This window comes from Macrotis lagotis, chromosome X (genome assembly GCF_037893015.1).
Source record: "Macrotis lagotis isolate mMagLag1 chromosome X, bilby.v1.9.chrom.fasta, whole genome shotgun sequence".
Classification (NCBI taxonomy): Eukaryota; Metazoa; Chordata; class Mammalia; order Peramelemorphia; family Peramelidae; genus Macrotis; species Macrotis lagotis.
Genome location: NC_133666.1, coordinates 41,467,717 through 41,589,743, shown reverse-complemented (window position 1 = coordinate 41,589,743; position 122,027 = coordinate 41,467,717). Strand labels below are relative to the sequence as shown.

General features: G+C 37.7%; 1 protein-coding gene across 11 annotated transcripts; it reads right to left on the bottom strand.

Moving 5' to 3' along the window:
• Nucleotides 1-17,712: 17,712 nt before the first annotated feature.
• On the bottom strand, nucleotides 17,713-84,052 carry FMR1 (fragile X messenger ribonucleoprotein 1). 11 transcript variants are annotated; one of them, XM_074206195.1, is made up of 17 exons: nucleotides 83,719-83,969; nucleotides 58,695-58,747; nucleotides 53,068-53,161; nucleotides 46,614-46,685; nucleotides 46,210-46,358; nucleotides 43,458-43,551; nucleotides 43,253-43,369; nucleotides 41,310-41,480; nucleotides 41,135-41,213; nucleotides 37,422-37,531; nucleotides 36,656-36,790; nucleotides 35,998-36,060; nucleotides 28,768-28,854; nucleotides 26,530-26,725; nucleotides 24,283-24,426; nucleotides 23,136-23,218; nucleotides 17,715-21,254 (listed from the first exon to the last, which is right to left on the bottom strand). In XM_074206195.1, exons 1-17 carry the CDS (start codon nucleotides 83,767-83,769, stop codon nucleotides 21,144-21,146), a joined length of 1,809 nt encoding a protein of 602 aa, XP_074062296.1. In that variant the 5' UTR covers nucleotides 83,770-83,969; the 3' UTR covers nucleotides 17,715-21,143. The 11 variants fall into 11 exon arrangements, with proteins under 11 accessions (XP_074062300.1, XP_074062298.1, XP_074062296.1 ...); XM_074206194.1 differs by having other exon boundaries at nucleotides 17,715-21,305; nucleotides 24,283-24,378; XM_074206201.1 differs by having other exon boundaries at nucleotides 17,716-21,305; nucleotides 24,283-24,462; nucleotides 83,719-84,052.
• Between the last annotated feature and the right edge of the window lie 37,975 nt (nucleotides 84,053-122,027).

Here is a 122,027-nt window from a genome sequence, read left to right as displayed (position 1 = left end):
ACCTGAAACTCAGAAAACAGGAGTTTAAATGATTGTGTTTAATCTTAACTCCACCTTTCACTACTTTTGTAATATCAAACAAGTCACTACTTCTTTGCCTGTTTTCCTCTGCTGTAAGTGAGACAGATGAACTAGAGCAATCATTAGGGCCTCAAATCAATAAGTATTTTATGGAGACAGTAAGAAATACAAGGGAGAGGGATGAGGAGAGGAGAAAAATCATTTAATTTTGCATTGGTGATCAAAGGAGACTACATTTAAACCCAGATTCAATTCTAAAAGGACAACTCTTTTCAGATGAAATCAGTCTTATGATTCTTTCAGAACAGAGACATTACTTACTTGATATGCAAGTAAGTATTCAGTAGAAATAAAAACATTCATGGTACACAGAAATAAACTGAAAAGAAATTACTATTACTAAGGTTGTAGCTTGCATGTATTGAAAGAGGAAAAAACACACAGAACTACCCCTGTCCCTGCCAATCAAAGACCAGCATACTAACAACTATATAGGATGCAATGGTACATCAGAACATTAATGAAAAATGCATTTAGAAATGAATTACAAAGGGCAGCTAGGTGTCCCAGTGGATGGAGCACCAGTCCTGGGGTCAGAAGAACTGAGTTCAAATCCAGCCTCAGACATTAATAACTGCCTAGCTCTGTGGCCTTGGGAAAGCCACTTAACTCCATTTGCTATGCAAAAAAACCTTAAAAAAATGAATTACAATCAGCCCCAGTCTACTTATAATTTCCAGGATAAATATATATATATATATATATATATATATAGTCAGTCTTAAGTCATAGGTTCATTTCTTCCTACACCCCATGCACATAGAATTATGTAGCTGGTTGATCCAGAGAACATTTAGTCCAACTCTCAATTTGCAAATAGGAAACTGAGTCAAGAAAGGTAAAATGACTTGTAAAGTCACACAAAGCATAAGAGAGAAGATTACACTAAGTTGCTGGGCTTCACAAGGCTTTTTCCATTTTACTATCTGTGCTTGGTGCTCATGAAAAGCAAACTAATTTTCATATTAGGCTAATAAAATAGAAAGGTAAATTCATCACAACAGCAAAATCACAACTTTAAAACCAAATACAAAGAATTTTTGGATAATCACATATTTTGTAATATCCACACCTTTGCTTCACTTCACTATTAAGGACTATGGGAATGACTCAACTCCTCAATGTTACTGACAAAACTATTTCAACAGCATACAATCAACTCAGAAAATTTCATGCATAAAAATTATCACTAAAAATACAAACAAAGGACTAAGCATAAGTAGCATTGTATTTTAACTCACTTTTGATAATTCACTGGGAACAAAAAAGTATCAATATAAACATAATTTAAAAAAATGACTCACTACCACTTTTTACCAAGGCCTCCTCAGAAATGCTTCAAGGTCTCAATCTGACAGTTCTCCCCCCTTTTCTCAAAACACAAGCTGGTGAAGGGCCTAGGACAAAGTTGGAAAGGCTTTAAGCTCGACTGCCACCTGTGGCTCACTCATCAGGAGAAAGTGCACATCAAAACATGTATTAAACAGCCACTTATTCAGAAAGCTTAGGAATTACTCAATTTAACAAAATGCTGCAAAGTCTTAATGCCTACATACTAAACAAAGTAATAAACCAATTGAGACTTAAGATCACACTAAAAATGATTCCACTTTGCTGATCTTGTAACAACTACCATGCAGGAAAGTCTGTTTTTCTTTGGACTCATAACCACACCACCTGGTATGTGCCGAGCCCACAAAACATACTTGCCTTATTTTGATCTTTTGGGCCTTTTTAACTTAGTGAAAAAATTGGACTTGTCCCTTGGTGCAATTAGAGATAATAGAACTAGAGAGAACTTTCAAATTCAACCTCCTCATTTCACAGAAGAAACAAAGACTAAGATGAGTGAAACGGTAGAAGTCAGGTGGTGACCATCAAGCTCTTGTGACAGCCAAAGCCATGGTCTTTCCAGGACATCAGGACGCCAAAGACTGGAGATTTTACATCCCATTCAGATTGGGAACTCCTCAAGTGCTAGGCCACTATTTCTTTTTTTTAATTTTACAATCCCTCCCCCAATCTTGCCCCCCCCAGCCTCCAAAGAAGACAGTCTAATAGTCTTTATATAGTTGCCACGCTATACATTGATCAAAATTGAATATGTTGACAGAAAAATTATATCCTTAAGGAAAAAATAAAATATAAGAGATAGCAAACTTACATAATTAAAGGTGATAATCTTTGTTCTTTGTTTCAACTCCACAATTCTTTCTTTGGATACAGATAGTATTCTCCATTGCAGATCCCCTAAAATTGTCCCTGATTGTTACACCTGAATAGGATAAAGTCTGAGATTTCTTCAATAGAATACTATAGATTGGAAATAGTTAAAGCTGTGTGCTATGTCCCTTTTGCCCCTCCTCCCCTGACAAGCAATTTTATGTTACCTTGACCAGAATGTAAAGAGTAAACTGACCCTGTCTTATCTCGACTGAAGTCCAGAAGGTTCTACATTCCTTGTCCTGGAGGGGAAGAACCTATCTCTGAATCATAGGCTTATTCTTTAAAGTAATTTACAGGCAAAGATTCTAAAGACCACATTCCTCACTAATGAGGATGGCTCAGTGTGGGGGAGGGGAAATCTCCCTAGGATAAATAGATCTTGTATTTCCTGCTCTTTACCCCTTTTCTCTCACCATGTTTAAGGCAGAGCAAGGGGGTCCAATCTCAAGAATTGAATAAAACATTTCTCTTCATACCTTGCGAAATCTCCAAGTTTTAGTTAAGCGGGTAAACTCATCCCACACAGCTGGGGGCTCATCTCGGGATTATATGCCCACTGGCGACCATTGCTCTCTCAGAACTTTGGCTAAAAGGCACCACTTCTCCGGATTTGGCATTTTGTCATTTTCTGGGAGTCTTGGTTTCCCCTCTGTGCAAGTGTGACCCGAAGTGGAGAGACTCAGTAGCAAGAGCAAAGCAAATCCGTGGCCAAACCTGATTGATCAGTGGGGACAGCAGTAAGTAACTCTGTGCACAGGCCGAAGGTAAAACCTTGGAATCTGCTAGATTCCTGGAGGGTCACGACTACTTGTGTGACTGAGGGTTGAGGCTAACCTTGCCATATTGGGTGTAAGAGACTTGGAATTAAGGGCACTTGATCCTGAGAGGTCTCTGGCAATATTTAAAATGGGAAGAGCTCAGTCCAGGCCTTCCCATGTGAAAAATAAGGGAAAAGGGGATAAGGAGATTGAGGTACCTGTGAATAGTCCATTAAGGAGAATATTAAATGATTGGGATAAGTTGTCAAAATATAAAGGGAAAAGTAAGAAGAAAATTATTAAGTATTGTTGTCTTGCATGGGGAAATAAGGATATAGGAGATGGAACATATTTGACGGACCTTTGGGAGGGAGAGATTGTCAGACGCGACACTGAAATCTCTCATGGCATTCCTGAAACGTCAGGAATTTGCCATTGGCCTGCATTTGTTGATATGTGTTGAAATTGTCAGTTGGGAAAACTCTGTTGCGTTTGTGTGATCTGTGCTTGTGCCTTGTCTGTCTTTATGTGTTTCGATTGTCTACTTGTGTGTTCAGGTTCTTCCATTGATTTGTTAGATGGGGAGAAAAGTTCCCTTAAAAATGTCCTAGGGTTTCCTCATTTAAATTGCTGCTCTTTGTTATTTTGGGCAACTAGATTATTAGGCATTTAATGCCCTCACTGGCTCTCCCTTTGAGCCTGCTTTCTGCCTGTGTTACAGGGGGTAATATGATCCCTCCCTCCTCATCCCTGCATTGTCTCTTGAGCACTTCCAAGAGGGATTTTTTTATTTTTATTTAAAAAAGGAATGGATTTTGGTGTTAAATTGACTGAGGCCAAACTACTCACCCTGTTATTTCATTATTATGAGAAGGGCCCCCCCATTCCCTGTTTATGTTCCCTTCTCTTCCCTGTTCTCCTTGATTCTGTGCTGCCAGAGTGTTTCCCCCTCCCTCCCCCTTTCAGGAGAGAGAGTTCCTTCAGGAAGAATTAGCAAAGTAGGTGTTAAAAGGGACCTTATTTTGAAGTTAAAGAAACAGTAAAAGAGACAGAGAATATTACCAAATATGTCCAACAAAGAAATCATTGAAAGAAATGCTATTTTAATTTCAAAATAGGGAAAATAAATTTCAGAAAGACAAAAGAGTTAGGCTAATCCTAAAGTGTATAATGTGGTTACCAAGCTATACCTGTATAGGGGAAACTAAATAGTTAATCTTTTTCCAGAATGATATGACATCATTAGAGCTTCAAGAGTTTATCAATATAGATTCTGATATTGTAAGTTATTACAGAAAATTATGGGACATGTAAGGATTGAAGAATAGAAGACCAACCCCTCCAGAAAGAATCTATGATGGTCTCTCTATAAAAGTTATTTAGTTTACTCTATTTGAAAAAGGGGGAGGCAGGGAATATTCTAATTAGGCTAAGGGATTTTTGAATGACTGTTTGCCATCTCCAGGATTTTAGTAGTTATAATCAAGAAATGTTAAATATTAAAACCTTGGGATGGAAAATGTATCGCGAAAAGTGGAATCACATCTCTGGTTTATATAGCTGTATAAGCTAGGTGATTCTATTTGGGAAGAATCTGGAGTAAGTAATGATAAACAGTAAAGGTAAAGAATTAGTACATATTACTTTGATATCTCAAATTGCAGGGAATATCCAATTCCCAGAACATAGAATATACTAATATTAAGAAATGTTGATCAGTAAGGCTGGAAAGCTCTTATAAGTGAGAGCATTGAGAAGTTAGAATTGCACTGATAAAGATAAAAAGAAGTTACAAACTTTTTAGGCTTTGAAACAAAAATGATTTAAGGCTAATTTGAATATGACTTTTGCAATATAAGAGAAGTATGAAGAAAATCTTGTAGTCATAAGAAGGGATTTTTTAGCAACAATTGGTCTTAAGAATTCTTTGTATTGTATTGTATTGTAAAGCTTAGGGAGCAAAGAAAACATACATGCAATTGAAATATGCTGTGTACAATTAGTAAACTTTGTATAAGATCAATTTAAGCTATACTTTTTGAGACTTTAAAATTGTTTTGTAATAACAAATTATGAATCAATTGAACTTCCATCTATCACATTTGTAAAGATTTCTTATGAGAAAAAAACTGCAGTATACCTTTCTAATGGGTTATAGTTCTCAAGGTCTTTTTGGCCCAGAAAATTTGTGAAAGGCCTTGTTTTTCACCTCATGTTTATGAAAGGGAATATTGATATGTGAGATCAGTGTAGTTTATTTATTATCTGTTAAAAAGAGGAAATTATACATATAACTGTAAGACTGTCATGGGTAATAATTGTACATTGGGTTTTTGAAATTATTGTATAAAACTAACATTGACAGAGGATCTTATTTTCTTTGAAAATAGAAGTGTATTTGGAAGAAGAGATTAAATAAATATTAAAGCAACAATTCAGCCGAGGTTTGTTTGTAAAAGATAATTATAAGTTTAACTTTAAGAGAACTTGTTGTTTTATGTTGCTTTAAGAGAATGAGATGTCAGCGTCAGCATGTTCTGTTTCATGTAAGTTAAGAATTTAATGTTTACATTATATCTTAACTGCAAGATACCCCTTTCCAATTATATTGAATAAATGTGAGGGGCTTTAGATAATGATTAGGAAATTGAAAATTAGGTAACCCTAATAAGATGACTTATCACTAAATAAGATTGAAGGATGTTATCAAACATGTGATCTTGGGGCGACTAGGTGGTGCAGTGACTCTGGCCCTGGAGTCAGGAGTACCTGAGTTCAAATCCAGCCTCAGACACTTAATAATTACCTAGCTGTGTGGCCTTGGGCAAGCCACTTAACCCCATTGCCTTTCAAAAAAAAAAACCTAAAAAAAAATTAAAAAAAAAACACATGATCTGCTTTTGAAAATGTAAACTATTTCACTGTAATGATGTCAAAGCTGGAATTAATGATTGTTAATGAGGGAAATTATCAAAGGTCATGACCTTCTGGGTTCCCTGAAATTTTAAATGATGTGTTGGACCTTGCTCCAGATCTGTAGGTCCAGGTATAAATGTAATAATGGAAAGATTATTTTGTGAAATCTAGTTCTTAATGTGTTACACTTATTACTGTTTTATTAAATTTAGAGAACTCAGCCCCTGAATTTCCAAACCCCATCCCCCCACCCCTGTCTGTTCCCCCTCGAAAGATTTCTTCGCTAGATCAAAACGGGGGAATACAAGAGCAGGGAAGGTAATGAACATTCCTTGAAGGAAAAATGCTGTTCTGTCTCCCCTCCCTCCTGAACCAGCCTACTCCCTCCTCAGAAGATTCCTCCACTGAATAAAAAGGGGAGAAAAAGGCAACAGGAGGATGATGGAGAATTGGTAGAAAAATTCTTACCCCAGAAACAATGAGAGACAGTAAAAATGCCTGCACAAAACCACCAGCAGTGGGTTTTGAGTATCTCTTGATTTTTGTTGACACATTTTTAACTTGGATAGAAGCTAATGAATGAAACAGCCTTGGAAGTAGTCTAAAAATTCTGAATGAGCCCCTTCCCAATTTGACCTCCTTCTAGGAATCGGGTCAGACAACCACCCTGCCTTTCTAGCTAAAAATCTCTCAAGGAATACTCCAGATCCTGGGAGAACTTGACTGCTTTTTGAATGTTTAGAAAGTAACCCTATTTCATGTATTCTGATGACAGGGACACTCAGAGTAGATATAGGTGATGTATGTGTAAGGAAGGGAGCTGATTGATTGTGACCCCCAATCTAGATTGTGAAATGGATTCACTTGGAGATCTAACTAGCTAAAACAACTATTTTAGATCACAGGACTTTTAATCAATTTTCTTTTTTATGTCAGATACCAGGATGGTCAGCAAAAGGAAATGCTACTAGGTAAATGTCATGCTTTTGTAGCCAAGGAAGCCAAGATTTCGGGTGAGAGGGATGTACAGTCGAAGGGGCAGCTTCTCACTATGGGCTGAGGTTGGACCCTTTTGACTTGATTTCCCCAAAATGACATTTGGATAATATCTCACCTGGAAGAATAAATCTGGTCTAAGACATTTGACTTACCCACATGGGAGCTCTGCCTCAATACTTATATCTGTAAAGGAATTTTCCTTTAAATGTCCTGGATCTTTATAGTTAGTTACCAAGCAAACTAGAAAAAGAAATTTTAGGTGAATTGGATCTAACAGCCAGAGACAGGTTAGGTGTGTTAGGTGTGTGCTCTTGTTTTAAGGGAAATGAGATGTTTAAATAAGAATCTTAATGTTTAATGTATACTGACAATGCATGTTTAATTTTAAAGACGTCAAGAATGTGAACTTCTCTCTTCATAACTGCAGACAGCTGATGGGGGGCTCTGAACAAATTACAATTGTGGGCCCTATTGTAAGGTAACTTATTGATGAATAAGATGTGTTTATCAGTTATGTGATTCTTTTGTAACCACAAGGAGATTATATTTGCAATATTTAGTTATCTGTTCTGGATGTTATTTAAATACTGTTTTATTAAAGCTTGGAATTAAGGTGACTGTTTTGAAGCACAATAAGGAAAATGTGAAAAAAAAGTTTGACGCTTTCTAGGATAGATCTGTGGGTTCATGAATAATGTAATAATGGAAGGATTGCTTAGTTCAATCTAGTAATTTGTGTGTTACTTTTATTGCTGTTCTGTTATAATGAAATTAATAACACATGTTGGAATTTAAAGGTACTTAAGATATTCTAATGGTTTTAAAGAATTCTGAAGAGTAATTTGTATGTTAGGGGGCAGCTAGGTGGTGCAGTGGATAGAGCAACAACTCTAGAGTCAGGAGACCTGAGTTCAAGTCAGACCTCACTTAGTGATTGTCTGGCTGTGTGACTTTTGGCAAGTCACTTAACTCCAATTGCTTTTCCAAAACAAAAATAACCATTTGTATGTTGAGGATGGCTAGTAGGTAAACAAGTCGAAGTATAGAAGTTTCTAATGATATATGTGAATAGGGTATATTTTGGATATTGGAGATATATATATATATATATATATATATATATATATATATATATATTCCAAAGCAGTGGTTGTTTGCTTTGAAGTAAAAGCACTACATAGTATAGGAAAGATAAACACAAGATGATTTGATATTTCTCTGTGCAATCTCCTGGACAAAGGAGGCATTTATTTATTGTAAGATGCAACAGGCTAGAAGGAGGTTTCTCTAGCCAAGGGGAATCTGATATGCCATCTTTATATAGAGATGGAGTAGACATGATTTCGGACAAAGGAATGTCTCTAGTAAGAAGTAGATGAGGCCTATGGGGCCAGTCATAGTTAGAAAGACCCAGGAAGGATACTCAAAGCTTTAGGTAGGGGGTTTCTTTTTTTTTAGGTTTTTTTTTTTTTTTTTTTTAGCAAGGCAAATGGGGTTAAGTGGCTTGCCCAAGGCCACACAGCTAGGTAATTATTAAGTGTCTGAGACCGGATTTGAACCCAGGTACTCCTGACTCCAAGGCCAGTGCTTTATCCACTATGCTACCTAGCCAATTGGACTCCATTAAGATTATAATTGGAATTTAGGGAATTGTATTCCCTGGAAGTTCTAACTAGATAAAACAACCATTTTAGATCACAGGACTTTCAAATGATTTTCTCTTATGTCAGATACCAGGATGGTCAACAAAGAAATGCTACTGGGTAAATGTCATGTTCTTGGAGCCAAGGAAGCCAATGGGCCAAGGATGTCAGGTGACAGGGATGGGCAGCTGAAGGGGCGGCTTCTCAGTATGGCTGAGGTTGGACCCCTTTGACTTGATTTCCCCAAAATGACATGAAGAATAAATCTGGCCTAAGTCATTTGACTTACCCATGTGACCTCTGCCTGGATACTGACATTCAATACTCATAAAGGAAATTTCCTTTAATGTCCTGGAAAGTTTTAGGTAAATTAGATCTAATAGCCAGAGATAGGTTAGGTGTCTGGCTCTGACACCTGCTATCAGCTACATGCTAAGATAGGAATTAAGTTTCCTTGGTTTTTGTGTTAGAGGGGATATTTAGGTAAGAAGAATAGGAAATTCTTAGGATAATTCCAGTTTCAAGTTCTAGTTTGAGGAAAGGAGTGTGAGTTAGATAAGTACACCAGGAAAAGGAAAATTGGGAATATCTGGGAAAAAAGTTCATTTTGGTTAAGGATGTTTGAGTTGTTATTGTAATGAGAACAAAGGTTAAAATTGTGCTATTTTAAGCCAGATGCTGGGTACTTTTAGAACAAAGACGACTGTATGTGCATGGAGAAAACTCCCAATGAGAATGATCACATTGACTCAAGCTTGTTAGTTTGCTCATGTAGTAAAATACTAATGGAAGTTTGTGTTAAAAAGTAAACTATAGGGGCGGCTAGTTGGCGCAGTGCATAGATCACCAGCTCTGGAGTCAGGAGGACCTGAGTTCAAATCCGACCTCAGACACTTAATAATTACCTAGCTGTGTGGCCTTGGGCAAGACACTTAACCCCATTGCCTTGCAAAAAAAAGTGAACTATGTGTGTCAATATGGCAATAAGGCAAAATGTAAATTGTAATAAGCTCCAGAATCTCATTGTTTAGTGATGGAAGCTTGTGTTTTGAACCAAAAAGATGTTAAGCAGTTTCTCTACCAGAAGACAAGGTTTCAAGGAGTCACCAGAGCTGGAGAGGACTTTTTGGAACAGATTCAGAAGCTGCTGAACGACATTGGATGCCTCCAAGGGAGAAGAGAAGGAGGAGAGGAGAGACACTGGACCAGTTATCTCTACCATTTCTCACCTATGTGTACATTGTTTATCTGTAACTTCTCCTTGACACTTTAAGTGTGACACCCCTACTTATGCCCTTCTCCTTATGGAAAGGAGGAGGGGAGGCAGGGTGAAAAATGTTCTCCATTGAGAGAGAAAGAGGGACATTATTGGGTGGCATTATTATAGCTAATAGGGAATGAGTCCTATCTCTGATTTAGACAACAGGTTGTTAGTAAAGGTGGGAGGAGGGTCTAGCTGGCAGAAGTCAATGCCTGGTCTTTTGGTGTGGCTGTTGGACTTGCCATAGTTCATAGCAGATTGAGAATTGGCCTTGGGTAACCCTGGGTCTAGCCTAGATTCTCAGTCCCTGGTCAGAGATGCACTGTGGCACAGGATTCTGATCCAAAGGAGAGCGATACCAGTGGCATGTGACTGAGTCGGTTCAGGGTGACTATTGTTTATAAGTGCCTGGCCAGGATAATTGCCTGGAGAGTAGCAAATATCTGGATATGTCCAGAAGCAGGGCACATATATTCAGGACTCATCAAGACAGGTGGCCTCAGACTCATGTGAGATGAATGATGGTATCTGGATCCCTTGTAAAGATGCACAAACTGGGCATTTGTTAAGGGAATTATGAATTAGTATGGACTTGCAAGGAAAGTGCTAAAATGGCCATTTGCAAGAAAGATAGTTTCAGGAACATCACTAGGTATATTAGCTATTCTTAGGGTTGATCCAATGGCACAGTATCAGGAATTTAGTTTGGATTTTGGAGCCAGAAAGACCTTTCTAAAGACACTGGTATAAAAACTTGCAGGGGAAGGTGGTACAGCAACTTTGGAAATGTACCTACTATCATGATGATTCTATGGCCTATTTAAGAGGGCGCCTTGAAAGTAAAGAGGAACAACAGTGTTATCCATTTGTTGGTAACTATTCCTGGAAGACCAACTAGCACTAGAGGGACATTATTGGATTCGTAGGACTATTGCCTAGACCCAGTTGTCCAAAGAGCTGGTCAGGGAGTTATCTAGATGTAAGGGCCCACTACTTCAGCACAGGATGGGAGTTGGGGCTATGGAACCCCAGTTTATATCCTGAATAGATTAATAAGACTCCAAGCTGTAGTGGAAAAACTACCAGTCATACAGCTAAGGCCTTGGACTTGCTGGCTGACCAAACAAGAGAGGTGAGTATTCAACATAGACTGGTACTAGACTATCTGCTGGCAGAGGAAGGCGGAGGCCGTGGTAAACTGAACTTGTCAAGATGCTACCTAAAGATAGATGACAATGGGCAGGTGGTAAGGAAGCTAACCAGGGATATTAGAAAATGGGCACATGTCCCAGTCCAAACCTGGACAAGCCCATTTAGTACCTCTTGGATGAATTGGTTTACTGGTTCATAGTGGAAACGGTTACTGGGTACCTTACTATTGGCCCTAAGTGGGAGAATCCTATTAGCCGTGTGCGTCTCCCATGTATGATCCAGTTAATAACTCAAATAGTACAAGATTTTATCAGCAAATTAGGACTGGTATATGGCTCTAATAAGGAAGAGGTAAAGATATTGATAGGGAAAGTCAGTAGTCCTATTGAGGATGAGGATTGTGAATTAATCTGAGGAAGACACTGCTGGTGAAGTGTGAAGACCAAGTTGTTATTAAAAAGAAAAGGGGGGAGTTGTGAAGAATGTAGGGTGTTGGTTTTCATAGGGTGTGGAGGGGAGCTCTTAGGGAATCCATTACAAAGGGGGAATGGCCCAGCCAATCACAAGACTGGGAGAGTTTTCCTAATCCCATTCCAGGGATACCAAACCCCAAACAGGTTCTCAACCAGTCAAGAGTGACCTAGAGATCTTGACCTAATACAACTGAGTTTGCACAATTAGGTAACTGAATATTAACCCACACATGCCCTGTGACAATTGGGGTTCATTAGCATATCATGCATCATATTATGTGGGGGAGGTTCATATTAGGGTCATGTCATGGAATGGGTGGTCCTCTTAGATTGTAACTCAAACTCTGAGAGCCTATGAACATCCCGGAGGGAGGGCAAGAGTTTCTGAAGATCACAAATTACCTGAGGTTCCAATACCAATTTGTGCCTCATGCCTAGGTGAGGTACCCATATCTTGTAAGGTGGATCTTGCAAGGTTCGGGCAGAAAAATGTACAATTTTCTCTCACTCTAGGAGGTTTTTCTTTTCATTCATTTATAACTACTTGTAAAAATTGTTTCCAATTTTAATACATTTCTTTTGAGTTGTCACAGTGGTTTTGTTTGTGCAAAAGCTTTTTAATTTAATGTAATCAAAATTATCTAGTTTTTTTTTAATGATGTTCTCAATCTCCTCCTTGGTCATAAACTGCTTCCCCTTCCATAGATCTGACAGGTAAACTACTCCTTGATCTCTTAGTTTATATATTAATGTCTAAATTCAGTGCCCATTTTGATCTTATCTTGGTATAGGATATGAGATGTTGGTCTACTCAAAGTTTCTTCCATACAAACTTCCAATTTTCCCAAGTTTTTAATCGAAGAGAGGGTTTTTATCCCTGAAGCTAGGTTCTTTTGGTTTATTAAATAGCAGATTACTATAATCATTTCCTGCTGTCTCTTTTGCACCTAGTCTATTCCACTGATCCACCACTCTAATTCTTAGCCAATTCCACCAGAGTTTTAATGACTGATGCTTTATAATTTTAGACCTGGTAGACTAAGCCCCTTTCTTTTGCATTTTTTCATTAATTCCCTGCATATTCTTGACTTTTTGTTTCTCCGTATAAATTTACTTAAAATTTTTTCTAGCTTATTTCTTATGTTTGATTGGTAAGACACTAAATAAGTAGTTTAGGTAGAATTGGCATTTTTATTATAATAGCCTGGCCTATCCCTGAGCAGTTGATATTCACCCAGTATTTAAATCTGATTTTATTTGTGTGAGAAGTGTTTTACAGTGGTTTTCATAAGTTTCTGAGTCTGCTTTGGCAGGTAGACTCCCAAGTATTTTACATTGTCAAGTTAATTTAAATGGAATTTCTCTTTCCAGCTCTTGCTGCTGTATCTTGCTAGTAATATATAGAAATGTTGAGGATTTATGAGGGCTTATTTTGTATATTGAGACTTTGTTAAAGTTGCTAATTGCTTCTAGTAGATTTTTAGATGATTTTTTTAGGTTTCTCTAGGTATTTCATCATGTCATCTGCAGAGTGAAGTTTTGTTTCTTCCTCCCCAATTCTAATTCCTTCAATTGTAGGCCACTATTTCTTAATTGTTGAAATGCAATGTACTGTCCCCAGGAGGCACTCAATATATTACTAAGAACTAAGTCATGAAATTTTTATTGTTTTTTGAATTACATGGAACCTAAGAAATATTACTCTTCTAGTTCATCAATTGGGAAATTTTTAAGTTGGGAATGAAGGTCCTGTAATAAAGACTATTGGGATTTAAGTCTTTGACTTGAAATCTAATGAAAAACATTAGAAACATGGCACTTCTAAAACCACCTTCAACTCTAGATATGAATTCCTGTCTTCCTGTTTGTAGCACAAGCAAGCACATTCTTTTTTTTTTAAGATTTTTGCAAGGCAAATGGGGTGGAGTGGCTTGCCCAAGGCCACACAGCCAGGTAATTATTAAGTGTCCGAGACCGGATTTGAACCCAGGTGCTCCTGACTCCAGGGCCAGTGCTTTATCCACTAAGACACCTAGCTGCCCCACATTCTTTTCAATATTAAAAGGGATATAAGATCTATATAATATGCAGTTGTCAGATATATTGCTCAGATTTTTTTCCCTAGATTTTCAGAACTTATTTTCTTCCCTCCTTCTAAACCAAGAGTAATCAAAAGTTGAGATCCTTAATAAGACTATACAATATGTTACTCAGCAGCTTCCAGTAGCTGAATATCAAACATATCATCTCTCTTCGAATTTTTCACAGAAGTTGTCCTAGACCTGGAAAGATTTGTATTAGTTGATGCAGAGTGAGATGAATAGAACCAGAAGAACATTATAAATGAACAATAACACGGAATGATGATCAACCCTGATGGACTTCCTCATTCCAACAGCGCAATGATCAGACAGTTTTAGGGGATTTGTGATGGAGAATACCAGGAGTATCCAGAGAAAGAACTGTGGAGTTTAAATGAAGACCAAAGATTATTATCTTTAATTTTTAAAAGTTGTCTTATGTATTGTATAATTTTGCTATCTCTAATGTTTCCTATCTTCTTTTTGGATCTGATTCTTCTCTCACAAGTTCAATTTCCATCTGTGTGTATCCTGGATGCAAATGTTGAGCCTATATCAGATTGCCTTCTGTTGAGGGGAGGAAGAAAAATTGTAAAATTCCAACTTTGGAAAAAAAAAGGTTTGGTAGAAACTACCATTGAATGTAACTGGAGGGGCGGAGCCAAGATAGCAACAAGAATGGATCTTGTCTTAGGTGCTCTCATAAAACTCTAATAACTAAATTTTCGAGACACAGAAGCCACAGAGGGACCCAGCAAGGCAGTTCTACTCAAGGCAAACTGGAAAAGAGTAGAAAGGCTCTGCTCCCCAGGGGTTGGAGGGGCTGCCCGCCAGAGCGAAAGAAAGAACTTCAGCCTCCTGGAGACAGCCCCAAGGCCCTGGGAGCCATGGCTCACAGCAGCGGGGGAGTCTCCAGAGCTACACCCTGGGGAGCACCGAGCACAAATTGGGGGAACAGCGGGGGGACCTCTGCCAGAGCAAGCACGTGAAGCACAGCCTTCAGGGCACATAGTGAGCAGCTTGGTCTTCCAGTAGCCCAGATCCAGGAACTGAAGCAGGCAGAGCTGGTAAGCAGGAGTCCCAAGAGCATGAGCCCATTGAACCTAGGGAGGGGAGTGAAGAGAGAGAGACTGCCAAGCTCTGTCCTCTGCACCTGGAAAAGGACTCGGGGGCTCTGACCACATTCAGATCCTTATCGCAGTCTAGCCCCCCCCCACCTCAGCCCTGTAGCAGAGCGGGGCGCTTGTGGTCATTCACAGACCAGGAGGGAGGACAGAGCCTCACACACTGAGACCCTTGTGGAAGTGTCCCAGATGCTCAGCAAGCACCCCAAAAACAGGCTTAGGCTGGGAAAATGAGCAAGCAAGAGAAAAAAAGAGGACCATTGAGAAATATTTTGCAAATAAGCCCAAGAAGGATCAAAATACTCAGTCTGAAGATGAGGAAGCACAAGCTCCTGTATCCAAAGACTCCACGAAAAACAGAAATTGTGCTCAGGCTATGACAAGAGCTCAAAAAAAGGCTTTGAAAATCCAATGAGGGAGTTAGAAGAGAAACTGGGAAAAGAAAGGAGGGAGATGCAGGAAAAACATGAAAATGAAGTCAGCAGCTTAGTCAAGGAAATCCAAAAAAATGCTGAAGAAAATAGCATGCTAAAAACCAGCTTAGGTCAAATGGATAAAACAGTTCAAAGAGTTATTGAGAATGATTTAAAAAAACAAAATGGAGGGGTACCTAGGTGGCACAGTGGAAAAAGCACCGGACCTGGAGTCAGGAGTATCTGGGTTCAAATCCGGTCTCAGACACTTAATATATTACCTAGCCGTGTGGCCTTGGGCAAGCTACTTAACCCCATCTGCCTTGAAAAAACCTAAAAAAATGGGCCAGATGGAAAAAGAGATAAGAAAACTCTCTGAGGAAAACAAATCCTTCAGACAGAGAATAGAATTCAGGGAGATTGATGAATTTACCAGAAATCAGGAATCAATACTTCAAAATAAAAAAAAAATGAAAAATTACAAGAAAATATGAAATTTCTCAGTGAAAAAACAACTGATATGAAAAACAGACTTAGGAAAGATAATTTTAAAATTATTGGAATACCTGAAAAGTCATGATCAGGAAAAGAGCCTTGACATCATTTTCAAAGAATTACTACAGGAAAATTGCCCTGATATTCTAGAAGCAGAGGGCAAAATAGAAATGGAGAGAATCCACCGATTCCCCAGGGAAAGAGATCCCAAAAAACCAACCCCCAGGAATATTATAGCCAAATTCCAGAACTCCCAAATCAAAGAGAAAATATTACAAGCAGCCAGGACACAGTTCAAATATAGTGGAGCTGCACTCAGGATCTCACAGGACTTTGCAGAAACTACATTGGAAGCTCGTAGGGCTTGGAATATAATATACCGGAAAGCAAAAGAGCTTAGAATGCAGCCAAGAATCAACTACCCAGCAAGGCTGAATGTCCTCTACCAGGGGAAAAAAGATGGACTTTCAATGAACCAGGGGAATTTCAAATGTTCCTGTTGGAATGGCCAGAGCTGAACAGAAGGTTTGATCTTCAGATACAGGACTCAGGTGAAGCATGGAGATTGCAGGAGAGGGAGAAAATATGAGGGACTTAATGATGATGAACTGCATGTATACCTGTATAGAAAAATGACACTGATAATACTCATATGAACCTCCTCAGCTAATTGAGCAGGTAGAGGGAGCTTTTATAGTTGGAAGCACAGGAGAAAGCTGAATTCGAAGATAAAATATGATGTAAAAATGGAGTCAATAGGAAAAAGTGAAATGTAATGGGAGAAAGAAAAAGGAGGGGCAGCTAGGTGGTGCAGTGGATGAAGCACCAGCCCTGGAGTCAGGAGTACCTGGGTTCAAATCCGGTCTCAGACACTTATTACCTAGCTGTGTGGCCTTGGGCAAGCCACTTCACCCCATTTGCCTTGCAAAAACCTAAAAAAGAGGGGGGAATAGGCCAAGATATTTCATATAAGATTTTTCTTTATTACAATGAGCTATTGCAGTGATATGGAAGGGAAGAAGACAAGGGGGAATGAGGGAATCTTTGTTCTCATCAGAGGTAGCTAGGAGAGGAAACAGTATATATAGTCAATAGGGTATAGACATCTGGAGTAAGAAGGAGAGAAGGGATGGAGGAGAGGATGGACCATGGGGGGAAAGTCGTCACATAGAGCACATTTTCTTTTTTACTTCTTGCAAGAGGCTGGGATTGGAGACCATAGGGCCAGGTGGATGCTGGGCCTAAGGGGTGGTATGGGGGCTCAGGGCCTCTTGGCCCCAGAGCCGTGGATCTGTCTGCTGTGCCACTCAGCTACCCCACAGCTACCCCACAGCACAGAGTGAAAGGAGAGAGAAAATACAGTAAATGTTAGTGGAGAAATACGAAAGGAGGGAGTTCTGATCAGCAATGACAACGGTGGACAAATATGCAAGTAACTTTTGCCATGGACTTATCATAAAGAATGTGATCCACCCACGACACAGTTAGAACACAGAATAACTAAAGAACATTTTTAATTATTATTTTAGGGGGGGTGGAGGGCAAATGGGGCTGGGTGGCCTGCCTGGGGCCACAAAGCAGGGTGATCGTTGGATGTCTGAGGCTGGATTTGGACCCGGGTACTCCTGGCTTAAGGGCCAGTGCTCTGTCTGCCATTCATGCACCCTTACTATTATTACTATTTTGTCTTTTCTTGGGGGGGTTTTGCAGGGCAGTGGGGTTCGGGTGGCTTGCATGTCACACAGCTGGGTGATTGTTGGGTGTATGGAGTCGGATGTGGGCTCCAGTGTTCATGGCTCCAGGGTTGGTGCTCCATCCATTGAGCCACCTGGCCACACCTACAATTATTACTATTATTTTTTAAATTTTTTTTCTCTCCCCTTTACTTTATCGCTCAAGTGAGTCTATATTTATGGGGGGGATATTTCATTTACTCTTAACCAAGAATAGTTTATTAATGTAAAAAAAATTTGTACAAAATGAGAATATTAAATAAAAAGGAAATGAATAAATAAAAAAGAATGTAATTGGAAAACAAAATATTTATATAGTAATTAAAAAAACTTGTGCTGAAGATGTGAATACCAGGCAACTGTAAGAGTTTAAAGATACTTGGCTTATAAAAGGGATATATATATAATATGACATTTCTCCCCACCCTGTAAGTTGCAATAGCTATTACCATGACATTCACTCTTTCACTAAAGATCCTTACTCTTCAGTAACATAGTTCTTGAGAGATCTGGTTGTTGGAGTGCAAGAGATGTGTAGACTATGACCATAAGACAGCAAGTTAATACAGACTACGTCAGACTACTGAATTGACCGAGAGACACTTCATTTAATAGGTGGAAAAAGAAGTTGTAGTGAGTAAAGTATGTTCGTATTGATACATTCTAATGGCAGGTCATCCTAACCCTAGCAGTGTTTTGGGGAGGGGGGATTGAACAGGTGGATACAAACAAGTTTGCTTAGTTATAACTAAATAAAGCATTTTTCAAAGGAAGACTACCCTCAGTTTAGTGATATTAATGAATGGAAACCAGGCCCAATGTTTTTGGCTATTGAGTATGCCCAACTCTCCTCTGAAGTATTTTAATCCTTCTTAAGAGTTAACAGGTATCTAAAGAGATAAGCATATCCTATGGTATATAATCTAAACAGTGTCTACACAAGTAAACACTAGAAAGCAAAATATATAAAGGATGGGATTTCTTGTTCCAACATCTATGTAAACTGCATTTCTTCTGACTTCTTAGTTCCTTTTAGATTCAAACAGTGAGTTGCTGAACCAAACGCTCTGCCCATCTTCTTTGCACAAAAGATGTCACCTTTCAGGACTGAGGAGTGTAGGGCAGAAATGATCTGAAATTCTTGCCAACAGACAAAATTAGCAACTGGTCTCATTACAAAAATGCTAATGGAAATGACAACAAAATTCTTAGTTTCTTTTTGCCTTGTAAATAAGTACCGTGAGAGACCAGTAATGCCCCAACAGCATACATTTTCGCAGCTAGAAATACTGTAAGAAATGAAAATCTTCACTTTTGCCCACATCATAATTTTCTAGTAATTATCTCTTCCCTCCCCATTGTTAATTTGAACATATTCTCAAAATTAAGATTTAAATGAATCAAGCATCTGTCAGACTTCTTTTTGCTTTGTTCTAAACAAGATTTTTTAATAAAACTTTTAAGATTTACAATTCCCATAGTTTTCAAATTATTAAATAAGCCTTAAACAAAAATCAAGATTTTGAACTAAAAGACAAACAATTAACTTTTGCACACAAATATTGTAAAAATTAGTCTTGGCCTCAACTCCATCTGAAAACAGTGAGCTGGGATAAAACAATTTACACTTTAGTAATCAGTCACATTTAAGCTAGTTAGTGCCTTGCTAAACTAAACTCTCAGTCTCTGAATATAAAAAATTTACACATATAGTGCATGTTGTAACACCACAATGCGCTTTGTACCATTTTATCAGTGATTTCTCATGTGCTTGAACACAATGCCAAATTCCTAGAAACTAGAAGATTAAATGATGGCTTCCTATTACCTGTGAAATAAGCAATAGTTAAGAGTTAAGTGTTGTGACAGAATATACTTTTAATAGGTTTCTTTTCCTTTGTCAAAGTTCTTTTAAAGCAATCATTTGTAAGGATTGCATCAACATCAGTTAGCAGAAGAAAACCAAACTTTATTGAAACTGCTTGCATACAAAATATATTGCACTATAACCAAACAAATGTCAACATAAAATCCAATCTGTTGCAGCTAATATGTACAGAGAATATTGCCCAAGAGCAGTTACATTACAAGGTCAGTCTACCTTGGTTAATTATCTACAGTATTTTTAACCAAACAGCTTACAGATGATGTGTGCAAGGTACCAGTTTGTTTTGTTTTTTTTTTCTCAAATGCTATACATTCCCAAAATAAATAACTAAAAATCAACAATAATGTTTGGCAAGATTTTAAAGACATTTTTATTATTTGTTAAACCATGTGCAGTTTCTTGCGATTTTTATATGCTTACTTGTATGCAAGGAAAAGTAACAGTGAAAAGAAAAGCAAAGATAAATGAAACTCGCAAAATACATCAGAGGCAGGTTTGGTTTGTACAGTTCTGTACATAATCAGTGGCACCCCTACTGGAGTAATTTTTTTAAGAAAAATAGAAAATTTTAAAACGAAGGTCCTTAACATAGTTTTACCCAGTAAACTTCATTCATGATCCGATGATCATGGTAGAGGGGAAGGCAAAAATTCACCTGTCCCCCATCCTACCCAATTACCTAATTGTCTAAATTTATCAAATTCTAGAATGCCTTCTGATTCTTCTTTCAAATCAGGTCTTGAACTTTGAATTTAACAATTTAACCTGCCTCCAATGTCACAAAGTTGGACACCTGTGCTTCACATATCACAAAGGACATCACCTTCCTACCTCCCCTGAGATAAGCATGAAATTAAAATTATGAAAAACAATGCTATAATTTGTGAGAAGATGAAATTATGAATATTTACTCAATATTTATCTGGCCAAATAGGCATGGTATACTAGCTCATAACCAGGAAGATTTGTTCTCAAAGAAAATTTTCTCTTTCAAAATGGAAAGACAGTGATTTCTTGTCCCATGTGTAAAGAAAAATTACACTTCTCTCAACACTATATCAATCTTCAGTGCAAAAAACAAAAAAAAATAAAAACAAAACAAAAACTCCTATTCTTTATACTGCCTAACCTGATGTTTTAAGTAAGGAAAAAAAGTATGGAAAGCATGCATTCCTCTATAAAGTACTAAATGTCTGGACAGGGTTTTTGCTACATATATTTTACATTTAGTGTTTCCAACTTCTCTTCCCTGATTTCTGCTTCCAAATAAAATATTCCTACCTGCCAAGATATAAAAAAGGCACAGATCATACAACTTTTTTAAAATTTTTTTTGCTAATGAAAATGACAATTGTTACATCACACATTTCAAGGTCCACTAAGATACTGAAAAAGTGGACCAAAACGTGAACTGACACAGGACATGAAACGACAGAGCATTTCATAAGGACTTTGAAGTTTGATTGAAAACAGAAGCCTAATTTGATTATCACAAACACTATTTATTCAGAAAAAAAGAATAAATTTAGCAGTGATTGACCCAATGCAGTAAAAGTCCAAAAGAACAGAAAGAATACTAGTGCACAGCTCGATATTTTTAGAACAAAACAAAAAAACTTTTTGAAGTACACAGTATGTACTTGGAAGCATATTTTAGAAGTCCAAGATATTCTTAAGTAAATGTTTGTATAACTTCTTATCCTGAAAACAGTTGCTTACAGCCAATATCCCCAAAAAATAAGAAAACAAACAAACAAAAAAGGCTAACAGAACTTTTGTCTTCATTTCATGCCCTGCGCCATCTTGCCTACTATTTTGTCTTTGGCCTAACAAAGTTTCTCTAATGTGGAATAAGAATTACTGAAACAGTATAGGAAATATGACTCGAGAACTATGCAGTTTAGGGTACTCCGTTCACCAGCGGTTGCTGCCCATCCACGCTGTCTGATTTTTCCTTCTTCTGATTACGTTCTTTACCCGTGCGCAGCCGACTACCTTCGCTTGACGTATTCTGTAATGTTTTAGTGTGGACACTTCTTTCATTATTGTAGTCAATTCTGATCTAAAACGAGTCACATTTGTTATGTAATGCATATCCCAACATAATTCCCAATTTGCCTGCCAAGGAGTCTAAGCCTGAAACATAAATACTGTTGTGTTAAAGGAAAGTGATGAGGAAGACAGAATTAGATTATAATTAGGACTCTGGTTCCTAAAGTGTGGTCACTTTAGACTTTGAGTAGCACTAAACCCCAAGGGTTTGTTTGATCAACCTTGAGTAAATTTTTTCATTTGTAAAGTTAAGGACCAGATTTTGGTGACACCCCCCCCCCAAACTTTATGGCACTCTACCCCCTAACCATGAAATCCAAATTAAACAGCCATCTGATTTTATTCTCATATTACAAGACAAATTCTACTAGATTTTCAACACTCAAACTTTTCATATCATTTACTTGTGGAGGTTTAAGTTGTTAACCAAAATCCCTCTTCCAGCTATTTTCTTTTCATATGAGAACAGTAGCCAGTGCCCAAGTGAAACACGCTGGTAGAACTAATTCTGACAAGGTTGAGTGAATGCTGTGGAAGAATAGCAGAGTGAAGAATATCAGTGGTGTCATAGCTCAGTTGTTAAGAGAGAGAGAAAAGAAGAGGAAACAAGAAATGGAAGTCCCACTCTTGGGCTCCAGAGTGCTTTTTTCAGGCCTGGAACTAAAGAGATCTCTAAAGACAGACAGGAAGCTAGCACCCAGCTCAGTAATAGCATATGCAGCTAGGAAACCATGAGAGGCTGAGAGTTTTATTAAATGATGTCATTTCTATCATGGTGAAAGTGGCTACTTGTAGAAAGAAATCTCTTACACTGCTTTTCATTCCCTAAGTTTCTTTGTCCTTTCATTATTCTGATCAGTGAGGAGATACAACTTTGCCCTCCACTTACTTAACTAAGCACTATTAAAACCTGTTAGACCTCCTCTGAGAATAGAACCTGTTACCACCCACAGAGAAGTATGTACCACAAAAACATCAAGCATACTTCAGAAAAGCCTGTTTCTGGAGCGCATTAATTCTCAACTTATAAGGTAAATTATGTCAGTGGAAGTCTATTTCAACTTTAGTTCAAAGCTTGGCTTATTTCCTAGTTGCTCAAAAATAAATAAAGTTTATGTAGGTAAAGACAAGCTCAAGACTACGATTGAGTATTACTGGGGAGTATGCATGCAATCATTTCAGTCAGTGGCAAATAGCTAATTATGAAACCACATAGTCCCCTACAACATATGCCTGTTTTAGTCTCTACTGCTGTATCTTTTCCCATCAAATGGAAGTGAAATAAACATAATTGCTATTATTAAACATAAACATTTTGGCTTCAATGTCTTTGGATCTCTATAACTACAATATTGAGAGTGATCAATAGAAATAGGGACTGGAATGACTCTTGAAAAGGTTGGAAAATCTATTTCAGTGGAAGGAATTTTATCATTTATTTTTACTCTATCAGTTTTAAAAAATTAGATTTAAAGAGAATTCTAAATAATTGCCAAAGCCCATTTGGAAATTTGAATATTTGAAGAACAAGAAGGTAATTCCAATAATGAAAATTTGTAAAGGGCTGATTGTGACACACTTGGCTATCAAGAGTCTATTCCTTTGTTATTAAACTAAAAAAGTACAGCAGGCTTTCCAGTCTTTATTTAAGTATCTGTAATTTCTCTGCAAAAAATTTCATTTTTCTATCCTTGACAAGAAGGAATAAAAATGCAATTGTAGTGTTGAAAAATTTAGGCTCTTTGGATATATGTATCATGTAATGTGAGATAGGCAAAATTTTATAAAATCTCTTACAACATAATTACAAAATTAAGTATAAATAATTTATAACAATTACCTGAAGTGATCCATCTGCTGTTCTTCCTTTAGTCTCTCTTGTGTTGCGCTGACGATTATCTGTTCGAGACTGATCATCATTTCCTACAAGGAATTTTTTAAAACTTTCAGCAGTGACACTGGTTCAGAAGTGGATATTAAAAGCTTTTTTTAAAATTATTCCCACTTGTAATTTAAAGTTAAATTAACATCTTCAAAGCCCATTTCATCGTAATTGCTAAAAAACAAAAACTTAAAAGTAAAAGAACTTAGGCTCCCAAGAAATTCTATGCCAAGAGTCAGTCTGAGTTTTTAAGTCTGAAACATTAGCAATAGGCAGTTAAAACCTTTTCACCTCACCTTAATCTCAGTATGAGAAGAGACATGACTATCCCACAAGTTTTCTCCCAACCCTTCAAGATATAGAAAAAAATACCCCCTTTTAAAGGTTCCCCTCAAAGTATAAACTAATTCTCATAGACACAAAACTTTGTGCTAGTCCTTAAGTATTGTCTCTAACTGTACCCAAGAGAAGAAAGGATGAAACAACAAAAAACAAGACCACGTGCTCCAAACTGGCTCATCCAAAATGTGTTTCATTCAACTTGCTTTTAATTGCTAACATTTGTAGAACACTTACGGTGTGCCAGGCACTGTGCCCCGTGCTTCATAAAGATACTCACAACAACCCTAGGAGGTAGGTGCTGTTATTGTTAGCCTCATTTTACAGATGAGCAAACTGAAGCAAACAGAGGTGAAGTTACTTGCCCATGGTCACAAATCTAGTAAGTGTCTGAAGCGGACTTGAACACAGTTCTTCCTTACTCCAGGCCTGGCGCCACCTAGCTCTCTCATTTCACCTTAATTACACTTAGTACCTTGGAAAAGAGTAAAAATAACCTCGAAAGAAAAAACATTATCAATTCCTGTCATAATTCTATAGGAGTCAGTAAAGAAAGCTAATAACTACAATAGAATCATGACATAAAACAAATGGCTAATGGTTTTTTCCTATGTTTCACAATAGCCAACAACCAGAGTTAAGCTGCATTTAAACACCCTTTTACATTTTATTAAGAATTTTTCTCTCCAGCAGCATTACTGTTTCTCATTTCAAAAGAAAAATCATTACCTTTAAAACTGCCATGACCTCTTAGTAAAATCATTACCTTTAAAACCGCCACGCCCTCTTCCTCCTTGTCCTCGGGCACCACCTCCGCGTCTTCGTCCATCTCCTCTACGCAAGTAGTTGTCCCTTTCTTCCTCTGCTGGGGCCAAAGACCAATCACTGAGTTCATCTCGGTGGTCAGATTCTGTTTCAGAAGCATTTGATGCTTCAGAATTAGTTCCTATCAAGAGTTAAAAGCCATATACAATTGTTCATTTTTAAAAACACTATCAAATTCACACCCTTGGAGAAAAATTCCAAATATCAATTGAATGCCTTTCTCCTCTTGATAAGTAATTACAGAGTAGACAGAATCTTTTTTCTGTTTACTTTGTACTAAAATTTTTTAACGGAGCTTTACTCAGAAGTTTTATGGAACATTAGTTTGGGTTTTTGGGACAGTTTTAGTTCTTATTCTTATAAAAAACAATCAACACCCTTCAACTATTTCCTTTGCAATGTAAAGCACAGTAATATTTTCAAACATGAGTGGTTCTATACCCAAACATCTCAGCTTGCTGTAGGAAAATATGATCTTTAATAGCTATACAAATAATAAATCCCTTGGGAACAAAACTCCTTTTAACAAAAGGGGATGAATGAAGTAATGGTCACCTTAGCACTAGGTCAGGAAATGAAGAGGAAGTAATTGTGTCATCTCAAGGCTTTTGGCAGTTGATAGCAGGACCTGGTCCCATCTAAGGTGAAGACTGTTTACCCATATTTTATGCAAGCACGCCTTAAGCATAATTTTTTTCTACTCACCTTTTACACAATTTTTTTTTCTTCCCTTTTACTCTGAAGCATAGTCATAGGCAATACCTTGGAATAATCAAGGAGTGGGGAAGTTCACAAGAGACCTTTTCCTTCCTGAACAGAAGACTGTCTTGAGAGAGGTTAGAGCATACTCCAGAGGTGAAAGGGCCTGGAAGCCACAACCTTCCTCACCCGATTGCCTTGTATAGTAGAAAGGGAATTCAAGTACTAGAATGGCTATCTACATTACCCTCCCTTGGTAGCACTTTTTGCCATTAGAAGTTATATTTTTTATGAATATTGTTCTATAATAACAAATAAAACCAGCCTTGATCTGCTTGGTGGAGAAGAGGGAGCAAGGAGCCAACCATAGTGAGCAAGCTATGCTGAAATACAGTAAAAGCAGCCAGATGAACCAATTCTCTAGCAACAATTCATGGTAATACTCTTAGGGCCTCAGAAGAAAAGGCAGTTTGGATCCTTCCTCTCCCAGCCCCAGCATACGCCCACCTGTCTATAATAGCTTCAACTTCCATCTACAATGCCAACCTTGAAACTCAATGCTTGCTATTCCACCATTATAGCTTCAATCATTTGGGTTTTAAAGGTTTTTCTATCTTCAAGAATACCCTTTTAAAATGTCAGTTATTATTAAAATGCAAACAAGTAAACATGAAGGGTTAACATTTAAACAATTATTAGCTAACACCAAAGCTATCGCTTAATACCTTAGCAAGGATCATTTTATGATCAAAGGAGAATGATAACAGGGGCATGGAATAAGCATGACTGGGGGGGGGGGGCGAGGCCAAGAAAAAAAGGGTTTAAGTCAAGGGAACAAGAAAGACAGAAAAGTCAAATGACTAATTTAATTTGGCTTAGGGACAAATACATTGAAACTACCTTTCTAGAACCTGCAGCACATGGATTATAAATTGATGACTTACTAAAGGAAACTTTTAAGTGTGGATCCACATGTGATCCATCTCATGACCATGTATTATTATCAGCACATACCTGACGAAACAAGATCCTCGGAAACCAAAATAAAAATTCTATTTAGATGACACACTGGCCAAGAAAACCTGAGGTTAAATCTTGTCTCAGACACATACTAAATGCATGACAATGACAGAATCACTGACATAGGCAAATCTCTAAAGTTGGAAGTTACAAACAAGGTGTCCATATGCATTGATAGAGGGACTCTTCATACCAATGAAATAACAGGTCAAGATGAAAAGAGAAATCCCCCAAAATTAAGAGAATGTTATAACTTCATCAACAATTGAGAAATTTAAAGTACCCCATTTTTTATAGACACTTTATGAGTTATATGTGTTCTATTAGGCTTTGTGAGATATGGTTATCCAAAATCATATCATCATGGGGGGTGGGGTGTGAAGGAGAAAATATCCAATGCATGTCGATAATTAGCAGCTCTGAGACCATGAGGAGAAATGATTACTCAGCAACATTCTTCATCTTATACCTGAAGCATATCCAGGACCACGTCTACCATGTCCTCTATTTCTGTAAGGCCTACTACCTCGGCCAAGTCCTGGGCCATCTTCAGTTGCGTAGCCTTTATCCTTATCTGCACGATTTGGTGGTGGTCTGGAACTCGCTCCAATCTGTCGCAATTGCTCATCAATCTGCAGCCTCTCCAAACGCAGTTGGTCTACTTCCTGTATAAAACAACCATTATATTTAGCATCTTTTTCTTCCTTTTCCTCTGATTAAAAGGTATGGTAGCCAAATCCTTTTCAGTTATCAATTTTACTAGCAATATTATTATAAAGGGAAGTCAGGATAAAGAATATTCTGATAGACCACTGACATCATAAATTATGACACTACAATGCTACAGATTCTTTTCTAATCATCCAGATTTTTTAATCACTCACAACCAGCTTAGGATCAACATTATGTTGATGAAATCATTATACTGGTCAGTCAAGTCAGGGCACAATTTTAACTATTTTCTAATCTTTGCTTTCCCAATTGCAACATCTCACTTATTAAAAAACAGTAGGGTCAGATCAATAGTCATAAATAGTTTCAGAGGTGAAAGCCTGAAATGGAATATGTCTCTATCATTTGAAGGAATGTGTTCAGAGTAGATTCATCTCCTATCTCCAGATAAGGATATTTTTGTTTGGTTTTATTCAAAAGAATAAACACAACAACTCATCAAACTACCTACTAAGGTAGTAAGGTAACTGTACTTTCTATCAGTAAAGGGGAAAATGCCCACAATGAAATTCCTGAAATGGTGAAGTATATGGAAGGTTCACAATATCCAGCACTGTAAAACACTTGTAGTATGGATCAGCCCTTAAAGTGGTAAAGTCTATAGGCAAATTCATGAGCTCATCTCTAAATTGCAATTTATTAAAATGCCAGTTTCACAGATCTACAAAATATTTGGTTTACAAAGGCTCTCACATATCAGTCGACCAATCTTTCATTATAAAGATGAGAGAAGACTGACAAGTCTCAAAATAACTTCTATAATAAAATAGCAAGAGCTTGGAGAAAAACTCACACTTCCAGACTTTCAATATTCTAATATCAAGCTACCTCCAAATCCCTGAACAATTCTGAACAGTCAACACCAATCCAAATTAGTCAACAATAGAGCAAGGGTCTATGATTTTGTCTCTGTGAAACACCTCATACCAAGGCAGATCGAACCTTATCGAAAACTTAAAAGTTTTAGACAACAATGCAAACTGAATTAACAATAAAAAATTCTTTTTTGTTTTTTAGGTTTTTTTGCAAGGCAATGGGGTTACGTGGCTTGCCCAAGGCCACACAGCTAGGTAATTAAGTGTCTGAGGCCGGATTTGAACTCAGGAACTCCTGACTCCAGGGCCGGTGCTCTATCCACAGCGCCACCTAGTCGCCCCAAAAATAAAAATTCTAAAAATAACTTAAAATAAGTACAAATGTCTTATATTTTGTGTAAGAGAAAGTGCTGAGATTACACTAAGATGTACATGCCTTACAAACAAGGACTTTACAGCTCCTTTATCAGTAAAGAAGTAAAGTTACTGTGGATGTGAAACACTGAATGCAAAGTCACTGTGTCAGATTCTGTTTTACATTTTTCTTGGTAATAAAGGAAGGATCAGGGCAGCTAGGTCGCCCAGTGCAGTAGATAGAGCACCGGACCTGGAGTCAGGAGTTCCTGAGTTCAAATCTGGCCTCAGACACTTAATAATTACCTAAGCTGTGTGGCCTTGGGCAAGCCACTTAAACCCATTTGCCTTGCAAAAAAAAAAAAAAAAAAAAAAAAAAAAAAAACACCCTAAAAAAATAAAGGAGAGATCACTTGGTGTTTGGGACGGTATATCTGAGAGTAAATGTGATATAAAAACAAAACACACCCAAAGATAGATCAATGTTAAAATATATTAAGGTTGCTTTGACCAATATAAAGTCACCTTGGAAGTCAAGGTATTACAAAAATGTAAATTTTAGCCTTGAAAAACCATCACAGCCCCCCTAAAAGAACACTAGCCTGCTTCAACCCCTCCCCCAAAAGGATGGTAAATTAAAGTTTACCTAAATCAAGTAGAGGGAGGTTACCAAGATAGTCAAAGTTAAAGCAAGGAGTTTTCAGGAGAAATATGATGGGATACAAGTAGACATTTCCTAATTCCCCAGAACTCCTAATAATGAAATTTCCATATTTAAGTAAGAAAAGCTCTGTTCCTGTTCTTACTTTTAAATAATTAAGATGATAATCCAGAAGAACTGTCGCATTGGTGATGCTGTCCTTGGTTCCCACAAAGACAAACGGTACCATTCCCTGAAAAACAAATTGTAGTAATAAAAGCATTTGTAAAACTACAGATTTCAAACTTGATTGGCCCAGTTCACATAAAGTATGACTATAAATTTATATTCAAACACTATTCCTTCTATTTTATACAGTAGGGTCAGTTATGATGAATTAACTTGAGTACCCTGCACTACTGAAGTCACAAGCCTTGTACTTTTAAAAAACTACCAAATAGAATATGATGTGTATATTGGTTTGAAACACACATATAAATGCTATACAAATTTAAATCATATAAGCTTTAACCTGAGTTTTATTAATCAACATTTAAAAAGGACTACTGAAAACTACAATAGATTCCTCATTTAGCTCATTTTCATTTTTGAGTTTAACAAAATTTAGTTCAAATTCAGATTGCTTGTATAGTAAAAGCAAAACATGATCAAAGAAATTGGCAAAAGGTCTCTGGATTTCCTTATGAGACCTTGCCTTGTTGTTCCTCTCCCCACCCCCTTCCTCCCCCTAGCACCTAGTGTCGCTCATGCAGCCCACGATTACTTTGTACCTATTTTGTATTTACCTGGCTGTGCACATAGTAGGCACCTCATGGGCAGAGAGGCTATTTCATTTCTGCCCGTGTGTCTCTGTGTCCCCATTTGCTAGCACATAAGTCTGGTACATGGTTGGTACATAATAAACGAAGTCCTTAATAATGGGACTGCCATTTGACAGAGAGCACAAAGCAGTAGCTCACAAAGATTGTTTCTGTTTTTAAGGTATAAAGGGATGAAATAGCAATGTATAATAATGTCAGGGCTTTCACACAAAGACAGATCTTGAAAAATCATAGCTCTTTCATTTTCAGTGAATTGGCAGAAATTGGTCAAAAAACAAATCCCAAAACACTTTTATTTTCTCACTGACATATTTTTCTCTTTCACTAGATGTTTAAAAATATCTAACCAATCAAGACCAAATGGCAATTATGCAAAATAACTAGGAAAGGTGCAGCACCATGCAAATTATATATTCTTTACACAAATCCAAAGTATGAAGAATGGAAATAGAAAAGATGGGGGAGTAATGTTTACCCTGATGCCAATACTGTCACAGACAACAGGGGAAATAAAAGGGGCTGTAGTACAGAGAGAGGTCAAACTCCCTCAACTGTTGTGGGCCCCAGGTCCCAGCCTGTGCCGGGGACAGCAAATTCACATGACTACAGCTAAGCTCACCTGCAGTATTCAAGGACTGCCTCTGATAAGTAACTACAAAACAAGAAATCAGGAAGCATTTCTGCTTTGCTATCTGATCTTCATGGCCGAAACTATTATTTGAAAACTCAGGGGCATCTACAGGTACAGAAGCTACACAAAGAACTGGTAGAGAAAAGTAGCAGGAAAATCAGTATTTCTTCTTTTCTCGAGAACTAATATTCCTCTCCTTTATCAGCACCATTTCTTTCTCATATTCAACACAACTGTACAAAATAGGTTTACATTATTTCTAAAATGCAATAACACTCTCTGGGCCAAGAGATAACAAATGTAACTAAAATCTTAAGTCTACAAATATGGTTTACAGCTTTGGATCAAAGAACTTAAAAGCACTAAGCAAAGCAAGTATAAAAGCTGAATTAAGGCTCTCAAAGTCAGACATAGTGAAGGTGGCAAACATCTTTCTGTCATCAAATACTATCCCCTCCTCTCAGATCAGAGAAGAAATTACAATCCTCAACCCAACCTTATTGTGTCCATGCCTTCCCATAGCCTCCAGGTATTACATTTAGGCCTTGTAGTATGGCTTGTCTATAAAATGGGTGGGCTAGATGACTGAGTCCCTTTCAGTTTTAAATGTGTGATTCCTTATTTTAAAAAGTCTTAATTCTTAAGTGCTTTTTAGTTGACAAAGCACTTTTCCTAAATAAAATGCATCTAGATGTTCTGAAATGACTGCTATGTCCTTATCTAGGATCTCTGAGGGAATGGAGTGAAGTGAATGGATGAAGTACTACTGACTGGGAAACAAGAAAACATTGGTCCAGTTTTCCAAAATGTAAAGGAACTGGATATTTTAAACTATAAGTTAATGAGTTTGATACCAGGAAAAGCTAGCCTACTAAAAAAGGAATGCTTTATGAACACTTAAAAAGGGTCACTAAGAACCAATATGGTCCATTAAGAAAAAGACATAGCAAACTAATTTCATTTCCTTCAGGATAAGGTAGAATGCCATGAACCTAGAAGTAAAAAGCATTTGCCAAAATATCTCATCACATCTTCATGAACTGAATCGAGAGATTTGGATCGGATGACTTAGAAATAAAGGATAGGTGTCAACTTGAAGCAATGTTTCTAAAGTTGTATCATAGGTCTCTATTCTGGGTCCTGTCAAGGTCAAAATTTTTATAAATGACGGATAAAAATCACATTTTTAAATTACATAAACTGAGACAGCTAGCATGCTATCCAAAAGAAATAAAGTCTGAAAAAGTTTATAAGATGAAAAGCTAATAAAATAAAGTTTCTAAAAGAGATAAAAATGAGAAGATTTTGCTTTGGATCAATAAACTCAAATTGCACACTTATAGAATATTAGAGACATGGTAAGAAAGATCATTTGAAAAAAGTCCAAGGAGCCCAGAGAGGTGAGGCACTCCTGTAGTCCTTGCTGCTAGAAAAGCTGGTGGATTGGTTGAGGACAATAGTTCTGAGTTGCAGTAAGGATGAAGTTAGTCAAGTGTCCATCAATGTCCACACCTATATGCCAAAGCCCTGGAAGCAGGTCAGTCTATATATGAAAAACAAAAGCAGTTTAAGTTCTGTATAGATGAATATTAGATCCAGGCCTACGAGTAGCTGCTATGTTTCCAGCCCAGGTGAGACAGGAAAATCCAGTCTCCCTCCAAAAACAAACCAAAAAACCCCCTAGGAGTTATGGCTGACCTCAAGCTCAATGTAAAATAGAAGTGCAATGATAGCTTAAAAAGCTGGAATTACTAGATAGTGCTTAAAGCAAATGAAGTACCAGTCCCACTGCACTTTGACCTAATCAGACCAAGTATGGAGCAATGATTCTATTTCTGGGAGCCACTTAAGGGGAATGTGATCTAGAGGAAGATGACCACAATTGTGGTGATTAGGGAAAGAATGGAGGACATTTACCCTCAAGAAAAGATGATTTGGGGGAAGGAGGAGCATCTTACAGTATTTTCAAGATTATCAATTAGTCTTCTTGTGTTTTGGCACTGAAAGACCAGAGTGGGCCCAAAGGATAGTAATGACAAACACTATGTTTCAAGATCAATAATTATTTTTCTCAAAATGTTAAATGCTGCCTCAGAAGAGGAGGGTTTTCAAGCAGAACTGGATGACCACTTCTAAAAAAGACCGGAGAAAGAATGTAAGACTGGCGAAGAACTGAACAAGACCTCTGAGAGCCTTTCTAATCCCAGTATGCTATGATTCTAAAATAGGAATCTTTTCTAGAAATTATCCATCCTACAAGAGTGATATTTAGATCATGCTTTAAGATTTATAAAAGTACTTTACTCACCTTATTTTCTCCTTAAAACAATCCTGGGAAATAAGTACATGTATCACCCCTAATTCACACATAAGGTAACTGAAGTTAAAAGGCACACCTCAGCCTTTAAAACTCAGCTACAACACTACCTCTTACATGAATCCTTGCTTGTCCATCAGCATCCCCCCCCATCATCAGTGCCCTCCTTAACCACCTTGTATCTATTTTTATTATACTTAAATATGTACAAATTGTATGTGTTAGAATATAAGCCCCTGAGAGCAGAGACTGCTTCATTCTGGTCTTCCTCTCCAGGCATTAGCACAGTGGTTGGCAGGGAGCAGTTACTTTCCCAAAAGCTATGGAGTTGCATAGCTTGTGTCAAAAGCTAGCTACTAGTCCCAGCTTCTCCTAACTCTAGGTTCATTCTATCACACCTCGCTGTTTAAACTATTAATGCTTCCATGATAGTATCACAAAGTAAGGAGAAGAAAATGTAAATAAATAAAAAAAAACTATAATAAAAAGCTGGTAACTGGGACATCTTATGAAAGAATACTTAACGAAAGCTAACAATATGATGACAAAGAGTATTGTATTCAAGTCTGGAAGAGAGAAGCAGCATGGTATGGTGAATAGAGAACTGAACTGAAATTAAGAAGATTGAGGTTTGAATACTGCCTCTCACACTTAGTATCTATATGATCCTATAGTCAACTAATCCTTCTAAGTCCATTTCCTAATGGAATAATAATAGCATCACATTTCACATGGCTATGGCAAAAACCATATGATATATGTATAAAGTGATTTGTAAACATTCAAGATAGCTATTATTTTTATTATTCCTTAAATGGGAAGAAAATGGGCATTAAAATGACCATGGTGGGGACAGATACAGCACCAGCTCTGGAGTTGGAAGGACCCAAGTTCAAATCTGGTCTCAGATACCTAATAGTACTTGGCTGACCTCAGGAAAATCACTTAATCCCATTGCATCATAAAAAAAACAAACCAAAAAATGTCCATGGTAGTCCTATTTCTCACTCTAAATGAATAAATCAACAATCCAATTTATATGTCCATCACTTTTAAATTTTGGGTAGTGTAAATAATTCCCTGGGTCCAATTAGTCCTGAATGAAAAAAAAAAACTAGACTTTAAAGAATTTTAGATCTGGGATATAATTGAGAAAATGAGGGAAATGACTTGGTGTTTTCCCAAGCTATAAATGATCTAAGTGCTTATCACCCAACAAGGATAGCTCCTCCTCTTCCAATTAGTAACACTTTCTTACTACTACCATCATTCCAAGTTCTAAGGATGAGAGTTTAAAATAAGCCTTTCTCAAATCTACAATAGGAACCTCCTACAACAGAAATAATTTCTTTCCATAAAGACTTTCTTTTTAATTTTTTTTAAATTTTCTTTTTTTTAAGGTTTTTGCAAGGCAAATGATTAAGTGGCTTGCCCAAGGCCACACAGCTAGGTAATTATTAAGTGTCTGAGACCGCATTTGAACTCAGGTCCTCCTGACTCCAAGGTGCTTTTTATCCACTGCACCACCTAGCCGCCCTCCATAAAGACTTTCAATCTTCACAACGCAATAACGAGTTAATGTCAGAGAAAGGAATCTATCAGTCAGTTCCTCTGACAATCACAGTACTTTAAGGAATACCAAATGTACCCTCTACTTGTAAGGATATGTACTTTAGGTACCTTTCCTCTTAAGGCTCAACAAATAAAATGAACAAGTCAATAATGAACCTCCTCCAAAGGTTTCTAGCTCTATACAATATTAAAGTAGATTCTCTGGAGCACACCCAAATTAATTTACTATCCTCTTTCTTAGAAGATGCAAAGGATGATGACAATTGCCATTTATACATTAAACAGAAGTTATATTCTATAATGTGTGCCTATTGTACAGACAGAATAATATATCTACTACCTCACTTGAACCTAAAGTAGACAGCATGAGTTATATTATCTATATTTTACAAACAAGCAACAGGCAAGGTCCAGGGTCTTTACTCTGAATTACTTCTCAAAAATCTTTTTTTCCCCAAAATATAAGTCCTTTGCTTCCAACATCAATGGAAAATACATTAAGTGAACTCCCTTTCCAAAGACACTCAAGTTTTAGTTTTTTATTTAATTTTATTTTATTTAACAAAAATAAGGAAAAAAACCTATTCTCTCTGTACCATCTTTCTCCTACCTTTTTTTCCTACTGAAGAAAAACAACAAAAAACAAAGCCCTTGCAACAGTTAAGCAAAACAAATTGGTCACCTTCAAAAAAATGTCTTAATGCATACCCTAAGCTTTCGCGCTCTCTCTCTCTCTCTCTCTCTCTCTCTCTCAGGGTTTTTATCATGAATCCTCTCGAACTGTGGCGGAGCAGTTCTTAAAGTCTTTCAAAGTTGTCTTTAAAATGCTGTTACTGTATAAACTGTGCTCTATTTTTTTTTAAAGATAATTTTTCTGGCATTCCTGTTTTCGTAGTTACCCAACCACCCACATATATTCTTTTAGACAACTCTCCTGATTCAGGCCCTCCTTACCAATACTACCCCCTCTCTCCAATCAAAGGGAATCAATCCCTTCACCCAAGGATCCCCTCCTGTAATATATACACGTATTTTCATGTTCACTTAAGCAATAATCCAAGGAATTTCCTTCATTATACATTCTCTTTGGTGGAATGTCTCACTAAATAAGCTCCTGCCTACTCTCATTTTCCATTGCACCTCAGTTCCAAATATTATCTGTACTACGGAGATTTATGCTTTTAGCCATTACTCCTCCCTTTAAGCTCCAGAACAGATGACCAAGAAAGCAAGAAAACAGACTTTTTTCTTGATGCTGCTATTTCCTTTCTCAGTCCCCACATTGAAATCCATCACCTATATCTGCTCATTCATCATTGGTCTCATTCATTGTTATACAGAGCTTTTAAAAAAATGACTTTTCAGTAAATGAAGATGAACTAATAGAATAGGCAGGCTACAAGGAAGGGAAACAAGGAGAAAAAACACCTTTAAAAAATTAATCTGGTTTCTATAAAATAATTAATTAAAAAGTAATTAAAATTTAAAGCTGTATTAGCAAATCTTTATTAAATGAAGTCAATAGTAGAAACAAAAAGGTTCCTAATATTTTAGAGGAGAGATCAGGAATCAATCTAGAATTTAAAAAATTCTCTTAGATGATTCCAATAAACCATTTAACAGTCGTCAAAAGATATTTATTCATACGCTTTATGGATTACCCTTAAAAAGTGATTGCACCAAGAATAAAGTATTACAAAAGGCAAAAATTCAAAGAAAAAAATTAGTTTCCTCTCTTAGCTTCTACTGAAAGTTACAAAAATACAATTATAGATTTCTTGCAATAAGTACCCCAAGGGAGTAAAGCTGCAGCTTCAACTGTTTATTAAGAAAGTCATCTCTAGTGTGATAATCACAATAAAATATGTCCTCCCCAACTTGTAGATGACTTTAAAAACCCTTGTGGTCCAGTGCATACCCAACATACACATATAGTAAAAGCACGCACACACACTTACATTCGGACCGAAAAAGGTTAACAACAACAAAAGAAATGTTCAATGTAGTTGCAAACAAGGGTGATTGATTTCCTACCTGCCAAGACTTGATTTCAGGTTTCTGCGATTCCCCTGCTACAATTGATGAAACCACTAACACCTAAAGTAGCGTAAGGAATGCAAGTGTTAGTGATATCATTAATTATAACAAAGGATACACAGAATCCTGAACTCAAGACTTTGATTTTCATTTCCAGTTGTTTTTTGAAATAGACATGGTTGTATAGACACAGTTTTTACAAGGCAGCCCAAGTATTTAAAGACCTAAATGAGTTTGTAAACTGTGGTAAGAAGGTACTTACTGGCACACCTAAAATTCGCAGCTTGTTTGGAGATCAATAAAAAGCATGTTTTATCTTACTACGGTTGCAAAATATTAAGTGGCTATTATGACAATTTATCCTCAAAAGAAAAACTTGCCCATTAAGCTCAACCCAGCAGCCTATGCTCGCAGTGTAAGATTTGTCACTGTGAATCAACTGTGAAGTGGCTATTATTTTCTAGTTTGTGAAACTTCATAAGCTGGTGATCAGACAGGAAACATATGACATGAAGAGCATGAGGGCCCACCGGAGAGGACTGTAAGCCTCTTTTTCAAGTTCAACTAACTGAAATAGTAATTATGAGTTGTAACTTAAATGGAAGGGATTTTTTCCTTCTTGAAAGTTTAATTCAAAGTGACAAATATTTCTTACCCTTTGGACTTTTGTACTGCTGGACTGAGAAAAATGAGTGTAGTTTTCCTTTAAATCTAAGTATTTCTTTTCTTCTGAGGAATTAGATCCAACCCTTGAATTATTGGAAGGTAGGGGATTTTGTGGTATAATTTCCTTGGCAAAGAAAATAAAAAAATAAGAGAGAGAAAAAGCACCAACATTTAAGACCTTATTGAAATCTAACATCACAACAATGGCTTAGTTTTCTTTAAGAAAGTTTTTAGCATGCATCATTATACATTAGTACAAAAGTAGAAAATAATGATTTAGTTATAAATTATAAACAATGTTTTAACAATCAAAATGAAATATCATAACTAACTTTACCTTGAAATATTTTTCACGATAAAACATATTTTCAATACTTAAGAAGTGAGGTACGTGTTAGATCCTTAAGTAAATATACTGTTAAACCTAGTAATCTGAAGAAAACCAACATGCTTTTGAGTAAGGAAACATGCTTGCAAAATATTAGTGAAAATGAAATTAAGGGCTGTAAAATATAACTTAAAAGAATTACAAGAGAAACTATTATGCCAAATGTAAATTTAAAGTACAAGATACTATTAAAAATATGAATCAAAATATAGTAAAAGACAGAAGAAGTAATAAATTGCACATCTTTTTTCATTGCAGTCAAGACAATAATTTTCATCAGCAACACTAAATGCACATTAGGTCTATGCAACTCCACAGTGGCTTATAAGATAACTATAATAACTAAAATATGTAAGTAAAACATTACCTCTTCTTGTGGAATATTTTTATCATTTTCAGCCTCAATTCTCACTCTTACAACACCTGACTTGTCCACAATCTCTTGAATCAGCTTTCCATTTTTTCCTATTACTTTGCCTATGGGTAAAAATAAAGAATGAATCATACTGAGTTTAGAAACATTCTGCATTCAATAATTTAGTGATGTCCAGCGTTTATTTGCTGTATTAATTGCAAAAGAATCCTGACTCAATAAAGTAATTTTACATGGAAAAGAGTAAGCCTTATTCATTCCTTGGGCCTGAACCAGTTGCTCAACTCAAATGATACTTGCTGAATAGTCTTTTAAGATTCACAAGAATGGGAAAATTCAATTCAGAGTGAGTATTTGCTGGGATGTTTGTTGTTGTATCCCATCCCTTCTTCATAAGTAATTCTACAAAAGGGAAGTACAAAAAGGGACCATTTAATTAATAAATTCACAATTTGATTTCTAAATAGTTTGCTTCAGAAATTTCAATTATTTGTCTGTAGTAACTTCTAAAATTGTACACTATAAATTTTAAAATAAAAGGAGTCACATAATACATTTAAATAATGGCCTGAAGAATTGGTCACAAACTCAGTTATAAGGGACCTGGAGAAGCCATGTGATCCAAGCATATGGGACTTGGAACAAGAACCTGTTATTTAACATACCCAACAAGTGGTCACCAAGCCTTGGTTTCAATACTTCAGTTGAGGAGAATCCTACTTCTTCAGAAGGAAGTCCATTTGACTTTCTTACTCAGTTGGGAAGAAGTTTTCTCTTCTATCAAGCATTAAAATGTGGACTCATTACCTCTACTTCTGCATATAAAGTTAAATCTATATTAACTAGTTATCCCCACAAATTCTGTGATTACACAAGGTATGGGAACTCTCTCCACTAATATTGGAAAACAAGTAGGCACATGGAGCTTAGGTAACTTGATTTTAATCCTACAGCTTATAATGTGTACAAAGGTGGTATGAGAAATCAGGTCTTTCTAACTCCAAGTCTAACACTCAATGCATTGTAGCAATCTATCTTTCTAGAAGCCCTTTGAATTTATTATGTTGACATATTAAAGAAAATACATCATTTCTAGGTATAGGTACTGGACCTGTGATTTTGTTGATGTGGACAACAATGGTGGTGGTAGTGGTAACAATCATAAACAACATTTATAAAGCATCTATTATGTACTAAGCACTTTACAAATATTACCTGATTAGATCCTCACAAAAACTCTGGGAAGTAGGTACAGTTATTATCCCCATTTTATAGATGGGGAAACTGAAGCGAAGAGGTTAAACACTTCCTCAAAGTCACACAGCTGATAAGTGACACACACAAGCTAATAAGTATCTGAGGCTGAATTTCAGCTGAGGTCCTTCTTCACACCAAGTTCTGTGCTCTATCCACTAATCCAGCACTCTATACACTATCCTTACAGGATATCCCTAGAGGTAACTTCCCTGGTGAAGAAATTCCCTCTACCTATTCTATTTCAGCACCTTCTCAGCATCTTGTAGTCTTAGAGGGATACCTAGAGCAAAGACAGGTTAAGTGACTTGCACAGGGTCACACAGCCAGTATATATCAGAGACAGGCCAACAAATCAGCATTCAGCTCTATTCACCCACATTACTATTCAATATGACCCAAACTGAGATATATTTAACTAGCAAAATAAAAGGCCATACAACAGAGATAATAATGCATTTTGAATCAAATCAGCGCACGCAGATTCTTATGTACAAATAAGTAGCCCCCATTTCTGTATGAACCTGACACAACTGCATTAATATATATACACACACACATATATGTGTATGTTTGTGTATGTGTGTATATATATATGTGTATATATATATGTGTGTGTATATATATATGTATATAGTGTGTGTATGAACCATGCAGGTGGGGAAAGAACACAGTATTTAAGGTCAGAAAATCCAGGTTCAAATCCTGACTGTGCCAATTTAAGTGACTGTCATCTTGGGGAAATAGTTTACAGATTAATAGTTTCATTGTTGCCACCATTAATGGTGTATAATGAACCAATGTCTTTCAAAAATTAATAGCAATGTTATGCAAGTTTAAAAGTTTTCACAAATCACGTATGGATTAATTCTGAAAGAATTCAAATACTTCCCCCAAAAGCTAAATGCTCCCTTAAAGAGTAGGGATTATAGGGGCAGCTAAATGGAGCAGTGGATAGAGCACTGGCCCTGGAGTCAGGAGGATCTGAATTCAAATTTGACCCCTCCCTTTACGATTTGTCTGCCAATTGTAACAAAGAATGCGTTGTGATGATTGCTTACATTCACAAAGTAAACCAAAGCTTTTAACAAAGAACTATTGTATTTGAAAACTAAAAGCTATCAAGTTGATTTTACTCAGCAGGTGTCTCCAGATAAACTATTCATAGGGGTCTCTCTATTCTCTTCATAAAAATATAGGAAAAACTTCTAGTTAATGAAAATCACAGGTACTAGAGTTTTGATTTCTTTCATTTATTTAAAGCAATGGGGTTAAGTGACTTGCCCAAGATAACACAGCTAGGCAGTTATTTAGTGTCTGAGGCCATATCTAAACTTAGGTCCACCAGACTCCAGGACTGGTGCTCTTATCTACCATGCCACCTAGCTGCCCCAAGATTGTATCTCACTATCCCAGCAAACAGCAAACAATTTACATTTGACACTACTTGCTGATGGAGATACAAATCTTTTAAATATGAATCATGTATAGACCCCAGTCAATTCAGGATAAAGAATAACTTGGAATTGAAAGAGGTTCCTTTGTGGAACTATTCAAAGTCCCGGGAATGACTATTCTATTTTATTATCAGTTTAAATCTGATACTGAACCTACCCCTTTTAAAGTTCCAAAGCTAAATGAGACACTTTTTATCCTAAGAAAGTGATAAAAACAAATCTCCAAGATATCAGCACATTAAAAAATTTTTATTTTATAAAGCTCTCTAAAAGTTGCTAAAAAGGTGCTAATTGGACTTGAAGAGGGATTTTCCTCTCTCAAGAGTTCCCTCTGCCAATTAGATCATAGCCTTCTCTCCTGCTCCTTTCTTACTCAGACTACATACTGGTATCTAACAGCTCTGGCAGAAAGCATTTGCTCGGGGTAGCTAGGTGGCACAGAGGATAGAGCACCAGCTCTTGGAATCAGGAGGACCTGAGTTCAAATTAGGCCTCAGACACTTAATAATTACCTAGCTGTATGGCCCTGGGCAAGCCACTTAAACCCATTGCCTTTCAATAAAAAAAAAAAACTAAAAAAATAATAAAATATTTTAAAAAAGAAAGCATTTGCTCTTGTGCCCTACATTTTTAGAACTATCAAGAAATCTGCAAATCACCTCCCAATTTCTACTTGCTAGTAAATATACCTAACATTTACTTGAAAAAATATAAAAGACTTAAATTGTTTCAATGCTGTAAAAATCGTTCAGTAACTTAACAAGAGGGATAGAAAACCAATTCTGATATCCCTTTAAGCTCATTAGAATGCAATTTCACTCAAATAATCCAGTATGCAAATAGACTCCTGATAGCCACTGCATGGAGGACATACATGGAAGACGTATTCCTACCCATACCTACGAACAGTTTATTTGCATAAATCTTGTGTGGTACTCACTGGTATAATACTTAATAATAATGGTCATACTACTAGAATGTACTGGTAGAACATACCTACTAGGTTCCTTGGAACTTGGATTACATCTTCTGCAAACTCAAGATAACCTCTGGCTTTTTTCACTGCATCCTGATCCTAAGATAGAAAAGCAGACATAAAGTTTCAAGACATCACGTAGAGAAAATGTAGATTTTTATTTACAAAACAAAAAGCAGACTACTGTTTATTTACCTCTCCGTAAATATGAAATGTGCAAGTATCTTCATCTAAATCAATAGCAGTGACTCCAGGTACTTTTCTAGCTTGCTGAATATTAGCACCATGAGTGCCAATTGCTAGACCCATCAAATCTTCACGGACAATAAACTGTTCATGAAATCTTGAAGCAAGCTGTCTTGAACTCTGAAAAGAAATGCAAGGGCAGTTAATCTGGTTTTAACATTTTAAAAAGTCTTGTATTTATGCCACCCCTAATTTAAACAAGTATGCAAAATCTAAAGCACCATTTTGCTTGAAAAGAAATTCAAACTGTGATTAAGAATTTTTATAAAAATGAACAATATTACTCATAGCCCTAATGTGACTTTAAATTACCAAATGATCTTTTTCTATTAGATGCATTACTGCAAGTTTGGAAAGAAAATTGACAAATTTAAAGATTTTATTTTTTTATCTTTATCTGACAATTCTGCCATTAATTAACAACAAAATTAAGGTTAATCTTTCAAAGATCAATAAGAAAATTAAGTCAAGATGGAAAATAAACTCACAGGAAATAAATACTGGGCCTCTTGAACCACAACTAATTATAAAAAAATATTACAATTATTAAAAGAAAATTAAGCATATCTAGTATATATTTTGTTAAATGTGAACTATATGGAAGTTTATAAACTCTTACAGAAAAGAAGGGAAATACTCGTGCACTTTTAACTGGTGTACACAAAAAGATAACAAGCAGCAAATGAAATAATCACTTGAGCGCAAATTAACAATTCAAGTATTCATTTTTCATTTTACAAGAAGATATTTAATTACTACAGGTATCAAATAAGCTCAAATTACATAAAAATATCCTAACATCCCACAACTTCTTAACGTGGGAAAAGCCTAAAAAAAAAAAAAGAAAAAAAAGGAAACAAGTAAAAAATGCATAAGCAACTTGCTGCAGGTCAGTAATGTAGCCCAGACAATACCCCAGGGTTCCTACTCCCAGGTCAGCGTTCTTTCTGCCAACAAAGGGTAGAATTGGAAAAATGTCATTTCAGAAGAAGTTTACATTTTAAACTCACAGAAACATGGTATAGTTTTCCTCCATTACTCAAACTACAACTACTTTGACCTAAATATTATGTGACAACATTTTTAAAAACTCATAAAATTAGTGAAACAAGGAAATCAGGTTGAAACCAGACCAAACCAACTAGCTAAACAGTTTTCACAGGATTAAGAAAAATATGCCAAAATGATATGTACATGTTGCCAGAGACAGACAACTACTTTTCTGTTTACGTTTCTGCAATTCTCAATCGGTTCACAAAAGGTTTAGAGTCTTATAAGGAGTCAGTCCATTCATTCAATGTGGTCTTACCTCATGATGCCTCACTTGTCTTTTTCATTGGTTTTTCATTTATAGGGGATTCCCCCATTGTCAAATGAAATGATTAATAATCAGAAATCCAAAAATTCAATAGGAATTGATTTAAACCTGACATAAAAGCCTATGCAAATTTACTCAGAATCTATAAAATATGTCGATGGCAGATGTCATTGAAAATACAGTAATACATGTCAATACAAATTACTAAGGAATAATTAAGCAAAACCTACTTTTAATAAATGAAATAGTAAATTAGAAAAAATATTCTATGACAGAAGTCTCAAAACTGATGTTAAAAAGTGATAAATTACTAAAGTGCAGGTTTACACAGAAACAAAAAGGAATATGCTTAGATACATAAGCTCCTTCAATTGGCATTAAAAAAAACTAATATCTCAAAAGACATGCAAACTCAAACCTACTTTTCTTTTTAATTCTGCTTTAATTTTTCCTAGGCAAAAAACTAGATAGAAATAAATCAAAGTACTCATATCACTATTTAACTCTCAATCTATCTACATCTCTGGCATTTCTAGGACTGGTCATTCAATTGACAGAAGAAAAAGCAACTTACCTCCAGTTGTTTACTAGCTTCTTCGTTTCTCAATATCAGAGACAACTTAGTTCGAAGACTTCGAAAGTGCATATCGATCAGCATATGTGCCCTCTTTGTTGTTACATCGCTGATGGACTATGATTAAAACCCATAAGAATCGTTACTAAAATAAATGCACTGAATTTTAAAAAAACTAAAAATAGGAGAAAGTAAATCCACTCACCAAGATGATAAGCTGATAATTTTCAGAATCATATGTTACAGAAAAGGCTCCAACTGCTTTTTTGAAGTCCTTATGTGATGATTCTTTGGCACACCTGGTAATAAAAATGCCACCTATTATACTCTGAAGTTGATTTTGAGAGGTAGCAACCATTGGTATACAGTGAAACAGATTAGTGTAGGAATTTCCAACATTTGTCTCACACAAAATATCAAGACTGAAGGTCATAATTACATTTTTATTTAAAATTCAGGTTTGTTATTCAGAGAAGTCCAGAATTGTGAGTTGGAAGTGACTTAATAGGTCAGACCTTCCATAACATCACCATGCCTGATCTCCCCTTTACTTTAAGGTCTCTAAAAGTGCTTTCCCCTCTAAGGTTACCTTAAATCTCTTCTGCTAAGATTTTCTAGACAGCAATTTTAAACATATTGTCTCTGACATTAGAACGCAATCTCCTTCAGGGCAGAGGCTACTTCTAAGTTGTTTCCTCAGCAATTGGCATAGTGCATTGCACGAATAGAATGCTTAAAAATGCCAAGTTACCATATCTACCTCCAGGTTCAGCCTATTCCACTTGTTACTGTCAACAAATTCAATTTTACATTCACACAAAACACTTGCTTCTATCCACACTCTCAGTCACTATTCCTAATCTGGAAGACAAGCACAAATCTTATCCTCTGGATATAACAACACTTCAAACACTGGAAAATAGATAACAAGTCCACAGCTATCTTCTCTTCTCCAGGTTGAGCATTCCCAGTTCCTTCAGTTAATCTTGATTTGGCATGACCTTGAAGCTCTTCACAACTAGAAGAAGCATCTTCTCTAGAAACTTCAACTTATCAATGTCCTTCTGAAAACATAATACTCAGATCCTTCACATATGGCCTGAAGCAAGAAGAAGAATATTTAATCCTCAAAAGGAGTTTTCCTTTGCCAAGATAGTTTCTATGGTGTGGGAGGAGGAGAAAACAACCATATCTAATAAGAGCTGCCTACTTAGTTCCACTGCAACCAATCTAGTTCATCTAAAGTGAAGGTAATGTAGTTAGTTAATCTTGCAGTTCTATAGCCAGAGTAACTAGTTTTTTATAACCTTTGTTGTTACATTGCTAACTACTGACCAGTTATTTTTTTGCAATAATGAGACCAAAATCATGAGTCCATTCAGAAAGGAGTAAGCAGGAAAGAAAAATTTTTTGAGTTATTTCATATTAAATAGGCAAAAAGCTTGGTTCTCATCAGTTAACTTCTTTTTTGGGGATAAAACACAGAAGCCTCAGTGAGATTCCCAGAGGTGAAATTTTGATAGATAACATCTGGATGCTTACTTTTCTATTTTAAATCAGTTTGGAGGTATTTGTTTGGTCTTAAAGTGGTTCTATGCCAACAAACAGGCAGAACCAAGCTTTACCCATCAATGAAAGCTCTTAATATAAGACAACAGATACTGAACTACAGAATGTGCAAACTGAGTACAGAGGATAGAGTAGCCCTGGGGGATAAAAACCCCACTTGCTTTAGGAAAGTCCTTCCATTTTACTTGATTATATTTCTTGATAGCAGGAAACATAAATCTGTGACTGTCTTCCTTGAAAATCTTAGTCGTTTTGTTTAAATGCATGAAAGAAATGGAAAATTTGCACTCTGCCTTATTTCTTGTGTGGGGGGAGAGGAAAAAAAAAACAAATGCACGAAACATTACTTCCATGTACAAAATGCTATTTACAGCACCTCACAAAGGGGCTGCACAGAACAGGTACTCAAATAATTGGTTCAATCAATCTTAGTTCAGAAATCACACGTGAAAATTTTCCTCAACAGTAGTTACTAGGTTTTCAATTTCCCACTACACTGAGATATTCTCTAACCAATAGTGATTCAACCTTATCTAGGAAATGTCTCTCCATCCTACAATGCCACCTCTGAGTACTAATTCTGAAATAAACTTCAGTTCGTTAGAGAAAATGAACATATTTTCTGGCCACATATTCTGTTATTAAGTTTTTAAAAGCAAATTGCCCTTTAAAAGTAAATTGCACTTTAATTCTTAGACTTATATTGACAAATTATTTTCCAATCCATTAAAATATTTCAATATTTTCTTATTTACAAGAATATAAAAAACTACTATATAAAATAATTGTTTTATTTATTTACTATTAAGATAGCATAGAAGGTGAACTTTTCTTCAGGGGATGAGAGAATTAATAGGTAGAATGGACATTAAAAATGTCTGTCCAATCCTCCCATAGAAATGATAAGGAAAACGACCCAAAGAGGTTAGGCCACTTGCACTATATTTCCACTTCTAGTTTTCTTTAATGTTGTAATGCTCAAGATTCAAGTTAATACTGCTAATAATTTATTAAGTTATATTGTAAATTTCAAATAGCTTCAGATAGTAGTGATAGAAGCATATAGGATATGGAATAACAATTCCTTCTAAATGGCATCATAATCAAATTTGAGGGCAAACCATTCAATTCAATTTCCCAATTTTCTGACAATTTTCCTAGCTGATATCAAATGAGCTCATAGACTATATTTGTGATCTTTTTTGCAAAGTAGAAAATACTTGCTGAATCACAATGAATTTATAAACTGTCAAGCAATTTTATATATTTTTTATACTTTGCATTTGAACCAAATTTATATATACTTATGTACATATAAAATATACGATATATATGTTGCATTTATGTGCATATGTGTAATTCTCTGCATTTGATAGCGTCACACTTACATTTGCCGTAAGTCCTCTGGCACATCCAGTTTGATCTTATGGAAAGTGTCTTTTGTTGCAGGTTTGTTGGGATTCACAGATCTTAAACGCTCAATTGTGACGATTTCATTGTAAGTGGCATCACAGGCTGCATATTCTATTACATAAAACTGGGGGGAGGGAAAGTAACAAAATTATCCCTAGTCATCATTTTAAAAATAGGACAGTTCTTATGCCTATTTAAGTCAAGGCAAAAGCACTGAAAAGAAAGTCATATCTAGTTTTAAAACCAAACCAAACACTAAACACTAAAAATACTTCAATCAAAAATACTTTGCAATCAGTTATCTCTATGAAAATCAAGAAACAAACACCAAAGGACAATGGAGGAAGAATATGTTTGGCCAACTTAAGGACTTCCCTACCTCGCCCTTGATCATACGGACTTTAGCCAACCACCAGCAACACGGTTCTTTCTCATTGGCCCTGGAATAAACCTACATGGACAGATGAACAGAAAACATTCTGATTACTATCACTTGAAAACCCAAATAAATACTTTTTTTAAAAAATTCAAGAAAACACGAGTGAGCACTCAATGTGTCAAATTTATTGGATTAACATGCAATACCATAATATGCACAGTATAAATCTTAAAAAAATATTCCTTTGATTAAATATTAAGTTCCCTAAAGGAAGAGACTGTCTCTTTTGTATCCCCAGGTACTAAGTAATATACTAAGAATTTCCTAAATGCTTAAAAACTATTGACTAGCCATGTAAAAATCTGTATATAATTGAGAATATCTTTCTTGACACACTAACACAAAGTAGTTCAAAATATAAACACCAGCCCACAATGTTTTAATATTATTAATCAACTGAAACCCAAGTATTAACAAATGCCTATACTTGGCTTAATAGCCAGAAGCACACATATCCCAATAGCATGACATGCTCCCTGGCTATCAATTACACATCTTTTGAATGCTACAACTGTTCTTAAAGACTAACACAATACCTTCAAATATTTCATGTTCTGCATCAATGGCTCAAGAGGTCAATATGATAGCAACTAGGGTTAACTGTTCATGTTAGAGTGAAAACTTTGGAAAGAGAAAAAAATATTCCACATATACTCTGAACTCCAAGCAAACATCTTATAGATGTGTCTTGGCTAAAGAATGGCACTGGAAATTAAAAAACTCCATCGTCATTTCTCAGAATACAAATTTATGGGCTACTGAGAACACACATTTATGGGCTACTGAGAATAAGTCAGGAACAGCATTGTCCCTTTGGGGAGGAAGTAGACTTTCATATATACTAAAAAGTAGAATCACCAAACTCCAGGAGTCAGTTATCTACTTCCAACTTCCCTCTTCTCCCAAATGCAGAAACCAAGATGATGTGACTTGCCCATGATCAAATAGTGAATGATCAATAGAAAAAAAGGCTGTAACCCAAGTTTCTGGACAACTTGTTCAGTTTTTTCCATCAAAACATAACACCTTAAGAGTTGTTCAAGTGTTACTAAGGCACTGATCATGTCTAAATCATGATATATCTTAAGTTACCTGAGACTACACAGAAGTGGGAATTTTTTGAAGGGTTGAATGAAAACATATCTCACAATAGAAAATACAAACATACTCCAGTTGAGGGTTTTAAATGCAAAACCAGTATTAAAATCTTTTGATTATCATCTATGAATATACATTAGGTCCCACATCATTAAATAATTTCATACATCTCAAGCCCAAGGCACTCACTCACCTATCAATGGATACTTCTCCCCAAATGAAAAGAGTTTAGGAGGGGATGGGGTAAGTAGAATCACACCAGTAACATCACCTACTTCTCCAAGCAGAGACCAAAAGGAGACTTACTTTGAAAAAGAATAATAATTTGCCTCAAATGTGCTAAGGACTAGTTGCTCTAGTTCAGGACCATGTATTGGTTGGAAATGAGGGTGACAAAAAAATGAATCAAGAAATAATCCTTTCCCCTAAAGGGATTCAAAAAATCTCAGAATACCAGAGTGTGGAGTGACATCTAGATGAGTCACATCTGGAAAAAATCCCTGCTCCAGCATTCCTAACAAGTAGCTGTCCAGTTTTTGTGCTTGAAGACTATTTGAAGAATCACCAACCAATTTCTTTAGGTAGTCAGAGTTCCTTTCAGATACTTCTAAGTATTACAAAGATTTGGGGTTTTTTCCCCTTTGACATCAAGCTAAATTTACCTCTTAACAATTTCCACCCACTATAAGTCCAAAATCATGAGGGCAATTCCTCTTCCACATGGCCTCCCTCCAAAAACTCTTTGAAGGATAGCAATCATTCTCCTCACATGACATGACCTTGAAACCCTTCACCATCCCAGCAGCCCTCCTCTTGAGATTCTCCAGATTATGGCTGTCAACCTTTAAATGTAGCACTTATAACCAAATGATTACATCCTTTGTGGATATGTTCTTGAGTCCTTTGGAAGCAAAAGTATTTTCAAAATGTAATAGAGTGAATGCTTCATGGAATTTCATTTGGAATTTTTTTTTTGGCCCTGAAGAATCTGCCTTGTATTATGACTTCCTTCAAACATGATCTGACCGGGGAAGACTACAGTAGGAAGATCAGTCCCACTGTTCTACATGCTGTGCTTCTCTTAAAGCAGGCCAAAATAGCACTACATTTCTAACCTATCATATCCCACTGAAATCATAGCCAATGTAGTTTGGAGGGTGAGGGAAAGGACAAATATACTCTTAATTGTGACAAAAGCTAGAATTTAAAGATCTAGAGAAAGTAACAAATACAATGGGAATTATAAGACTGACCAATCAACAAGTATTTTTAAGTACCTAATCTGTGTTAGGCCTTGTGAACACAATTATACAATCACAAATTCTTCCCAAAATAAGTATTTCAGAGCACAGGTGTGCCTTAGAAATAATGGGGATCTCTCAACACTGTCACATTTTTGTAAATAATAAATGTACTATTTAAAGTAATTTATGCTTAGGCCAAAATCTCTGTGTAAAATTAACATAGCCTTATATAGAATATTCACATACCAAATTTTGCATAAAAGTGGTAAGAAAAAGGTGAAACAAGCTATAGTTTTTAGAAAATTATTACTTTGGGGGCGGAGCCAAGATGGCCACAGGAGAAGAGCCTCTCTTAGGTGCTCTTTCTCAAAACTTATAAAATAAGGACTAACTGAACTTTCGAGAAAAGAACCCACAGAGGGATCCAGTGATGCAATTCTCCAGCCCAAGGTAACCTGGAAAATAGCGGAAAGGTTCCACTCCATGGGGTTGGAGTGGTGGCCCGCCAGAGTGAAGAAACTTCAGCCTCCTGGAGGCAGACCCAGGGTACCTGGCAAGCCCCACAGCAGCAGAAGCAGTTTCCTGACCTACACCTGGGGAGCATCCAGCACAACTTCGACAATGGGGGGGGGGGGGGCGGGCAGCGGTGGCCGCACCTCTGCCAGAGTGAGCACATGAAGCCAGCCCTCAAAGCACTCAGCAAGCAGTTTGGCCCGCTGCAGCCCAGAACCAGGAACTGGAACTGGAAGCAGACAGTCTGTAAGCAGGAGTCCCCAGGAAACTGAGCCTTGAGTACGCAGGCTAGATAGGGGAGTAGAGACTTCAGAAGTCTGCCTTCTATACATGGAACAGGACTCTAGGACTCTGACCACATTCAGATCCAAATCAGTTTGGGAGCCCCCTCCCTCCTCAGCTCCATGGCAGAGGGGTGCACCTGTGGTCATTCACAGACCAGGAGGGAAGACAGAGCCTCGCACACTGAGATCCATGTGGGGGTGTCCCAATAATACTCAAAAGCTCAAGAAGCACCCCAAAACTAGGCACAGGCTGGGGAAATGAGTAAATAGAAAAAAAGAGGAACACCATTGAGAAATACCTTGTCTATGATCCCAAGAAGGATCAAAATACTCAATCTGAAGATGAGGAAGTACAAGCTCCTGCATCCAAAAACTGCAAGAAAAACGGAAATTGGGCTCAGGCTATGACAGAGCTCAAAAAAGATTTTGAAAATCAAGTGAGGGAGATAAAAGAAAAATTGGGAAAAGAGATGAAAGAGATGCAGGAAAAACATGGGAGAGAAGCCAGCAGTTTAATTAAGGAGATCCAAAAAATGCTGAAGAAAATAACATGTTAAAAACCAGCATAGGTCAAATGGATAAAACAGTTCAAAAGTTATTGAGGAGAAGAATGCTTTAAAAAGCAAAATTGGCCAGATGGAAAAAGAGGTAAGAAAGCTCTCTGAGGAAAAGAAATCCTTCAGGTATAGAATGGAACTGAAGGAGGCTACTGACTTTACGAGAAATCAGGACACAATAACTTCAAAACCAAAAGAATGAAAAATTAGAAGAAAATATGAAACATCTCATTGAAAAAAACAACTGATCTGGAAAACAGATTCAGGAAAGATAATTTTAAAAATTATTGGGATACCTTAACATCATGATCAGAAAAAGAATATTGACATCATTTTTTAAACAATTCCAAGGGGTGGCTAGGTGGCGCAGTGGATAGAGTAATGGCCCTGGAGTCAGGAGGACCTGAGTTCAAATCTGGTCTCAGACACTTAATTACCTAGCTGTGTGGCCTTGGGCAAGCCACTTAATCCTATTTGCCTTGCAAAAACTTCAAAAAAAAAAAAAAAAAAAGAATTGCTACAAGGAAAATTGCCCAGATATCCTAGAAGCAGAGGTTAAAATAGAAATTGAGAGAAGCCACCCATCTCCCCCGGAAAAAGATTAAAAAAAACCCATGAATATTATAGCCAAGTTCCAGAACTCCCAAGTCAAAGAGAAAATATTACAAGCAGCCAGAAGGACACAATTTAAATATCGTGGAGCTGCATTCAGGATCAAAGAGGACTTAGCAGCAACTACATTAAAGGCTTGTAGAGCTTGGAATATAATATTCTGGAAAACTAAAGAGCTTGGAATACAACTGAGAATCAACTACCCAGCAAAACTGAACATCCTCTTCCAGGGAAAACGATGGACTTTCAATGAACCAGGGGAATTTCAAATGTTCATGTTAAAATGGCCAGAGCTGAACAGAAGGTTTGATTTTCAAATACAGGACCCAGGTGAAGCATAGAGTGGAGGAGAAGGGGAAAATTTGAGGGACTTAATGATGATGAATTGCATGTATTCCTACATAGAAAAATGATACTGATAATATTCATATAAAAATTTCTCCTTTAATAGAGCAGGTAGAAGGAGCTTTTACAGATGGAAGCACAGGAGAGAGCTGAATTTGAAGAAATAATATATTGTAAAAATGGAGTCAATGGCTAAAAGGGAAATGTACTGGGAGTAATAGAAAGGAGAAGTAAAATAGGCTAAGATATTTCATATAATAAGGTTTTTTTATTACAATGAGCTATTGCAATGATATGGAAGGGGGGAAGGCAAGGGGGAATGAGGGAACCTTCGCTTTCATCAGAGGTGGCTAGGAGAGGAAACAGCATATATATACTCAGTGGGGTATAGACATCTGGAGTAAAAGGGGGGGGGGTGAGAGGAGAGGGTGGACCATGGGAGAGAGTGGTCAGATATAACACATTTTCTTTTTTAAATCTTGAAAGGGGCTGGGATTGGATGGACTATCCAGGACCACAGGGCTGGATGGTTGCTGGGCCTTTAGGGGTGGTAGGTGGGCTCAGGGCCTCTTGACTCCAGGGCTGGTGATCAGTCTGCGGCTCCACTGAGCTACCCTCTAGCACATTTAAGAGGGACAGAGTGAAAGGAGAGAGAAAATATAGTGTATGGTAGTGGGGAAGTACGAATGGAGGGAGTTGCTATCAGCAATGGTGACAGTGGAAAAATATGGAAGTAGGCTTTGTGATAGACTTATCCTTAAGAATGTGATCCACTGGTGACAGAGCTGGTGGTGTCAGAAGACAGACTGAAGAACATTTATTGTTATTATTAATAATATTAATATTATTAATATTAATATTATTATTATTATTATTATTTGGGTGGTACAGGGCAGATGGGGTTGGGTGGCTTGCCTGGGGCCACACAGCTGGGTGTTTGTTGGGTGTCTGAGGCTGGATTTGTACCTCAGTGCTCCTGACTCCAGGGCCGGTGTTCTGTCCACTGTGCCACCTGGCCGTCCCCTATTATCATCATCATCATTTTATTTTATTTTGTGGGGTTTTTTTTTTGGTTTTTGCAAGGCAATGGGGTTGGGGTGGCTTGCCCAGGGTCGCACAGCTGGGTGATTGTTGGGTGTCTGGGGCCAGATTTGAGCTCAGGTGCTCCAGACTCCGGGGCCAGTGCTCCATCCATTGTGCCACCTAGCTGCCCATTATTATTATTGTTGTTGTTATTTTAATTTTTTCCTCTTTATTGCTCATGGGGGTCTATATTTTGAGGGGTGATGGGGTATTATGTTTACACTTAAACAATATTTTAGTAATGTATAAAAAACAGGATTTGTACAAAAATAAAAAATAATTAAATTTGAAAAAAAAAAAGAAAATTATTATTTTCATTACATACCAAAAAACCACAAGGACCAACAACTGCTCAACAACTACCATTTCCTAGGGATCTTTGGGGAAGTTTTCAAAGCCTAATGGTGATTTGTAGCTTCAGATCTAGTAGCTTGTGACTTAGGTGTTCTAACCTACATACTCCTAGATGTTACAGAAAGGAGAAAACAGAGCTGCTGTGTGGCAAGGCCACAGAGCCAGAAGTAACAAAACACTGGGCATTCCAGACATCAAAGTATACTATTTAAAGAGAATTTAAAGAAAAGAAATAAAAATTTACCAAGTCACAGATCACGAATACTTTCTACTCCTATACTGAAAAAAAGAGCAGGGAACTTACCTCAACCTCATCACTTTCATTGATATCTTTATTATAACCTGTAGGAGGTGGGAATCTCACATCATGGAATGGAATCTGTCTCTCTGGTTGCCAACTGCAAAAGGTAAAAGAAAAAAAAACATTGATTCAAATGTTTTTCTCGTCTAAATTCAAAAGTGACCATTTCCCACTATACATGTAATTTTCTAATAAAAATAAGCAATAATGGTTAAATGTAATCCTCCAATCTTTTTCTAGTATGAAAGAATGTAAGTGTTTTGAAATAATCAATTGTATGCTAGAAGGGCAATAGACACTCCAAGGAAGAAAGCATGCAGCACTGTAACCTTTTAGTTCCCACTAGAGTATTTTCCTAACCACAACAAGGCAGCATGGCAATTTTTTAAAATAATGATTTCATCCCTTCCAAGTTCTAATCTAAGGACAAAGCAGGAATTCCTCCAAAATTTGAATTACTGAAGTTAGTAAGTATCAGTACAAGTGTTAGTAATAGCAGACACACTTCTGACCTTCCAAAGAGCCTTAACCAACATTCCAACAAAGCAGAAACAAGATCTAAATATCCTAACCAAGCATACTGGGGCACAGCTGGCACATCAGCAACTTAAAACTCACTTTTCCCCCTTAATTTTTAGGTCCCACGAGGTCAAGCCTTGCCATGGATTCCTAGCTGCTGCTCAGTACAACGTTCTAGCATGTACTGTGCTGGTGAGGCCGTATCAGTCACAGAAATCCGATGAAGAGAGCCTATAGGAGTTAGGTAAGTGGCGTGTCTTTGGTTTGGGGTTTGTTTTGGAAAACAGTGAGTGATTTTGCAAAGTTTATGATTTTTTAATCTCAAAAAGTATAAAGCATTAAAAAATAAACTTTGCAAAAACAACATACGGATTCCACTGGGAAAGTTGCCAAATCTAACTTTGGGCATTGATGCTAAGCAATGCTAGTATTTTTCCCCTCAAGTAGAGATATTGTAATGAATTAGGGATCAGTGAGCCAACAGATAATTTGCAACGAAACCCCATTAATTCGGAATTCATTGTAACTTGGACATGGCCACAGCTAAAGAAAAGCTTACCTGTGAACTATCTATGAAGAAAGGTTTGAAGAATATGTGTTTGAAGGCTAACCCACTAATTTCTACAATTCGGATTAGCATTTATTCTGAATTAATGAAGTCTTACTGTAAACTGCAAATTCAACATGCTTATTATACTTTATCTCTTGAAATTGTGCTGCTTCCAAAAGGATAAAATACTGATTTTTTTGATGAGTGATGAGCTTTTGTGAATACAATTGATATGAAATTTGCTAATACTATTTCTGAAGAAAACATTACTAGACATTTAAAAACACACTAGTAATATGATATTTCTTCAGGCTGGGGAATCATGCGGGTCTGTATTTTGGGGGGTGAGGGGTTATTATGTTTACACTTCGACAAGAATATTTTAGTAATGTATAAAAAGCAGGATTTGTACAAAAATAAAATAAATATAATTAAAATTGGAAAAAAAAGAAAATTATTATTTTCATTACATACCAAAAAACCACAAGGACCAACAACTGCTCAACAACTACCACTTCCTAGGGATCTTTGGGAAAGTTTTCAAAGCCTACCATAAATAGAACATAATAGAGTCTAAAAATCAAATTTATTTTTGTAAAACTAGTTTTTATAGAAAAGATACATTAAAGATAAGGAAGAAAACATTCGGCAGGAACCTACTCAAAGATGGCAGTATGGTGAAGCCCCACACGAGAAATCATAAACTGTATCATGGACCTCAATTTAAAATATAAAAAAATTGACTGTCATTTCATATTACTAGGACAATTGTTTGAGACTTAAAATACTGCTCTCTGTAGACATAGTAGATGTAGAAGTTAATGAGCTTGATGACTGAAGTTGAAAATGAGATAATTTTAAAAGAAGGTAGTGGTGGCTGGGAAAAAGAAAAGAATTGATACAACCCATTGCAATGATTACTCTAGATAGACATTTCTGAATTCACAATAATAAAGAGTTTTTGGTCAGTATTTAATAATGATTTAATAATAAAAGGTGAGGGACTGAGGAAAAAGAGAAGAAAATTGAAGAGGAGTCAATTTAAAATAAAGGTTCCATTTAAGACCAATATAGACAGTAAGGTCAATCTAAAAAAAATTGCTCTTCAAAGGATCTAAGACTCCTTTATGAAGGGTTAAAATAATACACAGAAGTTCTCCAATATATTGTCAATATTACTAAAAACAAAATCAAATTCCAAAGCTTTTCATACAATCCATCTTAAGTAGAATTGATGGAAACACTATTAGGCTTAACACTGGACTATGTATGTATACTATTGTATAATCCAACTGTCTGCTACAGCTCTAGTAGCCCCTGCCGGTCACACCTCCTTTCTCTTTTTGTTCAGGTTCTCCCTAGGAAATCGGCAGGTCTGCCTGAAGCACCCTGCTTGTGGCACAAAGAGCTAAAGGTGTGCCAACTTCTGGGCTGGTATCATTAGTCTTCTAGATGCAAGACTAGCTGCAATGTGCTAGGTTTTCATCCCATTTATGTAAACTATAACGTATCATGTATGTCATGGAACACTATTGTTCTATTGGAGGCCAGGAGGGATGGGAATTCAGGAAGCCTGGAGTGATTTGCATGAACTGATGCTGAGTGAGATGAGCAGAACCAGAAAAACACTGTACACCCTAACAGCAACATGGGGGCAATGATCAACCTTGATGGACTCGCTCATTCCATCAGTGCAACAATCGGGAACAATTTTGGGCTGTCTGCAATGGAGAATACAATCTGTATCCAGAAAAAGAGCCGTGGAGTTTGAACCAAGTTCAAGGACTACCCCCTTTAACTCAGGGAAAAAACCCAGATATCTTATTGTCTGATCTTGTTATCTTATATACTTTTTGTTTCTATCCTTAAGGATATGATTTCTCTCTCATCACACTCAATTTGGATCCATGTACAACATGGAAACAAAGTAAAAACTGACATATTGCTTTCCTGTGGGGGGGATCGGGGAGGGAAGTAAGACTGGGGAAAAATTGTAAACAAATAAAATCTTTAATAAAAAAATATTAAAAAAAATCAGATTCAGTAGATAACATAATTCATAGTGAAATACTTTTCGAGATTTAAATGGGTGTCATAAAAACATACTTTACCATTTTTTAAAAAATGTCAGTTTTTTCCCCCTTAACTTCTCAATTTCAATATTATACTCTTAAAACCACAGTTCATGATACCACAGATGGGAGTTATTTCCTGTCTAATAGCAGAAAGCAGTCATTTAAACTACTATGATATAATTATCAATCCAAGAATAAAATCACATCTTAGTTAATCTAAACCTGTGAATTCACTGGCATAAGGAATAAATTTCTAATGAGTATACTACCTCTGCCAATGCAAATCTCCAAATGCTCTGCCACTTATGATGGTCTTTTTAGAGCTTTCAGGCTCATAGGGACACTGACTTGTCCAGGACATAAAAACAGTGTATGTCACAGGTCAAACTTGAATCTTGTCATTCCCAATTCCAAGGCAAATTCTCTTGAGGTTTAAGAAGAGATGCTTCCATTCACGGATTTAAGACAGTCAAGTACTTGGTTTCGGGTTTAGGCTGCCAAACTTTACAAGAGTTTGACTTTCTTCTCATTCTTCTTTTCTTAACAATTACTCTAAAAACTCTCTTCCAGACACCCAATGGAACACAATATCAATTTCATAGGCTTATTAGAGATTTGATTTTTTAAAGTTTCTGGAACTTCTTGAGTCCCTTTTAGAAATAACATTCTATTTAGTCCAAAGCCTCTCATTTTATAGTTAGACAAAAATCAATTACCAAGTATTTATTAAGTACTTCTTCTGGGTCAGGAACTGAGCTAGCCCTGGGGAATACAAATGCAAATTAAAACAACCCTTTGTTCACAAGAAACTTACATTCTTATTGGAGAGGCAACCCTATATACATATTACCTTATAAAGAGAGTAAGGATCAGAAAAGGCATGATATGGGAGATGCTGGAGCTACATCTTGAAAGCAAGAGAAAGATTCTAGGAGGCCCAGGTGGGGAGGGAGTGAATTCCAATAAAAGGCATGGAGAATGGGAATCAATGGTGAAAAAATTGAGATCTAGACAGTTAAATGATGCATTCAAGGCAGTCAGGAGTAGAAGTGGAACTTGAGGTTTCCAAAGTCTGCTGTTCTTTCCTCTACCTTACTCAGCATGTCAGAGACCTCTGTCCCCCTATGTTGTTCTAAAACTACAAGTCCTAAACTAAGGAATGTAAAAGAAGCATGCTCACTTTGCTGTACAGAAAGTAACATCTAACACTGAAATATTTGCACCAATTCATCAACAACCATTAGCAAGTACCTACTTTGTACTAAGCCCTGAGCTAGGTGATAGGGATATAAAGACAAAAGTGTTATGATGCCTATCTTCAAAGGGGCTTGCTTACATTCAACTAGGGGGAGAGGGGCTACAACATACAGATAAATATAGAATATTTACAAAGTGATGAAGGGCATTGGGGAGGAGGGAAGGGTTGGCAAACAACTAACAATTACAGGAATCATGAAAAACTTCTAATCCTCAAAGTAATTAAAGGTTCTAAGAGATGGAAGTGAGATAGAACATTCTAGGCATGAAAATCAAAGGCAGACTATCCTGGAAAGGAAAAGTAAATGGGTCAATGTGAACAGAATATGGAGTGTATGATGGAGAGGCAAGTATAATCAAGTCTAGAGATAGTGCTTAAGTCAGATTACCATGAACTTTGTATTTCAAAGAGAAGAGTTCATATTTTATCCTAGAGACAACAGTGACTTATCAAAATTTTTTAAGCAGGGGGACATAATTGAATTTGTGAAAAACAGAGGTATTAAGGGACCAAATCTTTCCAAGGGGCTAAATATTTCAATGTTCTCATGCAACTTTTGGCCAATATCATAAATGGCTATTCCTAAAAAGGAATACAAATTAGTTGAGTTTTTTGCTGTTGCTTTCAAGAAATGAATATATTTGTAATAAGATGGAAAAATCAATTTACTTTACTATTGTTAGGCACAATACACACCTAAAAAACCCAAACTGTTAAGGCAACATATTTAAATCTCTAAGTTCCTGGAATATATAAATTCTTGTTCAGGAAACCGTTATTAAACCTGATTGCAATTATGATACTCCTAAAACTTCAAAATATAAAGAAGTTCGGAAATGTACTAAAAACACAATTCTAGGAGTTTAAACTTTAGCATTGAAATATTAATATTCTATCACTTTTTAATAATTCTTAACCAGGTCAAAAACACATGAAAATTTTTTCTGACTCATTGCAATTATAGCTATATGCCTGAAATATGTGCTTTGCTATATAACAACTTTTCTCTTTGAAATTAAAAACATTATTTAACATAATAAGTAACAGATTTTTAAGCAGTCAAAAATTGCCATATGACCATTCAAAGAAAGCCGTCATACAACCTTAGTCTTATATTCAATTACAAAAACTTTTTCAATATTTAAAATTTTTGTGAGCAATCCTTCAAGTATAATCAGGATCTAACTCTTTAAAAACTTGACTGTAAATCACACATCCAAGGACTTACTTGTTTTCAAATGCAACCGTTATTGAATCTTCATGTACATCTTTCACAAATGCCTGTTTAAAAAAAAAAAAAGAAACAATAATTAACTCAAAAGTCCAATTAAGTTCTACTCCTATGTTTCCTCATTGGGTTGTAACGCAGTGGTAAAGGGAACACTCAAACAGCTTAAATTGCAGATTTATGTAATTTTAACTTAGTTCCTATATTTATAGATCACATACCAGTTTTTTAATACTCTTTAAAATTATGCCAAAGTATACTTAAAACGTTTTGATATCAAACTGAAATTTATCATTCTGAAAGTTGAAAACTTGTAAGTTGAGAAATAATGAAAAGCATTAAACTTCCTCTAGTCTCATATGAATTTATATTAATTGTTCAAATCTGTTATGACCTATTTCATATTCCTTATCTCTCAATGAAGTAGGACGTTGATCAAATACTGTTTTAAAATTCTGAAGACTAAAATGCATTATGTGATTTTATAAAGTATTTGCCTTATAGTACAGTTCACACAATAAGCTACATTCTAAGAAACTAGGTTTAATTTTCTAATGAGCTCTTTTGGGGGGGGGGAGCCTAAAGAATTAACTCCTCAAAACTTTCAAAAGCAATAGCACAAAGCAAAGGCATTTAATAAATTATCACTATCATCACAGAGTTAATCACCACATAATTTTGGTAAGGTACAAAATTTAATTTTACTTCATTAGCTACTTAAAAGAAGAATTTATAGAGATGCCAGGAAGGGATAGTGTAGTTCCCCAAAAAGGGGCAAATGTTTGGATCCATACTTTATTCCTTGACACCTCAATGCACACTAAGAAGATCAACTAACTAAATATAAAAATAAATCAAATTAAACAAGAAAAAAGAATATATTGCCTTAACTAAGGAGAGGGTTTTTTATCACTCAAAAAAGAAATCATTTAATAAAAATTCATTATTAAATGAGATAAAATGACTTTTACAAAAGCCTTGTTTTTAAATTTAAAAAAGATCAAAAATAATATCAAATAAAAGTTAAATACAGAAGCTTAAATATTACTAAATTATAAAGTCCAATGCTGTGAGGCTGTGGGAAACCAGGAGCTCTAAAAGAAATTGCTGGCAAGATTCACTTCTGGTCAGCAATCATCTAAGCAAGAGCTTTCCATCACTCTTCCTATCCTGGACTCCTTTTGGCATTATAGACAACTTAAGAAGGAGAAAGCAAACCTTACTGTTAAGTTTAAAAGAAGCTTGAATTCCCTAACAATCAGAGAAATGAAATAACATCCATTTCTAGATATCACTTTTTGTTCACCAGAATAGAAATTTTATTCAAGAAGCATTTATTAAAAAGGACAAATGCACTTAAGTTCTGAGGACATAAAGAAAATGTGAGCAACCCCTTGATAGCAACCCCTATATCCCCCAAAGATCCTCACTGTAATATGCCCTTAACAAGTGGCCATCCTAACCTCAACTTTCTGAACTGCATATCCCACCATATCACACATGCCCCTCAATAAACTCCAGGGGCTTCTCATGCCTTCCAGGATAAAACACAAATCCTTTGTTTGGCATTCAAAGTCCTTCAAGACCAGGCCCCACCCAGCCAACCCTACCTTTCTAGGCTTCTTACTACTCATGTGCTCTTTAACCCAGGGACTCAGGCCTCTAGGCTATTCCATGAGGGAGAAATTATATCCTTCCACTTGCAACATTTTCCCTAACTCCCCTTCACGCCAGGGACTCTCTCCCCCGTCCCAGGCTTCCTTCAAATTCTAGCTAAAAGCCCAAGGGCAGCTAGTTGGTGTTAGCCTTAGAATCTCGAGCCTTAGAATCAGGACAGGAGTTGGAATCTGGACTCAAGACACTTGAATCTCACTAGCTGTGTGAGACCTTGAACAAGTCATTTAACCCTGACTGCTGGGCATCCAGGGCCATCTCCAGTCATCGTGATCCATATCTGGTCACTGGACCAGAGGGCCCTGGAGGAGAAAGTGAGACTGGTGACTTAGCACAGCACCCCACACCCCACCCAATCCAATTCCTGTTCTTGTCATAGCATCGCCTCCCTGATGTCAAGGTTTTCTTCGAAAAAGATGGACAAACATTATTCACTAAAATCCCACCTTCTACAGGAAGCCTTTCCCAAATTCCTTAAAACTTCTTCATTAAAGAACCTACCCTCTGTATCTGAGAAGCAGCTTGTTTATTGTCTCTCCTATGACACTGAGCTCCTGAAGGGCAGGGATTGTCTTGTGTCTCTTTTTGGAACCCCAGCTCTTAGCACAGGAACTGGCTGAGCTAACTGCTTTAAGGATCACAAACGAAGGGCATCAACCACCTCCAGAAGCAACCCCTTGCTTTTGAGCAGCTGTAACTCTTAGGAAGTACTTGGTCCATCAAACCAAATCTGCCTTTCTAATTGCGATCCACCGTTCTGAGGCCAAAGAGAATCCCTCCTCCACAAAGCAGTGCTTCAAGTTATTGCTGAGTCTTCCCTTCTCCAAATCAATCCCTAGCCTCTTTAGATTTTGAGGATATGTGCACAAAAAAGAATCAGAAAAATGTACAACATGTGGTGGGGGGGGGGAGAAGCTTCAACACTGTTGGGGAAATGCTTCAATGTAGATAGCAGCACTTGAACTAATTAATCCCTGAAAAGCTAGGAACTCCAAGAAATGGAAGTAAATGAGGAGGAGGTTCTAAGCATGAAGGGCAGGCTGTGCAACGGTCCTGACATGGGTAACGGATAGAACGCCATTTACAGGGAATAACAAGTAGGCCAGTCTGGCTGAAAGAGAATGTATATTCTGGGAGTAATGCAAAATTAAGACTGGAAAGATCAACTGGAGCCAGATTTGGATGTGCTTTAAAAACCAAATAGGAATCTGCATTTTATCCTAGAAGAATAGGGAGCCAACCAAAGCTTTTTCTTGAGCAGCAAAAAGAAGTGGTCAAACCTATGCTCTGGCAAGCTTTTGGGTGCCACTACCTGCACTGAAGCCTTTCCTCCATGTCCCACAAACTTTTTTTTTTAAATTTCTTATATGTGAATGTGCTTAATGTTCCCTGACCTTGGGAATATCTATCTGTATGCTATGTGAAAGAACAGAGAAGAAAGCCTGAAAGCAGGGAGGGAGACTGATTAGAAAATGAGAGTAATATAGATGATGAGAACATGAATCAGGCTGGTGGTCATCAGAGAGAAGAGTGCCATGCTAGCTGGGAGAATGAACAAGGCTAAGGAATAGATTCAATTGGAGGTGGGGGCAAAGGAGGACTCTAAGGTTGAAAATCAGGGGAAGTAGAGAGATGATAATTAAGAACAAGCAAGAATAAAGCTAGATTAATTTGCCAGCAAATATTTTAAGATCATACTTCAGAACTTTGATAAGAACAATTACTAGCAAAGAGAATAAAAATCAAAAAATGAAATGTTTTTAAAAAAGAATAACTATTTTTAGAACTTTGATTATAATTAAACCCTGGATTATTCAAATTGGTGGTAAAACCCATGTCACAAATTACTGAAAACTTTATAAAAATGGGCAGAAAGAATTATATCATACAAAGTCTCCAAACAGCTAAAAACATCATATAATCAAATAAAAGATAAAATGAAATGAATAAACATTAAAATGATCTGGTGAGCTACTTCATTAAGATCATTTTCTTTCTTTTTTAAAAATATTGTTTAAGGCAGTTTTTTTCCACTCTTAAAATGAATGTTTTTACTTAGTTCTTACTTTCAGAGAATAACACATAAAAAAAAAAGAGAAATCAATAACATGGAGTAGGAAAACTGAATAGTCTATCTCTGAATAAGAATGTTGGCCATAATGAAATACAGAGGATATCTGAATACCCAGAAATTATTCAACAATTTGGTTTTTTATAAGCAAGACACATCTAGACCCTTTCTAAACAAAATGGTTAAAACTATTCATTCAAATAAGGAGACATTTCTGTGTTAAATACAGAGAATTTGATATTTCAAATCTACCTATCATAGGTGCTGATGATGGACACTTATAGGTGTGTCAGGCTTCCACAAGGAAGTTCAATACTAGTTCAATGACCTACAATGAACTATTAATCACTTTTGAGCTGAGGTCAATGACAGAGTGAAAAAGAGCATTCATTGCTGAAGCTAAAATCCCTCCAGGCTCCTTCACCACAGTGCTAGACAGACTAACAATGCTTCAGAGTAAAAAACTGAAAAGGATAGAGTTCCTGGAAAGAAGCCTTACTTCCATTATTTTCTATTACAGATATATAAGTGTGGACCCTTAAAAGAATCTAACAGTGGAGTTCACGGCAGATGATTCAGATCTGAATGAACAGACATTCTTCAAAGCATGTAAAAGTTTTAGCATGTACAAAAAAGCACCTCCTTGTCTTTTGAGCTGAAGTGGAAGACTATGGTATGGAACACTGCAAATGTCTAAGTTTTTTGATCTGTAGGTTACTTTTCCCATGATTTTTCCTTCTCTCTTCTGGAGAGAGGAAGGGAGGAAGAAATTAGGAAATGTCATATTTTTTTTAACAAAAAAGCATCAATAAAGAATTATTTAACAAAACAGAAAGCATTTGTAAATAGAAGATCCAATTTAGGAGAATCTAATAGTAAGAGAAGCCTTTTCTATGAGCCTCTTGAAGACATGCACAACATTTCCCTCAGTACCACATTGAGTGATGTAAACTTGGCACTGTTAAGGGCAAGTTGCAACCCTGTACAGCTTAATTTTAACTCCACCTCCATGGAGAGTCATGGAGAATTTAAAATTGCTTTAGCTAAAGAGAACAGATGGAAGATACCATGTACTTCTATTCACTCTGCACTCCTTTGCAGTAGAACTTCATTTGTTTCAACAGCAAAAAGCTTGCAGTGGCTTCAAAGACCAATTGAGTACCTACTAGAAAAAAGCAGGTTAGTTTTCCATTTGCTAGACATTCAGATTATTCAGGCTCTTATGTAAAGGAAAACAGTTATGAATAGGGATGGGATATTTACAAATTTACCTCTCCCCAACTTCATTTTGTATACAGTTGAAGAAAGGGTTTGAAATCAAGATCTAGATTAAAATACTGCCTAACTCATACTCTGATCTATAGGCAAGACAGTGTCCTGAAAAATCTCTCTAAAACTAAAAAGTCACTGAGGATTATTTATCAATCTACATTAGTGGAGGGAATTTCCATGCCATCCAATTCCCAAATGAATGAAATCATGGTTTGAGAAAATAACAATAACAACAATGAAGATAGAAAGTAGTTCTAACAAAGCAGGACTAGAATATTATTTAGAATTATTTAGAGTGGATATGAACTCCCTTCTGGTCACTCACTAGTCTAACTTCTGCCAAGGTATCCTTCTACAATAACCCTGTGCCAGCTAGCTCATTTCTTGAGTTAGTGACTTTTTATACTTGGTATGAAGCTTTAGTTGAAATATCATTCTATATTTAAAATATAAAAACCTATCCAAATAAATCTAGCATTTCTAAAGGCAGAATCAAAGGCTTTGTAGGATTCCTAGGAAAAACAAACAGAAAGAAAGCTTTTTGCAAGAAGAGAAACTTCTAAAACAAGAGAAAAATCTCTAGAAAAACTGAACTGAAAAGTCAACCAGCAGAAAAGAAGGCAAATGCAAAAGGCACACAGTATCTAAGGGCAGGAGAATGAAAGAAAACTCTAGGTTTGCTTTTTTTAATCGTTATTATAAATGAATTTCAAATGATAACTCAGTTTGTATAGAATTTTCTTTATAATTGTCAGTCTACAAATCTTAACATGAACTCATGTAACCAACCATACTTTAACCCCCCCCCCAACAGTTTGGCAATGTCAAAAACATGACTAAATATTATCATTAGCAACAATTCTGAAACAATGGCAATCTTACTATGGAAAAAAAAATCCATCACGAATCGGTAAATTTACTTAAGATGAGTGAGAATGACAACTTAGCAACAAAAGGCTTAATTTGAAATGGAGATTTTAAAATGAAAACCTCAACAATGAGTAGGTCAAAGCAAAAAATTCAGAGATAGTAACTTAGTGGAAGACAAAAATGATGATGAGACAACATATCAAACAAAATTTCTGAGACACAGCTAAAACAGTTCTCAAAGGACAAATTCTATCCCTTAGAACATACATGATATAATACATTTGCTCATAGTTGGGACCATTATATAGAAGAGTGGGTCAGAAGAGAAGCATGTGGTTCTTCTCTCTTAACCCCTTTTCTAGTGAGTGTGACTAGACCTCTTCGTTTTTGTGGCTGGTTGCATGGAAGGTCCCAGTATTACTAGGATTGGTATTGATTGGTAACACATTTTTTATCCTCTTTCAAGGAATACTTGTGTGCCTTGTATTTTTAACTTTACTGTACTATCATGTCTTAAAGTCATTTTAATGGATTTTGTTTATTTTTATTGAGCTAGATATTTTTTTCTAAATGCACAACCCTGCCATTATTAAATCTCTTATTCTCTAGTTAAAAAAATACATGAACAAAATGGAGGACTAATGAACTTTAGGTATAAGTTAAAAAATTAGAAAAACAACAAATAAACTAAAATAAACGCACAAGGGGAAATGGCAAAAATCAGAGAAAAGGATAAACTGGGAAACAAAGACTACAGACCTGATAAAACTAAAAGTCAATTCTTTGAAAATTAACAAAATTGTTAAACCTTTGGTCAAACTGATTAAAAAGAGGTAGGAAAGACAAGCAAAACTGAAAATGAACAAAATGAAGCTTAAAGAAATTAAGAGAATCGAAAGAACCTACAATACAATTGTAGGTCAGCAGAATCAAAAACTTAAAAGAAAAATAGGCTTACCTACAAGAAAATAATATTCAAGAGAACTTAATTCTGTTTCAGAAAAGGAAACTAAACTAATTACTAAAGTCCAAGAGAGGGGAAACCCAGGTCCAAACAGATTTATGGAATTCTATTTTCTCAAACCTGAGAAAGCATTCTACCAAATTCCTTTCCTGAGAAAAATAATGTTAATAACTAAATCAGGGAAGGATAAAGTCAAGAAAAAGGGCAGTCTAGTAGCATTAATGAACATCAATTCAAAAATTTCCTTCCAAGATGACCTTTTATTCATATTCAGTCTATGCTCAAAGAAATTCAGAAAACTATTAGGCAATCCATAAATCTAAATGCAATTCACTAGAGCAAAAATAAGTTATAAGTATCACAGGAAGTGCTGTTAAGTTTTTAATTTAAAAAAATAAACAAACTAGACTAAGACACTCAGTTAAGTTTTTGGTTTGTTTTCTTAACTCACTCATGGTCAATATACGAGAGTATATGTCCTCTACGAGAAATAGCACTCATAGCTAATTGTTGTACTTCAGCATAGCTAAAGGAAGCCATTTTACAAATTGTAAGGTACTTTAGAAATGTGAATTATCCCATACTAATAATTTTTAAAGCAAGGAAGATGATGACAAAAATAAAGCTATTAAAAGTTTAAATACACTAAAACCTGGAACCAGAGGTAACATCACATAGAAGAGATAGTCAGCCAGTCTCCTAATCAGGAAAACCTGGGTTCAAGATCCATTACTGACATATATTGATTGTGACTTTGAATAACTAATTTTACCACTCAATGTTCCCCCAGAAATTCCCTAAGATGGTGAGGTACAGAAAAATGATCAAGATCTGCATTGTAGGAACATGTTCCTCCTTATACACCATTGAAATTAGAGGTCTATTTTTAAAAGGTCATAAAAACCTAATGACTGATAGCATAAGAGAGTAAGATCAGGTCTGAGTGGAAAATGTTGAGGCCTGGTCTGGTTTTAAGTGTAAGGATATTGATTAGCATTAGGAATAGAGGCTTGTTTCTAAGGGAGAGCACCAACAAGGATGTTGTTCTGAAATGATGGTACCATTCAACATTGTATTTCTCTCCTCAGTGGCTAGAGAGATGCCTGGCACATTAGCTGGGATTTAATATTTACCGATTCAATACATTGTATAGATAAATGTACAATAACCCTACAAATGACAGAAAAATGCTATGATTTATTAACGTCCCAAAGTCAAGTAGAGCATAATCATGTTCCCAACATTTGTTCATTTCTTAAAACATGAAGACATTTCCAAAGGACAACAGCAATTCTCAGTGCAATTGATCAATCTGCTTTGGAAATTTGTAGTGTATTTTAGGCAGAAATACTAGCCACTGTGCGAGGCATGTAGTAGGTGCTTTAAAAATGTTTGTTGAGGGAGCAGCTAGGTGGCACAGTAGATAAGAGCACCGGCCATGGAGTCAGGAGGATCTGAGTCCAAATCCAGCCTCAGACAGTTAATAATTGCCTAATAAAATTGTTTTAAAAAATGTCTATTGATAGTAGAAAGACAACAGAAAAAATGAAAATTGGCTAAGCAACAGTCGCTAGTTCAGAATTCATGTGGCAAATGCCCTTCAAAGAACAGAACATGGTTCCAGCACACATGGCCAATGTGTAAAGATTTAGAATAACTAACATGTAATATACATGACTATCCTAATAAATCAATGTGAAAAGAAAATACAGTTAGGACATGAAACGATTTGGATTCGATACTGCTATTCATTTATGAGCTTGAGACAATCAATTGGTGATGGGGTCTCTTCCAAATAGCCTTAGTAGCAGAAATAAAAAACAGCAATTCTAAAAATGATATCAAATTCAATTCAGCTTACTGACAAAATCAGACATCTAAAAGCTGATTTTTTTTTGTTAAAACTCTAAAATATAGCCTTACAAGGTTCTCTTCCATCAAGTTGTATTTCATTCTTGTTAAGATCATACTAGATTCTCCAATAAAGTATTATCTAATTATTACCTCTAATTATTAACTTCAACCTAAGCACCATGCTTACAAAACATGCATGCTTACAAAATGTGTCAATGTCATAAAAAAAACTTTACCAAGGTCAAATCAGAAAATTCTCTATAAACAGTAAAGTACAAGTTTCTCTTATCAATGTTACACTGCAGTGACTCCTTAAAGAAATGTACAATATATTCAAAAGACACTGTCTAACCAACCTATATAGGAACACAAAATATCTGGAAAGCATCTATTGTCCAGACAATGACATATAGTTTAATGGCTGGTCAAACAATCTGTGTGCATACATACACATATGTGCATATGTATACACATATGCACACACATAGATGCTATAGACAGTGGGGGGGGGCAGAGCCAAGATGGCGAGACAAGAGAGCAATGTCTCTTAGAAGCTCTCTCATAAAACTTCAAAACTAAGGACTCTAACTAAACTTTCAAGAGACAGAACCCACAGAGGGACCCAATGAGACAGTTCTCCTACTCAAGATAACCTGGAAAAGAGCAGAAAGGTTCTGCTCCCCGGGGTCAGGGGGGCCGCCAGAGCCAATTGGGGGAAGGGGGGGGGCCTCTTCCAGAGCCAGCACACAGAGAGCCAGGGCACACAGCTAGGAACATGGCCACCCCCACACCCAGAAACAGAAGCAGGCAGAGCCAGTAAGCAGGAGCCCCCAGGGCATGAGCCCACTGAACCTAGTGAGGGGAGTGAAGAGAGAGAGACTGCTGAGCTCTGTCCTCTAACCCTGGAACAGGACTCTGGGGCTCTGACCACATTCAGATCCTGATCCCAGTCTAGGCCCCCCCACCTCAGCCCCGTGGCAGAGGGAGGTGCTTATGGTCATTCACAGACCATGAGGAAGGACAGTCTCACACACTGAGATCCTTGTGGGAGTGTCCCAAAAGCTCAGGAAGCACCCACAAAAACAGGCTTAGGCTGGGAAAATGAGCAAGCAAAGAAACAAGAGGAAGACCATTGAGAAATATTTTGCAAATGAGCCCAAGAAGGATCAAAATACTCAGTCTGAAGATGAGGAAGCACAAGCTCCTGCATCTAAAGACTCCAAGAAAAACAGAAATTGGGTTCAGGCTATGATAGAGCTCAAAAAAGACTTTGAAAATCAAATGAGGGAGTTGGAAGAAAAACTGGGAAAAGAAAGGAGAGAGATGCAGGAAAAACATGAAAATGAAGTCAGCAGCTTAGTCAAGGAAATCCAAAAAATGCTTAAGAAAATAGCATGCTAAAAACCAGCTTAGGTCAAATGGATAAAACAGTTCAAAAAGTTATTGAGGAGAAGAATGGTTTAAAAAACAAAATGGGCCAGATGGAAAAAGAGATAAGAAAACTGTGAGGAGAACAAATCCTTCAGACAAAGAATGGAACTCAGGGAGATTGATGAATTTACGAGAAGCCAGGATTCATTACTTCAAAACCAAAAAAAAAAAATGAAAAGTTAGAAGAAAATGTGAAACATCTCATTGAAAAAACAACTGATAATGGAAAACCAGACATAGGAAAGATAATTTAAAAATTATCGGAATACCTGAATGTCATGATCAGGAAAAGAGCCTTGACAACATTTTCAAAGAATTACTATAGGAAAATTGCCCTGATATTCTAGAAGCAGAGAGCAAAATAGAAATGGAGAGAATCCACTGGTCCCCCAGAGAAAGAGATCCCAAAAAACCAACCCCCAGGAATATTATAGCCAAATTCCAGAGCTCCCAAGTCAAAGAGAAAATATTACAAGCAGCCAGAAGGACACAGTTCAAATATCATGGCGCTGCAGTCAGGATCACACAGGACTTAGCAGCAACTACACTGGAAACTCGTAGGGCTTGGAATACAATATACCGAAAGGCAAAAGAGCTTAGAATGCAGCCAAGAATCAACTACCCAGCAAGGCTGAATGTCCTCTCTTCCAGGGAAAAAGCTGGACTTTCAATGAACCAGGGGAATTTCAAATGCTCCTGTTGGAATGGCCAGAGCTGAACAGAAGGTTTGATCTTCAGATACAGGACTCAGGTGAAGCATAGAGATTGGAGGAGAGGGGGGAAATATGAGGGACTTAATGATGATGAACTGCATGTATTCCTGCATAGAAAAATGACACTGATAATACTCATATGAACCTCCTCAGCTAATAAAGCAGGTAAAGGGAGCTTTTATAGTTGAAGCACAGGAGAAAGCTGAATTCAAAGATAAAATATGGTGCAAAAATGGAGTCAATAGGAAAAAAAAGGGAAATGTGATGGGAGAAAGAAAAAGGAGAGGGGGAATAGGCCAAGATATCTCACATAATAAGTTTTTTCTTTATTACAATGAGCTATTGCAGTGATATGTGGAAGGGGGGAAGGCAAGGGGAATGAGAGAATCTTAGCTCTCATCAGAAGTGGCTAGGAGAGGAAACAGCATATATACTCAGTAGGGTATAGGCATCTGGAGTAAGAAGAAAGGGAGGGGACAGGGTGAAGTGGGGGGGGGTGAGTGATGGAGGAGAGGATGGACCATGGGGGGGGTGGGGAATGGTCAGATATAATACATTTTCCTTTTTACTTCTACCAAGGGGCTGGGATTGGAAGGCCTGTCTAGGACCATAGGGCCAGGTAGATTCTGGGCCTAAGGGGTGGTATGGGGGCTCAGGGCTTCTTGGCCCCAGGACCAGGGATCTGTCTGCTGTGCCACTCAGCTACCCTACAGCAGAGTCAGTAAAAGGAGAGAGAAAATATACTACATGGTAGTGGAGAAATAAGAAAGGAGGGAGTTGCAATCAGCAATGGCAATGGTGGAAAAATATGGAAGTAACTTTTGCAATAGACTTACCATAAAGAATGTGATCCACTCACAACAGAGTTGTTGGTGTTGGAACAAAGACTCAAGCACATTTATTATTATGATTATTATTTGGGGGGGTGCGGGGCAAATGGGGCTGAGTGGCCTACCTGGAGCCACATAAGAGGGTGATCTTTGGGTGTCTGAGGCTGGAATCAGACCCGGGTGCTCCTGGCTCAAGGGCCAATGCTATGTCCACCACCCAGCCACCCCTACTATTATTTATTACTATTTTATTTTGGGTCTTTTTTTGTTTGGTTTTTGGTTTTTGCAGGGCATTGGGGTTGGGTTGCCTTGCATGACACACGGCTGGGTGATTGTTGGGTGTACGGGGCCGGATATGGGCTCGGGTTCTCCTGGCTCCAGGGCTGGGGCTCCGTCCATTGCACCACCTGGCCATACCTACAATTATTACTATTATTTTTTTTAATTTTAATTTTTTCTCTCCCCTTTATCACTCAATCGAGTCTATTATTTTGTTGGGGGAGGGGGTATTCTGTCTACTCTTAAGAATATTTTATTAATGTGTAAAAAACATTATTTGTATAAAAAGAGAATAAATAAATATAAAATAAAAAGAGACAGTGGGCTGGACCTAGAAATGAACAGGAGGAAAAGAATTAGATTCCACTAGAGAAATCACACAGTCATTTTAATGATTTTAAGCTGTTAAGCAAAACAAAAAGTCATCACTCTGGCACACATGCTCCATCAGCAATGGATACACATTTGGGAACACCACAATCTTTGAGTTCACATTTAAATTCATTTAAAGGGCAATAAAAAGATGGGCCCCCGAAGCCATTAAGACAAAGGTATCAAATACATGACCAGCAGGTTGCGAATCTCCTCAGTAGAGACCACCCTAGATTAAAAAAGTAATTGGGGTACAGCTAGGTGGTGAAGGGGATACAGCACCAGCACTAGAGTCAGAAGGTCCCAAGTTCAAAACCAGCCTCAGTTACTTGACACTTATTGTGTGTGTGACCCTGGCCAAGTCACTTAATCTCCATTGCCTTGTGTCAAATAAAAAGTAACTGAAAAATATTTAACAAAAATAAATAAAAATACATAATGTTAATATGTGCTATAGTAATTCAACATGCAGCTGCATGTATTCTTTTGTAAGTGACTGCTGTAAGCCATTTCCAATGATCGGCAAAGGAAATACATACCACCAAGGAAATAGAAGATTAGGAAAATGAGGGTTTTTGACACCAGCATAGAGAGTCTCAAGTATTCCACTGGCAATTCTTGAAAAGACTCCTGAGAGCAGGGGCTAGATAACCCATCCCCCCCCTCACTAGCCCCATTAACAGTCTGAGAAAGCCCAGGGACCCCTTCTCAGAATAATTTTTTAATTCACAGAATAAACTACATAGACTACAAAAGAAGTCAATTACATTGAAATACAATTATCTAAAATATTTTTAAACAAGTTCTTAGACCCCAGGTTAAGAGACCAGGAAGAAGAGGATAGTTACACAAAGGGTAGTTCTAATGTGGAAGAATAGGGACAAAAAGATATTAATAGGTAATCTGTACTCATTGAGGGAAAGCCAGTAATTAGGAGATCATAAGTCCATTCAAGTACTGAACTCAAGCAACTAAGGCTAAATTCTTTTTATCCTTATATAATGTGGGTTTGGCTATCCCAGGAGAGCTGAATATCTAAAGAACATTAGAGATCACATGAAACTATAAAGTAAGCATATCTTTAGCAAGTTCATTTTTACATGTTTAAATTTGGAAATGTAATTTTACTTTGGAGTCACATTTTTTTCCTAGGGAAATTGATCCCCAGTATCAATTGTTAATAGAAAAGAATTTGATCAAATATACAAAAGTAACCTAATAAACACTAATAGATTACCTTCTAATTCAAAAGAAGTTTATATTATATAGCTTATTTTAATGTTATATGAATAAGATAAAATTCAACTGTAAAACTTTTTATTTATTTACAAGGAATGTATAATACTACCAATCTTAGAAAAAGCTAAGAAATTCAGACTTTGTAGTTAGAAAACCTGTCCACATCTAGTTCAGAAAGAAATAGAACTAGCTTAGTAGCATCAGATGAATTCAGAATGCATTTTGCATTTCAATTTTAAAACAGCACATTAAATTACATCACCAAAACCTAGTATACTACTCTGTTAGCCTACTAGAGACCAGTGGTCATCAACTAAGCATAATTAGGAGAATAAAACTTTTTTTTGCAAGGCAAAGGAGTTAAGTGACTTGCCCAAGGCCACACAACTAGGTAATTATAAAGTGTCTAGCCACCCCTGACTTTTTTTTTTAAAGAAGAGAATTTCACACCTTTTTTTCCCCCCTGTTCAGTCTATGAAAGAGGTACTAGCAAACAATGAAATGACCAAAAAACAAGTATGGCCTAAATGCCAAATCCATCAAAAAATCAGTTCCTGCCAATCTTGAGAGACCTGTCATGGAAAATGCCATCCACATCCAAACAAACTATGGAGTTTGAATGCAGAGTAAAACATACTATTTCCAATTTTTTAAACTTCTTTTATGTTTTTTCTTTCTTTCTCATGGTTTTTCCCCCCTTACTGCTAATTCCTCTTTCACAACATGACTAACATGGAAATACATAAAATATGATCATATATACAAGTTTTACCAGGTTATTCACCACCATGGGGGAGGAAGGGAATGAAGGGAGGGTGATAGAAAAATTCGGAACTCATAAATTTGAAAATGGATGAATACCTTTGCAAGTACTTGGAAAAATTAATTTAATTAAAAGAAAAGCAGGTCCTACAGAACTGGCAATGTACTGTTTTACAGCCTACAACTCAATGACAGTTGCATCAAGTAAGCTTTCCTCATTCACAGATCTAGCTCCAGGTTCCCTCATTCATTCACAGCTCTAGCTCTTTCTTTGATGAGCCAATAGCATTAACTCATACTCTCCATTTTATTCCCGTGTATTTCCCCTTCTCCATAGATACCAGAATCCAAAGTGAACAAAAGATAATCTGTGACACCTTAGATTTACTTGTAGTAATCATTACTACACATATACTGGCTTCAAAAATGACACACTGTTCTGGTTCTCTCTCTTCTCTAGTTTATCTTTCTCTCTTTTCCTTAATGTCCCAGTTACTTGTGCTCTCTCTTCTCTGAACTCTCTAATTGTTTGATCTTGACATCACTTATATTCTATTTGATGTGTGTATATGTTGTTTCTCCCCAAGTAGAATGCAAGCTCCTTGAGGGAGGGGACTTATTTATGTATGCATCTCTAATGAATGTACACACAAACACACACACACACACACACACACACACACACACACAGCATAAGGATTTCTATTTTTCAGAATTGTTATATATAATCACCTGATCTTTCCCTTTTATATTTAAGATGGCTAAAATTTATGATTTGAACTAACAACCATATACCATTCATTAAACCACATCTGAATATAGAAAAAGAATTCACTAATTTTCCCCCAAATGGTTTGGCAAAACGTCCATACATAGGAGTCTCTTGTTCAAGTTCATTTCAGCTACTCAACAGCAATGCTATGATTTAAACTCCATCACCACTCAGAAATACTCCTACTCTGGAATTTTCCCCTTTCTAAATGCAAATTTATGTTCTTTTACCTATCAGCTTTATGGGTTTTGTAAACAAAAGGCAAAAACCCAAAAGAAACAACTAAGTTTATTTTGTCACTAGGGTTGACTGGCTGGAGAAAGCCTCTTAGCCTACATAGAAAATTCTACAGATGTTTCTGACAAATGGGGATCCGTAGAAACTTCTCTCAATAAACTACCTACTACAGTGGGTAGAAAATTAGTCTTTGTGTCAGGAAGACTAGAATTCAAATTTCACCGTCCAGCTGTGTGGACACAAGTGTTCTGTGCAACTCTCTAAGATTTTAAGTTGCAGAGAAGGTTATAAGGCCTGAATTAGGAGGCACTTTCTCAATCATGAGTTCCCTAGACCAATAAAATCCACACGGAATATACATCATGCTTTGCATTTCCTTTTCAACAGTAACACTGTTTTTAAAGCTTCCTTGTCTCTCTTCCCATAATAGCTCTACCTTCACCTACTCACTGGATAAAACGTCTCTGCTTCCAGTGGACCAAGTGGCAAGTGTCTGAGGCCAAATTTGAACTCAGGTCCTCCTGACTCCAAGGCTGGTGTTCCAACTACAGCACCACCGAGCTGCCCTAACAAGCAAGTAGTAGCAAAAACTATGAAGAGGAAGAAGAGGCTAAGAATTCCAGGTAAGTTTCAAAAGGAGGAAACCTGATCTGAGTCTTTTAAAAAAGGAGAAGCATGGTGCCATATATACAGAAGAAGATGAATAATAAATGTTTCAAATGAATTGAATTGAATACTAAAGTGCAAAAATAAGGGCAAAGTATGTTCCATGCATAAGGGATGACTTGTGCTAATGCACAGGTCAGATTGCATAGTTCACGTTTGCACAAAGTATACATAAGTTCCGCAACATCAAAAAACAGCTGGAAAAGGTAGGAGAGGCTTAGCACCAGCTTGCAGAAGGTCTTATAAATCAGGCTAACAATCCTAGGTTTTTAAGTAGAGGGTGGTAATAGGGTCAGATGTATACTTTAGGAAGATTATTCCAACTTCTAGGTGAAGGATCTATTGAAGAGGGGTGAAACTATGGAAAACCAATTAAGAAACTATTGAGAGAGTAGGCATCAACTACCAGCCAAAGATGACATTATTAGAGTTTAATTTTGAAAGTAGCAGATTTATTTAAAATCAACTTTTGTTAAGGAACATACCCTTAGATCAAGGGAATGTCTGACTGGCAATAGCAGGTGGAATTTGAATAAATCTGGAAACTTTTTTGGGGTGAATTCATTAAATGTTTGGCCAAATGAAGCAAGCTAATTTTTTAGATTGATAATTTTATATAGCCTGAAAATGTTATAAAATATCCAAGTGGTTCTTAGAAGAAAAAAGGTTCCCCACCTCTGCCTTAGATGATGCTAGTTTTCATCTTGGCTGCTTTGGGCAAACAGGTAATACTCCGTTTGCCAGACTATTTTCCCAAGTCAAAGAAACACAGCATGAAAAAAGGGAATGATGAGGAAATACCGCTTTGCATTATTTTAACTAGGAAAAGTAAGGAGAAAATAGAATTTGGCACACCCTGGCATTTTGGTCTAGTAAAGACAAAGGGAAGGACATACTGTCTTCAACTAGCTAGAAAGCCATCATGTGAAAGAGGTGCCAGATTTGCTCTTTTCAGAATTTAGAGAACTTAAATCAGGGGTTTGAAGCTGGAGAAAGATGGATTAAGACTTGATATAAAGAGAAAAAAAATCCTAACATTTAAGGCTATCCAAAAGTGAGCTAGACTATTCTGAGGTTTCCTCTCACTTCAAAGACTGGACGCTGACTTCACAGATAAGTTCCAGAAAGGATTGTTGTTCGAGTTTGGCCTAAACAAGATAGATGGTCTCTGAGTTGCCTGCCATAAAAATCCTTTCTATAACTTGCTCTTCATCTATCTCCTTCCTACTTCTAGCAGAATGACCATACCTCCAAACTTGCCATTTTTCCACTTACCTTGTTTCAGATACTCAGGTAATGATTTTTGAGATATGTCAAACAGGAAAGAAATGGGGAAAAGAAAAATCAAAAAGGTATTAATATCCCCAAAAAAGCAACCAAGAGGCCATCAATATCCATCAACCCATGTATTTACTTTCTCATTTGTACAAGATCCCTTGGTATATGCAGAACACATCATTCAATGATCTTCTACTTTAAGTGACTCAAATAAAAGAGAATCAGAGAAATAAAATAGAAAACCACACACTTGCTGAAAGTGTTCGTCAATGTCAGAACATGTCCTGTTCAAAATCCAGATAGAAAAGGAATTCCCTTTAGATAATGAGGTGATTGAAATGCTTATTTGGAGATGACATTGTGCTGATTGCATCAAGCCCAGAAGCTGCAGTCTCCTCAATGAGATCTGCAGCCACTTGAAAGAGATCAGCCTAGTAACCCCCACAGGAAAAGCCAAGTGGATGGAAATTTTACATAGCTCAGATTATGGCTTGTAGTTAGACGGCCAATTGAGTTAGTAAATGTATCTTCAACAGGCACTACATATGGACAATGAGCAGCACTCAGAACTGAAAATGAAGAGGCAAAATAACTTAATCTCATTCTTGTAGCGATGCCATATAGCTCTACATCATGGAACATTTCAACCTCTGAAAAATTTGAACTGCAGGTAAAATAGCAATAGAAATACACAAAGTGGGAAAACATATAGGCCACAGCAAATTATCTGTGATGACTTGCACACAAAAGTGCAAAACTTGTATTATCTCTGAAATGTTATGTCCTGAAAGTCTGGTAAATTAGCAAGATAGAGTGCTGCACTTGGAGATGTGCTGGAGCCCTCTCAGAAAGCTGATTGTTAAATTTTCAACATGAGCATTTACACTTCAGGAATAGGTAAAAGCTACAAACCAGCACTTGATTTATTGTTTTGCTGATCGTCTAGTCTTAAAATGATGGGGAAAATGTTAATAATACAAATTAAGCTTAAACATGTGCTGTAGGTTCAATTCCCCCTCCTCCACAACCTGGTTTTTTACAATATTTACCAGCACACTACTGGCTGCACTGGTGTCTGTAAAGTATTCAATGATCCAGAGGAAGGTTTCTAAGCATGTCTAAAGATCCACGTAAAAGTATGGACAAAAAAACAATGACTCAAGCTAAGAAAACATAGATGTGGGAAAGCTAGGTGGCACCAGGAGGATATAGCACCAGCCTTGGAGTCAGGAGGACTTGAGTTCAAATCTGGCCTCAATCACTTAATAATTGCCTAGCTGTGTGACCTTGGGTAAGTCACTCTTAACCCCACTGTCTTAAATAAATAAAACTTAAAAAGAAAACATGAGAAAAAAAGTTTAGATGCACTATGTTCTTCACTAGTTGAGGGAAAACTCTTATCAACGAGATCACATATTTATTATAGTGTAGCCAGTATTCTAAAAATTAGTAAAGAATCAATATTCCTTGTATGTGTGAACACTACTATCTACCTACCAAAAAAAGATAAAAAGATTATAATGTCTACTTTATTAAGAGATAATAGAGTATTTCTCTGGTAGAGATGATAGAATGGTCCTACATATACCAAAATATAAGATTTTTTTGTAGGTACAAAGAACTAGAGGTGCAAATGAGAAAACCAGATGCTGGTCAACTGGGGAACAGACAAAGAAATTATAGAATATTAATGTAATAGAGTATTAATAATTATATTATATGAAACAATGAATATGAAGAGCACAGAAGCACAATGAAATGTATATAAACTGAAGAAAATCGAAAAACAGTAGACAGATATAGATATATAAGTAAAACAACAAATGAAACTGAGTGCTTTGAAATTCTAAATGATCATGGCTGGCCCCAAAAAAGACGTCTAAGAAGGCACCTCCCTTTCTTCATTTCAGAGGCAGGACACCACAAGGGTGGAATCCTTCATATAACATCAGACTTGGTCAATGGCATTGGTTAATTTTACTAACCTGCCCTTTTTTGTCCTTTTTTCATTCTTTTTTTATAAGGGAAAGCTGTCTGAGAGAGAAGGACATACTTGGAAATGATGTCAGTATAAAAGCAAAAGACATCAATAAAAGCTTTAAAAGCATAAAATGTTTATAGGTATTAAAATACAAATAAAAAAGAGGAATGCTTCTCGACAAGATACTGAATCCTGAAATTCAGAATCCTAATGAATCTGGACTAAGATGGAAAGAGTGAAATTGGAGAAGGATGATAAATTTCCATTACAAGGCAGAGACAGAATATGAAATCAAGAACTCATATTGTCACTGAAGAGAAAATATAGAAGTATATATGTTTTGGGTTACCTTGATAAGAGAAATTTGGGGGGGATTTGAAAAAAGGGGCAAAGATGAGGGAAAGATCAAAGTAGAAATGGATATAATACTGAAGCTGGTGGGCTCCACTGAAGAACAATTCTAATGAAATAAATGTGCCAAGTGTGAACTCCCCACACAAAAAAGCCATCTTTCAGGGTTATACTATGTACCTCTTTTTCTAGTGAAAGTGTCTCACACAGGAGGGGTTAGACACAAGAGGAACTTTGATCACCTTAATGCAAAACCCATAGCCATGCCTGAAAAAAAAAATTCAAAGAGCAACAATATTCTGTCATTATTACTAGGTCGTCTTCATTTACAAAAAACATAGTTAATGCTATTTTTTTATTCTAGAACACATAATATATCATGTAACATCCTTCATAAGAGACTAATGGAATGGAACTGGAATGACATTACAAAACCTAAGCAGAATTAGACCTTATTTTGATAACTATATTTCAATACAATTGGTTTTATTTGTAAAAATATTTATTGTTTTATTTTCCGTATTGAAAAATGTTATTCTGATGAAAATATAGTTTTCACCAGATAGTCAAAATAAATCCATGATACCAAAACACATTAAGTAATCCAGGGTAAGGGTAAGAGGATAAGGAAAGAATAGTTTATACTTGGATAGTGCTCCTAAGGATCAGAAACTTTGGCTTTCTTTACAGAAACCTTTTGAGATAGGTTTAAGTATTTTTATTAACCTCATTTTATAGATCAGGAAATGAAGGAAAGGTAAAATAGTACATAACAGAAACACTTGTACCCACATCTCTTTGACTATCAGTTGGGTATTCTTTCTCACATGAAATCACTCTAAAGTAAAGGCATTTCCCAAGACACATAAAAACAAGTCTCACTGTTCTATATAGTCACACCTTGGGTATGTATTAAAACACTTCTCAAAAGGATGAACAACTGAAAAGGGGAGAATGCAATAAACAAGAGAATTTCTGACCACAGTTCATTCCCTGGCACATTCTTACTTAGCGTTTTGCTTTGTTTTGTTTGAAACGAACTCAGTTTTCCACTGCATATTCCAAGGCACACAAAGCAAACCCAAGTCGCCTCTGGGCCACCCTCACCCATACAGCAGTCTATTGAAAAATTATTATGAAATATTTTTAAACTATCTAGTACCACCATCATTATGAATTTCTAATAATTTAGCAACTGCATGCTACAGCAAATTTTGGCAGCAGTGGTAGACTGAAGATGCCTAGATATGCTTATAATTTTTCCAAAGTGTAAAAAGACTACAGCAACAAGCCATCAGATAAAAAATTAAAGAAATATCAGTATGTTGTGAGTAGTGAGATAAGCAGTGGACTGGGAATTAGGAAATGGATTCTTCCTACCACCACCAAGAACAAATTGGATGGCACTGCCTAAGTCATCTAGCAGTCTGGGATTCTTAAAGAAAATGTCCAAGCTAAATGTCATAGAGTTCAAAAACTAGATTTTTTTTTATAAGAAGCAGAAAGTTAAGTGGCACTTAACAACCACATGCTTCATCAATACTTCCAAAGTGCCTCAAAGTAAACCAAACCTTCCAATGAGCAAAATAGGGTATGTTCACATAATAAGCAGTTAATAGACTTAAGCCTGGGACAGTTTTCTTAAGTTCAGTAGGTGCTATAATATTAAGGCAATGGGCTCTCATTTTCAGGGCAATTCTCTCTTCACAAAACAAATTTTACTTCAGAACTCCAATTTCTATCTGTAACCGTGGTTTTACACACAGGCTATGAGAACACAAGAAAAGGTTCTTAAGAGTAGGTTTGATTGGATGCAACTCATTGGCATTATTGTAAAAATGATTCTGGATTCGTGTCCTGATGCTGGTCAACAGTATTATCTGCATCTTATGAACGGCAGCATTATTTTAACTAGGTTAATGAAGTTAAGCATGATGTCCCAAATTTTGATAAAATTAGGTAGGTATATTTTTTCAACTTCGTGAAGACCACCCCATTAGACTTTTAGTAAAATAAAACATTAAAGGTTTGTTGAGTAGTTTTCATTAAAATTCATCAGTAGTTTCTAATGTGCTGAAGATTTTTCATAATTCTAGAAATATCTTGAATAAAAATTTATTTTCCCCCTGATAATCTAAGTAACAGTAAATTTTCACTTATATTCACTGAATGAAAAGTGTCACTCTTTTAAAAATCTAACCAAAAAAAATCCATATGAAATACTCAACCCAACACCACTGAACTTGATTATAATAGTCAAACAATTATGAGAGGGTGGATTTTTAGATATAGTTGAAAGAATTTTACTCTTTATATCAAGTATTCTGAGTGTATGAATCTCAAGTCACAGATTAGAGAGGCAGCATGGTGTGATATCAAGAGTACAAGACAGAGTGAGGAGAAATTCCAGTCCAGAATTTCTGTTATTACCAGCATGATGCCACTGGTAAATCACTTAATCTCTCTAACCTCAAAGCAATGCTCATCAAATCTTTTTTGCTCTTCCTACCTCACAGAGGTGTTTCTGAGGAAACTAGTCAAAAAGCCTTAAGTTTTCCTATGCATGAGTTACTGTTATTATTAAAACAATACACAGGAAAAAAAAAGTGAAAAAGTTTGATATGTGGATGAAATTTAATCCATTCTTTAAAAGACAGGTTTTCAATTCTGGATTAACTTGTTTGTTTTCATTTTAATAATTATTTCAATATGATTGATTTTCTATGTAATTCTCTGTGTTTTATTTTATATACTTAAAAACATTAATCTGAAAATAACTTATAGGTTTCACTAGACTGTATAGGGGGTCTAAAACACAAAAAGTTAGGGGCTCTGGTACTTTGTATATTAGTAGGGGGGGGATTACATGAAAATTATGCATTTTGGTAGTCCATTTCAATGATTTTCTTAAGTGTGGAGCAAAATATTTTTATCCTCTAAATAAATGTTAGGAAATTGATGGGCAATTTCGTCCTAGAGAAGAGAATGTCCAAGTATAAGAGAGTTCTCCTTAGTCCAAAATCTAACTTTAATATGATTTAGAAGGTCAAAAAACACCAATGTGCACTTGTTATGGATTTTCTTGGATCATAAAGTAAGCAGAGCTAGTCACTCAGAAGCTCTTTAGGAGTTTCTACAGAACATATACAAATTGACTTAACTGCAAAAACTACATTTAGTTTTGAATTAGAATCATTGTGTTCAGATTTTGAAATTTTCCTTAGACATATGTGGTGGTTTTGGTTATTAAAATTTGAATTAAAGCAGCACACTGCAACACTGTCTTATGTTATTTTTCAAAGGATTATTTTCCTTTCACATTTTCCTAAAATAGGGATTGCTATATAATACATTTCCCAGTTCATTATTAAGTCAGTTTTTCATTTTCCTTCATTCTTTGCTTTTTCTTTTTTTTCATCTCCCCTAAAGTAGAGAGGAAACAGTTCATCTGTATTGGTCTGCTACTTTTTTGTTTGTAAAAAATGTAGCAATTTTCTGATTACTATAGAAATCTCCATTTTTCCTTGTCATCTTCCTCATTTTTGTCCATTAACAGCAATTATTTGGGGTTTAAAGTGAAATAAAAAAGTAACAGAAAACTTTTTCTATTGTATATTATTGAAGATAGTCTTTCCTCTGCAACTAACAAGGCCTTCTTTCCCTTTTGTGCAACTCAAGTTGCTTAAAACAATTCATACATACCTAGTTTCAGATGCGTGTACATTTCAATAGTCAGTCAATTTGTGAAAAAGTGCACTGGCCCGGTTTTGAGTGGGGTGGTCGGTCCTTGTGATGTTTGCCTCTCTGGGAAACTGATGTTTTCTACTTCACTGTACAGAGGCAAGGGTGAAACAAGCGTACCCCAGATTCCCTAGGCTTGCACACCTCTCACAAAGTCAAATGCTATTATGTGCAGCTGCTCTGTACAAAGGAGGCAAAGTTCTGGAATACAGAAATGTAATTACATTCTACAATGTGTCATCATAAACTCAAATCCAAAAGCAGCAGCAAGAGTGACTATTTACAAAAGTAAATGCGAAACTGCTGTTTCCTAACTCTCCCTTATCCGGAGAATTCAATAAATTCTCGTTATGAAATATGTCTGTTCCCAACATCTCTGTCAGACCCATCTTTAAAAAAAGCATAACGTGTTGAATTTTTAAGGCAACTGTATCACTTGTGAATATAAAGTCTTCATTTTGCACAGTTGTGGAGCTCGTTTGAAAAATCAAAAGGAGTGTGTGTGTGTGTGTGGATGGGAAGTCTGAGCTGGCAAAATGAAGAAAACTAAGGAGGGAATTTGAACTTTTCAAAATTAGCTCCCCAAAGTGCTAGAGCATTAAACGGGCAACGAGCATTTCCTCGATACAAGATCAAGTGGCAGGAAGCATCAGTGACTTTATTTCGCCCAAGAAACAAGGATTATTTTTAAGCTTGTGTTTTGCTTTCAAAGTTTCTGGATCAGTCAAGTTAGAAAACGCAGGGCCAAAAGGATCAAGACGACCATGCCTCGTTTCAGATCGTGCGTCCCTTCAGACACAGGAATGGATCTCTAGCGAAGCCCTGGCTTTTGCAATAGCTAAATAAAGTATTTGGAAACATTTGTGATCCAAGAAATGACTTCAGCTCCTGCTCCCGAGATTGAGGTCTTGGGGCCAAACAAAGGAGGAAGAGTTGCTCCCGGATTGGTTTCGGAGCCCGGGGCCGATTTTTGCCAGGGGGGACCTGGAGCGAAGCGGGTCGCGCAGCCCTTCATCGGGCGCCCAAGAGGCACATGGCCCCGCGGCTCCGAGGGCTGCAAAGCGAGGCGCTTCTCGGGGCAAGGCTGTGCCTCGATCTCTTTGTGGAACCTCGCGGAGAACGGGAGGTTGGGAGACACAAAGAGAGAGGGAGCGCCGAGCACCAGAACCGATTGCGGCTTCGCCAGGGCGCTCGCTCCCCACGCGCCGCGCTCCCCTGCTCCCGGCCCAGCGGGGGGGGGACCCCTTCCGAGCTCGGGAGCCCGGCCCGAGGGGCAAAGGGCCGCCCCAAAAAGTAGCCGCCGGCGCCCTCGGCGCCGAGGCCCAGGCCCGGCCGGCTCGCCGAGCCCCCCTCGGCGCCTCCCCGCCGGGGCACAGCCGGGGAGCTGGGGGGGGGGGCAGGGAGGGCCCGCTCTTGCTGGGCAGCGGGTCGGAGGGCCCGGCGCCGGGCGAGGGGGCACGCGGGAGAGCAGGGCACGCGGCTTTCGCCCGGCTCCTCTGGCCCCGTGCGAGCCTCCCCCCGCCCCCGCTCGGCGTCGCCCGCGCCCGGGGCTCCCCCCCCCTCGCCGCGGGGTAGAGGCCGGGCCCCCGTGGGGCTCAGAGGGCCCCGGGCCGCTCCCCCGGGCCCCTGCTCCCGCCCGTGCCTGCCCGCCCCGCCGGGGCCAGTACCTTGTAGAAAGCGCCATTGGAGCCCCGGACTTCCACCACCAGTTCCTCCATCTTCCCGTCGCCCCTTCTAGGACTGGAGCCCGCCACCGGCAGCCGGAGGGGAAGGGGAGGGGACAGGAGGAGGCGGGGGAGCGAGCAGGAAGGCCCGGCTGCCACCGGGGACTGACGCTGCTGCCGCTGCCGCCTCGCGGCCGGCCCAGCAGAACCCGCGCGCGCCGGGCAGCCCAGCCGCCAGGCCGGGAGGCAGCAGGCGGGAGGGCGGGCGGGCGGCGCCGTCCCTGGGGGCGCCTGGCGGGCTGCGCGGGCCGCGCGCTCCCCTCCGCGGCCGCTCGCTCGCTGCCTCGCTCGCTCGCGCTGGCCTCGGCCTCTGGCGCTCGGCCGCCTCCTGCTCGCGGCTCCTCACCGGAAATGAAATGAAACCGAAAGGGAGCCGAGCGGGCGGACAGAGCCGGGGGCTTGTCCCGCTCCGAATGTAAACACTGAAATCCCGTCACGTGACCCAGGCCGCGCCCTCGCCGCCCCCGCCCCCGCCCCCTTCTCCCGGCGGGGCCTCTAGCTCGGGCTTTTCACACCCTTCGCTCCCTCCCTCCTTCCCCCTGCTCGCCTCCTCCTCCTCCTCCTCCTCCTCCTCCTCCTCCTCCTCCTCCTCCTCCTCCTCCTCCTCCTCCTCCTCCTCCTCCCCCCCCCTCGCTCGGATCCCGAGGCTGAGCTCAGCCCCAAAGGCCACGGAGAACACGCGGCAGCCCCAGGGAAGGGAGGGAAAATGGCAGAAGGGGCGTGCGCGCGGGCCGCGGGGGGAGGGGGGGACCTAGGCCGCCCCTCGGGCGCGGGCGGGCGGGGGTTGTCGGGGGGGGGGGCTCGGTCGGGCCGCTGGGCCGCGCCGAGCCAATCAGCGGGGACCTGGAGCCTGCGACGTGGGCCTCTGGCTCGCTCTCGGGGCTGTGTGTGCATGCGTTTTGTGTGTGTGTGTGTGTGTGTGTGTGTGTGTGTGCGCGCGCGTGCGGTCTGTGTTGTGTGTGTGTGTGTGTGTGTGTGTGTGTGTGTGCGCCTCTGTGTACCAGTGTTGGCACAGACTCCACTTGGGCGCAGGGAGCCAGCTGCCAGAATGGGAGCTGGCCCGGGCCCCTCTCCGTGGGCCCGCTCCCGGGCCGAGCTGCTGGCGGGCGGGGCGGGGCCGCCGCTCCAGGCCGGCATCCTGCGGGAGGCATGGCACCTTGGGCTCTGGCTCTGGGCTGCTTCCTTCCAAGTCTGCGTGCGTGCGTGTGCGTGTGTGCGTGAGTGTGTGTGTGTGCATGTGTGTGTGTGTGTGTGCACGCGGGGCCGTGTGCCGCCCCGTGTGGGGCACCCATCGCCCGGTGAAACACACTGGCATCTGTGACCTCCCGAATCAGTGACAGCCCACGATAATAAAAGTGTTTGGCGACGGCTCATGAAGCCGAGCGGTGTTTACTGACCCCCCTTGCCGCCCAGCCCCCACTTGGGCACGCTAAGGGCCGGCTTGGAACAAATAAATTACAGTTTCGGATGATTTATAAATTGCCTTATTTCTCATGTGTGCAAGTCAACCCATATTTACGGACCACCTCTTCACCCAGTGCTGAGTTAAGCACAGTAACTTCGATGACTAACTGAATAAAATTACAGTTTAGCGTGTTGAAAATATTTAATAATTTCTCATCGAGCCGACCAGGATTTTATCGACTGCCTTTTCACCCAGTGCTGAGTTAGGCAAACGAACTTGCAGATCCTCCTGAATAACTCCCAGTTCAGGATGCTTAAAATATTTGGCAATTTCTCATCCATTCAAGTCCACCAGTATTTATTGAGTGTCTAGTGAGTGCCCAGCCCTGTACTGGCTACTGCAGGCATGGAAGAGCCCGGTAACACAGGACCCCTGTTCTTGAGTTTTCCATCCAGCGGAGGCAGCAAAGCTAACACACAAGAAACAATGAATACATTCTTCATTTGAACATTGATCAAATGCACACTAAGTGCAAGGCCCAGATATGGAGTGCAGAGCACAAAGTGACTATAGGAATTCAGGGGAGAGAGAAAAAGAAGGGCTGTTCCAGTTAGGAAACACTACATAGAGGTCAGACGCCAGAATTTCAACTTGGGGGGAGTTTTCAAAATGTAGCATTCCCTCAAGTCTTTGCATCTTGTGTAATCGTTGTCCAGATCTTTTAGGAAATGCTTCCAGGACAGATCGACCCCCAAACCATAAAGAACTGCCCCAGTCTTTCAATGTTTTCTGGATGCCCATCCAATACTCACACCGTATATGTTTTTCTTCGACCTCATGACAAAAATTTGCCCACAACATTTTCCGATCCTGCTTATCCTCGATCATGTCTTTTTACACAAATCTTCCCTGGAAATATGCTACAGTCTACTTACACCCACCTAGTGTGTGCTTTTCCTCATCTGGAAAGTGAGTCAATTAAAGAGGACAGCCTCTAGGGTCCTCTCCAGTTCCAAATCTATGAGTTTGTAGCTTTGGCCAAATAGCTTAGCCAGAAAAATGCTTCTGCAATACTTCAACAAACTTTGATTTCACAGATCACAACACTTCTATGACTAAAGAGATGATCCGCAACATTTACTATACCGAAAACCTCATTACTCAAAAGCCAATCGGATGCAGAGCCTCTCAGAACTTATCTAGGTTCTGCAAGATGAAATAGACGACAGTCCCTCAGGTGCCCATTCAAAACCTTTGGGGTGTGGTCCTACCAGTCTGGCCTGCCCTTGGGGCACAGGCTAATAAACCATCTAGAGCCCAAGCTAACTTTCACACCTTGCTGAGATAGGTGACTAGGACTTAAGTGTCATTAATTAGTATAATTAGTTTTCAAAGATGGACTCTTCCAGAAGCAGTCAAGAATGCCTACAAGTGGTGCCTGTCTAACTGCCTACCACAATTTGGACCTAAGCAATTTTAACATATTTAGAAGACAGCACGTGAAGTCTAGCCAATCTGGGTTGAGGTCTGGCCTTTCCACTTAGTAATTTTGTAACTATGGACAGAAGAGCTTAACCTCTCACTCAGTGTCCCAGACAACCCTCTAAGACTAGAGGTTACAGAGGAATTGCAAATCTGCATTGCTTGACAGAGTTCTGAAAATTACTTCCCTCCTCCCTGCTCAAATTAAAACCATATCTGAAAGAGATATTAATATGAAACAGCCCTCAGTCCTCCGAAATGGAGTCAACATAAAATATCATATAATAAATTAAATAATATAAAGTAAATGAGATTTCTTTTATTGAGTAAACTACCCAATAAGTCTATTTATTAAGTAAACTACCCTCCGAGATGATATATGGATATGTAAATGAGACGTCCCAAGGAATCATCTTGGACAACTTATTTTAAGGAAATTAAGCTATGATCTATTGAGTCACTCATAACAATAAATAAAATACAGGCCAGCAACAAACTGTTTCATTTAATTCAAAATCAAGCAAACATTTATTGAGTACCAACTGAGTGCGAAATACCAGGCAATAAGACAAATTCAAAAACTTCATAGATCATATACAACTGTTGAGGCATACAACATAAAGAAAATGATTTCGGGTTCCCTATACCCCATTTGAGGTCTTTCAGCAGAGGCTTGATGGCCACTTTGCAGTTATGTTGTAGAGAGTATTTTTATAAGGGACCAGCTGACTACATAGCTACTGAAGTCCCTTCTTCCTCTGACATTTTGTGAAAATAATATCTGATAAGTATTAAGGGAGAAAACTTGGTGATTTGGAAAAAAACACTGATCTTGGAGTGAGAAGGCCTACTATCTCTACTGCTCAATAGCTATATGATCTTGGACAAGTCATTTACCATCACTGAGCCTCACATTCCTTGGCAGTATAATAAGCTGTAAATTTCCTTTCAGCTTGGACATTCAGTTACTCTGTGAAGTACATTACAAAGATGCCAAGCAAGGGGTTTTATAAAATGAGAAGAAAAGGACATTATTGAGTGGAGAATGAGTAAAAGCTTCATGATGGGGCTAACAATAATAATAACAGACATTTCTATAATACTTTAAAGTTTGTCAAACTAGATATATTCTCTTACTTGATCATTAAAATGAGCCTACAAGTTCGGTGCTATTATCCTGTCCATTTGAGGAAATTGAAACAGAAATAAAGTGCCTTTAGAGAGTTAGAAAATGTCTAAAACAGGTTTGAACCCTAGACCTGCCCAATAAGACAGCCAGTGTTGGCATCTACAGTATACCCGTTCTATGCTGCCCCTCACCAATTCAGTGGTCTAGAAAGGATGGGCCCTTCTAACTTCCATCCCATGCCTTGGATGAAAACATGGGATCCTTATCAAATTGGCAGATGACACCAAGCAAGGAGGGATGTCTAACATGTTTGATAGGCAGCACCCAGGAAGGACTTAAAATAAAATGAGAGATCCAAACTAGTAAAATTCAACTGAACTGCTAATTATAGTGAGCAAAATATGGACAAATAACAAACTCTGATGAATCGAATAATTTAAAATCAAACAAACACTCATTAAGCATTGGGGTGATTTAAAGCACTATTAGAAATAAATGTAAAATCTTCCATTTGGTTTTTGAAAACAGCACCTACATGATAATTATTCACATTTATGCAGATAGTTAAGGTTAGCAAAGCACCTTCCTAAAAATGTTCCCTGTAAAACAAATGCAAATATTATTATGCTCATTTTATAAAAGAGGAAATTAATGTTCTGTTAAGTTAAATGGCATGTCCATTGCCACGTTGCTGGTAAATAATTCTACCGACTTCAGGCTCAGAATTCTTTAAACCATCCTGCCTCTCTCCAAGGATAAGATGAGGTGAGGGGCGAGAGAGGGCAAGGCTAGACAACTGTTCATATGGAAAAGAGCTTGGGGGTTCAGTGGACTGAAAATTCATTATGAGTCAACAGGTAACATGGCAGCCAAAAAACTGATGCAATCTTCAGCTACATTAAGAGACAGAAATAGAGTCCAGGAGAGAGGAAGGAGATTGTTTTACTGTACTCAGCCCTGGTCAGATCACATCTGGATTATTGTGTGCATTCTGGGCACCACATTTTAAGAAGGACAAAGATTGAGAAGCTAGAACATGTCCAGAGCAGGATAACTCGGATGGGAAGGAGACTGGATACCTTAGGAATAAGAGGATCTAGCTCAGAAAATGAAAAAGTTAGTCTACAGAAAGGTATTTGGAGGACTGTTGGGGGGGAGGGGTTGTGTCAAAAGACTTGTTCCTTTTAGGCCACAGACGGAACAATATAATCAAACCAACTCATCTGTAAAAATTGCAGACGTAGATTTTGGGCTCATTCTAAAGATAAACTTTTTGATAAAGTTATCAAAACGTGGAATGAATTCCCTCTGGGACATTACAGTCTTCTCCTCACTGGATGTTGCCGGAGCAATACTTTTTCAGGGATATTGTTGAAAGGTTATGTAGATGTGTGCGTGTGTGTCTGTGTGTGTGTGTGTGTGTGTACACATTATTGTTGCTCACTTGTTTTAGTCATGTCTGACTTTTTGTGAACCAATTTGGGGTTTTCTTGGCAGATAGCCCAGGGTCACAGCTGGTAAGTGTCTCAGGCTAGATTTGAACTCAGGAAGAGAAGACTTCTGACTCCAGGCCCAGCATTCTATTGACTGCACCACCGAATTGCTCATACATATAGACATCATACACATATACACCTTCACAGACACACATGCCACCCAATCATATAAACTATATATATATATATATATATATATATATATATGTATGTATGTATATATAGGTTCATTTGTATAACTATATTTATATATGCTTATATAAATGGATATTAATATAAATATGTGCTTCTCTATGTCTAGAAATGCATATTTGTACAAATGTTCAAGCACACAATATGTATAGTGTGTATACTTCACTTTGTTTGCATGTATGGATCCCTTCAATAGCCCTAAACTGTTCATTCAGCCTTTATGTGAAATTATCTCGTGAAGGAAAGACTATCAAGTCTCTGAAGGAGCCCATTCCAATTTTTGATCATTTTAATTATTAGGAAGTTTGTCTTTAGAAGGAGCCAAAAATCTGTTTCTCTGCATTTTTTACAGATTAATTGGCCTAGTTGTGCCTTCTGTAGCCAAAGAAAAAAAGTCTTTTGAAACAATTCCTTTTCCCCATGAATAACCCTTTGAAGTTTTTTGGTATAATCTAACCTTTCTACTTTCTCTGTCTCCATGGCAGTCTGCCTTTCTATTTAGCTGTATGCCTGTCACCCTGTATGTTATATGAATATATTGTATATGAATTGCTACATAGTAAACATATTTATAATATACAACATCACATACATATTTATGATGTAATACATAGTTGCAATATATTAATATACATTACACACCCATATAAAATATTCTACATATTTATAATATAATGGATTATGCATATATATACTTATAATATATAAATAACTTTGACTGAGGTTGGAGCCCAGACAATAGACTCCCACTCTGAGCTCCAGTTGGCCAGCTTTCATCCTGGGGGCAGCCTCACCCCCAGAGAGGAGTCAGACTTTTTTTTTTTTTTTATTATACTCTGGCTCATTGTGGCTCCATTCTCGAATAAAAATCTGGGGAAAATCTCTAAGACTAAGCTTGGTTACGACTCATGTCTCGGATCTCAGCAATAAATAAGATCCCCTTAAAAAGCATTCATGGTGTGTGGCCTTGGGCAAGCCACTTAAGTCCATTTGCCTTGCAAAAAACCTAAAAACAAAACAAAACAGAACAAAAAAAGCATTCAGGGCATAATGTAAGTATTGGAAATAAGATAGCCATTTCTTTTACACAAAAGCACCATTTAAAATTCAAATGATTTGTAAGTGCACATTAACAAATACTTAAAACAGGAAATAATATTCATCACTCCTATTATCCTTTTCAAGGAGGTGAGGAACTTAATGTGACTATAAAAAATGAGGTTTCATCAGCTCCTCTCAGTTCTGTATTGTCAAAGCAACAGATAAGGTCAAGATTGCTTGGGCATCGAGGACATGACTTGTATTTTTTGTAGTCCTTTCAGTTGTAGCATCCTTCAGGTTAATTATCCTTTGAGAAATGATGTAGTTGCAGGAATCACTTCCAACTGGGTAGACAGCTTCAGCTCAGTAATTCTTAAACTCATGAGGTAGCTGCCAAGGTCTGGAAACATACACTTCTCATTATTGCTGTGGGGACAATGGGGTTCGAGGGGAAAAACAAACAAACAAACAAAAAAACCCAAACATCCAGGGACATGAGGTCCAGTCTCAGGCTATCCTAGGTAAGCACACATTCGCAGAGGTAGGCAAATGGTGTAAGATTTAGAATATGGGACTTGTAGTCTAGACTACCTGAATTCAAATCCAGCCTTAATATTCTTAATAGCTTTGTGACCATGAACAGGTTACTTACTTTTCTCTTCTGTGAAATGAGGATAGTCACAGCCCCTATATAATAGGGATATTTTGAGAATGAAATGGGATAATATCTTTAAAGTGTTTTGTAAACTTTGAAGTTCTCTATCAGCATTGATGAGACAGCTGGGTGGTTCATTGGTTAGAATGCTGAGCTTGGAACTAGGAAGACCCAAGTACAAATTCAACCTCAGATGCTTATTAGCTGTGTGACCCTGGGCAAGTCATTTAATGTCCGCTTGCCTTAATCCAGTAGAGAAGGAAATAGCCAACCATTCCAGTATCTTTGCCAAGGAAACCCCATGGACAACATTGGCATGATGTGGTTCATGGGGTCACTCAGAGTCAGATGTGACTAAATAACTAAACAAAATCAATGGTTATTATTATCAACATTGTTATTATCATCACCTCAGGTGCTGATAGCTACCATGACCATTTCATGCTCTTTGGAGGTCAAAGTCAGAGAGTCCCAAGTGACTCACTCAAAAGAAAGGAATAAATTTTGTCACCTTTTGTAGCCTGGTGAGTGGACAGATCTTCCAGGCTCAGTAGCTAATCATCTTTTTTTTTTTAGGTTTTTGCAAGGCAATGGGGTTAAGTGGCTTGCCCAAGGCCACACAGCTAGGTAATTATTAAGTGTCTGAGGTTGGATTTGAACTCAGATACTCCTGACTCCAGGGCCAGTGCTCTATCCACTGCACCACCTACCTGCCCCCAGCGAATCATCTTTGACATAGCTGCACAATTATGAGGACTGACTACAAGCCATTGATATTGCACTGGTCCCTATTTAACAAGGACTCAGAGCTCATGTGCAGGGCCATAGGAAATGCTTCAGTCCAATCCTTTCTATAAATAAATTATTTTGAACTTAGCAAACATCAATAAATATGATCATTCTTTTCTTCTCTCTTTTTTTTTCCAACAGTCACTATCCCCAAACTCTCAGAAGCCCTGTTTTGTAACAAATAAGCATAGTTAAATAAAACAAATTGACACATTGGCTGTCTGAAAATGTATGCTTCCCATCTAGTTCATTACATTTCTGCCAAGAGGGAGGAAGTGTGACTCCTCATCAGTCTTCTGAAGTCAGAGTTCTAAAGACTTTTGATGTTGTTTTCCTTTATGGTATTGAGGTCATTGTATAAATTGTTCTCCTGGGTTTACTCCACTCTGCATCGGTTAATAAAAACAGGCTCAGGTTTTTCTGTTTCTTTTGTCATTTCTTATGGTGCTACTATCTTCCATTGTATGAATACATTATAATTTGGTCAGTCATTCCCCATTTTAAGGGGACCCGCTTTATTTCCATCTCTTCCCTATTGAATATATGGGTCTTTCCCTCTGACTTTGACCTCTTTGAGGTATATATATGTCTAGGAGTGTTATAGTTAGATCAAAGAATATACACAATTTAGTGACTTTGGGGTTATAGTTTCTAAAACTTTTATGGAATACTTGGACCAATTCACAGCTCCACTAACAATGAATGAGTGTTCCTGTCCTCCAACTCCTGAAAGTTTCCATTATTCTTCTTTTTGTCACTTTTGCCAATTTATTAGCATGAAGTACAACTGCAGTTGTCTATCTTTGAATTTCTCTAAATATTATTATTTTAGAAGACTTTCTAAATGTTATAAATATTCATTTCTTTTGAAAATTACTTCGATATATAGTTTAATCATTTATGACTAAAAGGGAAATGCTTTTTATTCATATATAATGTACATAGATATAGATACATAGGTATTAGTAGATCTTTAGGGAGATAATGTGATGTAGTGAACAGAGAACCAGTACTACCTTTACCCTTTCAGTCTTCTAAAGCATTCTTTAAGGCTATAGTTTTCAGAAAAGGTGTCAATCTAATTACTAGAAAATCTTTATAACAATGAAATTATAGGTCCAGTGCCAAGCAAATCAAATTTGCTGCACAAGTTGTTTTTGTTTTGTTTGGGAGTTTAGGTTTTTTTTTATTTTGTTTCACTTTGGGGGGTTGTTGTTTTGGTAGTTCAATTATGCTAAAAATGTCTCTTTCCAGACAACTATTGGCCTTAAGACTAACAAATTATTTGAAAGAGTCAACAAAGTTGTTGACAGTGGAATAGCCACTGAGTTCATGCAAAGGCAGGATTACTTTGATCTAAGTACTATAAATGTGGGGAAATAGGGTCATCTAAATTAATGCTAGTCCTAAAACTATGGTTAGAGAATATAAAACACCAAAAAAAAAAAAGAAAAAAGAGAAAGAAAATTATTGCACTGGAAGATGAAATTGAAGACCATTCTTGAGAGCCTCAGTCAAGTCAAAATTGAATACCAAAAGAACTGCTAAGTCATAGCTGACTAGCCCTTTATATCAGATGATTCAAGATGCCAAAGAATAAAAAAAAGGACTTATTTCAGTGATGAGAAAGAACCTAGTTTCTGAAATTGATTTATTCTCTATATATCATCAAAACATAAAAAATCTTATGGCACAGTTGAATTAGGCTTAGAATTGCCATAGGATCTTTAAATATAAAGAAATCTTGACTCAACAGTTTTACAACTCTGAAATTAGGATTACAAAATTTACTTCCTAGAAAAACCAAAAACTAATTTAGTAGAACAATGATTCTCAATTTATTTTGAAACGGTGCTAAAAGACCAAATCATTAACCTCGATAACCAATTACTTTTAGTAACAGGAATAAGAAAAATTAAATTGCCAAATACTGTTATGCTGCTACTGCAGTTACCCATGAAAGATACAGGTGTGTCTGACCCACGGGCTACAGGCCTGCAGTGCCCTCCAGACCCATTCAAGTTTCCCCCACCCTTGCATTTGTTGGTGTTCTAGTTAGTGGTGTGGGTTGAATTGTGTTTATGAATGGATATTGAATTCTGTATGTGGCCCTTGAGGGATTTTTGTTGGGCAATGCCACCCAGAAGATTTAAAAATTTGGACGCCCCGATCTAAAGTATTTGGAAACCTGCAAGATGTAAAAACTTTGTTCATGTTTCACAGGTCAACATGAGCACTTCTGAAGTCTAATTTGTTTTTGAAACCAAAGTTTCACAAACAGCTCTAAAAACTGAGTGACTCCATTGTGTTCAGAAATATACTTTACTAAAATTTCCAAGAGAACTCGGAAAAAAAAGAATAGCAGGATTGGCGTGAGAGAGGTTTGCTATGTATTTTTGTTTTTGTTTTTGTTTTTGCAAGGCAGTGAGCTTAAGTGACTTGTCCAAGGTCATACATCTAGGTATTTATTAAGTATCTGAGGTCAGATTTTTTAAAAATTTTATTTATTTAAGGCAATGGGGTTAAGTGACTTGCCCAAGGTCACCCAGCTAGGCAATTATTAAGAGTCTGAGGCCTGATTTGAACTCAGGTCCTTCTGACTCCAAGTCCAGTGCTCTATCCACTATATCACCTAGCTTCCCCTATGTATTCTTTCTTGAACAATCCTCATTTTAAAAATTTTATTGATGATTCCTACCTAAACTCTCCTTCTCCTCGAAGGAAACCTGTGACCTCCAACAATGAAGTGCTGTGATACTTTGGTGGGTATTAAACAGTTGAATCGAGCAATCCTTGAAGCAATCAATAAGAAATTGTTAAATATTTCTTGTATGCCAACCACTAGTTTAAATTCAAGGGACACAAGTACAAAGATTGAAATATTGTTACTTGCAGGAGCTCACGCTGTCATGGGGAAGACAGAGCCATACCTGAGTATATACAGAATAAATATAAAATTAATAAATACAATAAATGCAGCAGAAGATAGTTCAATACATTACAATCTGAGAAGAAGGACACTAGTAGAGAAGATCTGGAAAGGCTTATATGGAAGGTGGTGTTTATGCTTCATCTTAAATGAAGAGAGGAATTCTGGGAGATTGAGATAAGAAAAAGAGAGATGAATTCGGTCATAGAAGACAGCAAGTGTAAAAGTATGGAAATGAGTGATGGGTATAGTATGGGAATGTCAGAGAGAAGCGATTTTTTTCAGGTCAAGCAAGAACAGTAGAAATAAATTAATTCTCCTCATCATGAGGTCTTATGTATTTTACTGTTATCCCTTGCTCACATATATAGATAGATACATATGAGCATGGACCTACATATGTGTATGCTATATAACTATAAGTAATATATAATATTGCATATGTACATCATATACATAATATGGTATCACATTATATATACTATTATAATATGTAGATATATATATATAAGCTCCTTGAAGACAAGGACTATATCATTTTTCTCTTTCTATCCCCAGCATCAAGCACAATGCCTGAGTCAGAGGATATGCTAAATAAATGCTTAAATATTAATTTATTGATATGAGGGGAAAGGAGAACAAGCCACCCAGTATAAGTAAACGCATGGAGGTTGAAAAGCACTGGGTATGTTTGGGAGGCAAGAGTGTTGCTAAGTTTGAGGTACCTCTATAATACATAGAAGGTGGTGGTATAAAATCAGGATATATATATATATATATATATATATATATATATATATATATATTTATATATGTATATGTGTATATATGAAAGGCAAGGAATGGCCCCAAACTCTGAAAAGCCTTTAATAGAAAACAAAGAAATATCAACTTTAGGCAATGGGGACCTTTTGAAGATTTTTGAATTGTTCTCTTTAAAGGAGTAATCTGTAAGTAAAGTAAAGTAAAGTAAAGTAAAAATAATCTGACTTCAACATATGTTATGTGGCAAAATGGGAAAGGGGCCATTGTGTAGTTTTTGGAGTAAGGAGATATTTGGGTTTTATTCTCACTTCTGATACTTATTCACTATGTAACTTATGTCTGAGCCTCACTGTTAAATTAAAAAAATAATATCTGTAATACCATTAGACTTGTCATGAGGATGAGATGAAATAACATGTTTAAAATACTTTGCAATTTTTAAAATACTATATAAATGTTGGAATATTCCTTGTATAAAAGGATCCCTCCTAAAACAAAGCTCCTAAATATATTTTAGAGACCCCTTATTTCTTTCTTTGATTCATCTGACTCATGGGGAGAAATGTTAATATGTGGTACATTCCCATAGGATGACCACCATTTCCCCCTTACAAGTGTTTTGGCTTTAATGGCATCAAATGCAGGATAGGTTTTATTCATCATAGTAAAGGAATCACAAAGAATTTTACCTATCTTCATTCACAGTTAAGAAACCCTTGTTTCTTTTTCATTGAGACTTTCACATTCCCAAAGATATGTATATGTATATATATATATATATATATATATATACACACATATAAGGACTGTTCATATACATATATATATGTATATGAACAGTCCTTCAGACTTATAATACAACTCTAAATACTGTGTATTTTCTAGAAGGAAAAAGAGTTCAGATTCACTAGAGAGGTAAGAGAAATCTTCCTTTCCTGTGGGTTATCCCTATCCAGGGACTTGATAAGTCCAAATAACCAATAACATTTCCCTGAAGAGGGTTTCTCTGACTCTAATCTTTTTCTCCTATAGGTAGGAACCCTCTGCCTTTTTGCTTTTCAATTGCCCTTTCCTCTGGTCATTTCTCCATGGCCTTGTAATGCAGGCTTCTTTTTTTCCTCTAGTGTATCATATTGATTCTGCTTTTATCCATTTTTGACAGGTGCTTTTTGTCTCACTGCTATTTACCACTCTTTCTGCAGATGCTCACCATGGTGCCATGGCTCTTGGTTGCTTACCCCCTATAGCTTCTTGCCCTTTCTCATGAGCTGTTACTGCTCTCCACTCTTTATTCTCTTCCTTAATAGATGATAAGGGTTCTTGAGCAGCAGATTTGTTTTATAGCTCATTCAAAATAAAATAGCCAGAACCAAACAGCTTTAATACTACTTGAACCTCTGATCTTTCAGGCATAGCCCCAGGTCAGAAATGCTTCTGGGGCTTTCTAAACTTTTTGCTGTTTTCTGACTCTCCCCTCCCACACAAGGACCTCTTAAACCAGCTATGGACACCTTTACACTCACCCTGCTGAACCCAAAATCTGTTTTTCCACTTCAAGCAGTTAGGACAAATTGATCACATGTGACTCACCCCCCCCCACACACACCCTTCTAGGCAGTATGCTTCTGGCTTGGTCAACAACTCTCACTGAGTAAAGCTTAAAGCTTGGAGATGTCCCTCCTTCATTTTTCCTTTCCATTTATCTTCTCCTTTCCTATTTTCTTTGGTGGCAGCTGAGTCAAGCCAAGCATATTTTCCTGGGACCTCACTAGACCTTGAGGAAACCCTAAAACAGACTAGAGTCAGTGATTATTATTCTTAGTAGTAGGTGCCTATGACATATAGGACAGTGGAAAAAGGGGTCCCAGGAATCATTGCAAAGATTTATGTTTCTGCTATGTCCACTAATGTTATTGTTGTAGTTCACATTGGGCAAGCTAGGGTGCACAGGGGATAGAGCATTGACCTTGGAATCAGGAAGACTCATCTTTATGAGCTCGCATCTGGCCTCAGACATTAGCTATGTGATCCTGGCAAAGTCACTTCACCCTGGAAAACCTGAGCTGGAAAACCACTCCAGGATCTTTGTCAAGAAAACTCCAAATGAGGTTACGAATTGTTGGATATAACTGAACAACAGTTCACAGTATTCTTTTATGTCTTCTCTTCACTCCAGTTAAACTATTGTTCTTCCTCTGTGCATATTCAAAAATTGTTGCCTACACCTAGAAGGTTTGTCTGTTTCATCTCCTACTGTCAAAATCCTTGTCTGTCTTCAAGGTCCAGTTCAGATACCAGCTCCTCTATGAAGGCTTCCCTGATTCTCCAAGCTGAAAGTAGTCCTTTTCTAAGTTTCCTGGTTTGTCCTTTTCATTTTCTCTTATGTGATATTTATAAACAATTTGGATTCTACTTCTCAATAGACTAGTCTCCCTAAGGACAGTTGATGTCATCTTTCATTTTTGTATCCATTGTACATACTACCGTGATACTAAGTTCAAGGTAGCTACTTTATAAATATTTTTTGAATGGGATTATTTCACTTCAAGAAATAAGAAAAATGAATTGGAGGAATAGCGAATTGAAGAGGGAATAGTTCTGAGGCAACTGCCGCAGTAGTCCAGGCAGAGGGTAATGAGTGCATGCGTTAGTCTGGCGGCATAAAGTAAGAAGAAGGCAACAATATAAGAGATAAGGTTGTGAAGAATGGAGAGGATTTGGGAACTAGTTGGATATTAAGGAGGTAAAGATGAGAATGAAAGTCAGAGGTAAGATTGTGGACATAGAGACTGGGATCATGATAGTGGCACAGATGGGAATGGTGAATTCTGAAAGAGTAAACCTAGGCTCAAAATAATAAATGAAGATGTAGATAAGTTAAATTTGAGATATCATTGAGACATTTGAGTCTTGTAGATAATTGAAAATGTGAGTTTGGAGCTCAGGAGAAAGTTTGGGTTGGAGAAATTGAATTAGAAGTCATTTGGATGTGGGACAAGATGAAATTATAAAGGTAGACTACTCTCTGTAGAGTAAAGATCACATAGATCCTTGAGAAACACTCACATGTGTAGTCAGAAAAATGAGGAATCATCAAGGGAGGCAGAAAAGTAAGAGAGACAGAAGGAGAACAGGGTGTCTTTGAAAACCAGAGTTGTAGATTCTTAAATAAAGAGAAATGGAGAAGAAGGTAGTAGAGGTGGCTCTCTTAGGATGGTTATCTGCTTTGAGTGGAGGGTTGAGCTGTGAAAGAGACAAAAGAAGTTTTCTGAGAAGTTGAGAATGAGACAGGAAGTGACTGAGAGCAGCAGGAGGGATGTTGAATAACATTGGAGTGCAGCACTGATCAAGGAAGAGGGTAATATGATCTTGATCATGCTGGTTTTATTGGTTAAAAATAACCACAGAATGGAGAAAGAAGGGAAATTTTCAAAGCTCTCTTAATTTGATGGGAAAGTTGTTTAAGAATACTTTGTTCAGATTCTATCCATACCACTTTATGATTTGTTGTACCAAGTGGACTTATCAAAGAGGAAGCAGTTACTCTGATAAGGTAACCCAGTAACTCATTTTCAAGATATATCTAGCTCCACTGGCATTCTGGTACCAGTCTTTAGGGAATCTGGCTACTATAAATAGTTTTTGTGCAATCTGATCATTCCAGGGTGAACCAATAAAATTGAATTTCTGAATATTCAAATTAAGGGCCAGATCCTGGACCCTCTGTGATGTCACAAAATTACTAAAATTCTGAAACACCACCTGAACAGGTGGTCAGCTTCAATTTTTCTCTTTAACACCACTTTTAAGAAACTAAAGTTTGAATATCATTCCACAGGACAGATATGCATTCATTTGTGTGATGGAAAGGAACAGCTGTTACCCTGCTCTGTAACTGCATTATTCTAGAGTTTTGGATCTTGTAGAATCTCAGTGTTACTGCTTTCCCAAAACAGGTGTTGGCAAAGATATTTATGTGTCTACCTTGTTGAACAACTGCATGGTGTGTTTAGTCCTGGCTCAGGGATAGGGCACTGAGGCCCAGATACTGGGTGGGGAGAGAAATGCCTTGGGGCCATCTTATTAGTAAGAATTCATTCAGCTAGAAGACTGAACTGGAATTTTACCCAACTAGTAATCAACAAAAGTGATGTTACCCCAGGGACTTTTAGTCTTTTTTGTGTCTTCTTTGGAAGTCTAGTGAAACCTACAGACCCTTCTCAGAATATTTTAAAATTCATGAAATAAAATATATTGGATTACAAAAGAAATCAACTGTATTGAAACAGTTATCAAAAACAATTTAAGTAAATGAAATAAAACTGGAAATGTAAAGCAACAATAGCAATAATAATAATACTAGCCAGGATAATAGCAACATACATTTTTAATACTAGTAGAGGCCCCTTTTTCCTTCACGCTGGTATGACATAGTCACCTACTAAAAAAAGTCAGATCCCAGGTTAAGAATCCCTAGATCATGGGGCAGCTAGGTTGCACAGTGGGTAGAGCACCAGCCCTAGAGTCAGTAGAACCTGAGTTCAAATCCGACTTCAGATACTTAAGAATTGCCTAATTGTGTGACCTTAGGCAAATCAGTAGACTAGGTGCAATCTGGTGAAATATGAATGTGGTCCAATCTGCTTTTGTCCCACAGACTCATCTGCCTTCCCTTCTCAGTACATGTGCACTCTATTTTTAGTACCCCTCCCATATGCCCTGCCAAGATCAACATGAGTAGTAGGCAGTCTTCCTTATTTTCTGTCTGCCAAGTGGTACCCACAACCTTGGGCAGGTGTCCCTTTCAAGATTACTGGAAACCTGAAGTTCTGTGGCAGATCCTAGCATTACTCAAGTTTACTCTCTCCATGATAACATGGAGGGCGACAGCCCACCTATAGTTAACACTGGGTATTCAGGAGTACCAACCCAGGTTATTCTAGATAGAACAATTCAACAGGAGGGGAAGAGGTGAAACAATCTGTGGAGTCATTAGATGGGCAGACCAACATATTCTGAGAGTGGTAAGGGTAAAGAAGGCCTTCCTCAGCAGCATTTCAACATTTAGCATTCATGGTAAACTAGAGCTAACCATGGGTCACATGCTGTGTTAGATGTTAGGAATATAAAGACAGAGAGGAATAGATCCCATCCTCTGAAAGTTTACATTTTATGGAGTGGGGGGGGCGGAGAAGAAGGGGGAAGATGACAGATAGACAATTGAGGAAATGCAAACTAAATTAAAAGTATTTGTTGTGGTCTGGGGAGAGCACTAACAACTGGAAGAATTAGGAAATGCCTCTTGTAGGATGTGGCATTTGGGCTGATTCTTGAAGGGAACTAGGGATTTCAAGAGGCAAAGGTTATGAGGGAGAGCATTTCAGCTATGGGAGGTGGGAAGAGTGGGAGCCTGGGTAAAGGGACACAAGATGAAATAGCATGTTAAGGGTATAGTACTAGTCAGTAGAGTAGTTTGCCCAGAAGCTAGAATACGAAAGGAGAAACCCTAAGTTAAAACCAGATCATGAAGGGCTAGAAATATCAATCAGAAGAGTCTATAGTTGCTTTTTAAGCAAAACAACATAGGTCTTTGCTTTAGGAATTTCATCTTGGCCTTTGTATGGTGGATACCTTGAAGAAGAAAGAGGCTATCTCAGGGGTTCTCAACCTTTTTTGAGTCTCAGATTCCTTGGGTAGTCTGGTGTAGTTTATGGACCTCCTCTTAGAATTGAGTTTGTAAATGCATAAAATAAAATACATGAGATGATGAAAGAATCTAAGGGTTAGTGAAAATAAAGATGTAATTTTTTTTAATATTTAAGTCCTAGTTCAAAAATCTAAATCCAGACCCCCTGGAAGTCTGTGGACTTCTAATTTAAGAAGGTTAAGAAACCTGGCCAGGGAGACCAATTAGAAAGTTATATTAGTAGTTCAGATGATAGATGATAAAGGCCTTAATTAGGGTGATGGCAGTTTTCATGGAGAGATACAATAGAGACATAAGGGACAGACTTGGCAATTGATTAAATATGGAGATTAAGGGAAAATGAAGAGTCAAGAATGACTTGGAAGTTGTAAACCTAGAACAAGCAGAATAGTGCCCTCAGCAGAAATTAAAAAATTTAGGAAAAGGGATGGCAGCATTTGGTGGAGTTAAGGAGTTCTGTTTTGGACATGTTGAGTTTGAATTGCTTTTGAAACATTCAGATGGATATGTTTAGTAGACCTTTGGAGATAATAAACTGTACTTAATGGAAAGAGGGAGAGGAGAGAGAGAGAGAGAGAGAGAGAGAGAGAGAGAGAGAGAGAGAGAAGAGGGTTGAGTATGTAGAATGTAGATTGTAGATATGTAGATTAAGGAGTCATGAGATCAAGAAAATATGTATAAAAGAAGTATTGGGAATTTTTTTAAAATAAAAATTTATTGATATCTTTTCTTTTTATATTGTTTAAATTTTCCCCTCTGTCCTTTCTCTCCTCCCTCTCTGAAAAAAAATTATTTCTTAAAAAAAAAGAAGAGGAGGAAGTGATAAAGCAATCTGCAAAAATGATACATTGGAAAAGATCTAAAAATCTGAAAATGCAGTGATCAGCCTCTGTGGACTTTCTGTTGCATAAATGAATCAGGGTGGGGTGGGGAAGGGCCAAGATCCCTTCTCATATCTTTTCTTTTGAAAGATCAGGAAAACTAAGGGAAAAGAGAGTTTCTGGGAGGAGGGGACAGACAACAGCAAGAAGGCTGAAGAGTGAGAAGAGGCCACTGGATTTGGCAATTAGGAGGTCTTTGGTGACCTTGGAAAAAAACAGTTCAGTGATGAGGCCAGAAGCAAAATCAAAAGGGGTTGAGGAGCAGTAAAAAGAGATGAAGTCCAGGTGACAAGTACAGGCAGCTTTTTCCAGGAATTTGGCAGTAAATGATGGAAAAGCTTTATAGTCTGAGGGAATTGCAGTCAAGTGAAAGTTTTTTAAGGGTGGAGGAAATCTGGGCGTGCTATAAGCAACAGAGAAGGAATCAGTAGATAAAGAGAGATTGAAGGTTATAATAAGAGAAAGGATGAATGTTAGTGTAATTTCTAGAATTGACTCAAGGAGACAAGGCCAAGAGAAGCAGAGGGATTGGCCTTGGCAAGATGAACCATTTCTTCCTCAAAGACTAGAGCAAAAGAGGAAATAGTGGGAGATTAATGTCAAAGAATTTGAGGGATAGGATTGGGGAGGAGACTTGACTGGTGGCCTGAATTTTCTTAGGAAAGTCTTCTGCTGAAAGTGGGGAGCTGAAAGTCAAGGATAGTATAGAGAGTTTGAGAAATGAAGTTGTGCAATGTATATGGGAGGGGAGGGATGAGTAAAGGAGTAAATCAGAGGAGTAAAAAAAAACATTCTCTGTAAGTGGGGATCAGACAGATTAGATAACATGAATTTTTAGTGATCCAATCGTCAGTTATGTGATATTTAACAGTTCCTGGGTAGGAGAAGAGAAAGTAGATGGGAGGAATGGTCTAAAGTTGGAGTGGAATAGGTGGCCATAGCATAAAGAGACAATATTCAAAGGTAGAGAAATGCATTAAATTGACTTGTGAGAGCACAGCACCATGATTTCAAAGAGGAGGAGGTTATGATGAGTGTAAATAAATGTCAGAGTTAAATATTACTGAAAGGGACAACTACGTGGCACAGCGGATAGAACACCAGCCCTGGAGTTAGGAGGACCTGAGTATGAATATGAGTTATTAATACATATTAACTGTGTGCCCCTGGCAAGTCACTAAACCTCAGATGCTTCCAAAAATATTACTGCAAAATGAAGGAGAAGGGAAAAGGATTGAAAATGAAGAGATTAGCATTGAATTTGAAGAAAGCAATATAATAGAGATGGAATTCAGATCACAAGAAGCTGAAGAGTGAAGATGTGGTAAGAAAATGAGGGGATGAGACATAAGCACCTTTTCCCAGAACTTTGACAAAAAAGGGGCAGAGAAAATTGAACTAATAACTAGACTGGATAGATGATTCCAGGAAATCTTTTTTTTTTATGTGGACTGGGAAAACTTCAGCTTATTTATTTAGGGGATATGCAACGCAATTGTGTGGTCTCAACATCATATAACATTGCAAAGGCTAATTATCCTCACCAAAGAATCTCTTCATATCAAGAAATGAGAGGCAAGAGAAACAACACAGTGATCTTTTTTTTAGGTTTTTTGCAAGGCAAACGGGGTTAAGTGGCTTGCCCAAGGCTACACAGCTAGGTAATTATTAAGTGTCTGAGGCCAGAATTGAACTCAGGTACTTCTGACTCCAGGGCCTGTGCTCTATCCACTGCGCCACCTAGCCACCCAACACAGTGATCTTTTGAGAAAGCATTCTAACGGAAAATGATGACAATTTTGAAATCAATTACATCCTAAAGAAAACAAAATGTTTTAAATAGAAGTATTTCATTGGGTCCCACAATGACAAAATTAAATCATTTCAGGTGGACTTAATACTCAAACTCACAAACTATACGTCAACTAAATATATTTGTGTATTTGTATATCTAGACATACATGCATACATGCATGTATAAACATATTTATGTAAATATACACACTGATATGTAGGTATTTAACACACTGTTTGCATATGTATACATAAGTATATACATGTGTGGATAGAAATACCTCCTTGTGTGCATATAAATGCATTTACACATGCCTGTATACATATGTATTGACATAAATATTTATATAGGTATTATTATGCTATTATATATAAAATATTAACTAGAGACACACATTTATACAAATATAATCAAATACATTTCTACAAATATATTTATACATGTGTACTTCCATATACATATGCACACACATGTAAGGAGAATATATTTGTATACATGTATATGTATTTGTACTATATATACATACATGTATAAGCACGAACATACATAGATATATTTGGTTTGAGTTTGGGTATTTTTTTTGTGGGCTTGAGTATTAGGTCAACCTAAAATTATTTCCTTTTGTCGTTGCAGAACCCAATGAAGTGTTTTCAATTTTAAAAGTTTTGTTTATATTTATACATCGTGTGTGTGTGTGTGTGTGTGTGTGCACATGTGAATCCTAGAACCAACTACGGTATAGTGGAAAGAATGTGATACCCTGGCTGACTGTAAATCACTTAATCTCCCTGAGACTCAGATTCCCCATGTATAAGCTAGGACTCAAGGACCTCTAAGGTTCCCTTCCATTATCCTCTGCAATAGGAATGTGTATTTGCACAGTACTTTTCTAAGGAAAGGACTTTTTCTGTGACTCCCTGGGTGCTAGATATTCCCTCTAGCTCCCAGGTGAAAGCTCACCCTCCTGCAGCTACTGCAGCTACCCCACAAGTCAGTAGTCCCCTTTGAAAATGACCAACCAACAAACACCATTAGCAGCTGCCCAAGAAGTAATGAAGGCATTGATTAGAACCTCTCATCTCCCATCTTGGTGAGATCACCTCAACACGTGGCCTTCTAGAATAAACAGGTCCCTTTGGGAGGGCCTCCATGCATGCAATTGGGAAGGAGCCAGTGGGGAGGGTTAGGTTTAAGATGCCTAGAGTGAAGGCCGGGTTAATTGTTAGACCCAGGTCTAATTGCAGCTATAGGGATTTGTGTCAGTAAAGAGCATGGATACCTCTTCTTTTGTCACCACAGTAGAAAGTGGGGGATGGAGGCTACGAAATTTCAAGAAATGGAATGAGGGAGATTGTTTCTGATGGCCTTAATCTCAGTGTAAAATGCACACTTCAGAGCTCAAGGAGAGAGGGGGGAAAATCTGGAACAGTTGTTGCAGGAATGAGATCAGGATTAAAGAGGAGTGGGATTCTTGAACGGCAGTGGGGGCCCAGCTGCAGTTCTGCCCCATAAATTTGTTATGGTTGAAATCCATTTGATTTTTGTTCCTCTCTCCAGCAGTGTGCTGAGGTCTGGGAAAAGGAGTAAGGAGATCTGGTGATGGGAATCACCCAAGAGTAAAATGCAGTGGGTCAGGAGGATGAGGATCATGGCTTGGAAAAGTCTATGGAGGAGGCGGAAGCAGACAAGCAAAATTTGAGTGGAAAAAGAGTTCCACAGACTGGAAGGTATTCTAATGGCATTCTAATGGCAGAGGTTAATGGTTAAGGCCAGAGAGAGACATTGATTGTGTCACATGGGTGCCAGACATCCAAGTGAGATCTCTTCTGTTCTCAGGGAGCTAACATAAACCTGAGGGATAGGACACAACAGGTAAGGAAATAGCAAATTTTTAATACAAGTGACTTTGAACAGAGAAGTGAGATTAAGACATCAGCATAGAAGTAGGTCAAGAAAATGAACAGTTTTCAAAGTATAAATTCTCCACAACTACCTGAAAAAGATTTAAAAGCATTCATCAGAGCAATGCGAATTAAGCCATCCCTGGGATAGCTAGCATAAAGTTATCAAAGATGCTAAAATAGGAGAATTTCTTGCAGTGGATCTGGAGTCAGGGGTCCTGGGTTCAAATATTTGCTTCATTTCCACTGAGCAAATATTTATTCTTTATCTCTTATGTCCAAGACTATGATAGGCACCACAGGATACAAAAACATCAATGAAACCATTTCTGCCCCCTTTTTGGGGGGGGGGGGTCTGCAAGGCAATGGAATTAAGTGGCTTGCCCAAGGCCACACAGCTAGATAATCATTAAGTGTCTGAGGTCAGATTTGAACTCAGGTACTCGTGATTCCAAGGCTGGTGCTCTATCCACTGCACCACCTAGCTGCCCCAGTTCTGCCCTTAAGAAACTTACATGCTACTGTTCAGGAGGGAGGGCACAGAGGCGAAAGTGCAAAGATAAAAATATAATTGGAAGAAAGGGAGAACCCTAAAAAATGGAAAGTCTTCATATTGGAAGTGGCCACTGAGAGGGGGCCTTGGGGGAAGCTAAAGAAGTGGAGGTGAAGAGAGAGTGCAACCCAGACACAGGGAACAGCTTGGGCAAAGACACAGAGATAGGAGATGGAATGTGAAGTTCTAGGGATGGCTAGTAGGTCAGTTTGGTTGGAATATAGAAACTGGGAAATATATGAAAAGTAAAAGGGGAGTAAGACTGCAAGGCTTTAAAAAGCCAGACCAAGGACTTGGAATACTGTCTTAGCGCTTATAGAGAGAATCACAGGAGACATTTGAGCAGGAAGGTGGTGTAATCAGAATGATGGTTTAGGAATACAATTAATAAAATTAATTAGGAATATTATTAATTAATTATTAGTGATTCATTAATTAATCATTACTCCATGTGACACATGGATTAGAGTGATAAGAGCCTTGATTTTGCATCAGTTCCTACAAGTATTTCCAAGATTCTCTGAAACCATCTCCTTTGTTGTTTCGTGATCCAATAGCATACCATTACATTCGGATAACTTAATTTATTCAGATTGGTCTCCATTTGATGGGCACTTTCTTGGTTTCCTAATGAGTAACTATTGTTAAATTTATAGGACCATTTCTTCTTTCTTTGATCTCTTTATGGAATAAACTTAGAATTGGTATCAATAGGTTGACCTCTTCATTTTACAAATGAGGAAAGTGAAGCACAGAGAGATCACATGACTTGTCCACAGTTACCCAGCTAGATAGTGTCTAAGGAGGGATTCGAATCCCCATCTCTCAGTCCTGTGCCCTAGCCATTGAAACATACTGCCTTGTGAAACATTCTAAGTTTCAACACTACTGAAGTAGCCTAGGACAAATGGTCAGAACTTGGACCTTATCATCACCCAGAACTATTCTTATTACTCCACAGGTATTCCATGATCTGGAACTCTGAAATTTTTCTCTCTGATCATGAACTTCTATTCATTTTCTCTATCACTAGGCTGAGACAGATTTGCTTTGGACAGAGTAATTCTTCTACCTCTCCTACCTATCACAATCCCTTATTTTTTAAAAAAAATAATAATTATACTGTATTTATTTTAACATTTATTTTTTTAAAACTATGAATTCCCAAATCTCTCTGTTCCTCCAGACCCTGCCCCATCCATTGAGAAGGCAAGCAATATGATATCAGTTATACATGTGAAATCATGTAAAACATTTCCATATTAGCCATGTTGCAAAAAAATGGCAAGAAAAATAAATGAGAAAAGTATGCTTCAATCTATACTCAGAGCTCATCAGCTATCTCTGGATAGAAAGCATTTTGGGGGGTTGTTTTTGCAAAAGTTAAATGACTTACCCAAGGTCGCACAGCTAGCTAATTATTAAGTGCCTGAGGTTAGATTTGAACTCAGGTCTTCCTGACTCTAACACCGGTGCTCTAGCCATTGCACCACATAGCTGCCTCCAATAGAAAACATTTTTTAAATGAGTCCTTTGGAATTGTCTCAGATCATAATATTGATTAGAAAAGCTAAGTTTGTCACTGTTGATTATCATTACAGTACTGTTGTTCTTTTGTAGAATTTTCTCCTGGGTCTTCCTACTTCATTTCACATTAGTTCATATAAGACTTTCCAAGTTTTTTCTGAAACCATCACCCCTTATCACTTCTCTTAGTACAATAGTATTCTGCTAAAATCGTACCACAACTTATTCATCCATTCCTCGACTGATTTGATGTTCCCTTTTCCTTTTCCTTTGATCTATTTGAGATACAAACATAGTAGTAGTATTGCTGGGTCAAAGAGTATGCATAGTTTTATAACCCTTTGGGCACAGATCCAAATTTTTCTCCACAGTTCACAACTCTGCCAAGTGTGCATTAGTATCACACCTTTTTTGTTTGGTTGGTTTTTTTTTGGCAAGGCAATGGGGTTAAGTAACTTGCCCAAGGTCACAAAGCTAGGTCTCATTTGAACTCAAGTCCCTGACTCCAGGGCCGGTACTCTATTCACCTATCTGCCCCTAGTATCACACCGTTTAAAATTAATTATGATAATTTACATTTTCACTTTGATACATCATATTTAATACTTATAACCACCCTATGATTAGAAGGTATGAAAGATATTTTATAGATATAGATGCTAAGGGAGGTTAAGTTATTAATTTAAAGTCACACAAGTTATAAATAGCAGATCCAGGATTTAAAATTACATCTCCCAATTCCCAATCCATCATGCTTTTATATGCTCTTTTTCAGTATCTTTATGAAATGAGAAAGCCATGTGACTATTTCAGAAAGACATTTTAAAAAACTTTAAAATTATGGAAATTATTATAATGGTAAATATTACTTTCAGAAATATGAATGTTTCCAACCAAAGTGGTCTACTGCTATAGTCTCAATTAATAAATTCACCCAGATATGCTTTACAGCCCTGCCCCCATGGATCAAAATGGGTAATATGGCATTTTTGAAATGAATAATTTCATTTTGGGGACCCTGGGGATTGTTAGATCTTGTTTTAAAAGACTTTGCAGTTCCATCTATAAATAAATGATAGTCCACCTAGGTGAAACTTAAAACCCTTTCTGCATTAAGTATCAAACTCTAATCTGCCATTATTTTCAACACAAATACCTAAGTTTTTAGGTCAAGGGGATGAACTTGGGAGGTGAATACTTGGCAGTTGAGTATTTGTTTGCCAACTGCCACATCATTGTAACACCTTTTTACAGTCTGAGAGATTTTTAAATATAACTATTCTATTAGAAAGACAAGAAGCTATCTGTTGGGGCCGTTTAAAACTCTTGCCTCTAATGTTGTTCGACTTACCTGATGAAAGTTAGATTCCAGTGGATGATAGATAACTCTTTATGAAGAGAAGAGACCACCATTAAGCCATAATCATTTTGACATTTACTTCTTCAAGGCAAGAGAGTGAGGTCAGCCATTAAATTTCCTTTCAAGCATAATTCTAAGAGTCTAAGGAGTAACTAGATTGCTGAGTTTGGAGTCAAAAAGATCTGTTCAAAGTACATTTCTGATTGGTAAAAGAGATTAAAAACAAAATGAAAAATGGGGAAACCAAGTATATTAATGTATCATACATGGAACTGTGAATTGGCACAGCCATTCCGGAAAGCAATTTGTAACTTTGTTCTCAAAGTATGCATATCCTTCAACCCAACAATGCCACTCTTTGGTAGATCTGTACCCCAAGGAGATCTAAGGAGAAAGAGGAAATATATGTACAAAAATATTTGCAACAGTGACTTTAATGGTGGTAAAAATTGGAGAATGACAAAACAAATTATGGTATATGAATGTAATGGAATTAAGGTATATTAATGTAATGGATATTATTGGTCATATGACATGACAAAAGGATAGTTTCAGAGAAATCTGAGACTTGTATGAAATGATGCAAAGGAAAGTGAGAAGAATAAGAACAATTCATACAATAACAATAATATTGTCAATAAATGAACCACTTTCAAAAATTTAAGATTCCTGAGTGATATAATAACCAGTCAAGATAGCAAAGGATTCCTGATGAAACCTGCTTCTTACAGAGAGTAGATGGACAGATTGAGTGAGACATTATTTTTTGAATACAACCAATGCAAGAATTAGTTTTGCTTTACTTTACAAATTTATTTTTCTTTACTTTTTTTAGTGTGTTTGGGGGGTCAGGTGGGAGAGGGAGAAAATAGATTTTTTATTCACTGAAAAAAATTATATCAGATTAAAAATAATTTCAGCTGATACTTATTTAGCTATATTAACTTGGGAAAATCATTTCCTCAACTGTTTCTTGATCTATAAAATGAGGGGGTGGACCTTAATGGTCTCTCATGATTTCTTCTAACTGTAAGGATATGAGCCTATGAAATGATTTCTTCCTTGGCTTCCCTCTTTTTAAAACTAGTCTTCATTCTCAGTGTAACCTCAAATCTCTCCAGTCACTTCCTTATCATCCCCACTCCAGTTTCTTTCCTCCTTTCACTATCTTACCAGTGACCTTTACTTACTGTACCCTCACATAACAGCATGATTATAGTTAGTATGAAGGGCAGTAGAGTATAAAAGCTTGAATGGTAAAATTTAGGTCCAAGTTGTGAAGAACCTTAGCTTCCAAAAAAAGAAGTAGCCATGAGAAGACATGTAATAGGGAGCCCACTGGAGTTTGTTGAGGAAGGAGTTGATGTGGTTACATTTAATCTGTACTAAAAGTCATTTTGCCAAATAAATGTAGGATAGATTGGATTGGATTAGGGAAGCCAATTTAGAAACTATTGTAAGTCAAGGCAAGAGGATCTGAACTACCTTGGTAGCTGGATAAATAGAGAGAAGAGACAGAATTGAGACATGGAGTGGAAGTAGAATCAACAAGACTTTTTGGTGATTTGAGGTTTAGACAAAGGGTAGAAATCCTGGGGGGCAGAATGGAAAATTCAGGGGAGAGTATCTATATCTTTCTTACAGAAAACATGTTTAATATGTTACCAGAATTCACTTTTTTTTAGATTTTTTTTTGCAAGGCAAATGGGGTTAAGTGGCTTGCCCAAGGCCACACAGCTAGGTAATTATTAAGTGTCCAAGACTGGATTTGAACCCAGGTACTCCTGACTCCAAGGCCGGTGCTTTATCTACTAAGCCACCTAGCCACTCCTCACTTTTTTTTTTAAATTTTCTCCTTTGTTATTGGCCTTCACAATGGAAGGAGGTTAGTTGAAGAGAAAGGTAGAAATAGAGAGACTGACCATTTCTTCTCCATTCATTTTGCAGATAAAAGGAAACTGAGGCAAAGGGGGTGAAGTCATTTGTCCACAGTAACACATCTAGTAAACGTTTGAGATCAGATTTGAAGAGCAGTCTTCCTGACTCCAGGCCTGGCACTCTATCACCAAACTGCCCTACATAAATATTTAGTTATGCTACCCTTTATCTTTTCTCAGGTGATGACAGATCAGGAAAAGGGTGAGGCTATTGGGCCCCTAGGATCCTATGTACAATTGTCATGCACACTGTCTTTGTGTATTTTAACAGTAATAGCCTTCGTTAGATAGATTCTTATGGTTACAAAATATTTTCACAATCATGATTTTATTTAATCTTCCCAACCATTCTATGAAGTAGGTGGTAAAGTATCCTATTTTTAATTGAATGGGTAGTGCCTCGGATAAATTGAGGCCTGGGAAAGAACTTAATTGAAAAAAACCAAGGGCAGCCATGTCATGGACAGTCATACTGACTTGTGTCTTGTCACTGAAAACTTTAGAGGAAAGAGTGAGGCTGACTCTACCTCACTTCAGTTTGATTCATATGCAAGTGATGTTCCTGGTTCTCTTCAAGAAAGAAGGACAAAAAGTATCTTAGCACTATAGTTAACTAGATTAATGATGCATCGTCTTCTATACTTAGTTTCCCTTTTCTTTAATAATAATAATTGCTCATATTTCTGTAGAGCTTAAAATTTTCCAAACACATTATCTCATTTTATCCCCACATAACCCTTTGAAGTAAGTGTTGTTATTACCCTTAATTCACAGAAGAGGAAATAATAATAATAATAATAATTTAGTTGTTCAATAGCTTCAGTCATGTCCGACTCTTCATGACCCTGTTTCGGTTTTCTTGGCAAAGATACAGGAGTGGTTTTCCATTTGCTCCTCCAGCTCATTTTACAGATGAGGAAGCTGCGGCAAACAAGGTGAAATGACTTGTCCAGGGTCATATAGCTAGTAAGTGTCTGAGCCTGGATTAGTTCAGTCCCAGTGCTCTATCCACTGCAGTGACACCTAACTGCCCAATAATACTTTTTTTTAAGGCAATGAGGTTAAGTGACTTGCCCAAGGTCACATACAGCTAGGTAATTATTAAGTGTCTGAGGTTGGATTTGAACCCGGGTCCTCCTGACTCTAGGACCTGTGCTCTATCCACTGTGCACCTAGCTGCACCTCCAATAATACTAATAGCTCACATTTATATAGGACCTTTAAGATTTACAAAATGCTTAGCTTTTTTTTTTTTTAGGTTTTTGCAAGGCAAATGGGGTTAAGTGGCTTGCCCAAGGCCACACAGCTAGGTAATTATGAGACCGGATTTGAACCCAGGTACTCCTGACTCCAGGGCTGGTGCTTTATCCACTGTACCACCTGTACCACCTGGTCACCCCCTAAAATGTTTAACTTATATTAGCATCTATGCTTATATCTAGATCTATCTTGCATTTGATCCTTACAACACCCTGTGAGGGATTATCCCTTGTTTAAAGATGAGGAAACCAAGGTTCAGAGAGGTTATAGGAACACACAGCTAGTAAAACATAAAGCAGAATTTAAACATAGATGTTTCTGATTACAAACTGAGCATACTCTCCACTATGCCACATTGTCTCCTCCCTTGTGCTCCTCCCATTCAAGTCTTGCCAAACCTCAACCCTGAATTACCCTTAGGATCTATGCTCTCTACCCCAATTCACATACCTCCTGAACTCCACTGGGAAAATCACACAGTGCTGACAACTGGATATACTGAAAATTCTTATTACTGAATCACAACTGGTCCCTCATTACTCTGAGCAAATCCTTTCACTTTTTCTTGACTGACTCTGTAACATATTCCAGGAATCTGCTCTTACAAACTTTCTCCTCTTTCTTTAACCCTCATTCACCACCTCCTCCTTCTTCTCTCAGTCAAAGGCCTTACCTTGTACTTTACCGAAAAAATCAAAATTATTCATTATGAACCCCTTTCTGACAGCATACCTCAAGACCCTTGGATTTCATCCTATGGTCTTTCCTCAACTCTGCTCTCTGACAGAGGTGGTTTTTCTCCTTGCCAAAACCAACCTATCTTGGGCCCTTGACTCTGCTTCCACCCCTCCATCTGATGAGTCCTTTCCCTTATCTGCCATCTCTCCTCATCCACTGCCTTCCCTGTTACTTATAAACATGCTAAAATCTCCTCCATTCTAAAAAAGACCAAAACTTGTCACTTGGCTCTGCCATCTTGCAGGTTTTCATCCTATATATTCCCTCTTTATCACATCCAGGTCCTTAAATTGTCTCCACTTGCTGCATCTGAGTTCTCGCTTCTCACATCCTCGTCATCTAACTTCTGATTCCAGACTACTTGACTGAAACTGCCTTCAAGGCTGTCGATGTCCTGGACAACCAGCGTGGTCCTATGGAGTGGGCATGTGCTCTAACTCTTTGAGGCTCCACATGAGCTCTTTGTATGAGACACATACTCTGTCTGACTCCATGCTACAGGACATGTGGGATCTAGCAACTCCTGATTGGAGTTCTTATGACTTGGATTTCATCAAAGATGACAGGCAACTGAGCCAGGAAGGACTGCAGGCTATATAAGACATGGAAAGGGGACACTTAGGTGGCACAGTGGATAGAGCACCAGCCCTGGAGTCAGGTGGACCTGAGTTCAAATTTGACCTCAGACAATTAATTACCTAGCTGTGTGACCTTGGGCAAGTCATTTAACACTATTGCCTTACAAAAACCAAACAAAAGAAGACATGTAAAAAGGTGTTGCCACTTTCTTCTTCTTCCTTTTACTTCTTCTTCCTCTTCCTCTTCTTTCTTCTTCTTCTTTCTTCTCCTTCTCCTCCTCCTCCTCCTTCTCCTCCTCGTCCTCATTTTTCTCCTCCTCCTCCTCCTTCTTCTCCTTCTCCTTCTCCTCCTTCTCCTTCTCCTCCTCCTCCTTCTCCTCCTCCTCCTCCTTCTTCCTCTTCCTCCTCCTCCTCCTTCTTCTTCTTCTCCTTCTCCTCCTCCTCCTTCTCCTCTCCTCCTTCTTCCTCTTCCTTTTCCTCCTCCTTCTCCTTCTTTTCTCTTCTTCTTGTTCTTGCTCTTCCCCTTTGCTTTCAGACTCAGGTTGTTCTTCTTTCACCTTCACCTCTCCCAACAGCAATGATAATCCACCTTTGGCATGCAGAGTGTGAGAATATGTACTTTCCTAGGTAAGTTAGCATCTGTGACTTCATCCTTTTACTTTTATGATTCTTCTTCAAGTAGAACAAATCCTATAGAGATCCAACCCTGACTTCCCTGCCACTGTTAATACCAACTCTTGTCTCTGTGATAGTATTGGAAGGAATAGATTTTCCTCTCTCCCTAATTCATGTGGTCACAAAGGGCTCAGAATATATTTACAAAGTGAAAAAGTAGGTGTTAAGGAGTTATCCTGTAACTCTACCACAATATGTGCCTAAGTTCTTAATCAATTTGAGAGGATTCTTATGCCTTGGCTATTGGGTAAGGCAACTGACACGATACCGTAAACATTTTGGGACTGGTTGAATCAATTATGCTTCATGGACCTAAATACAAAAACCATAATTCATTTAACCCTGAAGAGTCAGGAGTACTTTGGGGGGAGATCCCTGCAGAGGAAGGAGGGGACCTTCTCTTCTCCCTCCACCCCCATCAGCCATGTCTTAGGAGGTACTATACCAGTAGAAGACAATGAGCATGTTGGAAGGGATGTGAGAAATATGGGACACTAATACATTGTTGGTGGAGCTGTGAACTCATCCAACTTTTCTGGAGAGCAAATTGGAACTATGCTCAAAGGGCTACAAAAATGTGCATACCCTTTGATCCAGTAATACCACTACTGGGTCTATATCCTGAAGAGATGATGAAAAAGGGTAAAAACATTAATTGTACAAAAATATTCATAGCAGCCCTGTTTGTGGTGGCAAAGAATTGGAAATCAAGTAAATGTCCTTCAATTGGGGAAAGGCTTAGCAAACTGTGGCCTATGTATGTCATGGAACACTATTGTTCTATTAGAAACCAGGAGGGATGGGAATTCAGGGAAGCCTGGAGTGATTTGCATGAAGTGATGCTGAGTGAGATGAGCAGAACCAGAAAAACATTTTACATACTAAGAGCAACATAATCAACCTTGATGGACTCACTCATTCATCAGTGCAGCAATCAGGAACAATTTCGGGCTGTCTCCGATGGAGAATAGCATCTGTATCCAGAGAGAGAACTGTGGAGTTTGAACAAAGACCAAGGACTATTACTTTTAATTTAGGGGGGAAAAGCCTGATATCTTATTGTCTGATCTTGCTATCTCTTATACTTTGTTTCTTCCTTTAGGGATATGATTTCTCTCGAATCACATTCAATTTGGATCAATGTGTACCATGGAAACAATGTAAAGACTGGCAAATTGCCTTCTGTGGGGGGTGGGGGAGAGAAGTAAGTTTAGGGGGAAAATTGTAAAACTCAAAATAAATAAAATCTTAAAAAAAAAGAAGACAATGAGCAGAAAGTTATATCTTAAGACAACCACAACTACAGAAAGACAGTCACCTAAGGGAGGAAGCAGAGAAGGGGGCTAGTATTGACCTCAAGAAAAAGAATAGAGTCTGAAAGCTCAGTGGAGAAACCCTCCCAGCAGAGATGCTCCCCTTAAGGAGAGCTTTGGGAAGAGTCTACAGAGAAAGGACTTTCAGACCGTGCAGGGTCAGGAGTTGTGAGTTACCCTTTGCCTCAAGTATATCCAACATGTATGACTCATGAGCATTGCACTCTCAGTTTGGGTCCATTCTTCCCACGGATGTGGTGTCTATTTGTAAGACAATGAACCCGTTTACAGGGAAAATGTTTGCTACTAAATGAGCTTATTATGCCACCTTAGTAAATACCTTTGCTAAGTGCTAATTAAGTCTCCTAGTTGATTGTTAATGGGAAATACACCCGTGGAGGCTTGTGCTTTAGTTACACAGTGGGTGAAACTACCCACAAGGTTACCCTTAAAACTCCAAGTAGTAGCCACCCATCATGGTCAGTTCTACTGCAAGTTAGGAGGAGTAGGCCAGAGGCCCTACTTAGACAATATTCACTTGGTCCCTACTCAAAAAGCTTCAGTAGCTTCCTGTTGCCTCTAGGATAAACTACTACCTCTTCTCTTTGGTATTTCAATCCCCTCATGGTCTGGTTCCAACCTGTCTTTCTAGCCGGTTTTCATAGCACTCCCCCTCATACCCTTTGTAATCCAGTCACACTGGCCTACTTACACCCATGACATTGGGTCTCTCACCTGAGTGCCTTGGCACGAGCTGACTCACATGCTTAGAATGCTTTCTCTTTTCACTTTTAGCCTCTTGCAATCCCCAACTCTTTTTGCAATCATGTCACCTCCCACATAAAGTCTTTCTTGGCATTCTCCCCATCCCCCAGTTCTCTTGTATTTATTTTATATTTATTTATCTTGGTACAAATTGACTTTGCTTGATAGAAAATAAATACTTTTAGGGCAAAAACTGTTTCAATATTGTCTTTGGATACTCAGAGCCTAGCAGAGTGCCTGGCATATGGTAGACATTTAATAATTGCTTGTGAAATTGAATTAGGTTACTCAGTACCAGATGGATTCTGAAGTCAACAGGATGATAACGGGTAGGTAGGGATGGGATCCCACACACATTCTAGAAATGCTGTATACTCCTCCAGCTGACAGAGAGCGCTGATGGTTAAGTTGTATCGGAGCAACTCCTAGGTCCCTAGTACCATAGGAAATAATGGAGACAATATTACATTACAAAGAGCTTGGGTACTCTCTACCCCCACCTCGGACCACTGATGGTCAGGATTAAATCCCTGGGGGTCTCTATCAATGGAGTCCAATGAACAAAGACAGCATTGCTAACTTCCTTTTATACTAAAATTTCAGGTTGTTCTCTCACTTATGGGAAAAGGTACTAGGCCTTCAAGATGTCTTTCCTCTCTTTAGGTTCCTGGAAATAAATGGAAAAAGGACATCAAAGTTATAACAGTGGGTAAAAAAAGGGATCTGAAGAGGAAAGGGAGGATTCTGAATTGTATTAGGAAGATGGAGGGTAAAAGAATGAATGTGATGGGAATAAGAAAAGGAAGGAGAAAGACCAAGGAATACCTGCAGCTAAATAATAGCTATGAGACCTTTTCTAGGGTAAGAGTTTATACCAGTGGTGACTGGTAACTCCCTCTTCAGGAGTTCTGAGCCATTAACTAAAGAGAGAGATCTATCTCTAGCTTGGACATGCATCCAGGGCAGGCAAGAGACTCTCCCAAGACTTGTCATAGTGGATGACTATTTATCTCTTCTGTTGGTTCATGTGAAGACAAAAGATGGTGCCTGATGGGAATCTAGAAAACTTTGCTAAGGATATAAGGACCTGGGAAAGAAAAATGAGTTTACTGGGGGGCACAGGTGATCCTTAAACCAGTGCTACCCATCAAAGGCCAAGTCTTTGGAGAGACAAATTTAAAAAGTGAACAGGGCAGTCAAGTAAGAAGGAAGAGCAAGAGAGAAAAGTGACTCCATGTGCCTTTCTATGCTCTGGAAAACCTGGGAGAGGCATAGAATCTCAAGATTGCAAGGGACCCCAGAGGCCACTGGTACATCCATTCTAAAACATAACATGCCCACAGGGTTACCTCTAGCGAGAGGGAGGGAAAGGGACCCACCATCTTTCAAAGCAGCTAGTTGTACTTATGGCTCTGACTATTAAATGTTTTTTTCTGCTAGCAAGCCTAAATTGGCATCTTTGCAATTTTCATATTCTAATCGTGGATTTCATTCCATCAATTCACAATAATAGTCCTATTTCCCTCCCTGTACTGGAATTTCTTGTTTCCCTTGCTTGTTGCCCATGCTTTGCATATTTGTGTGGAAACCTGGGGGTCATGGGTTTTACTGCTAGCTCTTTTCTGTAGACTTCTGGGCATCTTCACTACTATTCTTTTGTCAGCACTCTCAATGATATGTATGGGTAGTTTTAACCTTCCCCCTTAATGAGATAAAGTGAAAAGAGTAGACTGATGGATGGTTACTGTGAGAATGGAGAGGAGGCACCCAAAGGGTAGAGGACTAGGAGAACATTGGGAAATAGGAATTTTGAAATTCTTGAACTTAAGCAAATAAATACAATGTAATGGGAGTGGGTGGAGAACTAACACCTGGGACCTTCAGGAAAGGCCTCTTGTAGGAAGAGGTGGCCCCTGAACTAGGCCTTGAAAGAATCCAGAGATAGCAAGAGGCAAACATGAGGGCAGAAAGCCTGCCAGGCATGGGGGAAGGAGCTATGGAGTGTCCCAGAAGTGGGAAATAGAATGGCAGATAGGGATGGTACATAGGGGAAAGAGCATGAGGTCAGTTTGACTGGAACAGAGTTTGGGGAAAGGTTGTATTAAGAAGTTCATCTGGGGGCGCCGCTTGGTGGCACAGTGGATAAAGCACCAGCCCTGGAGTCAGGAGTACCTGAGTTCAAATCTGGTCTCAGACACTTAATAATTACCTAGCTGTGTGGCCTTGGGCAAGCCACTTAACCCCATCTGCCTTGCAAAATCCTAAAAAAAAAAAAAAGAAAGAAGTTCATCAGAAAAAATAACCTGAAGTCTGACTAGGAGGCATTTCAAATGCCAGAGGATGTTAGAGGTAATTCTTTTACAGGCAACAGAAAGAAATCAATGCTTCTGGAGCAGAGGAATAACATGGTCAGCTTAGGCTTTAGGGATATCAATTGGGCAACTATGGGGAGGTTGAATTGGAGAAGTGAGGTGATAATGGAACAAGATCATGAAGGATACTGTTGCATCAGTCCAGGTAACACTAGGGTGGTAGTTGTTTGAGGGCAGTGAAATGGAACCATCAAAGAATGAATGTTGTTTTCCCTTCTCTCCTGCCACAAAGACCTCAGTCATAACTACCTGACTTTCCCAAGATAGACCCTTCCTGCAGCTGAAAGAGAATCAGATAAATAATCCTAGGACAAGCAAAGAATTTTAAATTAGATCCATCTCATTAGAAAAAATGATGGGAGGGGGGAAATGATGGGGGGAGGGCTTTCCTAGCAAAGATGACTTCAGTCATCTTTGTTCAACTAATCTTGTCATATGTGTGTATGAGTGTACTTTTAAGTGTTTATTCACAAGAAAAAAGAGACAAATCAAGAAAGAAAACATCAGAGGAAGGTAAGTAGAAGTGATTATAAAAGAACTCTAACCTGGCCATAGATTGAATTCACTGGTGGCTCTTCCAGAGTTCTTGCAGTTTGGTTTCTGCCAACCTAATGCCCTTCAGACCAGATCATCTAGCCCCATTTGAGCTCATAGATAACAGATTCAAAGGATGATAGCTTCTAAAACTAGAAGCAACCTTTGAAGTCCTCTTATTTGCCTCCCCTCATTTTCTAGAGAAAGATGCTGAGGCCCAGAGATTGAGATAATTAACCCAAGTTTATTTACAGCTTTGGCATAGTGGTTACACTGGAGATCTGGAATCAGGAAGAACTGATTTGAAATCACATTCTCCCTCTCCCACCTCCACTAGCTGAATGATACTGGGTTTCCAGGTCACTTAAGCAGTCTTAATTTCCTTGTCTACAAAATAGCACCTTCCTCACTGAGTTGGTGTGAAGACTGAATTGGGCATAAGGACCAGATATAGTATTTCACTGGCATAAAGAAAAGGAAGTGGTTCTCAGGGGAGAAGAATACTTTCTATCAATGCAAGTCAACACCTTGGCAACGTATAGTTCAGTTGCCTAGGACACTGATGGAGTTGGACTTAGAAGATCTCCAAGGTTCCTTCCAGCTCTCTTTGACCCTGTGTAAAATGTTTTACAAACTTTAAAACGCAATATAAATAAATCGTAGCTAGCAGTAGGCAGGTCTGGGATTTGAGCCCAGATCTTTTGATTTCAAATCCCAACACTCTTCCCACTTTACTATGTTGTTGTTGCTGTTGTATTGTTCAGTCATGTTCATCTTCATTATCTCATGAGACCCTTCTATTTTCCATTGTTTCTCAAAGTCTGTCTAAGTCCATGTTCATTGTTTCCATGACACTATCTATCCATCCCATCCTCTGCCACCCCCTTCTCTTTTTATATCAATCTTTCCCCAAATTAGGGTCTTTTCCAGTGAGTCCCATCTTCTCATTATGTGGTCAAAGCATTTAAGCTTCAGATTCAGTAACAGATCTTTCAGTGAAGAGTCATCTTTTATTTCTTTAGTTATTGATTGACTTGATCTCCTTGCTGTCCAAGGGACTCTTAAAAGTCTTCTCCAGTACAAAAATGTGAGAACGTATAAAATCTGACACTACTTTTGGCATCTGCCATCTCTGATTACCCTCAAATTGCTTTTGGGATTCATTGACCTAGGCAAAGAAGAAGAAGCCCATTTATTGAACAAATGTACCCTAGCTCTACCATTACCTCGCCTAGCCTTACTCTTGTTAATAGCAAAAAAAAGACCTTTTAGAGAGAAGGGTAAGCTTAGATTTAGAGCAGTGGTGTCCAACTCAAATAGAAGGAATTCCTGACAGCAGCATATCAACTTCAAAAACCACAAATTAACATTATCTTTTGTTATTTTATATTCTTATTGCTTTTTTAAACATTTCCCAATTACATTTTAATCTGATTCATGCCAGATTCAGGAGGCCCTGTGAGTTTGACATCTTTGGTCTAGAGGGTCAAAATTTCAATTTTGGACATGTTGAGTTGGAGAGGTTCTTGGAACGTCTAGTTTGAAATGCCAATAAGCCATTAGAGTTATGGAAATGAAGCACTGAGGAGAGATCATCCTGGATATAAAGATTTGAGAGATATCTATATAAAGACACAGTTAAGCCCAGGAGAACTGACCTTTGAACCTAATTTGCAGTTGGGGGCATATATGGATGAAGATCAAACAAACTGAGAAGTCAGATAACAAATAGCAATGAGTATATTCAGGAGGAGAGGTTGTGCCAAAGGCTACTGAGGTCAAGAAGGTTGGGTTCTAAAAAAAGACTATCTGATTTGACCATTAAGTGATCATTACTAATTTTGTAGTGTGCCATTTCAATTGAATGATAAGATTGTGGAGGATTAAAGAATGAATGAGAGAAGAATAAATTACAGTAATGAGTACAAACAGCTTTTTTAAGGTAACTGAGAAAGGGAGTAGAGATAGGGAATGTCAGAGAATACTAAAAGTTTTTAAAATACTTTTAAGTTTTTGTGTGAAGTAAGAACCCTCTACTAAAGCCCTGCTTCCCACTGGGCTCTCTACCAAACTTATTATTTGCCTCAGGACTTTCATTTCTTCCTTCACTAGCTGGGATTTTTCTACCAAAGAGGTGGCCCTGAAGTATGGTCCAATACTGAAGAATTCTGGGATAGGAGGGTAGGCTGTGGGTATAGAATATTACATAGCCTTTCAGATTTGGTCAACATATTGGTTAGTTTTGCTGAATTGCTTCCTTTTCTTTCTCTTTTATTCTTTGTTATAAGAGATGATCTTCTGGAGAGGGAGGATCTATTTGGAAATGAAGATGTTAAAAAAAATGCAACAATAAGGCATTCTAAAATTCTAACAAAAACTACACTGGGTTGTCATACAACCCAAATGTAGTATGACCTGATATTCCTGTTAACTAGAGTATATCAGGAAGGCTATTGCTTCTATTCTTTCCTTT

What these genes read in the sequence shown, in the direction of transcription:
- FMR1 (XM_074206201.1), bottom strand. Translation starts at nt 83,769, where the DNA reads ATGGAGGAACTGGTGGTGGAAGTCCGGGGCTCCAATGGCGCTTTCTAC. An exon ending in AAGCTAGTAAACAACTGGAG is followed by an intron (nt 41,481 to 43,252) that starts GTAAGTTGCTTT and finishes ATTTCTTTTCAG; the next exon opens with AGTTCAAGACAGCTTGCTTC. An exon ending in CTGAAATCAAGTCTTGGCAG is followed by an intron (nt 28,855 to 35,997) that starts GTAGGAAATCAA and finishes TTTGTTTTTCAG; the next exon opens with GGAATGGTACCGTTTGTCTT.